The following is a 115,918-nucleotide window of genomic DNA, read 5'->3' as shown; positions in this document are numbered from 1 at the left end:
ATCTCATTTAATTTTTAAAAATAACCTTAGGAAAGCATACTATTACTTTCATGTATATCATATATATATTGTCCCTCCAAACCTGATCTTCCCCCTGGTATAGGCTTGCTAGACTCATATTTATAGTGCAAGTAGATTTTGGACTAGTGGAGGCATGAGACAGTGGGCATGGCATGTCTGATTCCTCATGTTCACTATCCGCACAAGCTGGGTCCTCAAACTTGTCTGCTGGATCCATAGAGGATGAGACCAACCACAGGTCCTCAAAGTCTGTGCATTCATTCTGATCGGATGCCTTCTTTGCTTCCATTGCCCAAATGATGTCCACCATCACCTCTTCTTGCCAACTCCACAGTCTCAGCTGGAAAAGCAATCTGACATGGGAGGAGAACTCCATGTATGATAGATCTACACTCTGTTGAGTGCGCAAAGCTGATAGGATGAGTCCCATGTTATATACATTTTAGAATTCCAAATTCAGAGACGCCTGGGTGGCTCAGCAGTTGAGCGTCCGCCTTCGGCCCAAGGAGTGATCCTGGAGTCCTGGGATTGAGTCCCACATCGGGCTCCCTGCATGGAGCCTGCTTCTCCCTCTGCCTGTGTCTCTGCCTCTCTCTTTGTGTCTCTCATGAATAAATAAATAAATAATCTTTTAAAAAAAGAATTCCAAATTCAGATCTGACAAATATTTATTGAGCACCAGAGACAGAAACACAAACAAGATTTAAAAAGAGGGAGAGGAAAATGAAAAAGAGGGTTCTGTGACTCCCTGGAGAGTCGGAGTGTGGCAAACATAACTAAGAAATAAGGCCAAATCAGAAGGCTCTTGATTTAGCACTGGGACCTATGTTTCCTGAGCTCCGAATGTTCCGCCAGGGGAAGTGATCAGGTTTGCTATGCTTCTCACCCAGCAGGCCTGAGCTTCCTCTTGTCCAGGAGGTGCACTTGGGAACATCTGAGAGGTGTCTTGTCTGTGGTTACTGGTCAGATGACACATCACCTGGCACTGGCAGGATGGAATTCCAATCTTGGCCTCCTTGGGGCTGTGCCCAGACCATGACGCTCTAACTGTGGAATGTGGCCCCATTAAGGACCAAATGGGTGAATCCAAGAGTTGTGATTGGATGAAAACCTCTTTCATTGGTGCTGTCCTCACTTGGATTCAGTGGGTCTCCAGGCATGGTTAGATCTTCTGCATGTCCACTTTTGGTTTGTTTTGGCTCTTATTTCAAACTTCATCTCTGTCACTTTGGTTCTTGTCACATTTCTACACCAGTTTCTTCTTCTCCCACAGCTGACTGCCACAGGTCTCCTATTTGGAAGAGCCCCTGTGTGACCCTCTGATGCTGTTTGCTTGTTGTGCTTCTGCTCCTGACTCCAAACCATGGCCCCAGCTTCAGACTTTGTGTTTTGGGAAGGAGCGCTCTTCACTAAAGCCAGCACTTCTGTCCCAGCCCAGCTGCAGCCCCTGTAATTACAGCCTTGTGCTAAAAAGTCTCCCCCTGGTGTACACACCTTTGTGAGCCAGGCCATTCTTCCTGCCAGCCCCACTCCAGCCAAGTGCACTCTGTCCTTGAACTTTTTTGCTTGGGTCATCAAGAAAGGAACCTCTGTGCATTTCAATTCTTCAAGACAAGTTTGCAAAGATGCTGCTGAGCTCCTTCTCAGTGATGATTTATGCATGGTGAGTGGAAAAACATGCTGTTTTCATTCCTTTTAAAACTTAGTAATGACCTAAGGGGAGAACATTATACCTATATCTGTATCTGTTCCTTTCTTTGTATCTGTGTCTCTTTATCTAAATCTGTATGTCTACGTCTATATTTGTATGTATAGAGATACAATGGCGCGAATTTAGTAATCCGAGAGCCTTGCCATACCATTGTCTCTTATTTATATTTGACCTAGTAGAATTTGACACTTATTTGCAATGCAAAGATGCAAAGTTGCATCCTGCCCTTCAAGAAATATCTATGTAAATATAGGCCAACCCCTTCACGTGAAATAAAAATATATGATGTTTGTCTTTGTGTTGTGGAGATGTAGATATTCAAATAATCTCAGGGTAACGCCCACTGAGAGAATAAAAGGGATCACCAACCAAATGACCTTGGGCAAATCCTCCAAACTCTCAGAGCCTTAGATTCTTCATCAGGAAAAATACTGAAAGATTTAGACATAGCTGATCTCTAAAGGAAAGCTAACCCAACCTATGATCAAGAAGCTTTTGATTTTTAACTTTAGTAAGATTAACTTTTTAAGTGTCATCTAACGAATAGCTTTTACTGCAAATCTGGTCTTCCAGATTCTTCTTAGGAAATTACAATTGCAAGTAGAAGAACAAGGTACCTCTAAGTCTGGGTTGTGTATCAGTCAAGGTTATAGTAAGGAAACTCACGCCAAGTAGTTCAGCAGAGGGAACGTGATACAAGGAACCAGTTACAAAGTGTTGGAAACACTGCAAAGCCAGATGGGTCAGTGACAAACCTCAATGATTAGCACCAAGTGGGAATTCACTGCCATCCTCAAGCCGTAGGGACAGTGGCAAAAGGTGGTTTTGTCAGAGCAAAGATCCAGAGATTCTAGGAGAGGATGGGACAATGGAGGGAGGGGACACACACACTGGCCAGAGCTTGAGCCACGTGGGGACACAACTAGTATCACAATGTCACTTGAAGCAGAAAGACAGAGAGAAACAGAAATGGCTTGTTTTGGACTCTTGTCTGCCAACTGATCCTGGAAGCTGATGGAAGCCAGAAGGTGATGGAGTCTGGGGCATGCTGTTTGTGGGGACCCCCACCCACCCCTGTAATACAGGGCAGGAGTGATTCAAGGGCAAGCACAGGAGAGCTGGGGAGTCCCATCCTAGCCTGGCTTTCCAATGACCTAACTACCTGAAATAGGAACTCAGATGTGGAAAGATGCTTCTTAAGCCTTTTTAACCCCTACGCCTTTGGATTGATCTATTAAGCAGCTTCTAAGTTTTGAGTTACAATGAATTTGTAAGTTTCCCAATTAGCAACTACAGTTTCTGATTACCTGCCACGTGCTAAGCAGTCTATAGAAAATATCTCCCTCTATCCTCTGAGTAGTCTGCTTGAAAGAAATAAATATACCTATTTTCTAGATAAAAAAGCCAAGGTCAGGGAGATGGGGCAATGTTCCTAGGGCCACAGCTGGATGTGTAGGAGGTGGAAATGAACCCAGGGCATGTTGGCTTTAAGCTTCCTGTCAAACAAGGGGATGGCCAAGTCCAGAGGAGCTCACCATTTCATAAGGACTATCAGTTTGATTCCTGGAAGAGTGTGAAAATGCCAGGAAGCAGTAGCAACAGCAAAATCTCAGGGAGGGAATAACCAGGAGACCTTGAAGCTCCTGAGAAGCATTCCCCTGGAGGGCAGCACCCCTCCCTGAGAGCCTCTCTTACTCTGGGGGCTCCAGGCTTCTAATTCTTCCTGATAGTCGTTGGGCGCATGCACTACTTGTCCCCTATAATCAGATTTTTTCATTTACAGAATCACACTGGACTGGTAAATGTGGCTGTGGAAAATAAGATATTACAGATGCTATTTGGAAGAAGTTGCTGAGTAAGGCCATTAAAGGCAAGAGTAAAAATGAAGCGGATTACTACCCACCTCTTCTGAAGAGCAAGAGACTGTTGATGATGACCATGAGGAGCAGGAGTGTCAAGTGGCTGAAAAGGGGGAAGTGCCAGTTAGAAATGGAATAATGCTAAGGGGTTGATGCAGACAGACACAGGAATCCCAGCAGCTGGTGGTCTAGGATGTGAAGGCAAGAGGCAAGTGGAGAGCTGTCTAGAATCTGGAGTACTCAGGGTTTATGGACTAATGCACCCTTCAGACTATAAGAAAAAATTGCTTGGATGAGGATAAAGAGGATATAGGTTAGGGCTGACCTAAAAGAAACTTCCAGAAATATTCAGGAATACTTAGGAAGCATTCAGGCATTTTGAACAGCGATCTACACTTATGAGTTGGGTCCCCATAAGCAGGATTCCTCACCTCTCTGGTTCTTTTTTAAGTTGAATAATGGTATTAATTATACTTATCTCCTATGGCAGAGGTGAGGAAAGAATGAAAACATTGGCATACAATTATTTATTAATTGGTAAAAACTGTGCAAACATTATTTCTGAATACGTCTCCCCTACACTTGCCCTAGAACTCTCATAACAGTGTCCAGAGTGTGGGAGGTGACATATCATCCCATGCTAGTTAGACCCAAACTAGCCTTCAACACACTTTTCAAGGGATGTGGCCAAGCGAGAGGGTGCATGGGGCACTGCCCTCAGATGTGGTGGTAAGCCTAGCAGTAGTTGCGGGCCAAACGGCCAAGGGCATGAAGGACTGAATATGGTGGATGGGGTGGGTTCGAGTGCCGAGCTTGGCAGGATGAAAAGGTCTATGTGGGGCATCATTATTACCAATGCTTGGATATTTGGATATCTTAGAAAGGCAGATTTTAGTGCAACTGAGGGAAGACTTACTACTCATTTGAGTGACCCAACCTTTGGATGGGCTACCTTGTGAAGTTGTGAGCTCCCTGCCACTACAGAAACGTGAATTGAGGCCAAATATTCTGGAAGTGATACTTGTCTATAGCACTGAGATATCTAGACAGTGTTAGAGACGTCTCATGATTGTAACTTACTGTGCCTTTTTAAATTTTTTTTCTGACTGAGCAAACATGACTTGTTCCTTCATAAGGATCTACCTTGGAGGGTAGGAGGTGATCCAGGTAAAGAAGGCAAAAGGATGACAGAGAGGGCTGGGTTTGCTCATACAAGCAGCCTGGAGCTTTCATTTGAGGTCGTGCCAGTGACAGTGGATCCCAGGCTGCTGGGATTAATGGTAAGAGCTTTTCCAGCCTCCGATACAATATCCACTTTGCCTCCACCTCTCCAAACAGTTTTCTTATCTATCACTACTCATCCTTACAAAGATCTTGGAGAATAAAGTAGGCAGATAGTAATACTCCCATTTAACAAGTGAGCAACTCAGAGTAGAAAAATATACAACTTGAAATTACAGGTTGGGACTGGCTGGGGTCTGAGGAGGCCCATTATTCCAAACTTCTCCTTTTACAGATGAGAAAACTGAGGCCCAGAGAAGCAGAACCATCTGTGATTCATGTCAGGGTCAGAGGCCGATCACCCTTTGATCCTGCATTGCACACAACATCCCACAGTTTATGACTGTGCCCTTGCAGGACGGATCTACTATGGCAGTCAGATCAAAGAGAGACTGTGCATCCTCTTTTCTGGCCTGATGTCCCATCCTAAGATTTGGTGGGAAATGTTCCAGGTAGATGGAGAATTTCTGGAGCCCAGTGGAATTTGAAGCCTGATGGAGAAGAAGCCACAGATGACAGGATTGATCACCTGCCCAGTTGATGATGCTTTCCTGTGCTCTGGAAGGGGGTAGGAAAGCCACAGATGTGCCCCTGGCCTTGGGGTGATGGCGAGAGCAGCAGAAGTGGTGGCAGCCAAGACAGCAGCCAGCTGAGGACAACTGCCATGCTGCACAGCATTATCAACGTAATTACATCAAGAACAAGTTTCCTATTTGAAAAAGGAGGATGGACACAAGAGTCACCTCGTGCCCAAACATTGGCCGAACTGGTGGCACCTGCCTCTTCTGTCACCGTCCTGGTGTCCTGGCACGGCCGGCCCTAGGGACCCCGACATGAGATGGGCAAGGAGGCCTCCCCTCTGCTGACCCCAGGACTGTGCACAGGGAGGCCAGTTTCCTTCTGTCACTTTCCAGCCTGATTAGAAGGAGAGACAGAGAGACAGGGAGGGGAAGCTGGCAAGATGGTGAAATCAAGAACCGCCAGAAACGCACATGTCAGGAAGTACAAGGCAGTATTGTGTTCTGAAGGGGAGAGAAAGATGTTATCCACAATATAATATACATTTATATTTCGTATAGACTATTCTTTGTTTCTTCCTGGGATGAATATAGATAGCATCAGCAAGAGGAATCCGGCTCTGAGTGAGTGGCTGGAAGGTGCATAGGGCAGCACAAGGGTGCAGAGAGAACCTCACATGATGTCCATGGTGTGTTCATGGCAGGCCACATGCTGAAGAAGGTGAAAGGGGGCAAGGTGGGGGAATGCCAAGGTCAAAGTGCCTGCTTCCTTGAAAGAACTAAATGCAGTTAGGAAATAAAGAGACTTGGTTGGATGCAGAGGTGGCCGACCTGGATTTGAATGTGACTTATGTCCCTCATTCACACCATAGCCTGGGGCTTAAACTTTGTGAGTCATGGGGTGTTCATCTAAACAGCAAAATAACGCAGTTCTGCTGGCTATATTACAAGGTAGTTGTGAGGATTAAATGATGCAAATTTATTTCTAGTGCAGGTACATAGCTTAAGTGGTTTTTAAAAAGATTTTATTTATCTATTTGAGAGAGAGCGAGAGTGAGAGAGCACAGTGGGGAGAAGGAGAGAGAGAGGGAGAAGCAGGCTCCCCACTGAGCAAAGAGCCCAATGCAGGGCTCTATCCCAGGACCCTGGGATCATGACCTGAAACAAAGACAGGTGCTTCACTGACGGAGCCACCAGGCACCCCTAGCTTATGTGTTTTATAAGTATTACCAAACGTATAAAACCGTGCTGTTATCTATTTCCTTTTACCAGTGGAATGCAACTCAATTCAGTGAACTTCAAATTGTAAGGACCCAACATGCGCAAATCATTTTAACTTCTGTGAAACATGCCAATTAGAAAAAGCTTGAAGGACTTGGTGTTTCCCTTAAGAGACTTACTATTTAGGGGGTGAGGATGGAGGGTTACAGACATGTTCATGTTCATAGCAGACCATAACATTGGGAAGAGTGTGGCCATCAGCATGAGAGCCACATAGACAAAGAGTCAAAAATGATGGGAGTGTTGAGGAAGAGTTGAATCCCAGTTGTACGGATGATAAAGACTGGTGGGACTGGCTTTGAAGGTTGAGGGAGAAGGGCCAGGCTTGGGGCTGGAAAGAATTCCTGGTTTCAAGAAGGTGAGAGCCCCCAGCAAGGGGGTGGGTGGAGGGCATCTTGCTTTAGGGCCTTGGCCAGTGTGGAGTCCTTCTGGAGCTGCCAGAAGGATGGAGGAACCTTTTCTCAGATCTCCAGCCTCTCATTAGCATCCCAGTGGCAGCTTTCCTGCAGCTCTTCTGACCAGATGTCACTGTGGAGGGCACTTGAGACCTGACTCAGGTGTATGGGATTCCGGCTGAATCCTTAAGACCCGGGTTTTGCATCCAGTTTCTGCTTCCTGTAGACTGTCTGATTCTGGGCCTCAGTTTCCCTTTCTGGCACACATACATCCCAGTGCTTGCTGTAGTGATTCAATACAAAAAACACAACCAGGCATATAAAAAAAGCAGGGCATACCTGTTACTTCCCTTTGAGAAGACCCCAAACGAGGGTGTGAACGTCTCTCATAGAACACACTGAAGCAGCCGCGGAGCTGGGGCTTATTATCATCACGAAGGTTCTCACAAGCTTTTCTTGCTGTGTTGGAGGTTCCAGTTCAGTTTATAGAGAAGCCGTTTAGAAGGCACAACAATTATTTGCAAAATTAATTTTGAGCACTTGAACTTGTTGCCAAGGACAATAAAAATGGGGAGGTCGGTTTTTTTTCCCCTCTTGTGATATTTTGGGGGCAATTTGCAATGGATGAGCATTTTATTTTAAAAGGAAGCAGTTACTTTTCTCTCATCCGCAAACTCTGCCTAGGTAGCAAAAAGTAACTCCAGTCCGATGTGCAAACGCTGCAGATACCTTGCTCTAGAATTCCACACACATAGAGCTCAGCTCATGAAATTTCCTTACCAGAGCTGAAAGAGGGAATAGAGAGGATCTCAGACGGGCTCCTGGATCCCATCCAAGATATTTCAAATATTCGTTATGAAATAATACAAGTGGGGTGTTTTATTCCCCCAGGGTTCGAAGGAGGGAAATTCCTGACCATGTAATTATATCCTGACCTCCTGAAAGCTACCCTGCTCTTGCACTTGGCATGGATAATGCGGTTCTGTCTTCCTGACTGGAGCCTCGTGCAGGACAGAAGGGAAATGTGGTGGGTTTCTGCTCTAATGGCAGTCTCCTCTCAACCCTGCAAAGATTAGGGCATCTTCTGTGTCTGAGTTACCTGCTCCCTGAACTGAGATGAGTTATAATACACCTTGCATGCCTGAAGTCCAGGCTCCCAGTCAGGACCTGAACGTACTTGTTGAAATTACAACTTGGTCCAGATGTAACAATGGTGATTTCCAAAGTCAAGTGCAGATAGGGCTGGAAAAAAGAGAGAATTCAGGTAGATAAAGGGTTAACCGTGTTTGTGTTTGACTGACTACATCTTGTTCTTAAAATATCAGCACAGTTGGATTTGAATTGTTTTTTTATGTTTGGATTTGTTTACATTTGTGGGTTTTTTTTTCAAGTAGTGGTTTCAAAGGATAATATATGTCTGTAATCACATCCTGAACAAAACTGGCTAATCACCCAATTAAAACACACATTTCAGAAATAGGTAAAGTGAAAAATAGGTTGCTTTCAATTCTACCCTAGATTGTTTCAGTGAATAACAATGGTGACCTCCTTCCTTAAGATGGAAGGTTCCCCAGAAACCAAGGAAGCACAGACCAGTTGCATCCCCACCGGGTGGTTTCAGGGTTCATAGATTCTTCAATACTAGGACCCACACACTCTGTCTTTCAGGAGACTGTTTCCCCAATGTTGTTCTTAAGTTTGTAATATGTTTACAAATCTAAGATATTTTAAGAATAAAGTTGTACTACTAGATTAAGTCTGTAATGTGTCTTATTTTCCATTACTTTACTTTTTTTCTCCAGTTTCCACTCAATAGAGGGAACCATTATATTCAGTTTAAAGATGATCCTTTCATACTTTTTAATATATAAATATTAAATATGCTCTATGGTTTTTTTTAAGTTTTATGTAATCCACGCCTTACTTATTTTTTTCAATTAATGATATATGTAGGAGTTCTTTCTGTGATAAAACATATAAGGCTCACTTCCTTTAAAAAAAGAAAAAAACAAGGAACCCACCCCTCCCACAATAAAGCAGTACATTGAGTTCCATGGAATAAATAGACCATATTATCAAGTCATTTTCTTATTGATGGACATTTATGATATTTTAACTTTTTCCCACTCTAATTATGCAATGGAAAATCCTTGTCTGTGCCATTTTACATCTATGACAAGTAGCTGCATTTTTTTTTCTAGAGTAGGTATCTAGAAGTGAAATTTCTGAGTTGAAGGATATGCATATTTTAAATTTTAATAGAAACTGCCAAACTTATCTCTAAAAACACTGTACCAATTTACACTCCTATCAACAGCATTTGAGGACCTGTTTCTGCACACCTGAGCCAATGCTTGCTATTATTACGATTTTAATATTTTATCAACTGATGAGTGAAAGTGAGATCTCATTGTTTTTTTAATTTACCCTTTAATTTGGTTACTAATAACATTGAGCAGCTTTGCAATTGTCAAGAGCTCTTGAAGCTGAACTTTTTAAAAAAGATTTTATTTATTTATCCATGAGAGACACACAGACAGAGGCAGAGACATAGGCAGAGGGAGAAGCAGGCTCCATGCAGGGAGCCCCATGTGGGACTCGATCCCCAAACTCTGGGATCATGTCCTGAATTGAAGGCAGACACTCAACCACTGAGCACCCAGATGTCCTGAAGCAGAACTTTTAAATTATATTTTGTTTTGATAAATGAGGGTATGTTATAGTATATTTAAAAAAAAAAGTGCTGAAATGGTTAAAATAAAAAGAACACATCAGCCTTCTGCTTCCTTATTTTTTCTTTCTTTCTTTCTTTCTTTCTTTCTTTCTTTCTTTCTTTTTCTTTTCTTTCTTTCTTTCTTTCTTTCTTTCTTTCTTTCTTTCTCTCTCTCTGTTTCTTTCTTTCTCCTTTCTTTCTTTCTTTCTTTCTTTCTTTCTTTCTTTCTTTCTTTCTCTTTCTTTCTTTTCTTTCTTTCTTTCTCTCTTTCTTTCTTTTTCTTTCTTTTTTTTTTTTTTCTGTTGTTTTCCTTCCAAAAGGCAAAGCCTTTCAAATTTTATGATTGTTTCTTCTGGGTTTTGTTCCATATTTCTAAATAACATGCATGCATTGCTGTTCTTTGGTTCTTCATTTTTATGTATTATTTGAAAGATTTCTGAAGTAAAAATGGTGAGTTTTCCAGATTAAATTGATTCTCCTTTTCTTGCTTAGCAACAGAACCCTACATAGTAGGTGATGATGTTTTGTGCTAGAGAGCTGTGTTTTCCTGCTTCCCTTATAGATAGGGTGGCTGATGATTTACAGGCAGTAATTATTTAAAGGGAAAAAGCTCTTCAAAGGGAACCGGCTTAGTGGGCAGGTAGATGAATTTTGGCTTTCTCCTTTTCCTTCTTCTTCCTGTTTGGAACACAGGTGTAATGGTTGGTGCTTCAATAGTTATCTTGTGACCAGGAAACAAGCTGGAAGATTGATTTGTTACTCTAAAGATGGCAGAGCAGAAAAACAAGAAATCTGAGTCTTTGCTTTCCATGGAACTTTGCCAACCACCCAACTTAACTTTGTCTTCCTCACACTCTGCTAGTCAGTTCTTATTTTTCTACTTGCATTTTAATTTCATGTATTATGTTTACATTTAAGGACATTCTGTGCTTTCATGGAAAATGGAGATTTTGGTCCCGTATCACTTCCTTCATGCATTTTTATGGTTACTTTTGAGAGGCTAACAGACAAAAATGCCTTTTATTCACTCCTAAAAACTAGGATTTTGATATATTCGTAATGTTGTGTTTATATATTATAAATTCCTTTCAATATAGGTTAGATCTTTTCACACTTTCAGCAACTGTGTATTAACATGTTGGTCTTAATGCTGATAACATTTAATGTTATCACTTAACATTTGTAGACTAAGCTTGCTTCCTTTAATTTTTTTTCTTTTATTACTACTGGTGGGGTTTAAACATTAAAAAAGTGTCATTATAAGCCTTTTGTATTTCTTCTTTTGTGAATTTTATTTTTGTTTCATTTGCTCATCATTTTTTTTAATTTTCAGGTTTTTTTTTTAATTTTTATTTATTTATTCATGAGAGACACACACACACACAGAGGTAGAGACACAGGCAGAGGGAGAAGCAGGCTCCGTGCAGGGAGCCTAATGGGGGACTCAATCCCGGGTCTCCAGGATCATGTCCTGGGCCGAAGGTGGCGCTAAACCGCTGAGCCACTGAGGCTGCCCTGCTCATCATTTTTAAAAATTATTTTTATCTTCAATATTTTCTTATTGGTTTTTAAGAACTATTTACATATTAGTGTCATTAGTCTTCTTCAAATTTCCCAAATATTTTTAATTTCTTCCTTATGTTTTCATTTTACCTATTGTTATTTTTAGTATGTATAAATTTACATGTTTTATAGAGCTACATTTATTAATATTTCCTGTCTTCTATTGCTTTTTTTTTTGTTTGGGAGATATTGTTTACATTCAGACAGCCTGAAGATATTCATCTACATCCTCTAATTGCCTTTATATTTCATTCTTAAATAAACCTGGAATTTATTTCAGTGGGAGTGTCTATTAAAATTTCATTCATTTATCTTTTTTTAAAAATTTTATTTATTTATCCATGAGCGACAGAGAGAGATAGAGAGAGAGGTAGAGACACAGGCAGAAAGAGAAGTAGGCTCCATGGAAGGAGTCCAATGTGGGACTAGATCCCGGACTCCAGGATCATGCCCTGGGCAGAAGGCAGGTGTTCAACTGCTGAGCCACCGAGATGTCCCTTCATTTGTTTTTCAAACAGTTTAACATTTTTGCTGCATGTCTTGGTGACTAATAAAAAAACTTTCTGCTTTGTCTTTAGCAATTAGTAACTCACTGCATCTTTTTAAATTATCCAGTCAGTTGTACATGGCTGTCTTTTGATTATTTGGTCAATGTCATACTTATTAAATCACCACAGCTTTTTAACATATTTTAGTATCTCTTATAGCAAATTATTACCTCGTCCCTTTCCCCTGTTTTCTTTTCTGTTTCTGTCTAGGACACTTTAAAAATCATTTTGGCAAATATTCAAAATATCAGAATGAAATTTTGGTTGACTTTTGAAATTTCAATTTAGATTGTTTAAATCTTATTCCTTACATTTATGATATATGATCATACTTGAAAAATTCTATCTTCTCATCCAGGAGCATTGTTTACTCAATTTTTAGATCTATCCCTAATTTTATAGCTTCCTTTATATAGAGACCTACCACATCTTCTTAGCCTTTTTTTGGTAGGTAGTTGATGTTTTTTGCTTGCTTCTGTAAATGTAATTTTATTTCCATTACATCTGAAATTATTATTGCTGGCATATAGGAAATCTGATTTTTGTTCACATTTTTCATATTTTTACATTGCATATGGCCATTTATGGAACGCTAATAAATTCTAAGAGCTTTTAAATTGATTCTCCAGTGTTTGCTGGGGTATAATTAGATTTCAAATCTGGCTATCTTTTAGCTTGGAATAGTTTTATTAATTGTTCCTGAACTGTGTATTTGAATTTCTTTTATACTGCCATAGTACAGTGGAGGGTGGGAGCTGCCGGATGGTTTTCAGTGAAGCCCTCATCAAGAAGAAGAAGCCGGAATAAAGTGCTGAAGGAAGATTAAGTGCTGTCAAGATGAACAGGATGAGCTCAGGATGAGGCAGAGAAAACATGATGTGCAAAGACAAAATGCATGAAAAAGCCAGTTACGTTAAGAAGATTGTCAGTAGTTTCCAATGGCTGGGAATGGAAGGTATGAATCAAATTTCTACTTCTTAGTGCATACCATCCTTTCCAGCCTTGCTCACCCTTTGCATTCTGACCCCATATCTCAGCATGTCTCAGCAAATGAGCTGTGAAGTAGCCACAGAATGCTTTTTGCTGTTCAGATTGTCTTTACTGCTCACATGCATGCTACAAACTCCTACTCACCCTTCAATGCCCGGCTCAGTAGTGTTGTGGGTCTCCATTGGGCCCGGAAATAAATCAGTGATGAGTACTATGAAAATATCCTTTCAAATTTTTAACATCTGCCTGTCCCTTGCTAGTCAGTGTGCAGAAACTGTCTTACTTATCTTTCGATCTTCCAGCCTCTAGCAAATGTCTGGCACATAAAAGGCAGAATTAAATAGAATTTGGGCTTTTACAATTAGAAAAGACTTTCCTGTTGCCTTTTCTATGTACATGGCATTTGTTTCCTCGATTTAGTTATCCTGCTGGAAACCCACCATTTCACATTACTTTTTGTATTTCTCCTCTAGCCTTCTTATCAGATTCATGTTGTGTATAGCATTCCCCGTTGTTTATTAGACACAGGCTTCTGAAATGTTGGTTCTCGCCTGTAAGGTAAAAGGAGGCAGAGAAAGTTCTTATTATTTTTCTAAACATGAGAGAGATGAGACTCGTGTATTAGGAAGGCCAGAAAGGAAAAGTTAATGAAATGTCTGTCCCCAGCAGGAAGGGCAACTCATTATAGAGCACTTGGAAAAACCAAAGGGCTTTCATTTTTTAAAAAATTGCTTTTAGGAAGGAGTTCAGCTTTGTTCAAGTAACAAAAGTGGAGGCCATATGTGAAATAAAGAGGGGAAGGTATTTTATCTGTGATTTCTTTAAGAAGGAAAATCTCCGATCAGCTACTTCTGAAACATACACTTAAAATCCTGCATTACTGTATCTCCAAATTTTGGAAAAAATGAAGCTGAAAGGTCTAACACTGAATCAAAACCTGCTTATCTATCTATCTGTCTAGCTGTCTGTCTATCTACCTACCATGTAAGATTATAGTTGGCATTATAGGTATGTCTCAATTAGACAACATAGGTTGTTTCAAAATAGATAAATTGGGTGATAGTCATCTCTGCCCAGTGCCAAGAAAGAGTTGGGCTGGATATTGGATTAAGCCTGACATCTGTTTTGGAGTTCAACCAGAGGGAGCTGGCTTGACTCTGATGCTGGTCAGTTCTCTCTCCTGAGAGGCAGGGCAGGCTGGAGAGGTGGCTGGCTCAGAGAATACTGGGGAGAGTGAGGTGGTCACATGGGGTGACCAAATACAGATGAAATGGAAGACTGAGGGCAGAGTCATCCCCAGAGAAGCAGTCAGACATGAGTCTTGGGTCAGAAGCAGTGACAGGGGAGGAGCATGTTGCACTAAGACACAGGACCAGAATTTCTTCAGGGACAGAGCCCAGGCCCCAACACGCTTTTCAGGACCACAGGCTCTGGGGTACAAGGTCCAGCTTTGAATTAAAAGATGCTGCCTGATGTCTGGCAGATTGATGGCCATGCTCTTAATTCTCTGGCAGACTCTTGATGAAGACATTAAATCACATTGGCCTTACAGATCCACTCTAAGGGGTATTATGCTGTTTAAACTAGATGACAGGTACTTCAGTTCATTGTGCTTTGGGTGAGTGTTTACCCAGAAGCTTAGCATTAAATTAAGTGAGCAAAATAAAAGGAGGCGAGAAAGGACTAGTGTGGACTCAATTTCTTACCTACTTATACTCCATTTTATCAAATATAGTCATCTGGCTTCCACTGCCAAGGGCTGGTTATTAGCCACAAATTTGAAAAGTAAGGATGGGTTGTCCTATGGCCTGAGCAAAAGTCTAAGTGCTTAACCTGACAGAAGATAGAAAAAAGCTATAAAAGGAATATATATATTCCTACAAAGCTCTCCCAGGATGTGGAGAAGAAACAAGCAGGCCTACACTTCAAAGCTATGATGGTATTGCTGTGTGACATCATGCAGCATTTGTCAATAACTACGAGATTGTTAATATTTATTGGAAATTTATTATATACTAGCCAGTGCTTTGCATGTGTAATGTGAATCTTAAGAAAACCCTAAGAGTTCATTAGTATGATTCCATTCTACAAGTAAAGACTTTAAGTCTCAGGGAGGTTAAGAAACTTGTCCAAGGTCACACAGCTGGTAAATGATACCACCAGAATTAGGCTTTATGCTAAAAACTTTTCAAACATCCTTTAATTTAAACATCTCTTCAGAGAAACATTATTATTATCCTTCTTTTCTAAATTTGGAAGTCAAGGTTCAGAGAGGCAATGAAAACTGCCAGAACTTACATGGTAAATAAAATGATGGAGCCTAAAGCCAAAGCAGGGTATGTGTTATCATCCAAGCTTGGATGGACCAGGCTTTTTAACAGTGTCAATGTCATAAACAACAAAGAGGTCTGGGGGTTCTGGGGTGAGAGGGAGCAAACACATGTTGGCCAAATGCATAGCTGTTCTGGACTGAGCCTAGATTTAAAGATAGCTCATACAGCTAGGACAGCATTGGGGCCATTAGGGAAATTTAAATAATAAGAATTTATCAGGGGTGCCTGGGTGGCTTGGTTGGTTAGGCCTTTGCCTTCAACTCGGGTCATGATCCCCGGCTCCCTGCTCAGTGGAGAGCCTGCTTCTCCCCTCCCCACTGCTTGTGTTCTTTCTCTCTTTCTCAAATAAATAAATAAAAATTTTTAAAAAGAGTTTATCAGATCATAGTGTAGTATTAGTATTACATTTCCCCAAGTGCAATGGCTATATTGTGGTTTTATGAGAAAATGTTCTTGTACTTTGTAGGCACTTATGCATTCAGGAGTTGAGTGTCATTCATGATGTCCACAACCACCTCTTACATGGTTTAGCAAAGAAAGAAAGAAAGAAAAGTACGTGTATGTGTATATATGTGTATGTGTGCATACATAAATATATGTACATATATCTATACCTATACTCGCATCTATGTTCATGGAGAGAGAAAGAAAGAGAGAAAGGAAGCAATGTGGCAGAATTTTAAGAAAATTGGTGACTTCAGGTGAGTGTTCATTGCACTACTCTTGTACCTTTTCTTTTCTTTTCTTTTTTTCTTTTTTTATTTTTTTTCTTGTACCTTTTCTGTAGGTTTGGGTTTTTCAAGAATAAAACTTGGGGGGGGGAATCTATGTTTGTCTGACTCCCCAGGTCCACTACATAATCTTTACTGTAGACTGTCTGCCCAAAGTTAACACTGATGCTATGAGCCACCACTATAAAGATCGATCATCATTCCTCTAATGATAATGAACATTCCTTAATGTTTACTATGTATTCAATCAACAAATATTTTATTGAGGATTTACTAGGTATCAGGCGTCCCTCTGGGCCCTGGGAATAAAATAGTGGCAAAACAAAGTCCTTGACTTGGTGGAGATGGAGGAAATCAGTGCAGCAGGCAGAAAGGAAATAATTAAGTGAATGAATGTTTAGTAGAATCCCAGACAGAGATGGAGAAAGAGATGTAGGTCTATTCAGATAAGCGTAGTCAAGGAAGGCTTATCTGACGAGACAGCTTTGGGTAATGAATTGAATGAATTCAAGTCTGGGCAAGTCTGGGCAGGTGTGGAGGAAGTGTGTTCTATGGTGGGGGTAGCTAGCACCAGGGTCCAGCACTGAGCCACGCCAGGAGCCATCCCTAGCACTTTGTATCTCATGAAATCTCACTGTAAACTTTCCCCATTTTGTTTTATTTTTTTTAAATTTTTTTGTCTACTTTTCAAGATGTGTAAAAGTTTTTAGCAAGATTCCCTTAGAAAGAGCATAAAATAAAATTCCCTTAAGGTATGATCTTTTGTTTTTCAGAAAATGTAGGCAAAGAGGGAGGTGTACTCTTGAAAGGCGTTCAGGTGCAGGAAATGTCACATATCTTTCCCTTTTAAAGCAGTTTTAGAGTCTTTCCCCATAGTTCAAGTCTGAAGAGAAATACAGTATTTTTACCAGAGCTTCTCAGACGCGCTGGGCCCTCTAGAAGCCTGGAGACTCACGCGATACATATAGGTCACTCAGGTCATCTGCCACCTGCTAAAACTATCCGCCTCTCCCCTCATTTTTTGTATTGATGAGGAAGAGCACTTTCCTTTATCAATACAGTAAATCAGCCAATCATACCTGCCACAGACAGATATTCTTCCCTGTGAGTTGTTCACCATTCAGTTTTGTCTGTGTGAGAATCGCTGCAGATGTTTTAATACTTTAAAAACTACCACCCATTTGTTTTTTGACGGTAGCCTTTGACAATCTCCTTTTAAAATTATCAAATAATTTTGAAATAATCACTTACGGGTTTTTCCCCTAGAATTTTTATAGTTCTGCTTATTATAGTTAAATCTTACATTTATTTATAATAAATGTTGATGTAGGATACATAGACTTAATGTGATTTTACTTCAAACTCCCCCCCACCCCAAATTTGTTGAGGATCAATAAGGACATATGCAAAGAAATAAAATTTTTATAGGACAGCCTCCTTGCTCATAAATGCCATAGTTAAAACAAAATCTTGTATACGAAAAATCCGTGGTAGGGTCATTTGTGTTTAAAGACTTTAAGACCTTTTCAAAGAAATAATGCTTGAGGCCTGTAATCGTGAGTGAACTATTAACAGGATACAAACAGTTTTCAATCCTTGAAAATAAAGCAATAAAGTCAAAAGCACTGAGTAAAGAGACCATCAGTTTACACTATTAACAAGGAATAGAAGACAGTCAATTTTCCTTTATACTCCTTTGTTACCTAGAAACTTTTTAAGACTTCCATTCTTTGCAAATTTAATGAGGTGCTTGCTTGTTATCTTTTTAAAAGCACATTTTAGATATTCTACAAGGTAAGAGACATTAATTTATGTGCCTGGTTCTATATCCAAATTTTCACAACACTTCCTCTCGTATTTAAAAAAGTTTTAAATTTTTTTAAATTTTGTACTTTTTTACTTATTCTTGTAGATACTGCAATACGCATTCCCACAGAGATGTGTAGAGACTACATACATTGGTAGATAGAAATGGCTTATATGACCACCATACAGAGATACTTCAGGTTATTCATGTCGGTTTATGTCCTTCTACTCCCTCCTTTTTTTCATGTACATACATTCATGCTCAGTTTCTTAAAGACTCAATTATTTATTTATTTTTGTAAACTGAGTGGTAAACATGGGGCAGTGCTGTGGAGAGGTAGGATGTGCTGAGAAATCAGGAATCACTGCATGCAGTGTGGTCGATAAGAGTATGCGGCTCCTGTAAGTGGGATGAAGGGGAATGGAGACTTAGCATCTTCCCTGAAGACTATCCATGGCATCTTGCTTGGCATAACATGATAGAAAGACATGCAATGGTTTGTAGCCTGGACTCTCACAGAATGTGTTTTTAATATACTGATAGGCATTTATTGTGTGTTGGCTGTCTATGCAGGGCATTTAACAATTAGTCCTAAGCCAGAGTAGGAAAAATTAAATCCTTCCCCTCACCTCATACCACTGGCATAGATAAACAAAATAAGATTTAGAGAGACTAAAGATTTGCCCAATTTGCTACTTTTGGAAGCAATATTCAACACATTTAATGACATTCAATCAAAACCAGTATCTGACCCATCTTTGCATATCATGTCTAGTCCACTGGACGAGGTACAATACTGCCACCAGGTCATATCGATCGTAATTTTTTTAATTATATTTGATATGCTGTTTTGGTAATCTTCTATTTAACCCAACTCAATAACATATTGTGACACATTTCCATGTTATTAGATGTTATTTTACCATGTTTATTTCAATGCATTTTTATTTATTTTTTCAGAATAACTTGCAGCTCTGACATACTCAAACTGCAATGCTCTCTAATATGAAAAAAGTATATAGAATTAAAGTCACATATATTAGAATTTCACATAATGACAATTCACAGTAGGGAAGGAGTACTGTGACAGAAATTAGTAGATACTAAGTAGATGAAGGAATTTTGTTACAGGTTGAACACTTCCTGTTGGGAAAAATTACCAGGTTTCTCTGTATTATTATTATTATTATTATTATTTTATGATAGTCATTCAGAGAGAGAGAGAGAGAGAGGCAGAGACACAGGCAGAGGGAGAAGCAGGCTCCATGCACCGGGAGCCCGACGCGGGACTCGATCCCGGGTCTCCAGGATCGTGCCCTGGGCCAAAGGCAGGCGCCAAACCGCTGCGCCACCCAGGGATCCCCAGGTTTCTCTTTATACAAATGGAAACTTGTGTACAGGTGTGTGTGCATGCATGCCTCTGTGTGTGTGCGTGTGTGTAAACAAGCTACCTTTCAAGAACACGGCCTCCAGTTCTAGCCTCAGTCTTTTATAAAAGAGAATGAAAAAGAAAAGGCAACGGAAGGCATTAGGAGGAAAAAGAGAAATGATTTGATATTGAAAATAGGGCTCCTCCAGAAAGGAAAACAAAGAGAGTTTATTTGGTTTATTTATTTATTTTTAAAGATTTTATTTATTTACTTGAGAGAGAGAGTACACACAGAGGGAGAGGGAGAAGCAGACTTCCCGCGGAGCACGGAGCCCTACTTGGGGTTCAATCCCAGGACCCTGAGATCATGACCTGAGCCAAAGGCAGATGCTTAACCAACTGAGACATCCAGGGACCCCAGGGAGTTTACTTGGTTTAAAGACCGAAGGCTAAGAAGAGATTTAGGAATTCCTGGGAGGCTTATATTCACCTAATTGGAAGATAAAGTAAAACATAATGTAAGTTGTAGCAAGACAAAGGTCAATTGGCATAAGGATGAACTTTGGAATCATTAAATCCAACACTAGAACATAGAAATTTAATTGGAAATTTAAAAAATTAAAAAACTTGAATCTCGAAATAGGTCCCTGACTGTGGAGTCAAGAGGCAGATAACCACCTGTTTCCACAGGTTCTTTCAGTTATAATAGGTACATGATTACTTTCAAAGCTTTGAGAAGTACAGAAAGTGTCAATAGCGGAGAGCTAAAGTACATGCTGATACAGACCTCCTTCCACCAACATACAGATGCTCCTCCAGGGGACCCCCTAGCACAGAGATTTGTCTACCTCCGTTATTTGTATTTTAATTTAGCAGAGTGTCATGGGAACTTCCTGTCTTTATAAATGCTGTTGCAGACTCACGTTTTTTTTTTTTTTTAAAGATTTTATTTATTTATTCAAAAAAGACACAGAGAGAGGCAGAGACATAGGCAGAGGGAGAAGCAGGCTCCCTGCAGGGAGCCTGATGCAGGACCCGATCCCAAGACCCCAGGATCACGCCCTGAGCCAAAGGCAGATGCTCAACCACTGAGCCGCCCAGGTGCCCCAGAGACTGCTCTTTGAACAGCTGTGTAGTATTCCGCACCGAGGCTCAGCCTGGCTTATTTACCCAGTCCTTTGACTTGCCGCATAAATGTTGGTTGTGGAGTTGGAAGGTGATGTTGTGGGAGTTGAGAGGGTTCTAGTGTTGGGTGTTTGGGAGGACTTCTGCCTTAAGTGTGCCCCTGCCTCTGTGACTCTCCCCAACCAAGAGGGAGTTGTAGCAGTTCCCAGAGTGAGTGCCTTCTGCAAGCCTCCTGGGCTGCATGCAGAAGCACATACCTCACATTCCCTTTGAAAAGCTATTATAAGATTAAACTGACTCTGTGTTCAGTGTGGTCCTCTCTGATGGGGCTCTTGGGAACCCAAATGGGTTTCAGGTCTCCAGATGAGTCTCCCTCTGAACCAGGCCCACTCCACACTGGCATTCTTCCTGTACTTTTTCAGATGATTCTCCAGAGTCACTCATTTGCCTCTCTGTCTATCCTTTTATTAAAAAAAAAATGCATTTCTATTAAAAGTTTCTGTATCTAGGTTTGTCATTCATCAACACCTTTCTGAACAAGCCATGCTCTTAGCTGGGGTAAATAGGGAAGAAAAAAAAAACTGTGGCCAGTTGAGAAACCACTGGCTAAACCACTGAATCTCCAGCCATGGGATTTCATGATGCCATTTCCAGAATTCTGTTGCAGTGCTGTTGGTGGCATTAGACACAACCCTGCATTTTCTGCATTTGATAGAGAATGTAGGTACCTTTTGCTTTATTACAACCCAAATATCTCTGTATGGGAGAAATAAATGTTCCACTTACATGGCCTAAAGGTGTTTGACCCTCTGATGTACGTAGAGTACACCAAATCAGAATCCCGCATGACTATTTTAGAGTGGATGTGTTGCACACAGCATGGTGACCCTAGGGTGGGACAAAAAGAATTATACTCAAAGCTTAAAGAAGCAGCCTGAGTCAGAGAAGATTCCTGGCAGAGATCGACATATATGGTCAAGGCCGTTGGAATTTCTTTTGAACATTAGATGTACTTCTAGCTGCTCAGATTTAAAACAATGACCAGAAATGGAAAAATAGTGGAAGAACCTATGCTAACCATAAACAGTGGTTAACCCAGGATATATGTTATTTAATATGAGGAGTTTATGTATTCCCAAAGCCTACCATAGTGTAAAACATATACTAACACCATATATATTGATTTGAATGTAATTCTGTTGTATAAATCAATATTCAGAAAGTCAAAGTTTTACTGCTGCCCTACCTAAATTGTCCAATCTAAATTGTCCAATCTCTTTCTGGAACTGTGCTCCTTCATGTCTCCTATAAGGGCTGGGGGTAGATTGGGGTTTGCCTGCGTAGACGTCATGGGTCACTCCCTGCTTTTCTGGGGTGTCCGGTAGCCTTAAAATCTTTCCCAGCCCAGAGCTGCAGGAAGCGGCTACTAATCAATAGAGTTGGTGCAAAGTGAACTCAGTTTCTAAAGTCTCGACTAAATTAACTCAGTGCTTCTTCCATCACTTTCTGCGGTCTATCATTTGGAAGTGCGAATCCCCATTTCTTGTGCCCATATTTTGTTTATTTGCCAATGTTCTAGCTATTTGAGAAAAAAAACTCATTCAGTGTCTCAAAATGGCCTCTGAGTTCTGGCTCTAGAATCATTCTGGAGATATCAGAGGCTTCTTTATTTCTTTACTTTTTTTTTTTTTTAAGAATTTTTTTAATTTGTTTGTTTATGAGAGACACAGAGAGAGGCAGAGACACAGGCAAAGGGAGAAGCAGGCTCCATGCAGGGAGCCCAGTGTGGGACTTGATCCCAGGACTCCAGGACCACATCCTGGGCTGACGGCGACGCTAAACCACTGAGCCACCCGGGCTGCCCTATTTCTTTACTTTCCACTTCACCCTGGTGATCCTGTCTTGACAATGATCTAGTTCTTGATGTTTATGTATGCTATCTTGGGATAGTGACCCTCAGATCCTGAGATGCTGGAAGCCAGGCTGAGGAGCTCCCCAGCTAAAATGAAATACACCTGTGTGCTTTCCAAGTACAAGAAACAAATGAATTGACTAGATAAAAATTTAAATACCCACATTTTATCTTAAAACCATGATACTTTCTACTGTGTGTTTCAACTAGTATCTAGTATAAGGGGGTTATAACTTAATTTGCCTGGAAAATATTTGTTTGGTTGCTACAAGTTTCACATATTAGTGTTTAAAAAATGTTTCTAAAAGCACATTCCAGGTGCTTTGCAGTGGAACATGTTTAAGAATCATTTCCCTGGATTGTTTGCTTTTGGAAACCAGAGGCCATGCTTGGATGAACTTCGAACCAGAGAAAGCATCATAATTTTTCCAATTGCTCTCTACTTGATTGTGGGCTGTCTCCAGCCTAGCAGATCTGCACTGGGGCCAGGGCTTGGAAGGGCCTGAAGTTCATTCTTTTTCAGAGGCAGGATTGGCTGATCCCATTCTGTGACCATGACTGTCCTGGTTATAGAAGTCATGACAGGCCCCAATTAAAGATTATAGCTAGTCACAGGTGTTCTGTGGAAGGAACAGTCATTTGCAGGTTCAATCCTGCCCAAACTCTTAGACATTTGGAGATGCTGTCTCTCATATCCCATCACCATACTAAGGAACGTGGCCAATTGCTTATGGCTCCCTCATTCTTGGTCTAGGAGTTTAGGCTTCTAATCCCTGATAAAAGTGCATTTTCAAGAGAACTCTCCAATTTCTGTCATGTGTGGTTCCTTACCCCACGTGTCTATAATGGCTTCTTTTCCAAGCCTTGATTGTCAACTGGGAAAATTTGTTACAAAACTGAAGAACATGGCTTTGTCTTCTGATTGTTGAAATATCTATCCATTTTTTTTTTTTTTTTTATGATAGTCACACAGAGAGAGAGAGAAAGGCAGAGAGACACAGGCAGAGGGAGAAGCAGGCTCCATGCACCGGGAGCCTGACATGGGATTTGATCCCGGGTCTCCAGGATCGTGCCCTGGGCCAAAGGCAGGCGCCAAACCGCTGCGCCACCCAGGGATCCCTATCTATCCATTTTGAAACCCATTTATTCCTTGAAATAATGAATTTTTTTCCCCTTCATTACTGAATAAAATTTACCGGGCTTGCCCACAGGCCCTGGTCCCATGGCCCCCATGGGACCATGACCATACTGGATGACTTCAGCATCCAGGCTGCTATGTTTCCCGATCTTTTTTCTCCAGCACCTACCTGGCACCAAACCTTTTTATACCGTCTCCAGGTTGATATGACCATCAGATAATATATAGTCAACATCTTCCTGGGAAGACCAAGATTTTGTGCATGAGAAAAAGAAAGGCAATTCAGGAAGTCAACTAACGCACATCAGTCAAGTGAGCTATTTGGACAAGTGTAGACAGCTCCTTTCATTTTTCTCTTGGCCCCGCCATAACACATTTTGATTGGTGGGTGAGCCCCTGCAGATATTGAACCAGTCGGCTACTGGCACCGCTGCTTAAAGCTTCAGGCTGCCATCTCTCAAATTGTGCTCCTCAGATTCTCAAATGGCCAGGGACTCCTTTTCAACTATTCAACTTGTGATTCAAGCAGAGATCATTTTTAAATATTTTTTAAAAAATATTTTATTTATTTGAGAGAGAGAGAGAGAAAGAGAGAGAGAGTATGAGCAGAGGGAGAAGCAGACCCCCATTGCTAAGCAGGGAGCCTGATGCAGGGCTCAATCCCAGGATCCTGGGATCATGACCTGAGCCAAAGGCAGATGCTTAACCACCTGAGCCACCTAGGAGCTCTCAAGCAGAGATCATTTTGAAAGGTGATCAGCATCACCTGCGTTTTCCCTCCTGAAGACCCAGTTCAAGCTTTCTCATAACAAGTATCTCTTAGTGAATGCTGGCATGAATGGATCTTGAATGTTAGGGGTTATCTCCAGCTGAAACAGTACAAGAAAGATCTACAGTGCTTCATGTTGTTAGTATGGTCATATGCTTTTCCCTTTGTCTGAAATATGGAATATGGCAGATCCTTTCTTCTCAAAGAAGAATGCTCTGTTTCTACTTATTATGCAAGGCATTGACTCTCTGCAGGAAAACAACTCCATCTGCCCTTATTCTACTCCCTTAAGATGTTCCAGGGAAACCTTGATCATTCCTTTCCAGGTCACCTGTATTAGAGATAGTAACTAGCTAATCTTTATCAATAATTTTATGTGTGTCAGGTCATGTTCTAAAGTGCTAAGATGCATTATTTGACTTATTCCTCACAACAGCCCTATAAGGAATTCCCATTTTATGAATGAAAAGGCTAAACCACAGAGTGATAAGGTCCTTTTCTAAGATTGTAGGGCTTAGGCATGCGAGAGACAACATTTGAACTTGGAACTCTTGAGCCCATTCTTGGAACCACCATCCACCACCATGTTGAACCCCCCCCCCTTTGTTTTTTTAACATATATATTTAACTACATCCCAAACACCCTCTTCTCTATGTATCTTTGTTGCCTGAAGCTTCATGGGAGTTTGACTAGGTGAACCTGTCCAAAGAGACAGATTTAAAGCATTTTGAACTTTGTTCTATCCATATGTTAAAAAGCATGTGGGGTGGGGGAAGAGACAGAAGACAGAATATACTTTTTTTATTTTAAATATTTTATTTATTTATTCATGAGAGACACAGAAAGAGGCAGAGACACAGGCAGAGGGAGAAGCAGTCTCCCCATGGGGAGCCTGATGCAGGACTCGACCCCAGGACTCTGGGATCACGCCCTGAGCCAAAGGCAGACGTTCAACCACTGAGCCACCCAGGTGCCCAAGACAGAATATACTTATTAGTCTTTTCATGCAAGTTCTTCATCCTGTCGTTCAACAAATATTTATGGACTCTGGGGAATACTGACACTTTTCTAGGTAGATGGGATACACTTTTAGTGGCAGTGTGACTCAACCACTTTTGTTTGACCACGAAAATAGTTGCAAATAATTGGGGCTTAACAAATTTTTGATGATATTACAAGGTAGGCAGAACTTGACTCTGTTCAGGGGTAAAGGGAAATGAGCTGTGTTCTCTAGAATTGATAAGCTGTGTCTCAAATGAGAGAAAGAACCTGAGAACTTCCAGGTTCCCTGGAGTTTTCCAAGTGCTGTTGTCAGGATGATTATTATTTTATTCACATTCCTCAGATCTGATTCCCTTTTCTCTTCCTCATCCTGCATAACTCTTTAGCTATGAAGCACTCCCAATGGATTTCACCACAGAAGATTTTAGGCTGTATTTTCGTCCAAGAAGGAGGGAGCATGGGTCAGGGAAAGGGAATGAGAAGGGTATCTGCCCCAGATGTGTTTATACACAAGCCTGGAAAACTACACTATTTAACTTTTATTTAAAAGTTTTAATATTAAAAAAAAGTTTTAAAATTTAAAATACACTATTTAAATTCACACAAAGTTGATGAGTAAACCTCTGATTCCTACAGTGACACATACATCGACACAAACATGCACTACAAACACAGATTTGCGATGTATAATAGTGCACCCAGCTGCCCTCGGTCATTTATTTATTGAAGTATAATTAACATATAACATTATATTAGTTTCATTTGTATAACATAATGATTTGGTATTTGTAGACATTGAGAAGTGATCACCATAATAAGTCTAGTTACCATCTGTCACCATACAAAATAGCAAAATTTTTTCTTATGATGAGAACTTTCAAGATATATTCTCTCAGCAATTATCAGTTACACAACATAATATTATTGACTATAGTCATCATGCTGTACACTAACTCCCCATGACTGGAAGTCTGTATTTCTTGACCCCTACACCCATTTTACCCACCCCCAAACTCCTCTTCCCTCTGACAACGAACAAATCAGTTCTCTGTGTCTATGAATTTTATTCTCTCTGTTCATTTGTTCTATGGTTTAGATTCCACATATAAGTGAAATCATACAGCATTTGTCTTTCTCTGTCTGGCTTATTTCACTTAGCATATTACTTTCGGAGTCTATCCATGTTGTCACAAATAGGAAGATTTCATTCTTTTAAATGGTTGACTAGTATTCCATCATATACATGAAAATTTCCCACATTTTCTTTATGCCTTCCTCTATTTATGGACACTTAGGTCATTTCCATATCTTGGCTGTTGTAAATAATGCTGCAATGAACAGAGTGGTACATACATCTTTTCAAACTAGTCTTTTCATTTTCTTCAAATAGATAAATACCAAGAAGTGGAATTGCTGGATCATAGGGTAGTTCTATTTTTAACTTTTTTGAATAACATCCATTCTATTTTCCATCGTGGTTGCTGCTCCAATTTATGTTGCCACCAATATGATTTTTTTCCCCTCCATATCCTTGTGATTACTTTAATTTCTTGTCTTTTTGATAAGTCATTCTAACAGTGAGAGATGATCTCTCATTGTGGCTTTGATTTGCATTTCCTTGATGATGAATGACATTAAGTATCTTTTCATGAATCTGCTGGCCATCTATATGTCTTCTTTGGAGAAATGTTTGTCAGATCATTTGCCCTTTTTTTAAAAAAGATTTTATTTATTTATTCATGAGAGATGCAGAGAGAGGCAGAGACATAGGCAGAGGGAGAAGTAGGCTCCCTGTGGGAGCCTGATGTGGGATTCAGTCCCAGGACTTCGGGATCATAACCTGAGCCTAAGGCAGACACTCAACCGCGGAGCCACCCAGGTGCCCCTCTGCCAATTTTTAAAGCAGCTTTTTTTGGTCATTGTTGTTAGTATTGAGTTGCATGAGTTCTTTATATATTATAGATATTAATTCCTTACCAGATATGTGATTTGAAAATATCTTCTCCCATTCAGTAGGTTGTCTTTTCATTTTGTTGATGGTTTCCTTTGCTGTGCAAAAGATTCTTAGTTTGATGATTCTTTCTTCCACTTTTTTACTTTTGTTGTCCTTGTTTTTGGAATCAGATCCAAAAAACCATCGAAAAGACAGATTGCAAGGAGCATACTTCCTGATTTCTTCTAGGAGTTTTATGGGTTCAGGTGTTACATTCAAGTATTTAAAATCCATTTTTAATTAATTTTAGTGTATTCTGTAAGATAGTAGTCAAGTTTTATTCTTTTGTACATGACTGTCAAGTTTTCCTAACACCATTTTTTGAAGATACTCTCCTTTCTCTATTGTATATTTTTGCTTCCTTTGTTGTAAATTAGTTGACCATATATGCATGCATTTATTTCTGGGGTCTCTATTCTGTTCCATTGATCTATGTGTCTGTTTTAATGCCAATACCACACTGTTTGTTTGTTTGTTTTTTAACTATACCTTTGTAATATCAGTTGAAATCAGGGAGCATGATGCCTCCAGCTTTGTTTTTCTTTCTCAGGATTGTTTTGGCTACTGGGGATCTTCTGTGGTTCCATACAAATTTTGGGATTCTTTGTTCTATTTCTGTGAAAAATGTCATTGGGATTTTGATGAGGATTGCATTGAATCTGTAGAATGCATGGATAAAATAAGTAAATAGCATAGATATTTTAACAATATTAATTCTCGCAATCCATTGGCACAGAATATCTTTCCATTTATTTATGTCATCTTCAACTTCTCTCATCAATGTTTTACAATTTTCTGAGTATAGATCTTTCACTTTCTTGGTTAAATTTATTCCTAGGTATCTAATTTCTTGGTTATTATTTCTTCCAGTATTTCTATGGCTGGTAAGATGCAATAAGTTCAGAACAGTGATTGAAAGAAATCCCTCAAACACATGTCTCTTCCATTCACCAACAAGATGGCTGCTTATTATTTTGTCGTGGTAGTTGTTCTTATTTTGAAAAAAAGAATGTATTTCCTTCAGGTGTAGGGATACCTATGGGAGGGGGAAACAGACACTGGGGCTCAGCCACCTGTCTTCTTTCTCTCATCATCCACAGGGAACTACTTTTACCAGGACCCACAGCAGTGGGGCGCTTGTCCTATTCCCTAGCTCTTACCTTTTACAAGTAAGTAAATCAACCTATTAACAGTTGGCTTTAGAATTTTCTCTTCCTCTAGGTGTCAAGCAACTCCAAAATTTGAAAGAGCTGCCTCCTGTTAATTTCACATTGGCCACGTTTCCCATTCTGAGGCTGGTCATGACCCAGGGTGAAGTGGGGAACCAGTACCCTGAAACTGGCTGTTCCAGGAAAGGGGGGAGGCCCCATCTGGGGGCCATACCCCTCCCCATTCTGGGATAGACCTGCCTGGCCTACCCGGAAGCCCAGTCAATGTTTTCACAGCTGTGGGCTGGGAGGCTGCTCCCCAAGCCTCTTGCACACAGTTGGCCTGCGACCCAGCAGCTGCACACACCCAGGCATTACCCCAGTCCCCACAGGGATAGGGGGAGCCTCAGCCAGTAAGCCTGGCCCAGAACTGACCCATCTCACCAGGGCGCCAGGGCAGGCTGCACCATGTGCTTTTGACCCACTTGTTTAGTGCTGCTATTAAGTGGTTCTCACATGGCTTCCTCAGGCTTCTATTAACTCCCCAGGCGGCAGCAACAGCCTTATTAACTGCAAATGGCTTCTCGTGGCAGTGTTCCATTTCTAATATTAATAATCAGCGTTTAATAAAAACAAAGAGGGGGAAAATACAGGCGGCAAAAGCAGACTGCTTTGCCCCTTTCCCTCCCTGGCAGGAGGCCATAAAAACTGCCAGCAGTAGTAGCAGAGTGGTCAGCCCTGGGACAATGACACACAGTCACGTGCACACACATGCTTACATGAACTGCACTTGATCTCTCACTTGGCCAATGTCAGGTTCAGAGCCTCCTCCTTCCTCCCTACCAATCCCGGCCTTTGGGTCCCCAGTCTGGCCATCTACAGCAACTTCCATGGCCCAGAGTCACATCATTAACTGATGTCTTTTGACAAAGTGGGGGAAGGAGGGGGTTTTTGGCTCTGGCATTGCCTTTCCCCTCTTCCTTCTCCCTCTCCATCAGACCAGTCATCTGTGAGACAAATGACTCTCGCCTGCCAAGGCCGAGGAGAGTGGAGTTAAAAATGTAGTTAATTAAATTTACTCAAAAAGATCAACTCTCAAGATTAGGAGCTGGCTTTATCGCCACTAAAAATAAACAGGGCTGGGGAGGACAGGATGGAAGAGATGGAGCTGGAAGGCGGGTGGGGGCGAAGAGGGACTTGGGGCTTTGGATCCTTGGACGCTAGGCTGATATTTAAAGACCTTTTACATTGTGAAAGATCTCAGTGAACAGCTGACATCTCCTGGAGCCCTGGGGAAGTTTTTGTGATAAGGAACATTCCCACTTGGAGGGTGAGGGGACTGTTCCTTTTCTGGGGGTGCAGATGCTGTTGGAAAATGAGTCTTGGTGCGGGGTGAGGAGTGTGAGTCTTCAGTTCCCTCCTTGACTCCCCACCCAGCAGCTAGCACCCCATTCTCTTCCTCTGCCTAAGGGCTATATGAACTATAATCAAAAAGCCTTGTGCATAGGATGGAGAGGCAGGCGACTGTCCCAGAGGAAAGTCTTCTTCAGCCTTACCTCTCCCCACATGTTCCAGACCCAGTGTGGCCAGGACACCCTTTCTACTCTTCTTATGGGCTGAGAAGTCTCCTCTCTAGTGCAACCGGCAAAGGATGTGTGGATGTACTTAAAGATTCACTCAAGCAGGTTTGGTGAATTGAAATTTGGAGTCTGAGGGAGGGCATTGGACATACCAACTCACCCATGAGTCAGTTGTCTGACGGTGCCAGCTGTTTCATGCTTCCATGAATACATGTAGGCTGCTCTCTCACTGCAAGATTCCTATTCCTTCTTTGAGACCCTATGCAGGTGTCACTTCCTCTGACTCTTCACCAATTCTAGAGTCTAAGCTGAACTATCTCTCCTCTGCTAATTCAATACTGATTCTTACAATGTTTTGTCTTTTGGCTTGCTACTAAACCTTGAGCATTTGGGGGCATGGACCACATGTCTTTTCTTATTGCTCTTCCCCAGCATCCTATATAGTGCTCCTAAGGGGAGCTCAAATGCTAGGCTGTGGTTAGAGAAGCCAGGGAGCTGAGATCCTGAGGGGAGACTGTAGACAGCATCTGTGGCACATCGGGTTTATGTTCTTATTTAGCTATGGGTGGGCCTGACACCAAGGAGACCCGTGAGTGCTTCAAAATACCAGTTGACTATTGACAAAGGACTTCCTGGCTTGAAAAATGGCTGTCCCACTCTTATCCTGAGCTTTACCTTGGAAACATCTACAGAATTAAGTCAGTGCCTTTCAGATTAATATACTCATCAAAATGTCATTCTGCAAAAGCTATTTGCTAGCTTTGAGTCTCTCCAAGTTCCTCTGCTTTGAGCAGGAGGTCTTCCTCTGCCAAATGTAAACACAAAGGGATGCTGGGATTTGGGGCCTGCATTGGGGGCTCAGAATTCCTGACGCAGAGGTATCCTCTTGACCAAACCTCAGGCTTCCAGGAATGCTGCCACCAGGGCATTTGTCATGCAAATTTCCTTCTAGGGCAGGCAGGGAGAGAAATAAAAGGCAAAAAAATAAACTTTGAAACAGTGAAAGAAGAAAAAAAAGGGTAATTTCTATGGAGAAGAGTACCTCTCATATCAAAATTGTTGTGTTTTGTTTTGTTCTGTTTTTGAGACAGGCTTACACTCAAAAATCCATGATCTGCCAGGATATTAATGTTGTTACCTTTTAATTTCTCATATGCAGCATCCAAGGAAAGCCCGCCCTGTCATAAAGCTGCACTATGGAAACGCCAGAGTGAGGGAAAGACTAGAGGGACAACATTTCTTAATCACAGACAGCGATGCTCTGTCTCCCAATCACAGACACACACCGAAGGGCAGAGTCTTCAACACCTGCTTGTGGTTTTGCACAAATGAAAAAAAGCGAGCTCCAATCTCACCCTCTGCCCTAACTCCAGGCCAATTCCTTCAGTTTCCTGGGGAGCGTGTCAGACAATCAGAGCACAGCCAAACAGAGTTTCTCTGAGAATGCTGCCATGCTTTCTAGACCCAGAGAATATACAAAATAATCGTTAGACTTTTACCCATCCTGGAGAGTGCAGTTCTCCTCAGTCCCTGGGTAGGACTCTGGGCCTCATTGCTATGATGATTTAGGGCCTTGTGACCTGCCTTCTTGGCTCTAGATATACCATTCCCCCCATTTAGGGGAGATGGAGATGCCTTTTGCAAGTCCCACCTCTGCATTGGGTATTCTTTATTCTCCACATGTGCGCACGCCTGTGTACGTGTGTTGCGCATACAGAGGACATAATGTGCTTCAGAGAACCCTGGAAGAGGAAATAGCAATCAATATGCCTGTCTAAACAATTAGAAAGAGATGTTTCCGAGTCTCCTAAATCTATCTGGCATGTGTTAGATGCATGCTGTCAGCCTGGCTGCCATTAAATAGCTTCTAAATAATGCAAAGACAATCAGATGTACAAATAAGCAATTCAATTTGGGTGATTGATTATTGGAATAATGCTCATGCACCCAAGGCGTGACATTTCCAATCACATCTCCATTTCATTTCTCAGGCGGTAATGATCTTTCTGCCTCTACTCATGGAAAGTGATCTCTTGGCTGGAGGATTTGGGCATGGGCTACACTTGGGTTCTATGGATTGACTCTTCATCTCGCTTCAATATTCCTTGGACACATGGGATGGATGTGCCTCCTCTGCTTCCTCTCTACTATATAAATTTCACCAACTGCATGCTATATTCCCGAGGTGAATGTAGGGCACGTGGTTAGGGATCTTTGAAGGTCGGCCTTACAGATGTCTTTCATATGGCTTGGCTATCCCGCCAGCTGTCTGTCTGAGTCTCTCAATGTTTGCAGCTTTTTGGAAAGGCGTGTAAGTAGTATGGGGGTCTCCACTGAATTATCTCTATGTCTGAGATGACAACGGAACAAGACTCAATGTATTTATTGAATGTAGATACCCTGGTTCAAGCTCTGCAAACCTCCAGATCTGACCCCCAACTTTCAGCATCAGTGTCAATGGCTGAAGTTACTTCTCTCATTAAAGTCTATCTTGTATAGTCATAGCTTTTGGTTTGGTGAGACCCCCTTGCTGATTTGGGAAGAACATTCATAGAAGTTAGCACATACACAGCATGGCTCCCTGGCCCGCAGCATCTGATGTTTGCCCTTGGCAAATATCTACTGATATGGTTAAGGCATCTGAACAGTTCAAACCCTGGTTTCCCTGCCTAGAGGAAGGAAACAGAATTCTGTAATACGTTCTTTAAGTAGAACTGCCCACCTGGCAAAGTAACATTTATCTAGATTAGCACCTCACTACTCAACATGTAGTCCTTGAGCTAGTGTGTCTGGAAGATTGTCTCAAGCTGCTCCCTAGACTTACTGAATCCAAATTTAAGAAGGTCATCAGGTAACTCATGTACACATTAGTCTTTGGGATGTGCTGCTCTAAGAATTATGAGAAGTGTGGTGGAAAAAAGTGGGCCCCAAGTACGCTGCATTGCACCTGGTGATATAGAGCAGGTTACCTGCCTTTTCTAAACTTCATAATCTTGACCTGTAAAAGCTGACAGTCAAGAGGAAACCAAGAGACCTACCCTGCATGGCCATTGTGAAGCTAAATAGATTAATGCAAAGGATATTGCCTAGAGCTGGAACCATCTTGGGTCCTCAGAGGGAGGGATTTACCTTTATCAGGTCTCTAACTTGTAAAAAAAAGAGTTGCTATTATCTACCAGTTTAGAGGTTTCTGTAAGTTTGGTATAACTTAACAGCAAGTAACTAGACAAGGTGATCAGTAAATCTTAATTGTCTCTGAATGAGAAATGCCCCATGTAGGCTTAAAATAGGGTTTTTATTTTATTTTATTTTATTTTATTTTATTTTAATTTTATTTTATTAATTAATTTACTTTTTATTGGGGTGGATTTCTAATGCGTGGGCTGGCCCTAATGGGTTTGCCAGGTATGTGAAAACCCCAGGAGAGTTTACACATGAAGACATCTCTCCAAGTGGTGTATCCAAGGCACAGTTCAGCTTGGGAGCCAATAAATCAGTCTCCATTCTTAGGGCTATGCAAGCTAGCAATTCAGGTGTGCCCGCTCCATTGTCCCCAGACCTGGATGTCACCTCTCCGGGAGAATGCTGTCAAGGTGCTTTATTTGCCCAGCTCAAACTCCTTAAGACTCAGCTCAGGTGGGATCCCTGGGTGGCGCAGCGGTTTGGCGCCTGCCTTTGGCCCAGGGCGCGATCCTGGAGACCCGGGATCAAATCCCACGTCGGGCTCCCGGTGCATGGAGCCTGCTTCTCCCTCTGCCTATGTCTCTGCCTCTCTCTCTCTCTCTCTCTCTCTCTCTCTGTGACTATCATAAATAAATAAAAATTAAATAAAAAAAATGTTTAAAAAAAAAAAAAAGACTCAGCTCAGGTACTACTACCTCTAGGAAGCCTTCCTTCCTTACTTCCCAACTCAGCCTGTTGCTCTTTCTTTGTACCTCCAAAGCACCCATGGTTACTTTTGCCCAGCCTTAAGCAAAGACATTTTCCCTGGTTTCTCTCCTCTACTGAGAGGCCCCCAGGGGCAACATCATATTCGTTTGTGCCTCCAGCAAGGTGCCTGAACATTGCAGCCATAGAAGGCAATCGCAGGTCTGCACCATACTCTTATCCCAGCATGTCAACTGTCCTTAGCACTGTCATGATTCTGGATATTTTAAACAGTTTACTTTTGCAGATGAGTTGGGAATGAATGATGTCCCAGTGTGGAGAATGTGATACCCACCTTGCCTTTCTCAGGGCCTCTTCTTGAGAAATCCTATCTCTTGCTTTCTGCACTTGCCACTAGCTTTGTTCAAATTCAGAAAATTAACTCTCCAAATCTTTCCTGGTCATACTCTTTCTTCTTCTTGAACTGTCTGTTTTCCTCACATATTCTTCACTCCTAAGTGACACCCTCTCTCCTCCTTTCCCTCTTCACACCTTGTCTCCCCAAAACACTTCCAACAGAAGCTAAAATAAATTATACCACTTACTATTCCTAGTATGAGTTGGGTAAATAAGAGTAACATGTTCAGCCAAAGGAAATCATCTCTAGCTGGGAATATCTGGTTTCAGTAAGTCATTCAACAGAATATATGATAAATAATGTCCTGTGAAATTATTCATCACCACAGCCCTGCTGAGTGCACAGTATCATAAACAAGATATTTATTATTCTTGCCCTCATGAAACTTATATTCAGGTGGGGGCAACAGGAGAATGAGCATATTAATAATACACTTGATATTTACACTGAGAAAGTTATCTGGAGGAAATAGATGGTATGATGTGGGGGGAGCCTCTCTGAGGAGGTGGCATCTGAGCCCAGTCTAGAAGGATGATGACAGCAAGCCGGATATGGGGAGAGTGTTCTAGACAGAGAGCAAAGCAGGTCCAAAGGAAAAGATCTTGTGGCATATAAAAGGAACAGAAAGGAGATCAATCTGACTGACTGCAAGTAAAGAGAAGATTTGTGTAAAATGAATGAAGTTGTAGTAGTGGGAAGGAGTAAGATTATTCCTGGCCTTGGAGGTTATAGTCAAGCTTATTTTATTTTAGGAGCCATGGGAACCCCTGATGGGAGTGACATGACGTGGTCTGCATTTGTCAAAGATCACTGAAGGCCATATTGGGAATGGGTGGTTGAGGGGTCAGCAAGGTAGGAGTGAAGCCTTACATTCTTCAGTAGCTCAAGCAATATAGAATTAAGATAGACTTGAGTAAATCTGTTCATGAGCTACCCTGATAAAGATTATGGCTACCTTTGAGCACTTTCACAGAGGATCAATGGCTTGACCTTTGTCTGCAGACTCCCTGGGACAGTGGAATCACTTCACAAAGTCTTGGAATCTCTATGCACACTGATAATTATTGATAGAATAAGCAATATGTCTCCACCTTACATTATTTATCATTTATTTTTTCTCAATGCAAACAGAGTTGTGATTAATAAAACATACATATTCTTTAAAAGCACCATTAAATGCATAGGAACTTTCCATCATTACGGGTTGCAGTCCTATTAACTGAATTTTTTAATTGATATCGAATCCATAAAAAATATTATGAGTTCAAAATACATCCTGCTGCATAAGTCAATATCCAGAATTTATCCTTGACCCAAAGAACCTCCCCACACCTCTGGATAACCTAGAAGATTGGATTTCCTGACTACACTTGGGTTTAGGCTGGGGCCAAAGGGAAAGTGAACCCACGTGATGTGTGACTTCCCTTCTGAGCTACATGAGCAGGTCTGCAGGTGGTCTCTTACCTGGTTCACAGGCTGGCTGTAAAGAACTCTAAAATGTGGAGTTGCAATTTGGAAGTTGCTGGGATCTGGGATCCCCCAGTCAACATTGGAGGAGGAGAGTTGCCAAGGAGTGAGACCTAATTAGCACTGGAATGGGAAACAAAGAAATAAATCTTTTGTTGTATTAAGTCACCGAGATGTTGAAATTATGTGTTGCCACAGTCTAGTTAGCTGAGGCTGACTGACACCATCCTTTGATACGCCTGCACTTGTGACCAAAGAGGCATATTCCAGGTTGGCAACTGCTGCAGCCTTGTGACAGCAAGAAAATGCGAACTCCCTAAATGTCCATCTGTGGGAGGCGGTTTCAATCTGAATGGCACATTCATACAGTGGAATATTATCCTGCCATTACAAGGCAGCTCTGTAAATTATACAGAGTTGGTTGAAAGGTTGGGTGAAAAAGGCAGGGTTCAGTAGAGATGTATAGTATTTGGCCATTTGTACATAAAAAATAATATCCTTATGTAGTAGCAGGTAACATAGATTGGCCTTATGGGCCATTTGGTGTTCTAAAACTCTACAATTATTAACTCATTTAATCCTTACAACCGGCCCTCTCCGGTGCTTCCCAGAATGATCCCTGATTAACCAACCATCACAATGAGACACAAAGAGACTAGGGAGGCTGACGAAGGTGACTTGAGTAGGACCAGCTGGAGCAAGCACCCACGACCTTGGTGATTTCATAGTAGTGCATAGATGTGGGAGCTCACTGAAGTATAGAATTTCTTTGTGAGAAAACACAGAGTTCTGGCAGGAATAGGAGCCTCTGGACAGGAGAATTGAAAATTGGGTTCACACTTGGAAGAAATATTTGATTCCAGTGTATGTCTTCACCAATCGTGTGTAGACAGTATGTATTTGAAAGCAAAAATACATAGCTTTTATTTTTGTTTATATTTTATTTTTTAAAGTAAGCTCTACCCCTCAGTGTGGGACTTGAACTCAGAACCCTGAGATCAAAAGTCACATGTTCTGCAGACTGACCCAGCCAGGGGCCCCATGCATATATAGTTTTTAAAGGCACTGAGATCCTAAGATCATTCTAATTTTGATATCCTTACCTACTCTTTTTATAACCCATCGGCTCTAGATCCAAAGAAAAAGTTAAAACCACTTCTAGGATGGTGAACAGAGCCCACTGCTCTTGGCAAAACCCAGGCCTCTCCCCGACCCCTGGCTGTGGTGTCTCTTGCCCCATGCTCCTACCCCCGCCCCCTACCCAGGGACACAGAGAGAGGAACACTGTGCCACTGTCTGAGAATTCACTCCTTGTTCAAAGAGAAGTTTGCACTCCAACAGATTTTTGCCTTTTGCAATTATGTCATTAAAAGCGTTCTGAACTTCAGACTTGAAATGAACTCCAGAAAGGGTCTGCCCTTTTAGCTTTCGGCTTTACATAATTTATGGTTTTGAATCTTATTGAAAAGTGCAAAAAGGGATTCAGAAAAGGTTCCAAGCAGACACACACAGCCATGCACATCCCTCCCTGCTGCCCCCCTGCCCCCAGCCATCTTCATGCAATTCCCCACTGCCCCTGCCCACAGTGGAGGGGGCACTGTCTTCAGAATGAGAGGGTTTTATCTGGGTCATCAAAAGAATGTGGCATTTGTAACACAATTCCCCCATCCTCCCTTTGGCTTATCTATTAGTAGCTATAATATTCCCCTCCTTCTCCCCTCTCTACCTGGCACCTACCTTTCCTTCCTTCCCTTCCCTCTCTCCATCCCCCTACTCTCCCTCTTATCTGCCCTCCTCCAACTCACCTGGCCCTGGAGTGTCACTTGGCATTTTAGGGAATAAATAGGACTAGGAGAGGAGGAGGTTTGAACTTAAATTGTCTATGTTCCATTCCTGGCTCTCTTACTTTCCAAACTTGTATCTCTGAGCAAGTCACCTTAACTTCTGCAGCCCTGTTTTGCACACCTGCGGACTAAGGCTGATAATGGTTGTATCTATCTCCTAGGTCATCGTTTGGATCCAAGGGCACCCTGTAAGAAAAGGACATGGCACTGTGCTTGCATGGGGTAAGCACTTCGTAAATATTGGCTTTATTATTCTGGGAGGCAGGATGGTGTTGTAGGTAAGACTGTGCTCTCTGGCAGCAGACTGTCTGCGTTTGAAACTCTACTCTGCCATTTAATAGTTGGGCCATTTTCAAAGTCATTTCTGCTCTCTGAGGTCAGTTTCCTTATCAGTGCGATGGGGACAATGATGCCATTTATCTGTAGGATCGCTGTGGGGAGAAAATGAGATGAAGCGTGCAAGGTACTTAGTACAGGGGCTGGCACATTGTATCTGCAGTAAATGCGGGCTCTTGGTGTGGAGATGTGCCAAGCAGAGGGAAACAAATAAACAAACAGATTTCCCAAATCCCCTGAAAATCATTTCATCTTATTATTTAAGAGAAAAGGTGGCCTCACCCTAACACAGAATTTGGTTGCAGATCCAGCCCTGGGCTGATTTCAATGGCCTCTGGCTGAACCGCCTGCCAGAGAAGGCTGCTCACCCCGGACCTATGGCAGTTTTCAGGGTCAGGAGGATGTCTGCATTTTTATCTGGCGACCTCCAACTCTCTCCTCGCTTCTGGTGGGAGAACTCCTCCAAATTTCTCTTCCTCAGTGGCCTGCCCTCCCAGCTCCAGTTCCAGATAAGAAGGGCATTGACTGAGGATGTGTGTATTTGAGGCGGAGGTTGGAGCAGGGATAGCCAAAGGGGAAGATCCAAGGCTCTAGGTGTCTCTCAGCCTGGGACAAGTTCTGTGGGCTTGTGGCTCCTGTCCCAGGCTCCAAACCTACTTCTTCCCCTTCTGGCTGTGAACTCAGGCCAAAGTGCTTAGCATTTCTCCATCAGCTTCAGTTTTGTCAACTGTGAAACTAGAAAAATAGCAGTGCTTTCTTCAAAGAGTTGGGACTTAAAAATAATGCCCATGGAGAAATGGGCTCAGCAATCAGTAGATGGGTTATTACCAAGGTGACTTTGAATGGCCAACAGGAAGTCCAGGTAGGTGGATCCAGAAAGAAGTTTCTATCATGTCAAGATCTGTGGTTTCCAGTGCAAGTTCTCCCTCTGAAATCATTCCTGTAAATGTTGCCTTCTAGACACAGTATGGATGGCCCAGGGCAGGCTCTTGGCAGAAAAAGGCTCAGGACGGGGGAGAGGAAAGAGGGAGCTGAACTGGGTGGGAGTCCAGTCTCTGCAGAACCTCTGCTGAGTGCACCCATAGACCTTCCTTCTGTGGGTGCTCTTAAAGCAAGAAGCCAGAAGTCTGTCTTCCCACTGGCCCCTGATTTATTCTCAGCTTGCTGCATGCCTTCCCAAGCCAACTTCCCTTCCCTTTGTACTTCACTTTGTAAAATAATTTAAACTGTGGAAGTGTCATATCTGAGGCAGGGACAGACTTAGAAGCTCTGCCTGGAGCTGCCTTGCAGACCTCTGGTTCCAGAAAGTTCCCAGAGCTCTAGTACTTTGCATGCTCTGAGATCCAACCCTATTTTTGTTTCAGAAGGCTTTAGAATTCTCTCATTTTCTGAGTGTCTGTTGGAGCAGAAGACAGAATCACAGACTATGAGAGCAAAAAAAGTATCTCAGCAATCATCTCTAGAAATGAAAAACTTGCAGCCCATGGCAAATCTGACCCACCATATTGTGTGTTTGTGTATGTGTGTGTGTGTGTGTGTGTATGTGCGTATGTGCACACTTTTTTTTTTTTAAATGAATGATATACCAACACTTGAAGCCTAGAGTTGTCCGTTCCCTTGCAAAGTCATAAATCTGGGAATGCTGGTTTACATTTCATCATGGCGGCAACAGGATAAGTAGGGTAGTGGCTGTACCTTTGCATTGACCCAAGCTTCTGTCCATATAGTCCTCACCACTCCCCAGAGCACCACACTCACCTCTTTAGTTCATCTCCATATCTGCATGGTCCCAACTGGCATTTGGGTTCATGACTTCTAATCTATTGACTGTCATTGTACAGATGGGAACTCTCATGGTGACGGTGAGAAGTGACTGTCAAGGTCATCAAAGGAGAAGGGCCCGGAGTGGGATGCGAGCCCAGCCTTTTCTAGGTCGGGGCTCTCTTCATAGGAGGCTAAACTGTTGAGGACCTGGAATTCATGCGCATGGCACTGATGCCCTCTGGATGACTTCATGGGGTTACAGGTTCCCCTCTCTGGTCTTCACCGCTCAGGGGTCATTGGCTCAGGTTGGGGTGGTTGTTGATAGCGGGGTTCACTCAGCCCTTTCTTCAGATGCCTGAATCAGAGAAATGAGCCCAGAGATGACTCTTGTTTCCTGTTGTATGTTTCACTTCTGTACTTTATTACCTCTCCTCTTGTCCTTTATTGGCGACCCTGTTAGACAAGGTTGGCAAATGTTCTTCATTTCTCCTGCTAACTGTGGTCAAGAGAAAATTATTATGGTGGAAGGTGCCTGGTGGCCCAGAACTGTCGCACTGCCTCTCACACCTGTGTACTGACAAGGGCTTCTGACTGCAAAGGACACTTGATGTTGGCCCCACAGAGCTGAGATTTGGCTAAACTCTCATCTTCCAGTCCCTGGGGCTACATCAGACAGTGCCATGAGTGACCAGTGCTGACTCCAAGCAGGCACGAGGAGGCTGGCAGGCGGCCCCAGCAGTGACCTGGGCGTCCCCTGCATCCTCACGAACTTCAAAGTTCTTTAGGGCCTGGGACAACAGGTACGGTGTGAGGGGGCCATGTCTCCGTGCTTGGCAGGTCTTGTGCATTCTGTTGGTGCCCGGAGGCCCTAGGGGCTGGCCCTGCATTTCCATTCTCTTCAGTCAGCTTCAAATCCCTGTGTCTGAAAATGAAATTAGAAGGAGCAGCTGAGAGATCATACATATATAGTAGATCCAAATGTAAAATGCCTCTCTGTCCCTTCTAGGGACAGAGGATAAGGATGCTTCTAGGACCAGCAACAGGGATTACACAGTAATCTTATTATACAGGGTCCACCAAGGGGGAAGAAAGGGTCACTTTTCCATGCATGGTAACACCATCCCCCCACTTCCCTTTTCTCAGCCACCATCCCTGCTGCTGCACGGGCCTTTTCATCCTCTGAATAGGAGTCACAGAACGTAAAGACTGCTAACTCTGGGAAATGAACTAGGGGTGGTAGAAGGGGAGGAGGGCGGGGGGTGAGAGTGAATGGGTGACGGGCACTGGGTGTTATTCTGTATGTTAGTAAATTGAACACCAATAAAAAATAAATTAAAAAAAAAATGAATAGGAGTCACAGTTATGCCGGAGCTTCTTGTAGGCCAAAGGAGTTTCTGGTTTCTTCTTTTTCTCAGGATGGCTCACCTGCTGTCCTCAGCCTCATAGACTTTCCCCACAGCTTGAGCCTGCTGTTCGGATGTGAATTTCATCATTTGTCAAAAGAGAAACTTGGACAGGGAGTATTAAGTGCCTTAAGACCAACTATTCCCAGCATCTGGCCTCATCCAGCTATCCCAGTAAGAGAAGGCTTATTTCTCTCTTCTTGGGACATTGTGACAAAGCAAAGGATCCTTGACGAGCTTCTGTCCAAAGGCATAGGGTTGAGAGAAGTGAGTGTAGCCATAAAATGGGAGATGAGGTCTTGCCCCCTAGTGTCTGACTCAGCTGCCTGCTTTATGAGCAGCTAAGTATTAGGAAACCATGCTTGGCCACCAGCTAGTCTCCTCCTTTGCTGTGATTAAAATTTAATCCCATCTCCTTCACTTATGGAGCATGACTCTGGATGAATATGTGTGTGTGGCTCGGGGAGCATGTGGTGGAGGCAAAACTGACCCTATAAGTTATCTAAAGATTGGAAAATACACAGATTTTGTCTAGTAAGAAGTGATCTGCTATTTACCTCAATTTTTACATACAAAACCCGAGGCTGTTTATGCTATTGCACTCAGCACTGTTTTCTGTACCAATGGATGGGGAAAAAATAGACTATTTAAGAGAATGATAAAAATTGTTTCAAGTTTCATGTATATTTCATTGATATGTGACACTGGAATACAGATCGATGCTTACATTACATGAAGTAATGTTTCATGTGCTCTCATCACACAAAGCCACCTCCAGCTGTGGTAGGATAGCTTGAACATGGCAGGAGCGCTCTTAGGACTCGCTCAGTGAATGAATGAACGTTAATGTCATCCCATTAGTCACATGCTCACAGACGCACAGATGCTCTCCTCTGTGCTGGAGTCCTTTGAAGTGCTAAAAATCATGTGGACAAGGAAGGATCATAATTTTTCTTGACTCTAAACCAAAAGTCAACAAACCTTTTCCTTAAAGGCTCAGATAGTACATATTTTTGACTTTGCAGGACAGGAGGTCTCTGTTGCCAATACTCTGCTCTGCTGTTGATTCACAAAAGCAGCCACACACAACACAAAAACAAAAACCACAAAAAACAATCACACTTCACTTACAAAAACAGGTGGAAACCGGATCTGGCCCCTAGGCCCTAGTTTGCCAAGTTGTGGTCTAAACCTTTGGTTAAGTTCTGTCAAGGGCTGTGATTAAAAACAGATCTGGCACTTTGGCAAAGTTTGGTCATGGATTGAAAACTGGACCGAGCCTGTTACCATGAAAACAAGCATAAAACTGGTTGTCAGGGAAACTGGATTCTTTTCTTCGTTCATTCACTTGGAGTGAGACTCTAAGAAAGCCTCACTTATATCAGCCTCAGCTTCCCTATGAATAAAGCGAGGGTTTATTTACATCGGAAGAAACTCAAGCCTTTTCCAGAATGTATATGATTTGTGTTCACACAACTCTCCCACCCCCTCACCATTTTTTAAACTTTGGCAAACTTTTATAGGTTCAGTATCAGCCTCGTGGGAAAAATCAGAGTTGAGAATGTGGTATGGAGGAGGAAAAGCCTAACTGTGATTATGTTTTGTTTCTGGACATAAACAACAACACCACCAACAACAACAAAACAAAAGAACAACCAAAAACATTTTTATCTGTAAGGTTTGTTCACGGTGCTTTTTTACTTCTAGATATTAAGTGCCTGTATCACAACTTTTTAGTGAGCTGATATTTCAAACACTGTCCCTACAGCTAAGAACTTTCTCGTGGCCTGCATTTTGATAGAGGATAGCTAGGACTCTGGCATGTGTGCCAGGAAAGGAGAATTAGACAATCTCACTCTATACTCTGAATTTAGAGAAATGAGGCAAAGGCATAGGGCCATTAGTAAGGCTCTAGTGGGGATTCAGTGGAAATCCATTAGGGACAGTGCCAGAAGCTGATTCTAAAGAGACTCTTCCTTCACCAGACTGTGGCTCTGATTCTTGGGCCCAGCCTCTCTTGATTTCTGCCCATTGTCTGGGACAGCTTTTCCACTGATTCTCTGCTGACATCCTTCCAACAAATTTAGTGCTTGCTTAAGTTCAAAAGAAGTACCTTCTGTTGCTTGCCATCAAAATCCCTGACTGAAACATCAAAGATACAGGTCTGCATTTAATTTTTGTCTTTTAATTATTATTTCTAAAGTTGGAATAACTCCTTTCCACAATCAGAAATCATAGATTATTAGCATAAATTCTATCCTAATCCTCTTCCAATAGCCATTTCACTGGTAAGAAGCCTCTCATTTGCCTTTGAGCCTACAGCTGAATATTATGCTGGCCTGAGAGCTTTCTAAAGAGCTGGCACTGTAGGAACAATAGCTTCTACTTCACTGCCTTCATTCATTCATTCACGCTTTCATTCATTCACTCATTTATTCCATCAACATTTCCCTAGCATCTACTATGTATCCAATGTGACAGAAGGTATTGTCCTAAGGGAGCCACACAACAGGAATTTACCACCTATGGGGAGAATAGAGATACACTTGTACAACTAATTATTTAAATACACTTCCTTATAAGGACCCCAGAGAAGGTGAGGGTGTTCCTACCAGGAATAGCAAGGAGACATTCCCTCATCCATGCGTGAGGAAGGGTGAGAAAAGCCTTGCCAAGTAATTAAACTTTGAGGCTTGCACTGAAGGATGAATGGGTAAAAATTGTTGAAGGAGGGAAAGAATTGGAGGAAACAGAATGTGTGAAGGCTCTGAGTAGGCAGGAGCATGTGCACTTAGGAACTGAAGGAAAGCCGGGGCTGTGGATCTGAGTGAGTCTGAAGGATTGGGTGGAAAACTGAGCTGAAGAGGCATTTGTGCCTTGTTGGCCAAGGTAAAGATTGGGACCATTCTCTCCCCAGAGCAACAGGAAACCACTGGTAGACTTTACTTGGGTGAGTGAAATGATTGGATTTCCATTTCTCAAGCCTTTCTCCAACTACTGTGACAGAATGAATGAGAGGGGATAAGAGGGCTATGAGGAGGGTCATTTGGATGTTATTCAGTGCCCCCAGCAGTACTTTGAGTAGGGCGGTGATGGGGGAAAAGAGAAATGGAGACAAGAAACATGAGAGGCAAAAAAAGACAGAATTTAGGGTACCTGGGTGGCTCAGTTTGTTAAGTGTCTGACTCTAGATTTCAGCTCACGTTATTTCTCAAGGTCATGGAATCAAACCCTGTGTTGGGCTCATGCTCAGCTCAGAGCCTGCTGGAGAATCTCTCTCTGCTCCCCCTCCAACCCTACTCATGTGATCCCTCTAAATAAATAAATAAATAAATAAATAAATAAATAAATAAAATCTTAAAAAAAAAAAAAAAGATCCAAGACTAATTTGTGGAGAGTTTCCATTATGCACACAGGGTAGATGGAGGCAATATTTACTGATACAGGCATTTCTGCAGAAAGAAGGATTGGGGTAAGGTGGAGGAGTTTTGTTTTAGTCATATTGAGTTTTGTAGCTTGGCTGAACCAATTGAAATAGTGTAGCTTATTACTGTTCCCATTGGTTCTTTCTTGGGAAAACAGAATGGACCTCATATGAGGGTATTGGGTCCTTCTGTCTCCTATATGAATTAGTTCCTCCACTTCTGTATTTCTTGGTATGAGGCCTGTGGTCACTTATCCTCTTGGGAGGCTCAGGACAAACTATCCTCCTTTTCTCCTTCCCTATTCGTCCTTTTGTACCACCCCAGTGAGTATCTATATCTCCCGATAAGTGATCCAGTTGTGACTCCCTCTTGACTTTGTTTTTTTCTAGGAGTACAACTAGTCCTGACCTTCCCGAATCTTCTAAATGGGCCATTCCTCCCGAGCCTATTGTGAGTCTTAGCCTTGTTAATTAGGATGGCTGGACCTTAGGCTCTGATCAATATTCTTGTAAGCACTCTCAAAAATTCAGTTTTTTTTATCCACCCATCTTTCTGGATTTTTAAAAATTATTATTATTCTTTAGGTCAAGGTCCTGGTCAATCATTCCAATGCTTACAGAACCTCAACTGAAAACAAAGAAATGTTATGAAACTAAAATTATGAGGCTATTGTCAAGATTGTATGGGGACATGTTCTCTGGAAGACCTATGAACACCATTTCTCTGTCCTCTCTCTTTTCCTCATTAATTTTGAATAATTGGGCTAGCAGTCATGATTGACGCAATGACAATGATTGCCAAGTTCTTAGAAAATGTCAAACGCTAAATATGATAATAAATTGCACCCAGGGAAACTAAGGATAGGTCTCAGCTTTGCTGTCTAGTCTTTACAAAAAAGTTCAGAAAAATCCCGTAAATGGCCCAGATGAAGATTTTAATTCTTTCCTGCTCACCTTGAGGCACACAAACATGATATCCTTTTATTCCACCATATTTTCCACATTTCCCTCTATTAGGACAAACATTATGTCAAAGAGGAATAGAGCATGGTTGCATCTGAAGGACACATAAGGAAATAAATACCCTACAGGCAGAAGAGGGACAGAATGAGTTAGTACATTAAGATATTATTGAAAAGTCCAGAGGAACAAGGCAAAATCCCATAAGCTCAGCAGTCCTGGATTATTTCACTACATGACACTAAAAATGAACAACATACTAGCCAATTAATTTTTTTTTCTTTCCACATGACTCTTAGTTAGAATGGGAACATCTGGAGTTTGGAATCAATTGTCCAGAACTAGCTGCTGTGCTAATTAATATTCACACAAATAGCTCTCTGCCAAGGTGTCCCTGCAGGCACGAGTGCTTTTCCACAAACTTTGTCCATTTAGGAGTATTCTGGTTGGCCTGTATAAGGAAGAGGGGGAGCATAGGAGGGTGATGGAGGAACCTGCAGCATGGCTTTCCATCTGAAACAATGAACAGCCCATTGGATGAGGTGCTGAAAACTCAGGAGAGGGTAAAAAATCCTGCTGTGTGAATAGAGATCTAATTAGCAGGATTGCTTCCCCAGTCTCCCTAGTGCATAGAAGAAGGTGAGTCTCAGAATGATGTCATGGTTATAGCTTGTCGATTGAGGGCAGGATGAAGACCCTTTCTTTAACTGTAGACTATTCTGGCAGAGCTACAGTTTCTCTTGTTAGTAATGAACTGGTAGAGATGCTGGAACTGTCTGTGAAATTCACTGCCTTCAAGAATCTACACAATTCTGAATCTACCTCTGTTGGCTCTCATGATGGCTTGCAGTAGTTTCTTCTTCACTTCTAGTCCATAGTGCAGGACTTGAAAAGATAGCAGTATAGGTATTAATACCCTCACAGACCACTTCATTCAATTCACTGGCTGTCTGGTGATTCACTATGTGGAGCTGCACTGGCCAATATAGCAGCCAATTTAAATGCAGTTGGTCTGAATTGAGATGTACTATCAATGTAAAATGTAGACCAGATTTCACGTTTCTTTTTACCTTTGTGTTTTTGTCTACACACGCACAAAAGTTTGTTTTATAGCAAAGACCTCATAAAACAAAGCCAAACTTAAAAACAATAGATAGAATGTATTTGCAATACACATGACAAGAAAAAAGTGACATTTCTAATATATGAGAATCTCCTATTAATTATTAAGGAAATATAAACAACTCAAAACAAGCAAATAGATGAATAGGCATTTCATAGAAGAGGTGATTCAAGTAGCCAACAACTATATGAGATGTTTGTCTTCACCTAGATTCACAGAAATACATGTATAATTTAAAAAAATATTTTATTAATTTATTCATGAGAGACAGAGAGAGAGAGGGGCAGAGACCCAGGTGCCCCGAGTCACAGAAATACAAAAGAAATAGTGATTTGCCTGTTTTTTTTTTTTTTTTTTTTTTTTTTTTTTTGATTTGCCTGTTTTTAACTGTCAAAATTGACAAAACTTTTATTTTTTTAAATTTCTTTTTAACTTAAATTTTAGGTAGTTAACATATAGTGCAATATTGGTTTCTGGATAGAATTCAGTGATTATTCTTCACTTACATGCAATGCCTAGTACTCATCCTAACAAGTGCCTTCTCGAATCCCCATCACTCATCTAGTCCATCCCCCCCCACCCCACCTCCTTCCCTCAACCCTCAGGCTCTTATGGCTTGTTTCTCTCTCTCCTTTTTTTTTTTTCCTTTTCCCCTTTCCTATAAAAGCTGCAAGTCTTTTTACCTTTTTAATGCGACTGCTAGAAAATTTAAAATTACATATGTGCCTGACATTTGTGGCTCATACCATATTTACTTCTATTAGATAGTAGTGACCTAGAGTCTTGAGTCAGGAAAGACTTCCCTTCAGCTCCCTCTAATAAAATAGCTATTATTTTCTGATAATCTACCATGAAACACCTACCATGGGCTTACTTCCATGTTAGACACTTGCATATTATCATTAGTACTCATAGCAATCCTATTATCTAGAGATTATCAACCTCATTTTACAGATGAACAACTTGGTCTAAGAGAGAACATGTGATTGGTTGGACCCATTTGGTTTAAGTCAACATCATTGATGGCACCAACAATGTGCTCTAAATGGTGACACACACTGGGGACAGGTTTGAGGAGTTATCACCCATGACCAACTTGATTGAAACCTAGGTCCCTCTTAAACCATCCTTATCCTTGTAAATTCTCAATGTGAAGAAGGCAGACTGATCAGAGTGGTTAGGGGTTCAGATTCTGATTGCTAAACTGGGGCTTGCCATTCCGGGCCCAACAATGTGTGAGGGTCTCTGAGCATCAAGGAAGGAAACATCTGAAGCCAGTATGAGGAACAGAAAAGAATGGGATCTGGAAAGAGAAATCAAATACTCTATGAGTCAGGAAAAGACAAATATGTCCATATATAACATAACCTGAATACGAGCTTTGGATCTTGGACAAATCTGCCCTTGTATTGAGTCCCAGTCTTGAAAGAGGAAGATGCCCAAAATAGTGGTTTTGCCCTTAATTATGAAGAGATTTATGTTAAATTATTTATTTTATTCTTGTAAGGACTCTAAGGGGCAGGCACAACTTTCATCATCTTCCTCTTCTTGCAGATGAGGAAATTGAGACACAAAAATTAAGTAACTTTAACATACAATTAGTGAGTGATAGAGCTGGTGTTTCTTTCTAGATAGTGTACTAGTTATTGATTACTGCATTACAAATTACCACCATTTTGCTTTAAAACAACACAGACTTATAATCTTACAGTTTTATGAGTCATAATTCTGGACATGGCATGGCATGGCACAACACAGCTGTTCAGGGTCTTACAGGGCTGCAATCAAGATGTTAACTGGGCTACATTCTCATCTGGATGTTTGACTGGGGAAAAAAACATTTCCAAGTTTATTATGGTTGTTGTAGAATTCATTTCGTTGTGACTATATGACTGAAGTCTTTGTTTCCTTCCTGGTTGTTGGCTGGTAACCACTCTCAACTCCTAGAGAGACCACCCTCAGGTCATTTCCCTAGGGTCCCATCAGTAGTCTCTCTTCAGAGCCTGGAAGCTTCTTCTTTCAGACCAGTCAGGGAATCTCTCCCTCCAGTCTGCTAAGATGGAGTCTTACATAACGTAACATAATCAACGGGAACAATGACTTCATTATCTTCATATTCTGCTGCCTAGAAGCAAGTTGCAGGTCCTACTTACACTCAAGGGGAAGAGATGAGACAAAAGTGTGACTCATCGGGGATCATCCTAAAATTATACTTATCACTGTGTGTGTGCTGATCCCAGTAATGAGAGAGAAAAGCTGAATGGGCTGCTTCACAGAACCAGGCTAAGCCTAACCTGCTCTCCCTGCTCCATCTCTGCCCATTCCTGTATGAGATATCTTTAGGCCACAGAACTAGCTTTGCCCAGTCCCTAAGCCTATGATTATTGAGCCTGACAGCCCCTCCTATCAGGAGTCTAGCTCACTAGTAGATGGAATCTGGCATCATCTTGCCTCCTGAAATCTAGAACCTACTGTGCTTCAAATGATCCATTAGTCTTAAGATCCCATCCATTCATCTTTTTGTTTCTCTTCATGAACCTTTGCCAGGCTCTATGCCAGGTGCTGTATACATAAAAAATGCTCTCCCTTGGTAAATCAGACTCTGCCTTTCAGCTGTTAGATGGGATCCTGCTTCAACTCAGAATATACTTGGAATTCCAGGACTAGAACCCAGAGACTCCTGAAACCCTGCCTGTGCCCATCATAATGGATTTCTTAAAGGTCAGCATAGCTTCCAATGTGTTTTTTTTTTGTTTTGTTTTGTTTTGTTTTGTTTTGTTTTGTTTTGTTTTTTTACTATTGCCCATGGTCTTAGAAGCAGACCACAGCTGGTCAAGTTCAGGCTCAGTGTGTTCACTTCTTTCCCCCATTACATTCTTTTTCCGTGTTCTACCTCCTGGCTCATGTTTGAAGTCCCAGGATGCCTTCCATCAGGACCTAGGAGAATTACCATAGTTTTTCTTGTACTTGTGGCTAGAGGCTGCTACAAGATGTTGGGCTCACATATATCTACCGAGAATCTTTATATAAAATCATGGCTATGTTTTGTTAAAGTATACTTTTACCTTTCTGAGGTTAATGAAAGCATAGCTCTATAATTATAGCAATAGCTCCTAACAGAAGTCTGACCGAAAGTTGATAGGGGTTATGTACCAGCTCCCTGAAGGGGGAACAGCAAGAAAGCCTCTGACTGAAGTCTCTGTCTCTTCCAGAAGGATTCAACTGCGAAACTGGTTCCAAAGAAGGAGGCTCCAAATAAGGCAGTAAGCAAATAGCTTCTATCCTTGCCTTGGTGTTCAAAACTTTGGCTGTTTCTGCTGTTAGGCAGAGGAACCATGTCTGCTTGGTTTATAGAACATCCAGCTAGTATAGGACCTAGTAAATATATTCAATGTACACATATGCTCAGATGAATGAATAAATAAATGATTATTTCATTTATCAGTCATTTTTGTATATTCATTCATTAAAAAATTATTAAGTGTCTTTCTTTGCCCCACTCACTAAGCCCACTTTTGCCAACTGCTGAGAGTCTGGAATTATTCTTTCTCACATGGATCTATGGTCTTCATTTGCTTTAATATAAATTAAGTGACTCTCTGTCCTTAATTCCTTCTGGGCTCAGATCATCTTATTAGTCTCTTCTGCCCTGATTTATCCTGTTCTATCCTGACCCATTCTGTCCCTTTTCACCATGCTTCACTGTACTAAACTTCCAGGGTCCTTCCCTAAACCAGGAACCCAAGATGAGAACCATGAAAACGCAAAACCAATGGGTGGTTTGATATGAACATACTACAGTTCTTTCACTTTGGTATGATCCTTCTGCTTCTTTCATCACCAGTTTTTTTTAAGATCTTTTATTTATTTATTCATGAGAGACACACAGAGTGAGACAGAGACATAGGAAGAGGGAGAAGCAGGCTCCCTGTAGGGAGCCTGATGTGGGACTAGATCCCGGGATCCTGGGATCCCGACCTGAGCCAAAGGCAGATGCTTAACCACTGAGCCACCCAAGTGCCCCACCAGTGTTATTTTTTAATGGATGTTTAAAAACCTTGAGTAAGGGAGGGGTGGTCCACAGACAAATTCTTGAGAGCTCTGGGAGTTCTCTATCATGATATTTAAAATCTGTGTTTTTATATTTATGCCAAATTATGTGCTGTAGTCTCTCTAGAGCTTAGCATGAAATTAAAAAAAAATACTGCCACCATTTCAGTGACTACCTTTATAGTTTGCTTAGAATAATATCAAAACCACCTAGTATTATTCCAATCATTCAGGCAAAGGAAGAAAAGACAGAGGTGGATTAGAACATAAAGGATGCTTTGTATCCAAGTGATGTCACTGCATCCTGAACCAGGGATGGTTTTGCAGTAGTTTGCAAGAAAAAAAAATCGAAAAATTGAGTCATCATGGAGCCCACATTAGTATTAGCATGCTAAATTCAAAATAATTTATTCCACAGCATTCAGTATGATATTCACATGGGGAGCTGAAATTTAGTTTTAGCAAAAGAACCATATCCATCACATTAAATTAATGTTGTTAATTTAAATATTATTGGCTTTGTTTGCATTTGATTTGTGACTTTGTTTTGATTTTATAGTTGTATAAGAATTAAAAGAATAAGGAATATATACTTAGTTTTATGTCTCTACATATTTTAGGATGTTGGCAATAAAACTGTAAAGTGTAAATACTCACTGTCTTTCCCTGTCAAGTACTGCCTGATTGCACCCAAGCCCTTAGTCTTCCTGAAATTGTCTCTCTAGGCTTCCCACTCCTGAAGAGCAGTGAAACTTTCTTAGATTGGGAAGGCCCCTCATCTTTATCACTGGATGGTTCCAGATTTGGGGACAGGAAACACACTCTGCAGGACACAGGGTTTAGGAATTACCTGCAGGGGAATAAAAACACTCTACGAATTCCATGGCAGGCAGATTTATAACTTGGTTGAGTTTGACAGTTGAAGGTGAGCTTGCTGACCTCCTGCATCACTACCCTTGGGGATTTTTACCCTTTCAGAGAAAAACAACAAAAACAAGAACAGGTAACAAAAATGAAATTAGATCCACTTATGGTAATGTTGGCCTGGATCAGGAGCACATGGGCTAACCACATGAAAATGGACTGAAAGGAAGGATTGGGAGTGTTTCCTAAGAGAGACAGCAGTGCTTTCTAGATTTCCACTTCATGAGGGAATACAGGATGGCACATTCTGTTCTCTGCAGATTTGAATCTCTAGGACCAAAGGGATGGTCACTGCTGCACATTAACCATGGGAAGCAATGCTGATGCTGATGCCTGGGTCATTTCCAGTGCTAGCTTTGTGACAGATGCACAGAAGGAAAGGAGAGTGCGGTTGTTCAAGACAGCCTCCTTCCTGAACATTGTGCCTCTGAGGTATGGCCTTTGGATGAGTCTTCAAAGGATCACTGGTTGATTGAAAGGATGGGGACCAGGTAAATGATGTCAGACCAGTGCCCAGAGGGCTTCCCTCCTTGCCTACTTCCAGATCTACCTGGAAATGATCCCACTCTTTACAGCTCTGGACTCTACTGCTCTCTCTCTCTCTCTCACTCATTTCTCTTGAGCCTGATCTGGACCATTCCTTTGACTTTCAGAAGCATTGACTATTGAAAGGACCTTCACAATGAGGACTCCTCCACTTCCTTCTCTTTCAGATTCTGAGATCTGTATTCAATTGCCTTTGACTTTGAGAAATCTTTAGGTCTTCATAGATCATTCTACCTACTTCAAGCAGATTGATATTATAAATCAGTGCTTAAGTTAATTATGTTACCTTACCCCACTTTCTACAGACAATGACAAAGAACAATAGTTTACCATATCAGACTTCTGGAAAATCAGCAATGCAATCCAGGAGACCTCATGTCTATTGGGTACCTATTAAGTGCATTCACTGTATTACCTCTACTTTCAGCTCTCCTGAGGGATAGGTGTTAGTAGTCCCATTTTACAGGTGAGAAACTTGAGTCTCTGAGGAGCTAATTTAGGAAGGAGAGCTAGGATTTCATCATAGAGGCTGTTTGCTCTGGAACTCCTGGAACGCCCCTGTTGCTATGAGTGCCCCACATGTTTCTGGTGCAGTTCTGCACTGCATGGTTGGGAACGGTGTAACACAGCGGTCCTGTCGCCACTGGGGCCACACAAATTGTGCCACACACAGGCAGGCTTTCAGCATGCTGTCAGCCAAGCACACTGGGGGCCTGCGCCATTGCTCGCAGAATGACCCCGCAATACTTTCTGGATTCCCATGAAACCTGAGCACCTCTTTTAAGCACTTTACTGTCTCTGGATATTGGCCAAACCTTCTTCCACTTGTCTTGTTTGAGTTGTGACTATGATAAAACCTTCCTCCTTCGGGGAATGAGGTAGCCTGATCTGAGCTCGCTATTCTAGTTGTACATTCTGAGAAGTTGTGCTGTCGAGTCTGCCTTATGTCATTTCCACGGTTGCATTTGCCTTTTTCCCAGTGTCCTCAAATCTTTGGAGGTCATATTGCTAATGTAAACATACAGCAATTACCTATAAAGTTGCAAACAGAAGTCTCACTGGCCTACTTATCAAAGTCCCCAGTGATAGGAGGATGGGGGGAGGGAGAATAGAACCCCCTGCTATTAATTGTTGAAATTCCCATGACGATATATATTTGCATCTCATCTTCCTATCTACTTTAGGCTGAATTCTCTTTGCAAAAAATGATGACATAAAACTGAAATATGGCTGTGAGAAACTCTGGCAAACGATTTCAGCAATGGCCTCCTTAACATTTAATGTCAGTGGATTCTTCCAAGCTAAATTCTCCACCACTGCCTTCCCCCTGCCTCCAGGTAGCTTCCCCAGTCTTCATGGTTTCTCAATAATTTGTAAGTCTGATCACTGTAAGTGGTTCGGCACATTAGTCGATTCCCTTAATTCTCCAGCAGCCATGCCACCAAGATCTGCTGATTTGTGTATGTTCGTATTCCCCACGCATTTTCTTATCTAGTTTCTGACAACAGCAATTTGGGTAAAGATTTCATATCTTTCTAATTGCTTCTATTTCTTGTCTTTATCTCTTCTTGTTAAAGACAAATACAGAATGTGAGGTCCCTAACTCAGCATTTATTCTTGTCCTCTGTCCTTCGATCTTCTCCTTCCCTCTTCGTTACCTGGGCTGGTGGGTCTCCAGTAGCCAATGCACTCACTCATTTCCTTTTGAAAGGAGGGAAACCTTGGCTCTGTTTTTTGGACTTTACTTTTTGCTAAAGAGTTTTGGACAAAGAAGAACATTTTCTTCAAATGTGCTGCCCCTCACTGTATTTTGCTCACACGCTGTTTACAGATCCTTCCTCCTTACGCATTAGTTTATGTGTAGCAGGCAGAGCTACTGAGTGTTCAAATCCAAACACACCACAAATGTCGTGTTGTACTTAAAGCTCTAGCTTCTAAAATATGCCTTATTGGGTAGCCCTGGTGGCTCAGCGGTTTAGCGCCGCCTTCAGCCCAGGGTGTGCTCCTGGAGACCCGGGATCGAGTCCCACATCAGGCTCCCTGCATGGAGCCTGCTTCTCCCTCTGCCTGTGTCTCTACCTCCCTCTCTCTCTCCTCTCTGTGTCTCTCATGAATAAATAAATAAAATCTCTTAAAATAAAAAAATAAAATATGCCTTATTTTCAATTTCCTTTCTTTTCCCGGTTTCCATTCGGCATCAATTCTGACCAAACATTGCCGAAGTTTTCAAGGAATTCGATCATTCTCTCTTCTCAAAGCAGAATGTCAAAAATGGCAGAGGTAGAGACCTATGTTTTCAGACTGGGGTAATTTTGGAGTTCTGAGAACAGTCCAGGACACCTCCTTTGTGTGTTCAGAGGTTGTCACTATGTAGTAGGTTAAGATAAGTATGTTCTGAAATATTTGCCTTCACTCTGTGTGTGTGTTTGTGTATGTGTGTGCATACCATATGTGTGTCCCCACTTGTTAACTGGAACTGACCCTAACCAATGCCCACATCTGCATAAAATCAGCCATCTTTGCAGCCAATCTGACCAGAAAGTTCCAAACATCTGGAGGTTTAAAATCTGTGACTGGAACTCTTGGATCCCTACACGGCTCTTTTGCCCTTCTGCTTTTCATCTGTAGGCTTGGCGTTGGTATAGGCACTGCTTTGGTGCTTCCTCCTAGGAACTGAACCTTGCAGTGCTGACGTGTTAGCAAGGTTAGCCCTGGAAGGAGCATCATGGGCCTCAGCGGCAAGTTGCTGGACAAGCCCCAGACTGTGTTATGAAACAAACTCTTGTTTCCAGGGTGGGGCACTTGCTGAACAGGCTGAGTTACATGGCTGCAAATAAGAATGACAAAAATAAAGCATCCTTAATTTCCGGGAAAGTCAGTGCTTGAACTTAAAGAATGAATTATTGCGGGAGGGGAGGCCATCTCCTGGATTGGGAGATCTAGCAGAGAAAGCCTAATCATTTCCCCAGTGGGGACCACTTCATCACCCCTGGGGAGTGAACTGTGTTTCTTGGGCCGGAGAATAGAAGGAGCCGGTGGTTTATCATGTTGACAGCCAGTCACGGGGCCTTGAGATGCATATTCCCAACCACAGTGTTCCTGCCTTCTCTTCCCTGCCTGAATCCCTGCCTGGGGCCTCTGCCTCTTCTAGGGCAAGATTTCTGCCTTCAAATCCCTAGCAGTGTCCTTGGAGCCTGATTTCGGAGGCTAGGTATCTGTCTCTACTGCAATCAGTTTCTCTGGAGACTACTTAGTCAAAACCTTGATTCTTGACCTATGTTTGATTCTTTAGTCTGGGATCATTTCCACGGGGCTCTCTTCTAATGTTAAGTCTCAAATTTGTTGTCCCTCAAATAAGCCATAACTCATCAAGTTCTTAAGGTCCCTAATATTTTCCCAGTCTTTCAGATCTGCCTGGATGTTGGAGGAAGGCCTCTCATATAATGGCTTGTAGGCCACTCTTCAAATCTGTCTCTGCTGTCCTCAAAGCACAGATCTAACCTAAAGACCTCAAAACCCAAATACCATGCCAAGTCACTAATAACAGCCCCTAAGGCATCATATTCTCAGCCGGGGGTGATGTTGACCCCAGGGAACATTTAGCCGTGTCTGCAGATGTTTTCATTTTTTACAACAACGGAAAGGAATTGCTGCTGGCATCTAGTGAATATAAAGGCCAGGACAGGGATGCTGCTAACCATTCTACAATGCACAGGACAAAGAATTAGCTAGCCCCAAATCTCAGTAATGCTGAGTGTGAGAAACCTCGACCTGGAGGAAGAAGCAGGTGAACCTTGTAACTGTAAAGCAAGGGAAGCTTTCTTTCTCAGGCTCAACTAGCTTTTTTTACTTTCCACTGAAAGTTAGTCAATGCCTAACTTCAAAGACTATGGACTTCATTGTGAGTTTTTAGAACTCATCATGCACTCTGTTCCCTAATTCACACCATTACATTCAGGCCAAGGAATTTTTTGGCACACACACACACACACACTAAATGCATGCTTGCATTTAATATATATATATTAATTCAGCAATCATTTCGCGAGAACTACTTGTACTAAGAATAGGACCAGGCTCTGAGAATACAAAAATGAATAAGATAGTCTCTGCCATCAAAGAGGTTAGTGGGGGGAGCCAGCAAGTAACTTAAAGATCACAATGCAATGAGATAGGTGGAATAGCCAAACTAAGGGGAGAGCATTGCTGCCATGGAGGGGGCCAAGTGGGCTTCCCAGGAGAAAGGAAGGTGAGCTGAATCATAGAGAGTATTTAGGGCTGATCCAGGCCAACAGAAGCAGCCATGGAAAGGCATGGGAAGGGTAGCCATTTGTTAAGAAACTTTGATTCTCAGAATAACTTTCCATAATATGTAATGTGAAAATGACTATAGATGGAAAAATTTGAAAAAAATGTAAATAGTTTGTCTAAGGTCAAAGCACAGATCAGTGGATCTGTGGATGGATGAATGCCTGAATGGGTGAATCTCTGTAAGATAGAACTCATTCATTCATTCATCCATTCAGGCATTCAGTGTGATTTTTTAAAAGATTTTATTTATTTAATTGAGAGAGAAAGAGAGAGAGAGAGAGAGAGCGCGCACAAGCAACAGGAGGGGCAGAGGGAGAGGGAGAAACAGAATCCCTGCTGAGCAGGGAGTGGAATGCGGTGCTTGATCCCAGGATCCTGGGATCATGACCCTACCTGAAGGCAGATGCCCAACCAACTGAGCCATCCAGGCATTCCTTCAGTAGGGATTTCTTGAGTGTCTAGGCACTGTGTAAGTTCAAATCCCAGTTCCAACATAGATGTTGAACAAGTTACTCAAGCTCTCTGAGCCTTAGTTTACTATCTATAGGATAGAGATAAACTTAGCAACTCTCTCTTGGGGGCTCTTGTAAAGGTTAAATGAGCTAATGCTTATGAAGCTTTTAGCATACACTCTGCAGGGCAGCACTGAGTGTCAGATGATGGCATCAGCATCCCCAACATCATTATCTCTGTTATTACTATCCCTCCCTCCCCAGTGCATGCTTCCTGTACCAGGGCTCTAGTGCTGCCATCTATTCGGTGAAGAGGCTCCTGGAGGACCCCAAATATCCAGACACAGAGTACTTTGCGTTCCATTTATCTCTTGTCAGAGAAGTGGATCTAGAGCAGAACTGACTTCTCATTCATCCTGCCATTCACACGTTTCCTGTTTCCCTCTCTGTAAGCTGCTAAAAGGTAGGGAGGAAGCTGTTTCATTATAATTCCACTTACCCCTCTCTCTGTCTCCCCACTTCCTCTGAAGAAAGCCAGTCTCTGTGTTCTTGCATTTCTAGGCACAAACAGAACCTGGCATATAGGATTCCAGGCCATGCTTTCTCAGGGAAGCTTTGTCAAGTATCCTTCTTACTATGCTGCCCAGAAGGGGAAGCCATCACTCCATCCTCATCCCACATGGCACTTTTGTGTGCTACATGCTTAGATAAATACCCTTTGGGCAGGAGCCATGGCAAGTCAGCCAGGCTAGACGGCAGTAATGGCTGGGGGCACTGGCAAGGATCACTTCTGAAACTGACTCCTGTATGGCAATAAATCTACCCCAGACTTCTCCTCAGAGTAGGCTAATCCCTACCCCTTCCTGTGTACAAGAGGATAATGAGGGCTTTAGACACATAAGCAGACTCACAGATGGCTGGATGTCACATGTTTGGCCATTCTTATTTAAGGATGGCTCAGTGCTGTGGTCCTCAGGTGCTGCAGCCTGTGACATGTCTGAGAACTTGCTGAAATGTTCTCTGTGGAGAAAATAATCATTTTCCTGTTGTAACCTGTGCCAGCCTCCATACCTGCTTACCCTGTCTGGATACACACATACAATAAAAGTTGTCAAATACATTTGAGAAAATCCTAGACAGTGTGCTTGATGAAATGCCACAGCTCACTGATGAGATGGTGGTTGGGAATGGACACGAGCATTGAAAGACATTAGGGTCTCTGTGAGGATCTTAATGATCAATACAGAAAGAAAGAGGCAGTTAAGACCATCTGCTCCCATCTCTGGACACTCAGGCCCCTTTGGAGCCCACCATCTAGAACTGTACTTCTCAAAGTCTAGGGCATGCACCAGAATCACCTGGAAGATTTGTTAAAACACAGATTGCTGGGCTCCACCCCCAGAATTTCTGATTCAGTGGGTCTAGAGTGTGCCCTAGTATTTACATGTTTAGAAAATTCCCAAATGATGCTGATGCTGTTGGTCCAGGGACAATGATCGACTGGATGTATTCAGCCTCCAGATATGGTCAATGAAAGAAACTGCTTGTAGATGCTGGTGGTGCCTTAAATGTGGAAGACTCTGACAAGGTGGAACAGACTGGGGACTTCTCAGCAGTTCAAGAGCAATGGTAGAGACCTTCCCTCAAGGATCAGTTGGAGAATCTGCTACCTGGACCCCTTCTTGATGGGAGATCACAGACCCTAGACTAAATAATTCTGTTTCTGCCTCTATAGAGCTTTGCTGCTACATCTGCAGTGTTGCATCCATTCATCCATCCATCCATCCATCCATCCATCCATCCATCCATCCACTCAGGCTGCTCTCTGTGTCAGTCTTCGCTGCTATATTGGCTGCTTTCAGAAGCTGGGGGAAGTTCTAGATAGTTGTTTTCTCTCTGTGAAGCCCCAGGGTTTATGTAGTGCCCAATCCAAAGTAGGTCCTCTTGACCTGTCTGCTGAATACAAGAACGAGAAGATCCCTCCTGTTTATTCTCCTCCTAGTTAGATGGATGACCTTTCTGAACTCAGCAGGAAAAAGAAAAGAGATTGGAATGCAACCATCTGGCACCCATGGACACCCAGGTCTTTATTCATATGATTTCCTCTCCTTAGTGAACACCTTGCTCTTCTTCTTCCTGGCCTGTTGGAATGTCACCAGCCTTAAACCAGCAGGGCATTTCAGTGAAAACACTTAGACCAGCCTGGCTTTGGGGTAACAGTAGAGATAATGGTGTTTCCACCATTGGTGGGTGAGGCCCTAGTGTGGAGAGCCTTGGGTGGGAGCCTGAGGAGTGTGCATGTCCATGAGCAAAGTGAGTCATGTAAGGTTTGGGCTACAGAAGGGAACTGATGAGAGGGGAAATCTTTGAAAGTAAAACCATAAGTACTTGTCCTCAGTGGTGATTTTTTTGTTTTTCTCTAAAAGTAAAATTCTCATCTGGACCCTGTAGAGCAAAGTTTTGAAAATAAACATTGCCTCCAGATAGATTTTCCCAGTCCTGCCACTACTGCCCACTCATCAGGCCCCCAAGAAGTCTATTGTCTAGAGCAATTTGAAAGACACCCAGGACCTTCATACAGGTTGGAGGAGGGGTGTTTAGGAGGCCACAGAGGGCATTACCCTGGATGTCAAGGGAAATGCAGTGCCTGAGGAAAGAGCAGAACAAAAAGAACACCTAGAGAATTCACACTAAATAAGAAGCATTAGAGACAGAGGAGGAAGAGGAGAGAGGAAATTGTTAAATATATACTTCATGCCTAGCATGGGACTTTAATTAAACAACTACATAGCACAGATGGTGGCTACACTTGTGGTGAACACAACATAACATATAGACTTGTCAAATCACTGTGTTGTACACCTGAAACCCATATAACATTGCATATGTCAACTATAATAAAAAGAAAACTACACGGTGAATTAGATATTCATATTCTCATTTTGTTGATCAGGGAATAGGCTCAGACAGGCAAATAACCTCTCCAAGATTCTGGAATAAGACAGTGGTAGAATTAGGTCTGTTGTATGCCAAAGCCTTGCTTGTTCCGTTGCTGGGCACCATCACCATATTTAGCTACATGAAGATAGTCACAGTATCAACTCTGTCATGGAGCTGCTTGCTCACTAGCAAGGGAGGGAACAAATACAAGCAAATAATTATAGAAAATGATCAAATGTGAAGAAAACCCTACCATGAGGACAGAATGCTGGGCAAACTCAGATCGGGGTGGGGGAAATCATTTACTCAGGGGTATAATGAGGATGCTTATGAAGGAGCATTTGAGCTAGTTTTGGGGCCGATAGAATTTTGTGGGGGTAGAAATAGTGAGGAGAGGTGCTACGAATTCCAGGTCAGGGGAACCTTGAAGGAAAGGTAGGTGGTGGGAGATGCTGGTGTATTTGGGGATCTGGTGATGAATCTTAAGAAAGAAATTTGTAAAAGCAGGCCAGGCAGGGAAGGGTTTTGAAGATCATATTGAAGCATGGGAGCACTTTTCAGTAGGCAAAGGAGAGTCAGCGTGCATGTCAGTGAAGGGAAAGACATAGTCTGAGCAGGGCTGAGGAAAGATGAATGTGGCCATGTGTGGAGGCCAGTGAATAGGGGCCAGTGTTGGAGGGCTCGATATCTTTGCAGTGTTCAGGGGCCTCTTTGCTTGCATTAATGCAAACAGTGGGAGCAATGGATGGGTTCTGAGCTGAGATTGAGGACCACTGAAGAGGTTGCATAAATCAGTTTGGGTTTTAATTAGGTTGAAACCCCCTGAGTCCTTGAGCAAGATCAGATGTAAAGTGAGAGCAACCTATTTATATGGTGTCACCAAATGCTGGGAGGAAATCAGTTAAAGAGGAAGTGAGAGTCATAGAGAGCTCAGAGCAGCTCAGTTACCTTTTTTGCAGGGTGCTCTCTGGTTCTAAGTCTCTTTCTCATAGGAATAATCTCTTAGAAAAAAACTCTGATGATGTGATCCTCATGAGGCCTAGGACTGACGATAGCTGGGTCCTGGCCATGCTGCCCGCAGCCCTCTGCATGAGGTCAGAAACTGCCATGGGAGAGATGGGAGGCTCCCTATTAGGGAGGCTGAGGATGGGGTTCTGGGCAGCTGGGTGACCTTGTTGTGGCCTTCAGCCATTTGCTCCTTGGATTGATCACCCATCTGTGATTATCTCACCATCTTGCATGGCTCACACTCAGTGCTGGCCCAGATCAGGAACTTATCTTCTCCATGATCTTAGTTGATTAAGTTTCAGGGAATGTGCAGCATGCCCTTTGGCTGTGACAGGGAGGATGATGGATGACCACACGCTCATTTTCAAAATTATGAATTTGGCCAATTTTCATGATACTGGGAGAGAGAGAGAAAAAGAAGCTGGGGATGAGGTATGGTGGAGAGAGAGATGATCTGAAATGTTTAGAGTAGACTCTTGACTTCTGGTAAGATACCTCAGGATGGACTAGTAAATAGAACAGACTCGGGGCAGAGTGCCGATTGGCCAACCAAGATATATGCAGAGAGCACCATTAGCACTGTCCTGAGCTTGAGGAGCACTTTCTCACAATTCATTTCCACAGGTGGAACAAATTTCTTGGTCTAGTCCTAAATTCTGCAGTGTTCAAAATGCTTTCATGTCCATGCTGGCTTCCTGATGGATCCTTGATGTTGCTGTGCTCAAAGTGCTTTTCAAGGCAACTGCTGCTAATTGGGCAGGTAATATGTGCCAGGATTTGTGTGAGCACATCTGTATACAAGCCCAATTTAATACTCAAGGCAATCCTGAAGGTCAGAATTCCTTCCTAACTGCAGAGATTCTCATCCAGGAACTCAGAGAGCTAGGTGACTTGCCTGAGTCACAAAATTGCTAATGGAGTCTCTTATTTCCAAACCCAAATTTCTGCTATAAGGAGCTGCTTTCCAAGCCTCTCTTCCTCATTTGTTGAAGAGCCCCAGAAAATGGGGTGGAGCAGCAGTCTTGGTTATTAACCAGGGCTACCACATCGTGCGACACCAGGAGGTCTCTTCCCTGAATAACAAGGTACGACCCTAGCATGTGTTATGAACTTTCTTTGTTTTGGAGCAGAGCCAGCAAACTTTCTTTGTAAAGGTCCATGTAGTGAATAGTTTAGGTTTTGAAAACTAATTTATGATCTCCATGACAACTACTCATCTCTGATAGAGATGGGAAAGCAGCCATAGACAATAGGGAAATGAATGAGCATAGATGATGTTCTAATAAAATTTTATAAAAATAGACCACAGGATGGATTTCGTCCATGGGCTGTATGGGGTCTATAAGCTATGTTTTGCTGACCCTGCTTCAGAGGGAAGGCCAGATGAAGGGAGACACCTAGGAAGAACAACACTGTTTGAGAGGCATTTTCTCTTGAAATCCTTCAGGATAGTGTTCTTATAAGACCTGGGGTATAGAGTACAAACTGATTGGAGTATGGTTTACAGACATGATTTATCTGATTCCTATAGTGCTTAAGATTCCAGGATAGCTATTTCCAGTTAAAGATTGAGAGAATTCATGTAAAAAATCTGAAATATTTGCATTTTAGGAAATATTGGAAGATCTTCCCTTGTGGGAGGATCCCTCATATTTCCCCATGGCAGAATTTGGTTGGAGATGAGTGGAGCCTACCCTCGATAGGTGAGCAAAGCATGAGTGCTACCATTTGTCATAACCTCCATGTGACTTGCTTCTTACACTTAAGTTACTTACTATTTGAGTTTATGACCCATGCTTTAAGGATACTTATTTTACAAGTTAGAATTAGACCCATATTCCAGGTGAGGCCTTAGCTATCTTATGTTTTTTCCTTATTGCTTTTCTGATGTCAAAACTCCCATCTCTGAGCAGGAATGTCAGGTCCTGGGGACCAAAGCAGTTTAGGATGGTTTTTCAGAGCAGTGGAAAGAGGGAAAGGCCAAAGATGAATATAAGTCACATCCTGGAGAGTTCTGGAGAAGAACCACAGAAGCCAAGGAAATGAGAGACAATGAAAAAAATCAACAGCTGGAAGGAAATGAGTACTGTTCTATGGGAAAGACCTAGCAGAATGGGTTTAAAACACTTGTAGTAGAGGCAATGGGCTGGGGTTGGTCTGTGAAGGGTTTTCTTCAGTGGCCAGCTAAGCGGCAGTGGGTGGACTAGCCTCGTTTATAGACCACGATCAAACCAGACAGCTATTACACCATCATTCTGGTTCCCCAGAACGTGTCTGTTTCCTCAAAGCTTCATCGCCCTCCCTCTGCTGCCTGTCTCTGTGTTAGGGATTGCACATGTGTTGTAGCATATTCATCAACATGAACTATCTTAGCAGGGTGCAGGCAGTTAGTATGCTTTTGATAAATATGTTTCTTATCTATCCATGTAGGTATTGCTCCATCTCTTCATCTTTCCTCTCTTCTGGGTTGGCTTCTCAGGGAGATGGGTCCCTCCTCCTTTGCTAGAGCTTAGTCTTCTCTGAAGTTCTTTTTCCTCTTCCCTCCCACCCATTTCTCCCTCTCTTGCTTGCCTCCTAATTTACTTCCAAATCTGCCCATGTCCCCATATCCCAAATAGAAAAAGGAAGGTCCAACTTCCCTCAACAAGGGAAAATCCTTAAGCTTCTATTTGTTTTTTCCCTTTACCATAACTCTCAAACTTCTCAAAGGAAAAGTGAGTTCAGCTCTAATGTAAATATTGCCCATGTGTTCATGAACCCCTTTCTGGCTGTTGCCCTACCACTGTTTCAAACCTGTTCTCTGAGGGACCTCTGTGCACCACAGTTATAATATTTACTTCCAGTGCCTTTCCTCAGTGGACAGACTATTGGCTAATGATATAATAATCAAATAATAATGATCGGAATTTGTTGAACCCTTTGATGTACACACAGTGCTTCCCCATTCATGATGTCCTTTTAAAGTAAAGAGTATAAATCTTATTAGGGGTTGGTGGAAATATTAATTCTGCAAGAGGATAGATAACAAGGTACCTAGGGTATCACCATAAGCTTGGCTATTTTGATCCCAAATTTTACTCCCCCACCATTTCCCTACAGTGCTTGCTCAATTCTGGTTTTTCTCCTACTTCTCAGATTGTGACTTATCTTTGCCCATTGCTTGGATTTCTTCTCTCTCTCTCTCTTTTTTTTTTTTTTTTTTTTTTTTTTTTTTTTTTTTGCTCCTGGATTTTGTCCTTAGATTCTTCTTTCTGGGCAAGGTCATTAGTTCCCATGGCTTCAACTTTTGTTTCTATGACAGACTGTTAAATCTCTGCTCTGTCATTGTGTGTCTTTGGAATAGTTACTTTCCTCTTTGAGTCTCAGACTCTTCCTTTGAAATATAAGAGCTTGGTGGTTGATGTATGCTTTTCTCCTCAGCTCTAACTTCAAATGAGGTAAAGAATGCTAATGTAATTTTTAAAGAAAAATCAATACAAAGTATGAGATCTAATAAATAAGTTTAGCAAGATTGTGAGATCAAGATCAATATACAAAAATCAATTGTATTTCTATATACTAACAATGAGAAAATAAAAAGTGAGGTTAAAGAAACAGTTCCATTTACAATGTCATTAAATAAGATAAAATATTTAGTAATAAATTAAACAAAAGTGGTGTAAGACATATACTGAAGACTATAAAACACTATGAAAAGAAATTAAAGATGATATAAATAAATGGAAAGACATCCTATGCTCACGGATCATAAGATTTAATATTGTTAAGATGGCATTATTTCCAAAACTGATCTACATTTCAACACTCTCTATCAAAATTTCAACTGACTTTTTTTGGAAGAAATTGGTAAGCTGATTCTAAGATTTATATGGGTTTGCCTGGGACCCAGAGTAGCCAAAACAATCTAGAAAAAGAAAAGCGCTGTAGGGCTCACACTTCCTGATTTCAAAACTTATTACAGGAATAAAAACAGTGTGATAGTGACATAAAAATCAATAAAATAGAATTGATAGTCTAGAAATAAACCCATACATCTATGGCCATTGATTTTTTTACAAGGCTGCCAAGACAATTCAGTGGGTGAAAGAATTGTCTTTTCAACAAATGGTGTTGAGACAGTCTGATATCCACACGTGAAAGAATCACCACGGACCCACACCTCACGTGATACAAGAAAATTAACTCAAAGTATATAAAAAAATAAGTATAAGAGTTAAACCTATACAAATGTCAGAAAAAAACACAGAGCAAATCTTAGAGCCTTGGATTAGGCAGCAAAGTATAAACAGCAAAAACAAAAACAAAAACAAAAACAACAAAAAAAACCCAAACTGAATTTCATCAAGATTAAAAGATTTTGTATGAAACAATACTGTCAAGACTAAACAGCCTGCAGGATGGGCTAAAATATTTGCAAGCCAAAGATCTGATAAGAAGCTTATGTTCAGTAAAAAATATATATAAATAAAAAATATATTATAATTCAATAATAAAAGGTAATCTGACTCAAAATGGGCAAAGGGTCTGAATAGGCGTTCTCAAAAGAAGAGATATAAATGGTCAATAAGCACATCAAAAGATATCACTATGATTATTCAATAGGGAAATGCAAATCAAAACCATAATGAGATTCTACTTTACATTCATTAGGATGGCTATAATAAAAAGACAAAGTGTTGTTGAGGATACGGGAAATGGGAACCCTCATAACAGTGCTGGTGGGAATGTAAAATGGTTACAGCCTCTTTGGAAAATACTTTGGCAGTTTCTCAAAAATTGAAACAGTGTTACTATATGATCCCCAAATCCACTCCAAGGTATTCAAGAGAAATGAAAACATATGTCCACATAAAAAAATTTATAAGTGTTCATAGCAGCATTATTCACAATGGCCAAAAGTGGTAATAACCCAAATGTCCGTTTACAGATGAATACATAAACAAAATGTGCTATATCCAAAACGTGAATATTATTTGGCAATAAAAAGTAGTGACGTTCTGATACTGCTGCAATGTGAGTGAGTCTTGAAAATTATTATGCTAAGTCAAAGATCCAGTCACAAAAGATGACATATCATAGCATTTATATGAAATGGTCATAATAGGTACATCTATAAAACCAGATAATAGATTAAAATGCGAAGTGACCGCTCATGGGTTCGAAGTTTCTTGCGGGTGATAAAAATATTCTAAATGTAGATTGTGGTCATGGTTGCGAAACTCCATGGATGTACTAAAAAACACTGATGTGTATGCTTTAAATGGGTGAACTGTATGGCATGGGAATTGTATCTCATTGAAACTATTAAAAATCGGTGTGTATTAAGATAATGATGATTAATGTCCTTATTTTTCATACAGTTGTCTTCGAATTTATGTGGTTCTGGAGTGAAGTGTCTTTCTTTTCCAAAGAAGTCAGTGCTTTGCCTGGAATTATTTCTGCACACTGCCAAGAGTACATGGCAACTGTGGTGTTTTTTTTTTGTTTTTTTTTTTTTTTAACTGTGGTGTTCTAGATTAAAAAGACCTAGGTTTGAATCTTTACTCTGCTACTCTCCAGCTGGGTGATATCAGACAATATTTGAGCCTCTCTACATCTCAATTTTCCTGCTTTCCACAAACAAGGACAACAATACTGTCTGAACAATGCTAAACCAAGGGATATACTTAACAAGTGTTTAAACAAAAAGCCCGGGTATTATATCTGCACAGTAAATGGTCTTTCCATCTTTTGTTTCAGAAAAGCTCCCCCAGCTCTTCTACCCTGAGTAGTGCAGATAAGAACTATCGCATGGGGAGGGTGAGAGGGGAAGCGGGCGCCCCTGGGTGGTGCAGTCGCTTGAGCAGCCAACTCTTGGTTTTCAATCAGGTCACGATCTCCCAGGTTGTGGGATCCAGTCTCACCTAGGGCTCCATGCTCAGGGTGTAGTCTGCTTCGGATTCTTTCTCCTTCTCCTTGCCCCTGCCCATGCCCCCCAACCTCTGCCTCCCTGCTCATGCACTGTCTCTCTCTCTCCAAAATGAAAAAAACAAACAATCTCAAAAGAAAAATAAAAGAACTATTGCATGAAGTTATCTAAGTTTGCATGAAGGCCTAAGTTTGGGTATAGGAGAAACCTCCTCTGAGATATGTTTGTATCTTTAAAACCCAGGGGTGATGAAAGATGCCATCTAAGAGCTTTCTCAACTGATTGCTTATTCTATAAAAAAGTAATTAAAAAGACACCATGGAGTGGGTTTCAGAGCCTGGGACCTTTCTTTCCAGAGCCCTGGAGGGTTAGAACAAAGGATTTTCCCAGGAGGAGTGTGCAGGGCCAGAACAGCCCAGGGATGAGGTGGAAGGAATAATTGACTAGCATTTTATTCCTGACTTCCTTCCATCAGTGATATAATGTGGTCTGAAAGGAGTTATGTGAACCCTGGAACTCAGTTTGCCTTTCTACTAAATGGGGATTAAACTTGCCGTATCCTCTTTCCCTCTGGGAAAGTGACATTGTGAAATAGTCTAAAACCCCTCTGACCTATTTGGAAAAAAAGACCTCAGATGAAAACAAGGTTTCATTAGCAACATTATTGTTTTCTACCTCTAATTTCTGTAATTTGGTGGTACTGTATAATTACAGCATAAAGGCATAATTATTTAGGCTTTGCCTGGCAAGTCACATGGCCATTCCATTTGGATATAAGTATAATATCATTGTATAACAACCCACAGAAATCTGCATTTAATTGCGGTGGCCGACTTGCCTCTTGTCATCCCGCCCCCCTGTTCAGCCCAAACTCTGGTGGGGATCGTTTCTCAGTTCCTGTGCTGCTGGTGCCACTGCTGCTGCCTGGATGCCCCATGCCCCACGACTGTGTCAGGAATGGCTGGGATCTATACCATGCACATGGATTAGAGCAAGCTTTATAACCGTGGGCCCTATGGTCAGGAGCTTTCTGCACTTGCAAGCATTCAACGAAGACATAGGACACTTCTGTGTGCTAGACACTGTTCCAGGCGGTGAGGATGCAACACTGGGGGAAAAAAGATAGTCAGAAATCCTCTTTCTTATGGATACATGTGGGGATGGGGAAGAGTGATATGGGGAGTCTGATCGGACACAAAATCATAAGTAGAATATATACTTTGTTAAATGGCAGAAAATGCTAGGGAAAACATTTAACTAGGGAAAGTGGTTGAGGAGGCATTACTGGAAAAGCCATATTACTGAAAAGAGCAATGTAAGCAGAGGGTACAGTGATGAGGAGGCCCTGGGTTGGGAGACTTCTGGGGGCCAGCATGGCTGTACTAGAGTGAACAAGGATGCTGGTGATAGGAGATGAGGCCAGAGAAGTGACACGTATGGGGCTGAGGGTTATAAGGTGCAGGGATTGGTAAATTATGGACCACTGCCAAATATGACCTAGCACTTATTCAGGAGAACACAGCCATGCCCATTTTTAAAAACATGTTCTTTATGGCTGCCTTAGGGCTGCAGTGGTGGAGTTCAGTAGGGGTGACAGAGTGGTGACATGGCCTGCAAAGCCTAAAATATTTACTTTCTGGCTCTTTACAGAAGAGGTCTGTTGGTCTCTGGAATGGGGCCTTGCAGGCATTATATCCTAGCTCCTCCCTGTCAGAGGGTATACTTAGGACTCAAAGGTAAAAGAATGTAAATCCACATGCTCAGGGTGCCAACAGGGTAGGAGGGAGACAGGTGTGTGCATAGGAGATTAAAACATAGCTCCATGCTCTCACACAACTTCCCTGTGTTGTGGAACAGGACAGCTAAGTTGGGATAGTGTCTCTATCTACTGAAGCTAGACATATTTATGTACTATAACACAACACTGCCACTCATGAGTTTACACACAGTGCTCGTGTCTATGAAGTTATACATTATGTCTACCAAAAAGCATATGTGGGAAGTTTCCTTGACACTATTCATGACGTGGGGCACCTGGGGAGCTCAGTCAGTTAGGCATCTGACTTCTGCTCAAGTCATGATCTCATGGTGCTGGGATGGAGCCCCATGTCTGGGGCTCAGTGGAGTAACTGCTTTTCCCTCTGCCCCTTCCCTTGCTTGTTTTCTCTCTCTCTCTCTCAAATAAATAAGTAAGTAAGTAAGTAAATAAATAAATAAATAAATAAATAAATAGCGAAACTTTATTCACAACAGCCTCCAAACTTTATTCATGACACTATGTGTTCATCACCATTTAAGCAGGTAAATACATTGTGGTGTAGTCGTGTGATGGAATACTAGGTGGCAATGAAAAAAGAACACATCTCTGCTACACACAAATACAAGAGGGAATTTCACAAACCTAATGTTGAATAAAAACGTCAGATTGAAAACATCCCTACTGAATGATTTCATTCCATGAATATGAATTCCAAGAAACAGACATAACTGATCTATTCAGATAGAAGTCAGAATAGTGATTATCTTGATTAGCTGGGAGGGGCACAAGGCTGACTTCTGGGAGGCTAAGAATCTTCTATGTCTTGAGCTGCGTGTAGTCACATGACTATGACAATACACACACACATATTTTTACAAAATATAAAAAATTAATTGAACTTCACACTTAAGATTTGCGTGCTTTACTGTATATTGATTATGCCTTAATTAATACCTAAAAAGGGAAAATACAGATCCACTGCCACAAGAGCTGGGACTAAGTGCTATGATTATGGAGGAAAATGAGGGACTAAATGCTTGGAGGTAGGAATGCTGAATACTGGAGTGGATTTTGAGCTCAAGGAGTTATGTTTTCTCAGGGCATACCAGAGTGGAAAGAATTTCCTTGGGAGAGGAAATAGTATATAAAAAGTCTGAGAAACAAAGCTTATGTAGGGAACTTGTAGAAGGGCAGTAGTGTTCCTAATCAAATACAAAATATTTCTATGCTTCTAAGCTTCCTTCTTTCCTCCTGCCCTCCTAGTCAACTTTCTTTTTGTTTATTTGTATTTTGTTTTCATTTCATTCGGTTATTGTACTTTGTAACTCAAGAATTTCTATTTAATTCCTTTTTATGTTTTTATAGAAATAGAATTCACATACCATGTCTCTCCCTTTCACGATGTAGAATTCAGTCATTTTCAGTACATTCACAAGATGATGTAGACACCACCACTTTCTTATTCTGGAATATTTTCACATTTCAAAGACAAGCCATGGACCTGCTACCAGGGACTATCGATTCCCCACTCCTCTTGTTGGCAGCTAGTGATCTACTTTCTCTCTCTGGATTTGCCTATAGTAGATGTTTCATGTAAACTGAATGATAGAATATGTGACCTATTATGTGGACTTCTTTACAAGGCTCATGCAAGTTTTAGCATGACTGAATAATATTTCATTTTACAGATGTACCACATTTTGTTTACCCAGCATTGGTTGATGGACATTGGGTGAGTGTCCAATTTTGGCTATTGTGAATAATGCTGCTCTGTATATTTTTGTACAGGTTTCTGTGTAGTCCTATGTTTTCAATTATTTGAAGTATGTGTCCAGGAGTGGAATTGCTGTGTCATCTGGTAATCCTAGTTTAATTTACTGAGGAACTGCCAAGCTTCTATCCACAGTGGCTGTACAATTTACATTCCCATCAACAGTGCACAAGAGTTCCAATTTCTCAAGATACCTGCCAAGACTTATTATTATTGAATATCTTTTTTATTATATTCATCCTGGTGGATATGAAGTAGGATCTCATTGTGGTTTTGATTTGCATGTCCTTAATGACTAGTGATGTCGACCATCTTTTGATGTACTTTTTGGCCTTTTTTTATATCTCCTTTGGACAAATGTTTATTTGGACTCTTTTCCAATAAAAAAGGGGGTATTTGTCTCTTTATTGCTGAATTTAAAATATCTTTAAACTCCAGATACTAGACCTTTGTATACATATGTGATGCAAATCTTTCTATCATTCTGCAGATTGTCTTTTCACTTCCTTACTGTGTCCTTATGCAAAATAGTTTTTAATTTTGGTCAAATTCAATTTCTCTGTTTTTTTCTTTTGTTCTGTGTGCTTTTGGTGTCATAGCTAAGAAAACATTGTCTAATGGAAGGTTTCAATGATTTACTCCTATGTTTTCTTTTATAAGTTTTACAGTTGTAGCTCTTAAATCTTTGATCAATTTTGAGTTAATTTTTATATATGCTTTGAGATCAAGATCCAAGTTCATACTTTTGCATATGTATATCCATTAGTCTTAACATGATTTGTTGAAAAGACTAGTCTTTCCTCATTGAATTGTCTTGAAAGACTTATTAAAAATCAATAACCTTAGATGTCTGGGTTTATTTATGGACTACCAATTATATTCCATTAATCTAATGTTTATCTTATGTCACTATCACATTGTTTTTATTCCTATAATAAGCTTTGAAATCAGGAAGTGTGTGTCCTATTGCTTTGTTCTTTTCCTAGATAGTTTTGATTATTCTGGATCTTTTACAATTCTGTATCCATTTTGGAATAAGCTTGTCCATTCTGTAAAAAAAAAAGTCATTTGGGATTTTGATAGATCTTGTATTAAAATTGTATCTCAATTTGGTGAATAGTGCCATTCTAATAATATTAAATCTCCTGATCCATGATAATAGGATACCTCTCCATTTGTTTACATCTTCTTTAATTTCTTTCCCTATATTTCTCTAGTTATCAGTTTACAAGTTTTTTACTTATTTTGTTTAACTAACTCCTTAGCTGTTCTTTTTGGTGATGCTGCATTTGGAAATACTTTCTTAATTTCATTTTCAGATTTTTCATTACTAGTATTTAGAAATGAAACTGATTTTTGTCCTCAACATTTTGTGCTCACTAATAACTATTATAGCTTTTTATAGTCATCTTTTGAATTAGATAGAGAAAAAAAGAATTATAAACACTGTGTAGTGTCTTTTCATTTCAATTTGAAGGCTTCTCTCTAATATTCCTCATAAGTCAGACCTATTAGTGGCAAATTCTCAGTCTTTGTTTATCCAGTAATGTCTTAATTTATACATCATTTTTTGTAGAATAGTTTTGCTGGATATAGAATTCCTGGTTGACTTTTTATTTTTTAATTTCAGTACTTTGAATGTTGTCTTACTGTTTTCTGGCCTCCATGGTTTCTGACAAGAAATTGTGTACTTTTTTATTGAGGATTAGTCTTATTGTGGCTTTCAAAATTTGCTCATTGTCTTTTTCTTTTCTTTCTTTTTTTTTTTTTTGTATTTGATTATCATGTATCTATGGTTGGATCTCTGAGTTTATTGTACATGGAGTTACTTGAGCTTCTGGGATATGTAGATTAAAATTTTTCATCAAATTTCATAAGCCTAAATGCATTATTTCTTCAAATATTCTTTCTGCTCATTTCTCTCCTGTCTTTTTGGGACTCCCATTATTCATGTTTTGATGTATTAATTGTCTTTGAAACACTGTTAATTTTCTTCATTTTTTTCTCTATTTTTCAGATTGAATAATCTCAATCAACCTATTTTCAAGTCTTATGTTCTTTCTTCTGCCAGATAAAATCTGTTGTTGAAACTTGTAGTATGTATTTTTATTTCAGTTATTGTACTTTTCAACTCCAGAACTTCTCTCTCTTTTCTTCCTGTAATTGTCACGTCCTTACTGATATTCTGTTAGATGAAATGTTGTTCTTATATTATCTTTTAGTTCTTTATATTTGGCATCTTTTAACTCTTTAAAAATATTTACAATAGCTGATTTGCAGTCTTCATCTAGCAAGTTCAATGGGCTTCCTTAGTTCCTGAGAAACTTTGAGTTTCTATTGATTTCTTTGCCCCCCAGTACAAGTATATACTTGCATGTTTTTTCCCTCTCTCATATTTTTTTTATTGAAAACTGGACATTTTATATACATAATATATATAATATATTAACTGAATATATAACTGAAATCAGTTCACTACTCTACCACTGGTTTGTTGCTGTTTTTGAGAAAATTGTTTGTTTGTTTGTTTGTGGATTTATTTAGAGAGTGTTTGAATGGGGGGAGAAGCAGAGGGAGAGCAAGAGAGAGAATCTCATGTAGTCTCTGCACCAAGTGTAGAGCTGGATGTGGGGCTCAATCTCATGACCCTGAGATCAGGACCTGAGCTGAGATCAAGAATTAGATGATTAACTGACTGAGCCACCCAGGTCTCCCATTGCTGCTTTTTAAAAAAATTTTTTTTTAAATTTATTTATGATAGTCACACAGAGAGAGAGAGAGAGAGGCAGAGACACAGGCAGAGGGAGAAGCAGGCTCCATGCACCGGAAGCCCAACGTGGGACTCGATCCCGGGTCTCCAGGATCGCTCCCCGGGCCAAAGGCAGGCGCTAAGCTGCTGTGCCACCCAGGGGTCCCCCATTGCTGCTTTTTGTAGTTGCTATTGCTTCTTTGTTTAGTGAATCTGCTGAACTAATTCCATAAAATCTGTATTCTTTGTCATGTGTGGACACTTAGATATTTGTTTGGTTATTTTAGTGGTCAGCTAATGATTGGACAGAGATTTCCTTAAATGCTGGTAACCAAGAAGTATCTCAATTTTTGCATCATAGATCTGTGTGCATAGTAGGGGTGGGGTGGGGGGCATGCCTTCAACACTCAGCCCGATAGCTGAAAACTCTGTGTCAGCCTTCACTTCTTACTTGGGCAAAGTCTCAAGTTCAGTCAGAGGTGAGAGCATATGTTGTTCTCAGATCTTGATCAAGTGTATTGCTCTGGGCATATGTACTTCCCTGGACATGCACATGGCCTCTGGATTCCAAGGACTGTATCAGACCTTTTCAAAGCCCTATGGACATTTTATTTTTGAAATTTTCCTTTTAAGTGCTTTGGTTCATTTGTTGCTTGCCCTGTTTTCCACTGCCTCAGGCAGCCTGAAAGTTAAGCACTTGCTTATAATTATTTTTTATAATCTCCCCTGGGGAAAAGAGTCTTCACAATCTTAGATCTCTGTATCACATCAAATACAGACATCTTTGTAAGTGAGGTTTTTAAGAAAAATTACTATACAGATCATATAATAACTGGACTCTGAGAATGAGGCTTTGAAAAAGCTAGAGATCCTTTTGCTCCTCACATTTTGCTCCCCACAGTGGCTTCTAGGCTTCAGGTTTTCATTTGTCTCTAGTCAGTTATTCTTCAGGTAAATCCAGAGCTGGAAAGAAGGTGATGAGAGTAGACCAGAACAGAAAAAAATGCTGTCGTCTCAATGTCATTAGCAAGATTATGCCTTTTTTCCCCCTCTTTTAAGTAGGCTCCATGCCCAGCATGGAGACCGATGTGGGGCTTGAACTCAGGATCCTGAGATCAAGACCTCAGCTGACATCAAGAATCGGATGCTTAACCAACTGAGCCACCCAAGCACCCATGAGATTATGCTTTGTAAAGAAAATTATCTTGCATATATGTTCCCCAGATTGCATTAAGCCTTTGATTACATTTTAGAGTTCTGGAAAAGTGGATTTTTTTTTCTCATTGCTTTTATGGAGGAGAGAATTTTCAGAGAGCTATATTCCACAAGTTTTGCTGATGTTCTCAACTTTCTTGAATATATTTGTGGCATGAACATTGAAACATGCCAATGGGAGCTTATGGCCTAGTTGGAAAGAGAAAGAATATGTTTGAGTATTAAATATCAGTGGAGAATGTTTTAGTGCCTTCCTACTGAATTGTTGTCCAAGGACCAGTATCACTGGTATCATCAGAAGCTTACAAAGAGGGCAGCCCCGGTGGTGGCGCAGCGGTTTAGCCGCCTGCAGCCTGGGGTGTGATCCTGGAGGCCTGGGATCGAGTCCCACATCAGGCTTCCTGTATGGAGCCTGCTTTCTCCTCTGCCTATGTCTCTGCCTCTCTCTCTCTCTGTGTCTCTCATGAGTAAATAAATAAAATCTTAAAAAAAAAATAGAAGCTTACAAAGAATTCAGAATCTCAGAATCTTTATTTTTTATTTATTTATTTTTTTTTTTAAAGATTTTATTTATTTATGCATGATAGTCACAGAGAGAGAGAGAGAGAGGCAGAGACACAGGCAGAGGGAGAAGCAGGCTCCATGCACCGGGAGCCCGACGTGGGACTCGATCCCGGGTCTCCAGGATCGCGCCCTGGGCCAAAGGCAGGCGCCAAACCGCTGCGCCACCCAGGGATCCCAGAATCTCAGAATCTTTATAAAGAATATAAATCTCAGAGAGATCTGTTGAGTTTTGCAATTGTAACAATATCCTCAGGTGTTTCATATTCACATTAAAATTTGATAAACACTAATGTTATGGACTTCTTGTTAGGCCACATAATGCCAACTGCTACCCAGACCCTCTACCCTAATCATAGCAGCTTAGCATGACACTTTCATTTTTCACTCATACTATGTTCAATATGGGTGGGTAGAGGCTGTCTCCATCTGGTGACACAAGGACCCAGGTTCTCTTCACTTTGTGACACTACCATATAAACAAGTGGCATCTAAATTTTTCACCCAAAGAAAGAAATGGAACTAGCATGTGATCTCTTAAATGCCTTAGTCAAGAAGTGACACAGAGAACTCCTGCTCACGGTCTGTTGGCATGAACTGTTCACACAACTCCTATCTAATTGTAAGGAAGCTGAAGAATGTAGAGATGAAGGCACACGGAATATTTTCAGAGCACTATCTCTGCCACTCTCCTTCAGAGAATTTCACATGACCCAACAGGGATTTTTAAAGGAAGAAAAAGTCAATTTTTAGAGGAACCATGGAATAAGTGAAAAAGAAAGTCTGTTTTTGGTTCGGGGCTTAGAAGATAGATTGTATATAACGATTAAATCAGTAGAGGAAGGGCAGCCCCGGTGGTGCAGCGGTTTGGTGCCGCCTGCAGCTCGGGGCGTGATCCTGGGGACCCTGGATCGAGTCCCTTGTCGGGCTCTCTGCGTGGAGCCTGTTTCTCACTCTGCCTGCTTCTCACTCTGCCTGCGTCTCTGCCTCTCATTCTCTCTCTGTGTCTCTATAAATGAATAAATAAATAAAATCTTTAAAAAAAATCAGTAGAGAAAGATGGATTTCAAAGAAAGGAAAGTATTAGTTTATTTATTTATAAAGATTTTATTTATTTATTCATGAGAGACACATACACAGAGAGAGGTAGAGACATAGGCAGAGGGAGAAGCAGACTCCATGCAGGAAGCCCGATGTGGAACTCGATACCGGGACCCTGGGATCACGCCCTGAGCCAAAGGCAGACACTCAACCACTGAGCCACCCAGGTGTCTCAGTATTAGTTTAATACACACAATACTGTAGGAGAAGTACTGAGCATCAAAATATATTCAGAGGGAAAGGTACAGTGAAGGTATTTCATGAAATCATCTTGCCCTCATTATAAATCTGAATAAACATTTTGTAGGACAGCTTTTTTGAGAGTTTTATTTGGGTAGGTTCAATGGATTAGAATTAGGAATTCTTTTTTTTTTTTTTTTTTTTTTTTTTTAAGAATTAGGAATTCTTAAACTGTCTGCTATGATTGATGTACAGATCATTATAAGGGTGAACATACTTCCTTACCCATCTGCCCAGGAAAGGTAACAGGATACAGAGTAGTGAATATAGGGTGGGCATTCAGAGACTATATTTCTAATCCCATCTATATTAGGCATTTACTATGTGATTTGGGGCCTGACTCTTACTACTACTGAGGCCTATGGGAACATCAACCCAGAGAAGTAGTTCATCGACCAGCAGTTCTTCACCTTGCTGAACATGAGAATCATCCACAAAATTTTCAGAAAATACCAGCTCAAGTGAAATACCTTCTGGGACTGGGGTCAAGACACTTGTATAAGAGCTGTATTAAGAACCCCAGTGGTCTTCAAACTTTAATGTGCATGTAGATCACATGAAGATCTTGTTTACATGAAGATTCTGAGTCAGTGGGTCAGGGGTGTGACCTGAGATTCTTTATTTCTAACAAGCTTTTAGGTGTTGCTGCTGATGGCCGAAGATCCACCAAGGCCTGGATAATATTAAATAATTAATCAATTTCAGTCAAAAGACTGCTTTTCCCAACTTAACCTAATTGGCCAGCAATTTTAGCATTGTCTAAAAGCAGGCTGGGTGGGCGAAGACAGGGAAGCCTCTGGAGAGAGAAGTGAAATGTTTGTACTCAAAGGCTAATCCATTGCCTACTCCAGGGCATCAGCAAGATGTGTGAGCGGGTACAGCTCATCTCTCATGTCAACACTCTCCTTACACTGAGGGCAGGCAACACTGCCTCTGGGGATGCTAGACAGACTGATAAAGGATCAGAAAGAGCCACAGTTAGGTCATGAATCAACGCAAGCTGTGCTGTGCCACTGGTGAATGAGAAAGAGAAGAAGGGTGAGAGTAGTAAAATCACATGCAGTAAGCACCCAGGAACCCAGCCAGTCACTGTCGATTCATTATATCATTTATTCTCTATAAAAATCCTCAAAGGCTGGCATTGTTAACTGCAATTTCTAGATTAGAAAATTGTGACTCAGAGAAGGTAAATTGCTTGTGAGCCTGGAAAGCATCTCGGTAACACTGAAATCCACCATCATTACATTACAACACATTAGAAGCATCTTATATTTTAAGTCATGTTGATGTTGGGTAGAGGAACTGGGGTGACACATCTTCTATTTATGAGTCAGTTTGTCATGGACATTATGGAAGTGTTGTTCACCTAGTGCTTGTCTCTAGTGTTCTCTATCCTTTGGAGTTGAGGAACTGGATGACATGTCTTCCATTTATGAGTCAGTTTATCATGACCATGATGGAAATGTTGTCCACCTAGTGCTTCTTTGTAGCATTTTCCATCCTTTGTAGTTTATATAAAGGTAAGAAGACAAGAAGAAACTACCTATAAATAGAGGCTATGGGAAAGGAAGCAATGAAAGTTCAAGAATTTCTGAGAATTGATTTCTGGGCTCTTCCCTTCCTCTAGTGTCTATCATTATCAAGGTCAGAAAAAGGAAAACTATACAATGCAATACAGTTTTGATAAATAAAATATTATGCATACTTTGTCTTATTCATTGGCCTCCTTCATTCCAACTAGACTTTGCTAACTACAATTTCCAAATAAAATAATCTACTCTGTTGCTCAGGGCATTTACACTCTCTGTCCCTTGGGGAATGGGATGTCTTTCTTGGCCTTTATGCCACCTACTCAGAGAATATTTCTCTAACTAGCTTATCTAAAATGGTTTTCTCCAGGTCAGCTATCTCATAATTCTGAATTCCCCAACTTTGTTGTATAGGCTTCAGGACTACTTGATCTTACATATTACATATATATTTTTTACCTGTTTACTACCTGTCTCACTCATCTGCTAGTACAGGCTTGTCCGATTTTTCCTGAAAGGGTCAAATAGGCCCTTCGGGCCTTGCAGATGATACAATCTCTGTTACAATTACTTAGCTCTGCCATTGTGGCACCATACACAATTTGAACATTAAATGGATGTGGCTAAGTTTCACTAAAACTGTATTTACTGAAAATAGGTAGTGGGCTAGCTTTGGTCTGGAGGCCATAGTTTGCTGACACCTGATCTAGAAAATTAGTCTCATGAAACCATTGTCTTTCTTGTCTCCTACAATATACCCAGCATTGAAAATCAGTGCTTAGCATCTAGTAGCATTCAATACATTTATTTTTGAATAAATGTGTGAATGAATGAATTAATGAATCCACTACCTCATGTAATGGGAAACACACGGGAACTTATATAACAAGATAAGTGAATTAAATGATTTTAAAGATAATATTCCCTTTCCTAAGACAGAGTGATATCTCTGCTGCCATGATGTCTCCATTTTTAAAAGACTAATTACAAAATTTTATTAAAAGTAGAGTGGGCACCTAAGAATCATACATTTAATACTGTTATAATCTCTGTGAAGAGGCTTTGCTCCCTGCTTCTTCTGAAGTGAGCATGGCCAATGTTGGGGGTTTGAGTAGAAATCTAGAGAGAGCTTTGGGGAATCTAAGAATAGAGAAAACCAGTTTCTCTGTCTCATCTGTACTTGGAGAGCTGAGGATATGCCAAGCTTGGTAAAGAAGCAATGAAGATGGAGATTGGATAGTGTGTTAAGGAGTCTAGTCATCCTCACAGAAGTTCTACTTATGCCTACATGGCAATGGTCAAGGATCAATGGGTCACCATGCATCAAAAAGCAGCTTGACAGTGGTCTTGGTGTTGGAAAGTAGAGAATGTTCTTTTAGATGTCAGGTTGGACCAATGATTTGTATCCTGGAGGGACTAAGGCCTTCTTAGTAGATCTAAACATACAGCAGATGCCTTTTTCCCAGCCCAGTATCAAGCTAATATGCACAACCTGCCTCTTGGATATGTGATCTATGCAATCACACAGCATTGTGCTCAGAAGGGCCTTGTGCTTAGTTTAATGCTGTCTTGAAATTCTTAATAATTTTTCGAAGAAGAGATTCCACATCTTCCTTTGGCATTGGGCACTGCAAACAATGTAGCTGGTCTGGCTCTGTGCAAACATACCAAAATTAGATCCAAATCCAAGGAGAAAAAGAGACATTATTCTATGACTAAACTGAAAAACAAAAACAAAAGCATAACCTCTTAAAGGACTCATTGAATTCAGTTTACCTTAAATTATCAAAGTTTAAATCTTTTTGTTAGGAAGCAGAATGGGATGCTCTTGAAACAGATTCATTAAGCTAGAGGAAAAGAAGTTGAAATTTTTGCCAAATATGCATTTGAAGGCCAAGATTGTGGTCTCTATTGATACGTAGAAAGTGAACTAAAGAGACATAGATAGTTTCTGGCAGATTAACTGAAGCCTCCAACAAATTTTAATCCATTGTGAAAATATTAGGGAACTGAATTTACAGCCTCTAAGAAACTTGTCCAGAGTATCTTGCTATTGTGGGAGGCAATAGGGTTGTTTTGGAGTGCAGGGGAAATAGCCTAATTCTTATTCTTCTCATAGTCCTTATGAATTAAGCAAAAGCCATGTATATTCAAAAATTCAGAGCCTTAGGTCTAAGATCAAAAGTTAGTTTGTGTTGAATAAGCAGACTGCACAGGATAAGCTGCCTCCCAAGAGAGGAAATGAGAACAGTCTGAAGCCACTAGGAGGATATAGGGATAAGGGGACAGGACCAGGGGCAGCTGGCCGATCATTTGATGTTGAGGATGTCTCTCCAGGTGACTGGAAAATGGACATAGAAATAAAGCCAGGTCTTATAATGATGTTATTTTTATGAGGCTGTATAGTCCCCGGTCATAGAACTCACATCTACATAACAATTCAACTATCAACAATTCTAAGGCAGCACAGAATTCATTGTACACCTTAGGGCTCTGATGACAATAGGACAATTATTTGTAGGAATATGCCCCTCTATCTAGGAGAAAGCATTTTGTAAAATAATTATGTTTCTTCAAGTACAAGGACAGTCTGTGGACCCGACACTGACCTCTAGGAACCTAGAATAAGCGAGGAAGGGGAGGTAGCATATGTCATGGGCTAATGTCCATACTGACTTTCTGCAAATTAGCTCCTAGAGGATTTGCTATAGGTCTCTCAAAAACAATAATCTTTATAAAATTTATACCTGATCATGGATGAGCCTGATGCTGAGCTTCAATGCCCCCTGGTTGACTAATGTGTTCACATTTAAAGTCCTCAGATTGGCCGCTGGGCCCCAGTGTGATCCAATCCACTAATCCTACACTCTCATCTCTCATCTTGTTTCCTGTCTCCAAACCTTTCCTTGTGCTATTTTCTGTCTGAACTATCTATCCCTCCTCTTTTACTTGGTGATCATGTCTTCCTTTTCTTCTCTGTAAAGTCCCACTAACTCATCCTCGCAAAAGCGCTATTTCCCTTTAATCCAACATTAAAGCTCATAAATACCTTTATTAATGGCCTATTCTCACCTGCTGCCTGGAGTATAATCTGGGAGCTCCATTGGGGTAAAGACTGGGGCGATTGTTCACCACCACCTGGCCTGATGGATGATAAGCTCTTAATAAATATTTGTTGAATATATGAATGAATGATTGAATGAATGAATGAATGAGTGAGTGAGTGAGTGAGTGAGTGAGTGAACACATGGACTCTTTCACTCATATATTACCTGAATATTGCACAGTATCTGGCATTTAGGAAAAATGCAGTTATTCTATGTTTATAAAATAAATATGCCATTTAAAGAGCAATCTTCTCTCTGAGAGTAGAAAGCTTGTACACTCAGTGGAGAGTGGCTGCTTTGGGTAGAAACACTGAGCTAGCACAAGATAACACGGTCAATCAACTTCACCAGAAGACCATTTTGGCATTCCTTGATTGATCATCAGCCTTTAATTTCACAGAAAGAAATTTATTATGGGTAGGGTGGTTATACATCCTGGTAGCCTGAGGCCATATTGGTTACTGCCTGTTGTCTTAGAGTAATTTTTGGTTGATTCCCTTTTATCCCCTAAAGTGCCCTAGTTTGGAAGATAAATTATAGGGCTGCCCTAGCTGTGTGCTAAATAATATGCATACATTATAGGTCTCAGTTATTAATACTTCCACAAAGCCTAAAAAATGATATCACCTAAAGAAGCTTGCAATGGCCTAAGAAGAGTTGAGAAACATGCTCACAAATTAAAATGCATTGAATGCATGCCTAGGTGAACTAAAGAGGTTGCACATTAACAGTATCCATGTGTTTGGCAGTTCCAGGAAAGGCTTCCAAGAGAACATGGCATTGGATGAATGCCCTGAAGAATAAAATAAAGAATGGGTCCTGCTTCCAGAAATGGAGGCCTCTTACATTTTCCTGCAAACATCCAGAGCAGTTTGCTTGGTTTATATTGGTGTTCTCCTCTGCTCTTTTTCCCCTGATATTGCTGGCAGTGCCGACACCTTCTAAAATATCCTTCCTCTTTTTATGCATTTATCTGAGAGTTACTCATCCTTCATGATCGAGGTTGAGCCCCACAGTTCAGGGCATCTGCCTTCACAGTGATTCCTCCATATCTAAACTCCTAAAGATCTTATACTCTTTGACTCTTCTACTGGTTTGCCATTTACCACATGGAGCCTTCTAGAACTTCTTTCTATTTAAAGCATCTCCCCTTAGTAGAAAGCAAATCTGTTGGTGAGAATGAGACAGGTTTTGTTGAAAGAGCAGACACTGAAACACAGTGGACTCTAGGACCATGGGATCAGCCAGAGAGGAGACACTGTCTGTGGGGAAACACCTGCCCCCACCTAGAGCAGGATTATGGCTCCTTATTGGTGACTTGGGACATAGGGCTTCCCATAGGTATATAGGGATGATGGAAGGAGCATCCAGAAGCTCAAAAGTAGACTTCCCTGATCACTATAGGTGAGCAGAGATTGAGCAAATGGTTCCAAGTAATGGTGGGTCAAGCTTCTTCCTGCTGGTGACATGAAAAGGTACTGGGTTCTTCTAGGTCTTGCTGATGCCTTAGCTTTGCCCAAGGAAGGGAGGTCTGGTGATGGTAGGCTGTCCACAGAACATGGGGCAGTCATGGAAGAAGCAGCAGGTAGGTTCTTCGGGCTATTGACAGATTCTAGGAGTAGGGCAAGGATGTTTCCATGAGGTCCATGGATTCTTTAGGAAGCAAGAAACATTAATGGACATCACAACAATCTGGGAACATAAGACCACATAAGGCAGAAAGAAACATATCAAGAATAATTTTCCTGTTTTGATAAAAAGAAACAAGTTTTGGAGAAGCTGAGATACTGAATAATCACTCTGAAAGAAATCACCCCCACACTGAACATAAGTTATTGGAAGGAGTTAATAATATAGCATAACTATTCATATTACCACAGTACTTAGGCTGATGCTCTGAACCTGGAAGGTCATAGATGCTTGATAAATACTCTGACTGGATGATTCACTGGGAATGTTCATGGAACATAGGGATTTGAATCACTATTGAAACTCAGATTATTAGCAAATCCTTGGTGCCTTGGGTATTCATTTTGGAAATATCCTTTTAATATCCATCTTGTGGGCATTATCTCATGGTGCTTGCAGGGTTCCATGCTCAGATATTTTGTCTTTAATGTTTTTCACACTCTAGCTGAAATTTGGGGATGGTTGGATGCCATAAGAGGGAAAAAACAATGTAACTAGAAGTCAGGTTCTGGAACCCAAATGGTCAGAACTGGTGAGAACAAAAACTATGAGGCTAGTTGAGCACAGCATGGCTTACATGAACAGAGCACAGAATCCATCAGGTAACCATAGACTCTCTGGTCAGCACCGAAGCAGTCAGTTAAGAAAGTTAGAAGAAAAGCAATTAAGAAAGGACAGTTCTTTGTGAAAAGGCTAAGGCCACTGGTGAGTCAGTAAGGGTCTTTACATTCTTTATTTTGTGCATGAATTGGGGGATAGTGGCAGAAACCTCTGTTTGAGGTTTGGCTCATTCTTGTCCACTTTGACCAGTATCTAAACCTTTTCCTATTTCTATTGCTTTTTTTTTTTTTTTTTTTTTTTTTTAAGGATCTCTCGCATCACCACATGTTTCCTGCTTTTCTCAGCTCACTTCTTTAGGTGCTTTTCAAGTTCAGAAACAATCTTGGACTCCAGAAAGCGACACAATGGCCTGTCTTTTGTTTCTTTTTGACAATTCGATATATGGAATTCCATACCTGTAACAACTTTTGCCAAAGTTCTGCTGACTTTTTCCACTTAAGAAAGAGCTTCCCAATTGATAACTTGGCTCAGAATTCCTGGTGCACCAAGATGCCAACTCTCAGTTCTGAAGGTGCTGGAGCGCCTCGACTAGTCTCCAGGGTCATGTTAGGAAGCACTTATCTAAAGGTTTTGTTTAGGAGAAACATCCTCAGGAAACCATAATCCCAAAGAGCCTTCTGATGTCTTTTTTCAAAAATGAGGAAGAAAAGTACCAAACAATTCTCTTTTTCAGGGCTCCAGGAGACCATCTGAGAAGCACTGCTTGCTCAGGACAAAGATTAACACTGCACAAATAATCAATTACCCTTCTTACCAACCATTGTAAGATTGTAATTTTTCTTTCTTTCTTTCTTTCTTTCTTTCTTTCTTTCTTTCTTTCTTTCTTTCTTTCTTCTTTTTTCTTTCTTTCTTTCTTTCTTTCTTTCTTTCTTTCTTTCTTTCTTTCTTTTTTCTTTCTTTCTTTCTTTCTTTCTTTCTTTCTTTCTTTCTGTCTGTCTTTCTTTCTTTCTGTCTTTTCTTAATTGAAAAGAATTTATCCTTTACCTGCCCTGGTGCCTTTGCCTGTGTGTTTTTGAACTCCTGCTTCCCAGAATGTTTTTCCTTCCCTGGATGACTTATCAAATGCCTAACTTACCTTTTCAGAAGAACCATCTTAAAATCACCTCCTCTGGGAAGCCTTCTATGCTTTCCCCAGACAAATATGGGAGCTGCTTGTTTGGGTCTACCAGATTACTTTCTGTTACTCTATTTGATTACTTAATTTAACAATTGAAAAAAAAAATAAAAGAATACTGCAGACCAAGAACTCTTCTAAGAATTGGGAAAAACAATAATAAAATGAGACATAGACATAGAATCTTCCCATCAAGATTCTTACAGTCTGTCTCACAATTGTCACATTGGTGAGATGATGTGCTTGCATATCAGCTTTGTGCATAAGGAAAGCATAGTCTCTGAAACTTGGCTGTCTGGACTCATATCCTGGCTCTACATCTGGGACTGTGAACACTCTAAACTTTCTGTGCCTCAGTTCCCTTATCTGTAAAATAGAGATATTAATATCACCCCACAGAGGTGTCATGAAGGGTATATGAATTAACACGTACAGAGTGCTAAGAATGGTACTTGAAATTTAACAAGCTCTCTAAATCATAGTTATTATTCCACTAGACTTTCTTCCCTCTGGAGTGGGTCCCCAATTTTATTTTTTGTGTATTTCAAACATTTGATGTAGTATGTAGCACACAATAAGTGCTTAATAAATATTTGTTGAATGAATGAACCATTATACAACAGATTAGTTTTAAAAAGAAAAGACTCTAATTCATACATCTCCTCCAAGGCAGGGAATTCACTATTTGTTCCCTTAAGACATTCAGCTTTGACAGCCATGCATGAAACCATATTAAGCCTGGAGAATTTTCCATCCGCTCTGGTGGTTGCTATTGATTTTACCTACTGAGATATTTGGTTCCTTCATAAAATGAAAAATTATTCACAAACAAAACAGGAAAACAGTCTTTAAATGCTTATATCTGCAATTCACATGTGATTTAACATTTTCCCTTTTGGATAGGACTGAAAAATGTCTCTCTGTTTTGGATGAGAGTAAAAAATGGCTTCAAATCAATTGATTATTTGGTCTATAGTCATTTCAGAAGATGTATGGGAAACAAAGTAATTTTGTAAACTGATCTTGCTTGGAAATAGCAGAAGATCAGATTTCCTTTCTGGCTTAGCCAGAAACTGATATTTTATGTACTGGTGTTTGTTGTGACGGAATCTGCCAGTTAACTGGGTCAAACATTTAGTTTGAATCACCTGTCTGCTCTGCCTCTGATTACTTAAATAAACTGGCTCACTCTATTGTACTTTTTGGAATGGGAAGAGAATGGTATTATGACAAGAGCAATGCCATGCTTTGCAGGGACCTAGGAACCTTCTTTGCCTTTTTTAGTGGGTCATTTATTCCTATTGGGATCAAAGTCTTTTGATAATCCACTTAGAAGCCGGTCACAGGGAGCCCAACCTGAGACTTAATGTAGACTCATAACTCTCTTCTCTTTATTTTTTTTTATTTTTTTTTCTTCTCTTTATTAATATCCTAATTATGCTTCCAATTATTTAGCACCTTTCATGTGTCAGGTCCTTTACATGCATGATCTCACTTTACTTCCATAATAGTGGCCCATTAATGGTCTTCATGAGAGTCTCGGTGGCTTATCACACTTCTGCTTTATGTTTTTTTTTTTTAATATTTTATTTATTTATTCATGATAGTCACAGAGAGAGAGAGAGGGGCAGAGACACAGGCAGAGGGAGAAGCAGGCTCCATGCACCGGGAGCCCGACGTGGGATTCGATCCCGGGTCTCCAGGATCGCGCCCTGGGCCAAAGGCAGGCGCCAAACCGCTGTGCCACCCAGGGATCCCCCTGCTTTATGTTTTCATTCATGTCACAGCACAGTCACATGCTTCTGGAGTGGTCTTCCACATTGTGATTTAGGGATCCAGGTTTCATCCATTTGATGACTTTGGCCTTCTACTGTGCATTGGAATGCTCCACTAGACCCTCTCCATCCTCTGAGAAACTGGAGATTAATGTAATGGGATGAACTATGACCTTCAACAAGGCCTGTTCAAGTCTCCACTCCCTGTACCTATGCATGTGACTCTATTTGGAAATAGGGTTTTTGTAGATATAATGAAGACGTAAGTTAAGATTTACTCTGGAGTAAAGCAGATCCTAACCCAATGACTAAACCCAATGACTCATGTCTTTGTGAATAAAGAAACATTTAAAGACCCAGGGAAGAATACCATATGGTGATGGAGACAGAGACTAGAGTGATACATCTGTAAGCCAAGGGTTGCTGGCAACCACCAAATGCTAGGGTAGAAGGCTGGAGCAGATTCTCAAGAATTCCAGATGGAATCAACCCTACTGTCACCTTGATTTCAGACTTCTGGCCTCCAGAACTATGACAGAATAAATTTTAGTTGTTTTAAACTACTTAGTCTGTGGCAAATTTTATAGTAGCCTTAGGAAACCAATACGAAGTAGGAGAGTATGTGGAAGGCTTCCTCACCAGGGATCCTTTCAGCACTTTAGAAATGTTGCTTTGTTGTCTTCTTGTCATTTCCAGTGAGAAAACTAGTGTCTTCCTTATTTTTGGGTGGGACCAGAGTGGCACTTAGCATAAGTGCTAGTCCAAAAATTCCTATAAAGACATCTTAGTTTAGTTCTAGGACATGGTTAAAGTGGAGACACTTGGATACTTTCAAGTGTTTCTTTTAAACTTTGTTGGGTGGGACCAGAGTGGCACTTAGCATTAGTGCTAGTCCAAAATAAGTCCCTTCCCTTCCCTTCCCTTCCCTTCCCTTCCCTTCCCTTCCCTTCCCTTCCCTTCCCTTCCCTTCCCTTCCTTCCCTTCCCTTTTGTTCATGATGTGTCTTTCTTTGGCTGCTTTTAAGTTTTTCTTTTTATCACTGGTTTTAAGCAATTTGATGATGATGTGCGTTAGAGTAGTTTTCTGATTCTTCTGTTTGAGGTTCATTGAGATTTTTGGATATGTGGGTTTATTGTTTTCTTAAAATTTGGCTGCTTATGGTTGTCCCACCATTCACAGAAGCTTTGTTTTACTTTTTTTTCCTACCGTGTGTTGAGTTTTGAATAGTTGCTATTGCTATGTCTACAATTTCACTAATATTTTTCTCTGAGAGTTCATCTTATCTGCTGTAAATCCCATCTAGGTGTCTTTTTCATCTCAGATACTGTACTTTTCATCTCTAGAAGTTTGATCTTGTTGCATTTTAAAAAATATTTTTCTTGTATCTGATTAATATGTTCCATCTTTCCTGCAGCTTCTTGAATCTATGGAATACAGTAGTTATAACTATTTTAATGTCCTTGTCTACTAACTCAATTATCTGTGAAATTTTTGGGTCAGTTTTTCTCATTTGGAGTTGTATTTTCCTGCTTCTTTGCATGCCTGGTGATTCTTGGTTAGATGCTACATATCATTAATGCCATTGCCTTCTTGGTTGTGGGATATTTTTGAATTCCTATAAAGATATTTTGGTTTAGTTCTAGGACATGGTTAAAGTGGAGACACTTGGATACTTTCAAGTGTTTCTTTTAAATTTTGTTGGGTAGGGCCAGAGTGGCACTTAGCATAAGGCTAATTTTCCCTAACTCCTGAGGCAAGATATTCTTAGCCCTTTAAATTATGAGGTTTTTCACGTTGACATATGGGAACTGGCACTATTCCTGGTTCTCCATGACCTCCAGGCTCTGTCCCTGGTAATCCTTTCAGGTGATTCTTTCTTTGGGGTCAGACAGTTCCTATGTTTTGTTTTGTTTTGTTTTCACATACTTGTTCTGCTCAGTATGCAACTGAGTGTGTGATGGGGACTTCCTGTAGATATCTAGAGCACTCTCTGTCTCTGTCTCTGTCTCTGTCTCTCTCTCTCTCTCTGTAGCTTTCTCTTTTCCTGTATTCTTCCACATACTCTCTAGCATCCTTAGCTTTTTCAGACTCAGTCTCTTTAACTAACAGAGAAATATGAGACTCCTATTGGGTTTCTCTCCCTGTTCTGTGGCTTGGAAAGTTTCTCCAGGCCATAAACTGGGACAGTCTTAGGGCTCACCTTTTTGTTTCCTATCCTTAGGAATTGTTAGCTTTCATTGCTTATGTCCATGTCTTGAATAATGTTGGCTTGTATATTTTGTTCAGTTTTCAATTATTTCAGGTAAGAGGTTAATCTGGTCCTATTTCTCAATGTTGACTGAATGTTGTGGTGGATTGAGCAGAGGCCAAAATTCTTTGACACTCTTCTCATTGAGAAGTATAGTTTATGTCTACTCCCCTTACATATAGGCAGGCCATGTGGCTGGTCAAGAGAATATAGCACAAGTAACACGCAGCTTCTAGTGCAGACTTCAAGAGACTGGCAGCTTCATCTTCTTTTCTCTTAGAATCCTGTCATGGGGGTGCAAGGAAGCCCATCTCCCCTTAGAGAAGCTCATGTGAGAGAAACAGAGGCATCAACTCATCAGCCATCAGCCAGGGTGTAATCTTGGAAATTTATCTGGCTGCTGTCAAGCTGTCCCACTGGATGCCACATGGAAAAGAGGCAATTTATCCCCCAGCTCTGCCCAAATTGCAGGTTCATGAACATAGTAAATGATTATTAATTGTTTTAAGTTACAAATTTTGGGGGATATTTTTTCACATAGCAATAGATACCTAGAATGCCACTCTTACCAAGCAGGAATCCACCATTTGGCTCTCTAATTAAAAGGGGGCTGGAAGAGTAGTTCTTCTGAAAGAAGAAAACATAACTTTGCTTAGCATATATTATTATCTCCCCATACTTATGATGTAGGTTTATGCACCTCCTCGGCATTTTGGAAAACACAAACTTGAAGAGGTTAAACAAGGTGCCCAAAGTCACAGCAAGTAGGCAGAAGTGTCAAGGTTTTTAATCTGGATGTTTGACCCCTTTCCTCTTTTCCCTTCCATGTAGCCTTCATCCATCTGAGTAGCTAGAGCCCTACTTGATTCCTACTCTTCCCTGCTCATTCATAAATCACTCTTTTTTGTCTGAGTCTCCCTCCTCTCCCAGATGACATTTGACCAATCAATGGAGCAATCTACATAGTTGGAGCTGATAGAAGAAGACCCAGAAGTTAAGTGAAATGGACTCCAAAATAGGGGTACATGTGATATTGAGAGTCACAGGGGAAAACAATCCCAGAATCTGGTGAGAAGGGCCTGAATGTGTCACTAAAATATTAGGAAATTTAAGGTGCAGAGGGGTAAAGAATAAGTTTCAGGTGGTCCTAGGAAAATACCTAGAACCAGCATTGTGACTAGCTCAGGGCCAGCTAGTTTTGAAAGTCCCCAGCTGGGGCTAACATTTGCTGTGCAGTGAGGAGGCTCATTTGGGCTGGTAGAGATTTAAAAAGGAAGCCCCTATGCTACAGTTTGTTGCCTTTGACTCTGAGATGATTAATTTGTTGGCTTGGCTGGGCTATAGTATCCAGTTATTCAATCAAACCATAATCTAGATGTTGCTATGAAGGCATTTTGTAGATGTGGTTAACATCTACACTTAACTGACTTCATACAAAAGAGATTATCCTTGATAACATACATGGACCTCCTCCAATCGGTTAAAAGGCCTTATGAGCAAAATTGAGGAATGAGGAATGAGAAATTTTGCCTTTAGACTACAGCATCATTTCATGTCTGTTCAGGACATGTGGCTCAGAGTTCCTAGCCTTTCAGTCTGCCCCATAGATTTCAGGCTTGCCGGTCTCACAATTGTGTAAGCCTATTCCTTGAAATAAATTCTTATACATACATGTGTGTACATGTGCACATGCACACACAAGCACATGTATGGGTGTGTGCACACATATACCCTACTGGTTCTGTTTCTGTGAAGAACCCTGACTGGTTCAGACTCCATGAGGGACACATGAATACAGAAAAATGACCATTCCAACAATGTACTGGAGTTCTTTGCTAAAACCTCTGAAAATATAGGCGTTAGCATTATGACTCAGTTGCAGATATTGAGAGGACCAAGTGCTATCACCAACTTGACCTGATCTTGGTGGCATCAATTATACCCTTGAAAGAGAAGAGAAAGTTCCCCATACTCTCATCTCCATTGCTCAGCAAATCAATGCATGCTCATCTTGGAAAACTGCCTTTCCTTTATTGCCCTAGAAGTCCAGGAGCTTCTCAGGTGGCAGAGTGGCCTCTCATAGCAAACATTTACCCTTAAACTTGGGTTCAAGTACCGTGGGGAGCAGAGCTGTTTTAAGGAATTTCTCTGACAGGCAGTTATCACATTGCACACCAGGGTTAGCTAATGCTTACTGAAAGGCAGTGATTTAAACTCTATGCACACATCAGTGGCCTCTGAATCAACTGCAATGTCTGTGTTCAAAGGAGAAAGAGGGAAAGAAAGAAAGAAAGGAAAAAAGAAAGAGAGAAAGAGAGAGAGAGATCTAATAGCCAGTGTCATTATGAGCTGCTCGATGAAGACATCTGCTCCATGCCCAGTGGCCATCAGATCTGCGACAAGACACATGACTGTGTGAAGGAGTTGGGGAATGAGATGCAGAAATATTATGCCATTCAATAAATCAGTGGTGCATCCTCACTCTGAATGCAGCAGCCAAGGCCAGCTGTCTTATCTCAATGAGGACATAAATGAAAGGTTGAAAGGCCAGCAAAGGGCAGTGTGGCTGATTAGAGGCATCAGGAGTGAGAGGCAGTGCAGAGAAGGGAAACTTGGATGATCAGAGCTCTATATTACAGAGATGCATGGAGCCCTGAGAGCACAGGCAGAGGTATGTGAAGAAATGAAGGGCTCCCCAAAGGCCAAGTGGGTGTTCCTATTTATCCAGCCTCATCGAACTAAATGGCAACAGATTTGAGATGGATGACAGGACATTTGTCTTGGTGTGCAGGCACCTGGTCTTCAGCACCTGGCACATGCAGAAGGGCATAGGATGTTTAGGGCAAGTTCTTTTTTTTTTTTAAGATTTTTTATTTATTTATTTATTTATTTATTTATTTATTTATTTATTTATTTATGATAGTCACAGAGAGAGAGAGAGAGAGAGAGAGAGAGGCAAAGACACAGGCAGAGGGAGAAGCAGGCTCCATGCACCGGAAGCCTGATGTGGGATTCGATCCCGGGTCTCCAGGATTGCACCCTGGGCCAAAGGCAGGCCCCAAACCTCTGCGCCACCCAGGGATCCCTTAGGGCAAGTTCTTGTCAGGAAGAAGCATTGTCCCCATCCTCACTTAGGTGAGTATCTTTGGCCTAGCTGCTGCTCCCATCTGAGCCACAAGTTCTGCATCTGTGGCATGGAGAGGTTCTTCCAGCCCTGAAGGTCCTTGATTATCTGCATCTACCTGGTGTGAACTCAAGGAGGCCCTGTGAAGATGCTGTGGGCAGCTCCCTTCCCTCCTCCACTGTTTCTACCAGGAAAGGATGGGAATAGGCAGGTTGAGAACAGAGGGACTGAAGGGCAGAGTCTTTAGGGCAGGTGGGGTAGTGGAGGAAGTCTTCATAGCATTTGATTGCAAAAGTCTGAAATGCTAACAGGATGCAATGTGTTTCAAGATATAAATTAAAAGCTCTTTGAGATAAATTAAAGCCTCTTTTTGGATCCCAGGGTAATCCCAGTCATACTTATGGGCTTTTTGTCTAAAGTAAATTACCTAATGACTTCTCTGAAGCTCACTTTCTTTGTCCTTAAAATGGGGAAAATATGATCACCTCTTTTTTAGATAACACCTGTAAAGCATTTAGCCACACAGACAGTGTTTGGCAAATAAAAGCCATTACCAAAGCTATTACTAAAAATATGGGCATTAACCCACTAGTGGCTTGACAAATCAAATGGGTAATTAGTGGCAGATTTGGGACGCAACCACCCATTCTTCATCATTGGAAGTATATGTTTCCCCCCACCAGACTGCACTGCTTTTAGCTGAGGGCAAGAGCTGCTCACGGTCCAAGCCACTTTGATTAATGCCACATGTTTGAGGCAGATAAGAAGCACTATGAGATGTCTGGGAAGGGGAAAGCTAACTAGAATGGGCCAGGTGGTCCTGGAAAAGCTTCCTGGAAAGAGGGGGGGGGGGCACATGAATGGGATCTGAGCGAAGTAGAAGACAAAAGTGGAAGTCAAAGGGTAGTCATAGTAGGAGAAACTGTGTGAGCACTTCAGAGGGCACCTGGAGCCTGGGAAGCATACCTGCCTTGTTGGAGTAGAGGGTTCCAATAGGGTGATGGTGGTGGGGATGAAGATGGCAGGTAACAAAGCGCTTTGAAGGGCTGGCTTATTTTGAACTTTTTCCAAAAGAATTTGAGGAGCCTCAAAGAGTTGTGAATTAGAATGGGTATTTTTGAGTTTCAAAACTCAAAAAGTGTGTCTGGGAAGATTCATCCAGCAGTTGCATTCAGGGTGAAGGAAGGAGATGGGATCCAGGGTGGGCGACTGTCCCAGCAAGGAGTTCTGAGTGGCAGGATAAGCATAGTGGCAGCAAGGACCAATGCAGGTGTGGCGGGCGTGGCATGAAAGAAGGAGTAGCGTTAAGTACCACCAGTGCCTTCTGAGGGCTTGCTGTGGCTTGGTGGGTCTTCATGATAGCACTAAGAGACCAGCTCTCGGATGGTCTGCTTGCTTTGAGGCAGACAGACCCACTCCAGCACTTACTGAGCAAACAACTAGGTCAGTGACCACTCCAAATCTCAGTTTGCTCATTTTAAAAATGGGTTAATGCTGTCCATCTTACAGAGTTGTTTGGAGGGAGAAGGATAATTTTTAAAACGCATCTCACAGTGAAAGCCTGTCTTGTGGCAAGCGTGTGCAAATGGATGCTATTGTTCTCATGTTTATTTTTAAAGGACAGCTCAAAAGAATGTTAAGGCCTGGATATGAATAGATTGCATAAATATTGAAGGGGTCAAAGATGACTCCAGAGTTCCAAGTATCAGAGCCTGAGAAAATCCTGCTACGACTCACAGATAAGTAGGAGCTTTGGTTTTAGGAGAAATGTGAGAAGGTTGGTTTGATTTCAAGGTGGTGGCCGGGTACCCAAGCAGAAAAGTTTGACAGGCCATTGTAAGCATAAAGTCAGAGACCGGGCAAGATACCAGCATTTTATAAGAAAATTGAATAATTTATCAAGTGTCTAAATATCTTGCCCACATAATGACAAACATCCAGATTTTTGGAACCCTTTTGACCCAGATTTAAATTTCAATTTTCTATTTCAATACTTGGTTGTATTGCCTTGTAGACAAAGACCTCTTGTTTTTTTCTGGATTGTGAATCCATTTTTTTTGCCAAGATCCACAGGCCCCAAATCACCATTTCTTTGCCCCTTGGCAGGAAACCACAAAAGAGTTAAACGAGAAGTTTACTTCTATTTTAGCTCTAGGCTCTTGGTTTCTTTATTATTCACACCTCAACAAATCTTATTTCATTACATTTTTGAAATTGCAATATAATTTTGGTGATTAACTTTAAATTGGGGATAATACACTGACAGGCATTAACATAATGTCAAAACATTTTCTTACAATTATTTCTTAACCTCCGACAAATCACCCTTTCCCTGTGGACCTTTATTAATATAATATGGACAACACACCAGAACTCAAAGCTGTGGAAAGGAAAAGTGATTACCAGGAGCACTTATCAGAAATGATCAAGGCTAGTAAAAGACAGTGAAGCAGAGCTTTGTGTTCTCACATTTCCCTGTCCAGGAGCAGACGTGAGGAGATGAGTTCTGGAAGCCGCTCCTGGGATGTTTGGGTTAGAACGTGGCTGGTAGGAGTTTTGTTCCCATTGTCACATCTGTTCCCATTACCCAAATGGAGCATGCATTCTGGTGAAAAACGAAAACAGCTTGGCAGGCCAAAAATAGTAGCTGAGCCCCACATGGAGAGACTTAAGGAACCAGACAGTGCCTGCTAGAAGCAGAAGTGGAAATAATAGGATGTAAAGCAAGGGAATCTTAAGAGTTTTCAAAACATTTTCACTTACATTATCTACTTTGGGAATCCCAGCCATTTGGTGAAAGCCAGCAAGGTCAATATGGATCGTCCTCATTTAACGCAAACTCAGACGTTGTAAGCACCTCGCCTCCTGTCGCATGGGGAGGAGGAAGCAGTAGAGCTTATTGGTTGCGCTTTGGAGTCAGGGAGGAATGGGCTCAAATACAGCCTGCTTTCACCACTTACAAGGTCCTCAGGCCAGGAAAGCAACGTAATCACCCAGGGCTTCAGTTTCCTCATTAGTAAGTGGAAGATGATAGCAGTGCCTTCCTCCTACAGTGAAATTTACACAGAATGTTCCCAATAATTGGTAGCTATTAGTATTATTATGAAGAGGTGAATAGTAGAATATGATAAACCTGGTGCTAGGACATGAGCATGCTGTCCTGCTTTTCCCACTGTACTTACTTGATAGGAGGACAGACAAAGCAAAGAGGAAAAGAAAGTGGAGTAGATGTAGATACTAGAGCGGTTCGGCCCCATCCCTGATCCTTCACACTTACACCCCCCAGGCTGAGATGCTGGGGGCTCTGTATGGTCTTCAGTGGTTCTCTGTACAAACTTGATCCCCTTGCTAAGCCCCACTGAGCTCAAATAAAACATTGTGTCCCTACGGCTTGCTGTCATCCAAGGGGAGATTATTTAAATTAAAATGTTACTGCTGGAAAATTCTAGTTTTCAAGGAAATGAGCCTCTCAGAATATAAAAGAGGAGCTTAAAAAAAAAAAAAAACAGAAATACAATATTGGCTGCATTTCCTAGGTCCCATGGCAGCTGGCATTTAACTGGCTTCAGACAATGGGAGGCTTGGGGGAAGTGGGGTTTGGGAAGAAGGAAGAAGCCAAGGTATTTCTCCTCCTCTCTCTCTGTTTGCCTTTGATGGCATTTCTGGCAGTGGCTTCAGTGCCCAATGAACAGGCCTATTGTGGTTCTAACTTCTACCTGGTGATCTTAGCCTCTGGGCTCTGTGACATAACCTCTGTCCCTGCAGCCTTAGGTGGTCACAGTTCCCACTTGTCTAAACTCTGTGCTGCCTCCAGTCTCTGGTGGGCTTCTGAGATTTCTCATTGTCAGTGTGTGTAATCAGTTCTGGTTTGTCTTTTCCTGGTGGGCCCAGAATGGTCCCGCCTCTGAGTGCCTCACACTTTGCCTGTTTCCTACACACACCATTCATGATTGTAGGATGGGATGGACCTGCTGCTCAGACTCCACCAGAGGAGAGCCTATGGAAATTCAGAAAGAGTTGAAATAAAAGTGAAGAAATTAAAGTGCTAGGTGGGGGTGCTGGCAAATGAGAAAGAAAGTGGAGAAAGAGACCAAAGCTAGGAAATGGGAAATAATGTCACTAGTGGTGCCTTTAATGCATTTTATGACAGATCTTAGTAATTACACTTCCCAATGTTATAAAAGCTTGTCTAAAGGATCAGCACAGGAATTAAAGAGTACTTGAAATGATTTACTTATTTCTGAAGCATGGGAATCTCATTTTATAAAAATATTTCTGTTTGGGATGGTTTGCTGCTTTATAAAAGCCATCAAGAACAAAACAGAGGTCAGGGACAGGTATAGTAATATTTGGGGGGATTTCGTTATTTTCCTTCTGACCTTATGTGGCCTTCTGTCACCAAGATCTCCTATCTTAGAATCCCCGTTTGCAGGTTCTAGGGCCATGCTTCAGAGTATGAGCATCTATTTAGATGCACCAGATCTTCTAGAACTCTATCCAGCAAACTAACCAGGGTGAAGGAAAATCCTGATGGGAAAGCAGTAGGAATCTGTGGGCTGGGGATAGGCTGAGGGGGATGCAAGGAAGGTGTTAATGTATAAGCCCTACTCTTTATTTATCTGTGATGCTCAGCATGTTACCTAAATTCTTGAGTTATCCTCCGTTTCTTATCTGCAAATGGGAATACTGATGTTTGATCTATAGTAATTGTGAAAACTAAATAAGTTAATATTTATAACATGCCACCTACACAGAGTGGAGAGGGAATACATGGTAGTTGCTCTCATTAACACTATACTCCTCCCCATCAACCTGCTCCGTATTCAGAGTAGACACAGACCTTACTTAGCACCCCTTCCTGGTAGCCTAATTATATGGAATTGGTATTTTGAAGGACAGGATTTCCCAAACTATGTCTCACGGACCACTGGCCTCCCTGATATCATAATTGGTCTTCTCGAAATACAGAGGTGATAAGATATTCAGCTTCCTTCTATTTTCTTGATCATAACTCTTTTGTTAAGCACAATATCCAAATTACCCAGGATATAGTTTACTAGACAGTGAAACAGTGGTCATCACCCTGTACTTTGGGAAAGACAGACTTCTGCTATATTCCTAGTCGCATTATTTATGGTTGTATGACCTAAGGCCGGTTTGTTATTGTTTTTGAGCTTAATTTCCCACGATATAAATGGTAGTCATCATAGAATTTGCTTTGTTGTTGTTGTGACTTTTTTTTTTTAAGATTTTATTTTATTATTTATTCATGAGACACACAGAGAGAGAGAGAGAGAGAGAGAGAGAGAGAGGCAGAGACACAGGCAGAGGGAGAAGTAGGCTCCATGCAGGGAGCCCGACGTGGGACTCGATCCCAGGTCTCCAGGATCATGCCTGGGACTGAGGGCAGTGCTAAACTGCTGAGCCACTGGGGCTGCCCTTGTTGTGACATTTTTTATTTTATTTTATTTTATTTTATTTTATTTTATTTTATTTTATTTTATTTATTTTATTTTATTTTTAAGATTTTATTTATTTATTTATTCACGATAGACACAGAGAGAGAGAGAGGCAGAGACACAGGCAGAGAGAGACGCAGGCTCCATGCAGGGAGCCTGACACGGGACTCTTGTCTAAAGGATCCCGGGACTCCAGGATCGTGCCCTGGGCCAAAGGCAGGCGCTAAACCACTGAGCCACCCAGAGATCCCCCTTGTTGTGACATTTTAATAAAATCTGTGTCTTTTTATCTGTTCGAGTATTAATTCCCAGTCGAGAACGGAGAAGTCGTGGGCTCAACTGGCAATAACAAGCCTCCCGTAGTATCTTTTTCTAAGACCAAGAGACTCTTGGTCTGCTCCATATTCCTCATGGGCAATGAATACCCATTACACTACTAAAACTGGAAAACTTGATTCTGAATCAGGGATGTGGGTACATATGCTAGATTTGACACAATCTGGACCCCTCCATGCAAGAAGCCTGTTCACCAGTCTTGCCTATGGAGAACCAGTGCATTGAACTTGAGCCCTCCCCCAAGGCTCCATGCCATCCATGACATAGTAGTTCTGCCCAAGGGTACAATCTCATCTTGTCCACGACTCAAGCTCAGGACATGTATGGGCATATGAGACTGTGGGTTTATTGTCTCCAGACCCTCCAATTTTTGAATGATTGGATTTGGAAACTTTTAGTTTACATTGTACGATTTGAGCCTCTGGTCAAATTTGTGCTGGCCAGTCTACATGACTGATAGTTTTGGTCTTTCCTGAGAGAAGGTAATTCTGTTTATTTTTCACTGAGGCAGAATCAACCTTATCACTCCTCCTTCTTCTCTTTCTCTGTGGGGACAGAGACAGGTGTGGTTGTGGCAATGCAAGATAGAGGTTCTAAAGTGGTACCTGTCAGTGGGCCAGTGAGAGACTATAAGCCCAGGGAGAAGAGAAAAGAAGACAGCATTCAGACTCTAACAAGGAATCCTCAGGATCAGAAGGAGAGGCCCAGGAATGGATTCAGCCCATCCTCATGATGTTCCTGCTTCTTGCTACCTTGTAGGACCCAATATTTTGGGTTCTGCTGGTGAGAGAAGGTGTTTGATGGGGAGGCAGTAGGAAGCTTGGAATCAGGAGTGAGACAAGGGAGACTGAGTTGGTGGAGAGTAGAGTCAATATAAGCCTCAGATAGGCAATGTAAGCCTCAGGTGGAGTCCTGGTGGATTATAAAGTTTTTTCAGAGAAATGGGTTAGCTAGGTCAGAGGGTGATTTCCCAGCTGCGTTGATGTCTTGTTTTATCCATCAAAAAGGGCCATGGAAAGAGCAATGGAGGTAAACTTGAAAGATAAAAGCAACAGAGGGCCCAAAGAAATCAATGAAATTGATGAATAAGCACTTTACCCTAAAATAGGGACCCATGAGAGTGGCTGCCATTTTTTTTTTTTTTCTAGAAATACGGATGATTTATAAAAGACTATGTTGTTCCTAGATGAAGGCTGTTTCCTTGTCAACAGGTAAGAAGAATGAAGAATTCATGAGTAGTACTTGATTAGAAGTCAGGGAATCTGAGAATCTGAGTTTCTTCCAAACCTAGTTTCTTATACTGGGTTTTGTTTTGTTTTGTTTTGTTTTGTTTTTGGTCTCAAGACTGACCAGGGTTGGGAAACAAAGCCTGGATTAAGACAAGCATGTTTATCCAGCCACATCTAAAGAGCTAACGTGCAACAATGTGATCACAGTTTCCTGTTGGAGCCTGGGTGTCTATATCCCCTGATGGTGGAGGGCTGGCATTCAGAGCATACTCTCATTCCCTAGATGGTATAGAACAGGATGGAATGCCATCAGCAGAATTGTGGTTGAGAAGAAAACATAATAATAATAATACCATCAGTATAATAAAGTGGAGGGAGTAGTACCAGCCAATGGCCTGGAAACTCAAGAAGTTTAAGGAGCATCCTGGCCCAATAAGCTGTAGCTGTTCAAAGTGTTTAGGCTGATGGAAGTGAGCCACCAGGGCAAGATGGTCCAGAATAGCTCATGAAATGGGAGGTAGAAATGGGTAAGAGCAAAAAGCACAATTATTTTGAAACCACAAAATTAAAAGCTGGAACAATAATTCATTGAGTAGTATTGTGTCTGTGTGTTACAGTCAAATATTCTGAATTGACAGCTAGGCTAACGGAGCAGTCTGTCTGAGGTCAGAAGTGGGCCACTGTGAAGGCACATTCCTGCAGACCATATCTGAAATGAATAATATTAGGCCTGAAGCTTCAAGGCAAGTAGAAATCATACTGGAATGTGAACAACAATAAAAATTATCATCACTATTTATTGAGAACTTACAGTGTGTCAAATATTTATTTTATACTCATACTAATCTTCTTTTTTTAATTTATTTTTTATTGGTGTTCAATTTACTAACATACAGAATAACCCCCAGTGCCCGTCACCCATTCACTCCCACCCCCCGCCCTCCTCCCCTTCTACCACCCCTAGTTCGTTTCCCAGAGTTAGCAGTCATACTAATCTTCAAGCAACTATGGAAGGTGGTAACTTTAGCAACACATATCGAGGGGAGTTACTTGCCCAGAAACAGTGACAGCACTGTGTTCTGAACCCAGATTTATTTGGCCTCAAACCTGGTTTTGTACTGTGGATCATTTTATCTCTCTACAAGCCAGTCTGTTAATAGAGCAGAAGATGATTGCATCTGCCTTCTAGAAAGACATGACTGGAGGTGTGGTTGTGGCAATGCAAGATAGAGCTTCTAAAGTGGTACCTGTCAGATCCTGCAGCCGCCTCAGCCTTTTCTGGCTGTGACTCTTTAAGATCATGACTTGCAATCAGCTCTGGGCATTGCCACATTACTCTTGACTGGAGCAAGGACATCACTGCCTCATTCTATCAGTATGTCCAGTCTTGAATTCACTTGGCTGCCTTAACACCCACATTTCCTCCTGCCTGTAAGTGGGTCCTGGGTTTTCTTATCCCAGTGAGCTACATGCACCCTTTCATCCACATCCACTTTACATGATGGGCTTCTCCATTTTACTTTATGATTTACTTTATGATTCCCCAGGGATCCAAAAAACCTGGCTGAACCCCAGCTGAATCCTGTTCCAACCTGACACTCTTGCTGGGAGGTCTGCAGCAAACACAACCATGGCCCCAAACTGGGCTGTTACTGTCCACACAGCTGATGCTGCCCTAGCTACTGTATAGTGTTGGGGAAATAGTTCAGCCTGGGCTTCAAAAGCTGGCAGTTATTTACTTTCTGTGAAACCATGCAACTTAATTTGTCTGAGTCTCAGTTACTTCACCTGTGAAATGGGGAAAAAATAGTACTTGCCATGAGTTTTGTTTTGCTTTGTTTTGTTTTGAGAGAGAAAGAGAGAGCAAGAGTGGGAGTATGAGCAAGGATGGGAGAGCGGTAGAGGGAGAGGGAGAATCTTTAAGCAAACTAAACCTCAAGCTGAGGCCAGGCTTGATCTCACAACCCTGAGATCATGACCTAAATCAAAGTCAAGAGTCAGATGCTTACCCGACTAGGTGCAGGCACCCCTTGCCACGAGAATTTATGGAGCCTCCATTATGTGCCATTTATTGTCTCTTGTACATTATCACATTCAAGGTCACCATAACCCTACCTACCCTACCCTCCTTTCTTTCTCCTTGGTTGAAGTATGATTCTTCTATTCTGATGTCTGATAAAAGCTGAAGTTTATTGTGCTTTTTGGTTACTGTGTTTTGATTATCTAACTGCCCTCACAAAGACTACCTAGCAAAGCCTGGTTACTTTCTCTAGCTGCTCTTGTACCCAGTTTCAAGTTCCTCCAGCTTTTCACCAGCTTTTCACCAGCCATGTTGTAGAGCTACTAGCATGCCTCACAACCAAGATCCATAGGGTGCAGATCACAGAGGTTCTTGTGTGCTGAGCTGAGGAGACTAGATGTTACCCAGTAAACAGTGACCATCATGTGTCATGTTTTGAGGGATGGTGGATCATTTAGGAAGGGTGACTTACATGGTGGAATGGAGGTCCCCTCAAGAGGTACACTTGTAATTAGCAGAGTTGCTTCCTTGCTGCCCTAGCTTATAGCATGGGGTGAGGACAAATTTGTGTACCCCCAGTGAGTTGCCAAATGGGAGCCAATAAGTTAATTAAATAAGAGTATTAGTATGAATCAAAATGTGCTCATGAACAGCTGCTCTATGATATGCTAGGACAGAAATTATAATTCTGTGCTGCTGGCAAGATATGCCGGTACTTGATAAACTTAATAAAACACTGGAGTCTATTGATGTTGCTGTACCATTAAGCACAAGACTCCCCAGAACATAGGCAGTGGATAAAAATAACTGTTCATGCCTGAGACTAAGAGAGAACAACCAGGGGTCATTCAGTGGCGTGGTAGACACATTCCACTCCAACACATTGACGTAAACCTATGTGGATGGCTTACTTCCAAGGGTCAAAGGGTCCCCCTACGTTATTCAAGTACTGCATGGGGAGGGGAGCCAGACCTATTGCTGCATTTTTAAAAAGCCAACTCCTTTTTGGGAAAGCTCATGAAACTCTCATGATCCTGGATGTATTGGAAGGCAACTGGAGCTTGGGATGGTAGAGGACTCACCTAAGTTAGCGTCTTAAGCAAGATGGAAAACTGAAGCCCTTTGTTGAATGCAGTTTATTCTTTCTTTAAATGTTGTGTTTGGGGATCCCTGGGTGGCGCAGCGGTTTAGCGCCTGCCTTTGGACCAGGGCGCGATCCTGGAGACCCAGGATCGAATCCCACGTCAGGCTCCCGGCATGGAGCCTGCTTCTCCCTCTGCCTATGTCTCTGCCTCTCTCTCTCTCTCTCTGTGTGACTATCATAAAAAAAAAAAAATTATAAATGTTGTGTTTGGAAAACTTTCAAGCCTACCTAAAGGCAGAGGGATTCATGTAGTGAAACTTCATGTGCCCAGCAACAAATATTAGAATTTTATCAGTACTTTTTTTTCCCCTGGACTAATTTGAGCAAATACTAAAGACCCAACACTGTGGTCCACAAATATTTCAGGGGTCAAAGTACTTTAGGGCACAAAGTGCCCTGATAGGACACTCCTTCAGTAAAAGGGAAAATGAAGTGCTGTCCATAGGTTTTCATTTAATATGCTTACATCTTATTTTTAAAATGAACTTATGATTTCTTTTTGTTTTGTTTTGTTTTTGTTTTTGTTTTGTTTTTTTTTTATGATTTCTTTTAATTGAACTTTAACAGCATAATTCAACACACACTGGATTTCTACCATGCCAGTAACTGTGTGTAATTAGGAAATAAATATCAACAATTTACTTCCCCTGCCCTCAACTCTACAGGTATAAGCTAAGAAGATAAATGGGTGAAGTTTGGAGAACTATCTTTCAAGCCCAACAGAACCCGCTGGTTGTGTGACTACTATCATTTAGCTTCCTCTGATCTAAAATGAGGCTATGAATCAGTTATCTACTGTGGTAATAGTGCATAAGACCCAACACTTGGGCTTAAAACAATAAACATTTATCTGCTCATGTGAATGTAGTTCAGAAATTTAGGTTTAGACTTGGTTACACCCTTCTGTTCTTTTCTGGGTTTGTTTACACACCTGGGGGTTACTGGCTGTGGAGTTATCTAGGACACCTTCAAGCTAGGGTCACTGTGATGAGTCAGCTGTTCCACTTGCATCTCAGGTCCATGTCAGAGAAGACATGGAATGAACAGAAATACAAAAGTCCTTTTCCAAGTCTCTTCTTGTATCTCATTTGTTAACATCCCATAGCTAGTTGCATGTGGGACCCTCTGCATCAAGGAGCCAGCAGTGAGGTGATGCCCTATGGGAATAGAATGCTGCAAAGCTACAGGGCAAGAGGTGCTGTGGATTCAGGGAAAGATAAGGAAAGAGGCTTATTCATGTAGTCAGCATATCACAGGACCTATTACATGGGGTCAGCATGGGGGTTACATGAAACAGTGTTTGCTAAGATTTAACATAGCATTTGGCATATTATAAGTTCTCCCTAGATGTCACCTATCAGCTATTATTGTTATAATTATTGTCCTATTATTATTGTTAACATTTCCAGGTAATAATAAAGGGAAAACAAAGTATGACAGGAACATGGAATATGGAAAGACTTGTTCTAATGTGGAATGAGGAGGAAGATGGCTGAGGGAAATAACAGAATTAGACACTGAGAAATGGGACAACAACAAAAACAAACACACACATGCAATACAGAAATTTCCTCCAAAGTCCACACATTCTGTTAGGTTGGACTTGACAAGCATCTGACTCCCTGAATAACTTGAAGCATTCCAAGAAGCTTCCCAACTTCTCAGTATCACTTCCATTGGCCCATAACCTCATTTAAAATTCCTCCTGGGAGAATCATTCTTCTGGGTAAGACAATATCATCACCCAAAGGACATGGGGCCCCACCATGATGCCTCTACACCTATTATGGTTCTTAGTAGCAGTAATGGGAAGCCTAGTCCTTTGCGGGAGGAGCCAGGCCAGTGGGAAGAGGGTTGGTGATGTGAGATGCTGCCCTCCTTGGTCAGGCTCTGAAAGCAGCTTCCATAGAATGACTCCTATGGTGTAGGCACTGAGGGGTTAGTCCTGTGTAGGAGGATGATGAAGGAGAAAGAATGAGAAGTTTCTGGCAAAATAACTATCCTAGACTGATTTTCTCTAGAAACAGATCCTGAGATTTGAGTGGCTTGTTTAGTATGCGATCCCTGGAAACATTGAGAGGAGAAGTGAGGCAAGATGCTGAAGGGTTGTTTATGAACAGGATATTGCAGTGAGCTAGTGGGGCTCAGTCCTCTTCAGGGGGGAGCATAGGGTATGTACCAGACCTGTCCCACCCACATATGGAGGAAGCAGGGGGCATTTCCAGCTCTCATCCATCTGCGGTGCTGGGCTGTTCCCGTGGGCATCAGCTCCCTGGCACTTGCATCTTGCCCCTCACACAATCCAAGCATGTTCCAGTGGGAGGGTGCCGAAGGAGTGACGAGTGTGCACAGGATGACACTTTTGAGTCAGTCTGGGAACCACGCGTGTGAAGGGGATATGAATGAGGCACCAACCACAAGTTCATCCGTGACTCCAGATGGGATTTCAGTGTTGCTGTAAAGCAGCCCTCCTCATGGGCTGGTCTTTCTCTCCTGCACCATTTCCCATAAGGTATATTTATATTCCAGAGATATGAAATATGGTGTGGGGGAACTGTGTAGATCTCCCCTCTCCTTATGCTTTTCAAAGTGGATGCTAAACACTTCCTGTCATCTGGTGCAGTGAAGGAGGGAGGGGGATGTGAGCCAAGGCAGGAGGAGGTGTGAACATGACAGTAAACTATAAGGGCTTATTATTTCCCCCAATGCTGAAGTTTTTGATGATGACTGAAAGGCATAACTAGGTGTGAAGAGTAAGCGGAAACTGTTAAAAAATAATCAGTCCTCTTTAAACAGACTCACGTTCTTGTGATCTCCATTTTTATTGGTTTTAGATTTACTCAACAACATACATCATTAGAAGTATATAAAGTGGATCAATCTATTTATTTGCAAAATATTTAGAGATAGCAGTTTGTGTGCAGGAGGGGAGGGGAGCTAAGACAAGGAGACACGTGAGCTTTTTCCAGTGAGATTCTCTCAGCTGTAATCAAATATATCCACTTGAAAAAAAACAAGCAAGAAAAAAAAATCTTACAGAGATGACTGTATATTAAAACAAGGGAATTGTTTGCAGGGGCAAAGTAGGGATACAGCATAAATCATCATGAAACATACGAGGGATGTTAAGAACAGACTAAAAGTAGTCTCTTTGTCATCTATTTTCCGCTGTGTTCTCTTCCCTTTGTCCCAGCTGGGTGCTGTCTTCCTAGTGAAAGAAGAGAGAAGGTCCTCAATGTAAACACAAGCTGAGGGGCAGTGAGGCAGACAAATGACGGAGAATTATTACCTCAGCCATTCATAGTCTGTAATTTTTGCAACAGATGTTAATTTATTGGATCGTTATCAATAGTCCTGGGCAGACAGTAAGATTTCTATTTTGTGAATGAGGCAGCTGAAGCTCAGATGGGTTATGTGACTAGTTCAAATCACACAGCTAGACAAAGGTAGGGAACTAGGGAAGGGCTCAGGCAGGATTTATGGCATTATGTCTAGAAGTCATGGATGTAGATCTATCCCCCTCCTCCCACTCCTGGGGACTTACAGCCTGATATCTTAAGGTGACCATTCACTGATTAATTCTATCCTCATATGATAAGAAAACAACACAAAACAAAGAGTGATTCTTTTCCCCATGGAATTTCTGACACCTAGCTCATGATAGCTACCTGGTGGCTAGCCAGAGTCCATGGGCAAGACAATCCATCTGAAGTGCTAATCCTACAGGGTGTGATGGAGTAATATTGATCAATTCAATTTCTTATCCTGTTTCATAATGTGATCCATCACTCTGTTCCAGAGTAGAAAAAGCAAGTTCAGACAACTGACTGGCTCTTGGGTGAGAGGAGTAAAGGGAATCAGGGTGGTAGGGGCTCTGAAGTCCTGAAAACAGGCAAAATGATTAGTCAGTCTATCCATTGATAGTGGTAACCCAACTGCCAAGCTGGGATTTTTTGGAAGGTTTATGAAGTCTGGGGAGGGAGACAGAGAGACATAAGTAAGTCAGGGTTCTACTCTCTTCAAAGAGAAGTTACAGCATGAGACAGGTTAGTGAACCAGTGACTCTAAATTGAGTTGCATTGGGGTAGGGTCTTGAGATTCTGGACTTGGGTGAAGTAATAAGGTAGTGATGGGGAGGTGACAGATTTACCACTTGGGGAACAATGCCAAGTCCAATAATTAGCCATAGAATGCCATGATTTAGGGTCAATATTCCATAAGGAAAACCTGGGCCACAATAGTAAATAGAAGCAATGGGGTGGGGGTTGTAGGTGGGGATGAAGCCAGAGAGAGAGAGTTTGGATGAATTGGATAAATTGTCCCATTGAAGTTACAACCCTGGGCCCTGGTTGAATTTGAGTATGGCACAAGCGGGTTGGCGTGGTTGACAGCAGAAGACTAGGTTACTTAGAGATTCTCTCTCACCTCAAGCATTGTCCAGTAAGATGTGCTTGACCCATACGACCACATGGTGCGCTGCATTATCCCCATTTTACAGATGGTGCTCAATGCAATGACCATTACACCTCCTGGCATTAATGAAAATAGTAGATAGTATTTGAATAAATGACCAATACAATTAAGGAATGTATATACTATGGTAATAGAAGAGAACAGATTTGGCTTTTAATAGGTGATCTAAGACACGGGCAGAATAGACTTCTTGAGCACCTAAAATATATGGGGTAGGAGCGCTTAGGTGGCTCATTTGGTTGAGGTCTGATTCTTGGTTTTGTCTCAGGTCATGATCTCAGCATCGTGAGATCCAGCCCCTAACTGGGCTCTGGGCTGGGCAGAAAGCTTGCTTAAGATTCTCTCTCTCCCTTTGCTGCCCACCCCCAATATTATGTATTTCCACAAATATCACATCACCCAATACTTGAAAAACCCTTGCATCATAGGTATTATCATTGGTATCATTCAGATAGGGAATCTGAGGCTTCTTTTTTCAAGAGTTGTTCCCAAGTTTACATCCTGGGAACTGTGAGTAATGACCGTAATTCTGCCTCCTGGTCCCAAGGTCTCCAGAGCAGACTGCTTCTTCTGTGTGAGATGAGGTTCCTGAGTCTGGAGCACTGGCCCACCTTGGTGAGATGCAGAAAGAACCCTGATTATGAAAAATAATGAACAGAATAGAGGTCTTATGTTTTACCCTAATTTTTATGTTTATTTACATTGTCTTAGAGTCTGGTGAAAGCCATTCTTCTTTTATAAATTAAGTCTTTCAAAAACAATGTTCCTCATAATTCTTGGGTTAATCAATAACTTGAAAACTAACCCTTCTCTTTCTTTCTATCAGTGTCTGGGCCTCCGATCCAAAGGGGCTGGGCTGGATTTTCTCAAGGGATGGCAAAACCTTGTCACTCCTTTGCTGTTTTACTCATGACCATATAATAATGGATGAAAATTGGTTTGGTTTCTAATAAGCTATAGAAGATGTGAAACACAGTCCAAACAGAGAAACGCTGCCTGTTCAGAGATATTACTGTCATTGGTTACTATAATAATAGTAAATAAACTAATAATAATTGCTAAAATAGATACTAAAATACTAAATACTATATATATTCTAACACTAAAACACTGAATACTAAGTATATACTAAATAATATTCAACAGTAAATGATAAAATATTACTAAAATAATACAAATAATGGCTTAGTTTATATGAGCTCATATAAATTATAATTTCACCTATGATATATCATTTTGATCTGCTCTGTTGGATACAGGTAGGGCCAAGACACTTTGTAAAAAAATTTCTAAAGCAATTAGGCTGATTTTTATAGTAGGTTAATATAATGTATAATAGAAAGAGTAAGAGCCCTTAACGATTAATCCATTCTAGATATTTTTCAAATTATATACAGGAAATTAAATGCAATCGACAAACATACCTTGGGGATCACATTAGGTGCTGATGGGGAAAATAAAGACAAACGAGTCAGAGCCCCAGCCTATGAGGGGTTTCTGTCTTCTGGGAGAGATGATTCTTAAGTTTTCAGAAAGAAGAATGATTGTGAATGATTTGAGTGATAGTTCAAGGCTGCTCTGGATGAGATGTTTCCGGGAACTCACCCAAGTGCCTGCCTGGATAATATGGACTCTTCCTAACAAGCCGGGTCCCATGTTCTCCAGGTAGATACTATAGAATGTCTTCCTTTTGCTGGAGTCCCACAGGCTCAAGTTGAAGTCCATTTAATCACTTACTGATGGGATGGTCTGGGACAATTTGCTCACCTCTCCAAGCCTCAGTGGCTTGTTCATTAACAGGCACGCAACTGGAACCAAGGAAGCAGGCCACATCCAGTACAGCTGGAATTCCCCATGCTGGGATCCTGTGCCTCAGGCTCCACTCATAGAGGGAAGCCACAGGTAAGCAGGCTAAGGTGAGGAAAACTTCAGACATCATATGAAGACATTCAGAGCAGTTACTGGGCTAGAATATTATACTTGAGTTTCTGTTTTCTGAAACCCAAGAAGATTCCAGGGGAGCAGAGGGAGGTAATGAAAGTGCATAGATGGTTTATGCACATGACTTCTTGTAGGTGTCTATTCACCTGAGGGGAAGGGGTCATGCAGGAGATGGTGACAGGCAGGCATCTGGGGGCAGGGCTCCTGGGGTACCCCTGGCTTACTCTCTAGCTGAGGTTCCCTGACTGGTGTCTGAGCTTTCAGCCAAGAGTGTAGGCAGAGGCCAAGGATGAAGTGCTCTGGATTATGGAAGCAAAGGGCCATGAGTGCCACTGCTCACTCAGGGATCTGCTAACTCTGCCCAACATGACTGACAAAACCCAAGCTTCTTCATTCAGAGCCAAAGGCCGCACAGCTCTGGTATCTTGAGGGCTCCAGGGAGAGGTGACAGTTTTGGGTGGACATTGACCCTGACATGCAGATCAGGCCTCATGATGCCTTGGGGAGCAGCGATCCTGCTAGTGGAACTGGACTGCTTTGCAGGTACAAAGTGGGAGCTGGACACATCTCAGGTCAATGGGGGAGGGCTTTCCAGGGAACAGAGGGCTGATAGATGAGGTTTCTTATAATTATGGTTCTACAAGTAGATGATATTATTATGATCCTACAAGTAGATGATAATGTGAGCAAAGTCAGATCACTAGACCTCAGTAGGACAAGTAAGGGCCCAGGCAGGCCCTGACACTCTCTTCTCCAGTTCCCATCCCTAGCACACACACACACACACACACAGAGGCATATGCATTTTGTTGATCTACAGGCCTGGATTCATGAGAAAAGGTGGAAACCACATGCTGGATTCCCAGGTCCCATGATGTAAGCCGGCCATGGTCGCCAGGTGCTGCAAACAACAATATCCTCAGTTCCAGGAAGGAAAAAAAAAATCACTGGACTATATTTGTTTTGAAAATGTTTAGTAGCCTCAAACAGGTCAAGGGAGGTGAATGTTACTTTAAAAGTGATGAAAAGCAGCAATTTCTTCCTTTCCTTTTATTTAATTTTTGGAGTGTATTTCTTTTTTTGAGGGGGGTAAAAATAATACATGCCTATCATAAATAATTGAAAAGCACAGAAATTACAGAATTAAATAAAGAAAACATCATCCTAGATCCCAGAAAATGCCATCTTAATGCAGTCTTTTGTGGGAGTATAAAATTCTATGTAAAATTTTACATAAATGATGTCATACTGTTGTGTCCTGCCCCCCCCCACCAGTATGAAAGAATATTTTTCCATGTCATAACTAGAAATCCACATCACTTTTAATGGAAGCTTATTATCCCATTTTATATATACATAATGTCATTTATTTTCCAATCATATTCTTATGAAACAGTTAGCCTTAGAAAATTTTCAGAATTACAAACAAAGATGAGATGAACATCCGTGGACAAACTTCTTTGGATCTTGTTTGATTTTTTTAAAATTATTTTTTAAGATTTTATTTATTTATTCATGAAAATACTCAGAGAGGAGAGAGAGAGAGGCAGAGACACAGGCAGAGGGAGAAGCAGGCTCCATGCAGGGAGCCTGACGTGGGACTCGATCCCGGGTCTCTAGGATCACGCCCTTGGCTGAAGGCGGCGCTAAACTGCTGAGTCACCTGGGCTGCCCTTGTTTGATTGTTTTATTATGCTATAGTCCTAGAAGTAATACTGCTGCATCACAGGGCATGTATATTATCCGGGCCTTGGCACATGGCAGTGGTTTCAATCTGTGCACAGAGCTTCTGAAGGGGGGGCCTGGCTGCCACCAGAGGGAACAGAAGCAGGAGGGCATGAAAAGGCAAAACCCCAGGTCCTCTACCTCCTCTCCACCCCAGAGAAGCTCCAATTTTATCAGTTTTACAGATTGGACTCCATGTAGGATATTGTTTGAAATTTTTTCTTGGACTAATCATATATTTATAAAGTTTGAAAATGACAGTATATAAAGTTAGAAAACCTTACCAATGATTGCAACTTGGTGACACAAATATGTCGTGTGCTTGTTTCAACCTCTGTGTCCTTGAACTGGTTACGTTGTTGGTTTTCCAGTGACTCAGGGAAATTATTATCTTAATTATCATAATAATGATAATGATTTTCACTGAGGTAGGAGGCCCAATTTAGACTAATTTTTATCAAGAGGTGAGAAATGCCTAAAAGAGAAGGACTAGGGGAGTTTCTGAGAATAAGACTGGGAATTTCAAGATCTCCAGCCAACTGATAACAACTTTTTTTTTTTTTTTTAGATTTGGGAATTTTTTATTTTTATTTTTTTATTTTTATTTATTTATTTTTTATTGGTGTTCAATTTACCAACATACAGAATAACCCTCAATGCCCATCACCCAATCACTCCCACCCCCCGCCCTCCTCCCCTTCTACCACCCCTAGTTAACTTGCTCCTATAAGAAGGGTTGAGGTAATAAAGGTAAAGGGTAATCACTGCTCTTGCTTCCATCTCTCCCTCCTTGTGTATTATACCTTGTCCTATTTCCATATAAGCAAATGCACAAATGCACACACACCCACAAACAGAAAGTCATGTCCATTTTTCAGGGAAAATGGTCAACAGTGTTGAGGGTCTTTTTTTTTTTTTTTAAAGATTTTATTTATTTATTCATGAAAGACAGAGAGGCAGAGACAGGCAGAGGGAAAATCAGACTCCCCATGGGGAGCCAGATGCGGGACTCGATCCCAGGACCCTGGGATCATGACCTATGTCCAAGACAGACACTCAACCACTGAGCTACCCAGGTGCCTCCCATGTTGAGGATGTCCCACTACCTCAGCATTAGAGAATGCCAGGGCATTTCCAGGATGAAGCCAGAGCTTTCAGCCAGCACTGACTAGGAACCTGGGGTGGATCACCTATGTTCCTAGCCTTCGGAGAAGGAAAGGCTTTCAGGTCTTTAGTCAAAGTGAGGATACAAGAGTTCTGCCCCTAACTAGTCAATTTTCCTAATGAGCTATTAGAAGCTGTTTTTGTGCTGAACACTCTGTCCTCATTATAACTGTGCTTCCCAGAAGCAAAGCTCTCTCTGCCTATTGTAATGAGCAGAAAGCCGGAGTGAAACACAGTTTTAATGAGTTACAGCATGGATGTAAAGCAGAACAAGTTGCATCTGAGAAGAGACCACCTCAAAGTTGGCTGGGGCCAGTGGGGAATTTACAGCACCCGAGTGAACCACACGGAGGTGACTTCTCTCTTTGGCCAGACTGGAAGAAACTGGGTGGGCTTCATAGTAAATGACACGGAGACTGCAGGTGTTAGGAAGGAAGACCTTGGAGGCCTTCTTAGGGCAAATGAAGGAGAATTTATTGTGATCTTGAGAAATAGAAATATTAAACAGTTCCAAGTCATAGATATAGCAACATTTATGTTACTTTACGATGTACCATATTGGCACCAGCACCAGAACATGCCGGGAGTGCTGGTGAGCAGAGTGGAGAAGGGAAGGGCTCATTAGCTATATTAATTCGTGGATTGTTGTTGGGGAAGGTCATCAAGATGTGACCACCCGTTGACCTGTAAGCTGGCCCTGGGCACTCTCAGGTGCCTTACTCCCTCCCCTGTCCTTGGAATGTCGGTTCTGTTTGCCTTTCCTGCTCCCAGAGGTGATTCCCAGAACCTGGCCTTGAGATGGTGATGTGGGGCTGAGAACACTGCCAGTTACCTTTAACTGAACCCAGTTAAGGCCTCTTCATCAACTTTAAGATGTGATCGGCAGGTGCGGGGATCCACTCATCCTGCTGCCGCTGGAGACAAGACTTGTGAGTAAATTCCCTTTGCATATTAAACCTGCCACCTTCCAGCCTGAGGTGGCTGCCTCTTTCTTCGGGAATCGGTTTCAGAGTATAACCAGGAAGCTCCTGATGGGGAACCAACAACTGTCTATGTAGAAAGGAATGGAAAAACGTTAATAATTCAGATTAAACTTAAAAGCGTGTCACACATCCACATGCAGAAGAATGAAACTAGACCACTCTCTTGCACCATACACAAAGATAAACTCAAAATGGATGAAAGATCTAAATGTGAGACAAGATTCCATCAAAATCCTAGAGAACACAGGCAACACCCTTTTTGAACTTGGCCACAGTAATTTCTTGCAAGATACATCCACGAAGGCAAAAGAAAAAAAAGCAAAAATGAACTATTGGGACTTCATCAAGATAAGAAGCTTTTGCACAGCAAAGGATACAGTCAACAAAACTCAAAGACAACCTACAGAATGGGAGAAGATATTTGCATATGACCTATCAGATAAAGGGCTAGTTTCCAAGATCTATAAAGAACTTAATTAAACTCAACACCAAAGAAACAAGCAATCCAATCATGAAATGGGCAAAAGACATGAACAGAAATCTCACAGAGGAAGACATAGACATGGCCAACATGCACATAAGAAAATGCTCTGTATCACTTGCCATCAGGGAAATACAAATCAAAACCACAATGAGATACCACCTCATACCAGTGAGAATGGGGAAAATTAACAAGGCAGGAAACTACAAATGTTGCAGAGGATGCGGAGAAAAGGGAACCCTCCTGCACTGTTGGTGGGAATGTGAACTGGTGCAGCCACTCTGGAAAACTGTGTGGAGGTTCCTCAAACAGTTAAAAATAGACCTGCCCTACGACCCAGCAATTGCACTGCTGGGGATTTACCCCAAAGATGCAGATGCAATGAATCGCCAGGACACCTGCACCCCGATGTTTCTAGCAGCAATGTCCACAATGGCCAAACTGTGGAAGGAGCCTCGGTGTCCATCGAAAGATGAATGGATAAAGAAGATGTGGTTTATGTATACAATGGAGTATTACTCACCATTAGAAATGACAAATACCCACCATTTGCTTCAACGTGGATGGAACTGGAGGGTATTATGCTGAGTGAAGTAAGTCAATCGGAGAAGGACAAACATTCTATGTTCTCATTCATTTGGGGAATATAAATAATAGTGAAAGGGAATAGAAGGGAAGGGAGAAGAAATGGGTAGGAAATATCAGAAAGGGAGACAGAACATAAAGACTCTTAACTCTGGGAAACGAACTAGGGGTGGTGGAAGGGGAGGAGAGTGGGGGGTGGGGGTAACTGGGTGACGGGCACTGAGGGGGGCACTTGATGGGCTGAGCACTGGGTGTTATTCTGTATGTTGGCAAATTGAACACCAATAAAAAATAAATTTATTATTTAAAAAAAGTGTGTCACATTTGAGCCATTATTTTGTGAACAGAGCACAAAAAAATGTATGGAAATACTGTGTGAAAACTATTACCAATTCAGCTAAGAATTCAATCATGTCATTGATGAATGGGTGAAGTTCCCATGAATGTCTTTGTTGTTTTCATTTTTATCTTACTCATTGATTATAAACGAAAAATATCTACCAACATTCACATTGGAACTACACTCATTTATCAATTGAAACCATAGGTTGGTTATAGATATGACAGTTTGGAAAAAATCATGACAAACATTCTGTAAGAATCCATTGGCTCTGTAGAAATTTCAGTGAGGGGGTGCCTGGGTGGCTCAGTCAGTTAAGCATCTGCCTTGGGCTCAGGCCCTCATCTCAGGGTCCTGGGATTGAGCCCTGTGTTGGGCTCACTGCTCAGTGGGGTGTCTGCTTCTTCCTCTCCCTCTGCCTCTTCCCCCCACTTATGTGCATGCACTCTGTCTCTCTCAAATAAATAAAATCTTTTTTAAATATTTATTTATTTATTTATTTATTTAAAATTTATTTTTTATTGGTGTTCAATTTGACAACATATAGAATAACACCCAGTGCTCATCCCATCAAGTGCCCCCCTCAGTACCTGTCACCCAGTCACCCCCACCCCCCACCCACCTCCCCTTCCACCACCCCTAGTTTGTTTCCCAGAGTTAGGAGTCTTCCATGTTCTGTCTCCCTTTCTGATATTTCCCACTCACTTTTCTCCTTTCCCCTTTATTCCCTTTCACTATTTTTTATATTCCCCAAATGAATGAGACCATATAATGTTTGTCCTTCTCCGATTGACTTTAAATAAATAAAATCTTAAAAAGAATTTAAAAAAGAAATTTCAACAAAGAGTAGTGTGTAATATATTCTTTGCAAAAGTATATGCTATACATCTTTTATATCAGCAAAATTGATAATAAATGCATAAGATGTACATGCATACACAGTAAAATATCTCATATATACATCATAATTTTTTTTTGCCATGTGGTTATTAAACTTTTACTAGAACATCACTGAAGAGACCACTCCTTCTCCACCGTCCTGTGACCCCTGAGCATCTCAACATATGGAATGGAGGACTGAGGGTTTTGGACTCAGGTTGGAATATGGGTGCTGGGTCTGGCTGCTGTGTGATGTTAGGTAATCACTCGGATTGGTTTTTAGTTTACTGATCTGTCAAAAGGAGACATACCTTGGAGGGCTATGGTAAAAGCAGTTGAGACCAAATGTTGCATTAGCACAGGGCCTGGGAGGTAGCTGGTATTATCAATTTATTACTATGATTATAATTGTGATTATTTGTGAGCTAAAGTATTGCAGATCCAGTTCAGTTCTGGACATGCTAAAAGATGTCCAATGTGTGGGGAGAAGAGAGACACGACGACACAAGCCTTTGAAAGGCTGCTCTCCAATATCACCAGTGAGTAGTTGGCAATTCAACCTGACATGAGGAGCAGGAAGCAGGTTAATGAACATTTATCATTTGCCAAGTTCTTTGATATACAATGTCTCATTTTGCTTCATGACAATTTCCTAAAGGAAGGTGAAAATCTTATTTTCTGATGAGGACTGAAATAGTATTTTCTTTCCCATATATTCTAGAACTTTGCCATCCTTCTATCAAGAGGTAGAGGCCAATTCCCCTCCCCTTGAATCTGAGCAGGCTTGCGGTTAGCTTATAGCCAGCAAAACACATCAGAAGTGGCAGACCATGACTTACAAGGTGATATAGCTTCTGTCTTATTAATAAGGATGCTCACCTTTGGAACCCTGGATCACCATGTAAGAAGTCCAACTATCCGGTCCATAATGCCATATGGAACCCACACTTCCTGGAGGGCTATCTTGGTATGCTGGTACCAAATTTCAAGTCCTCCCAATTCAGACTCCAGACATGTAAGTGAAGGAGACTTTACGTGATTTCAGGCCGCTGCTGTCAAGTCCCTCCCAGTCTTAGATCCTCCCAGGTGAGGTCCCAGACATCCATGGGCAGAGACAAGCTCTTCCACTGTGTCGTTTCCAAATTACTGACCTTCAAAATCTGTGAGCATAATCAAACGGTTGTTTTATGTCATTAGGTTTGAGGTATTTGTTACACAGCAACAATTATTAGATTCAAAGTTATTCTCATACACATTTTGCAGACGGGAAAATTGAAGCTAAGAGAGGATAATTATCTTTTATTTTTTGGATAATTATCTTTTATAGTCACACAGCTGGTCATTGACAAATTGAGATTCACACTCAGGGCTTCTTAACTGGAAATTCCATGCACTTTATACCATTCTGCACTGCATGCTCACTGTGGGGTTGAGAACTGCTGCTCTGATAACTAGACGCATCCCAGTGGGGCAGGGTGGAGTGTGGAGGAGAAGGTAAGAGCTAGCCATTGTAGAGAATCTGAGGGCGGTGGGGCTCTTGTTATTAACAGTTGCCTGGAATGCACAGGGGAACTGACCATTCAGAGAGTGGGGAGGGAAGGGGGAAAGGCACTGGGTTCAGACTGAAAGCAATTCTCTTTCCTCTTAACAAAAACAGAACCACACCAAATCCTGTTTCTGGCATTTTGGGGTTTGCAGCTGCTTCTTTTGTGAATACAACATATTTCCACCTGGGGATTGAACTGGTGAATATATATGACCACATCTTTTGGGGTTCTAATTATATGAGGTCTGGATATCAGACAACATAAAGACTTGCAACCTGTCACCAGCCCCTCCTCTGTGTCAGGAGATGGCACACAGCTGGGTCTCCCTCTGAGGGTCTCTGAGGCTCACGGAGGGAGCAGCGAGGCTCCAATCCAGGTAATAGACACTGTGAGGCAGCTACCTAATTTTTTTAATGAGCTATTCCATCGTGTTGTTTATTTACTTATCCATCTCAGTCCTACTAGATTCAGTTCCT

At 41.4% G+C, this 115,918-nt stretch overlaps 1 long non-coding RNA gene across 1 annotated transcript; it reads right to left on the bottom strand.

Moving 5' to 3' along the window:
- Positions 1-34,784: 34,784 nt before the first annotated feature.
- On the bottom strand, positions 34,785-94,051 carry LOC144290702 (uncharacterized). Its single transcript, XR_013358269.1, has 3 exons — positions 93,900-94,051; positions 39,479-40,406; positions 34,785-35,663 (listed from the first exon to the last, which is right to left on the bottom strand). It is a non-coding gene; the product is annotated as an uncharacterized LOC144290702 (long non-coding RNA).
- Positions 94,052-115,918: the final 21,867 nt, after the last annotated feature.

Source organism: Canis aureus, chromosome 2, assembly GCF_053574225.1.
Source record: "Canis aureus isolate CA01 chromosome 2, VMU_Caureus_v.1.0, whole genome shotgun sequence".
Taxonomy (NCBI): Eukaryota; Metazoa; Chordata; class Mammalia; order Carnivora; family Canidae; genus Canis; species Canis aureus.
Note: the sequence above shows the minus strand (reverse complement) of the source record. Positions and strands in the feature narration are given on the sequence as shown.